The sequence below is a fragment of the Lagenorhynchus albirostris genome, chromosome X (assembly GCF_949774975.1).
Source record: "Lagenorhynchus albirostris chromosome X, mLagAlb1.1, whole genome shotgun sequence".
NCBI lineage: Eukaryota > Metazoa > Chordata > Mammalia > Artiodactyla > Delphinidae > Lagenorhynchus > Lagenorhynchus albirostris.
In genome coordinates this window covers 33,940,865-34,085,043 of record NC_083116.1, presented here as the reverse complement: position 1 = coordinate 34,085,043, position 144,179 = coordinate 33,940,865, and the positions used below count along the sequence as shown (strand labels likewise).

The following is a 144,179-nucleotide window of genomic DNA, read 5'->3' as shown; positions in this document are numbered from 1 at the left end:
GGCTGGAAGTAATAAAACTTCATGTGAGATTCTAAAGTTGACTGCAGCATTCCTTTGGATATATGGATGAGATTTGATGTATATCTAGCTTCCTCCTCCCTCCTCTGACATTCAGAGCAAGACCATGTGGACATAAACATTTTTATCTGAGATGACATCAGCATCTTAACTCCTTACATTGCTCTTATTTAACAGGCGCCTAGTGGAAAGTGACGAAGAAAGCCAATCAATCAATAGGCATCAATGGTGTCAGATGTGACAAGAGGAACACTGGGAATCTTAAAGGAGAGTAAAAAGGTATTTGACCAAGGGGCCCTTTTACCACTTCTATGAGGAAAAGAGAGGCCAAAAACCAATACACTTTTCTAACATTACAACTTTGTCTAGTATTACCTCAAGCTGAGTGTAAGTGTAGAAAATACCCAGAAACTGAAGGATCCCCACTTCAGAAATGTAGTCTATGAACAAAGATCAACTTTGCTCATTTTCTAAGTGAGTGATACTTTCAGTGCCACAGACCTAAAATTTAATAGAAATAGTGTTTTTGAGACATCTGCCAATGTGACTGAGAAGAAGGAATTTCCAACTAAAAAGTCCTCACTTCCAGGCACTGTTTTCATTGACATTATTACTGTGATACAAAAATCCATGTGTGACTATTTTTGTGGCCTGGCTGGTAACATACAGATATGGACTATTTTTTTTCAAACCAGAAATCAAGACAGATGGTTTATCAAGATTTCTTTTTCTGATTTGCTAATGTATTATGAACATTCTTACAAGTAAGTAAGAATTAACCCGCACTTAGTTATACATTTACTTTCCCTTTATTTAAAATAAAATAGTAACAAATTGAAACTCTTCTGGAAATACCTGCATTTTTTTTACTTATTTGTGCAATGAATTTGTTGATAACTATTTCAGCTATACTTTAAGTAGCATCCTAGAATCCCTCAGTCCCTTACCCTTCCATGCTAACTGCCTTGTCACCATACCCAAACATCTGTTTTGTTTGTATCTGCTGAGCTCTGCAATACAAAGTTGGCCCCACTACAAATGAATGCCATTTAATCTCAGTTCAGCCCTAAATACTGATTGGCATTTCTTATTCTGCTCATCCCTGTGTTGATGCCCCTCAAACAGCTGTTCAAAATTGTTTCACTTTTCACAGGCTCTCAATCCTCAAAGAAGAAAATCAAAGGAAGGAAACAGAACAATTTCAAAAAAGTATAATTCATGAAAATGTATCTGAAATAGGATTTGAAACTGCATAGTAAAAAAGGAAATTGACCCAGTCAAAGCAATAAGACATATTCAAGTAAAGTTACTAGACTCTAAGGAGAAAAATGTCAGTAAAAGGACAAAATTGCTCATAAAGGAGAGAAAGCCAGATTGTTGTCAGACTTTGACAACAAATCATTATGCCAGCAGGAAATGGAATAGCATAGTTAATAAACTCAAGAAAAGAAAAGATGAGCCAAAGGTTTTATACCCAGTCTGATTTTCAAATGGAAAGGCTACAAACAAATGTTTCCACATGTGAGAATTCAGGGAATATTGTCCCCACAATTCTCTCCTTATTTTAGAGGATGAGCTTCTGACAACCAAAACATCTAGAAATATCATCAACCTAAAGCCTGATGGCATTGATCATTAGTGGCAGCTAAAATGACAGGAAAGAGAGGAAACCAACATTGTGTACCTCCAAACAGAACACACCACCACCTAAGAAGTCAAAAGAAAAAAATAAATAAACCCAAATCTGATCCATCCTGTAGAACCAACCACTAATCTACAGGAAATTCAGGACTGAGAAACATATTAAACTGCAACAGAGAATGTCATCAAGTGAAATCAAGACTGTGGGAAACTCTGGAGAAAAAGAACACCATTTCTTCAACAAACAAATTACAAAGAAAAAAGAGGACAGTCTCTAGATTAAAAGAGACTTATGGGAGAGTGGGAAACAGAACTAAACTAGTGCTTAGGAATGAACACTTGTCTGATAAACTTATAAAGAAAATAAAGAAATGATTACTATAAAGGTCAGGACTGTGATTAACTTTGAGAAGAGGAAAGGGGTTGTGGGTAGGGTAGGTAGATGGCAAAATTCTATTTTTTAACCTAGTGGTGGTGGTTATAATGTTGTTTGCCTCATAAAAACTGGTTGACCTATACATTTATTTTATGGAGTTTCTTATATCTGTTAGATTTTATACTAAAAAACTATTTTTAAAAATATACTATATATTGCTTCATATAGATTTTATGTTACAGCATTAAAACATTAACAGCCAGTCCAAATACAAAGAATTTTGCACAGCAGGGCAGGTCTAGAATGGTCTAGTTGCTTAGGAGATAAAGAAAAACTTAGGGTTTATGCAGACTCTTGCAGCAAAAAAAAAAAAGGAGAAAGAGGAAGAGGAAGAGGAAGAGGAGGAGGAGGAGGGAAAGGGAGGGAGGAAAGGAGAGAAGAAGGGAAAAGGAAAGGAGAGCGGGAGGGATAGGGAAAAGGAGAACACCATAAAACACATTCTCCTTCTCTTGTCTATAAGAAGTCTCATCACTTCCATTATTTCTGTTGTAAGTGGAGTTCCCCCATGTTTGCAACAAACGAGCAACAGAGAACTGTTTAAGAAAACAGTGTGCACAGGGACTCAGCCAAATACTGCCAATTAACACAATTGCTTGCAGAAGACCAAAGCTAACAAAATCAACAACTGTGTCTGGAAGTTTTATAATATCTTACGAAATTTTAAGTTTGCAGTGTTATAGCTGTACTTTAAAGTTCAACCATATGGATAAAGGAAGGAGTATTTACCTGGAAGCAAGATTTGGGGTAGCCCCAGCTACACGTTAAATTACATCACTTAAACTTTGAGCCTGTCTCTTCAGAAGATGAGTGATACCAAAATTTTCTTGAAGCTCTATATCTCTAAGTTTTTAATAAATTGATTTTGAGTAGTATTATCTTTCTATGGAGTTAGACGATAAAGCTTAAAATCTCTTCACAACGAGTTAACTGTAGTTGAAAAACGCTTTAAGAGAAATAAGAAATAATATATTAGCACTGGGCTTCCATGGTGGCGCAGTGGTTGAGAGTCCGCCTGCCGATGCAGGGGACGCGGGTTAGTGCTCTGGTCTGGGAGGATCCCACATGCCGCAGAGCGGCTGGGCCCGTGAGCCATGGCCGCTGAGCCTGCGCGTCCGGAGCCTGTGCTCCGCAGCAGGAGAGGCCATAGCAGTGAGAGGCCCGTGTACCGCAAAAAAAATAAATAAATAAAAATAAATTAAAAAAAAAATATAAGCACTTTAAGAAACACTTTCAATACAAGTTTTAGCTAAATATACAATTACAGGTGTTCCAAGGAGCTGCTATTTCTAAGATTGTTTTTCTAGCACAGTTCTGGAGATATATTGTTCTCTAAAGAGTTGGAAAAGCGTTGATTTGCTATATACTAAAATACTCACCTAAGAAGTAGGAGTGGAGAGGGAAAAACATGTTAAACCAGAATTCTGTTTCAGATAAATTTCAGGGCCAGATTTTTACCCTCATCTTAACCTCCTGTAATAATAATGTTTACATTCAAATTACGCTTAGCATTGTCATTTCTAGAAAAGTATGGGATGTAAAACTGCTCCTAATAAGAAAAAATCTCTGGATTGAAAATGCTTATTAACCACTGATTGGCATTAATAGCGTTCCAAACCCATCCACCTACCACCATGAGAGAAGTCCAGAGCGTGGCACGATGGGCCACACTCTGAATACCCTCCTTTAGTGAATGGCAACTGCCATATCATGGGAGTATATCACTCAAAACAAAAAAACACAATTCCTAATTCCCTCCAAATGCTCACTAAAATTAGTATAATAAATTCAACTTCCTTTTCGATGTCTTACCCATCTGAAGAAAGCCTTCAGATTGCAATTCAGATTCTGATCCTTCTGTTGCTGCTCTTAACTGGGAATGGAGGTGGAGGGTTCTGCCACTCACTGGCACTTCTCTCAAAAGTCCAGTGGTCCAGTAGTCAAGATCTCTCCCTCTATGTTGCTGACCTTGTGGATTGTGGTTGGCTGGCCACTCTCTGCACACACTTCTACTCACTTGAAGACCTACTCATTTGAAGATCAATGATTCCAGACTACCTGGAATTCTTTGCCCTCTACTAGTTGCCCACATTCCTTTCCACAGTAAGATTTCTGGCTGCTCATCCATAATCAGGATGCCCTGGGTATGCAGTTGCACACTTTCCTTTCCACTAAGAAACCAGATTTGATTGCTATTATAGTTGGAATTTCCTATCCACTGACAGATTTCTTGTCTACTACCGCTGTAGCTGGAGTTTCTGGCCCACTATAGCTGTCCATTTTCTTTTCCAGCATGACCCAGGATAACCTATTGTCAGGATTCTAGAGTTTCCTGCTGACTCTGAGGCAAGACTTCCACTACTTCTATTATAGTTTGCTTCTACCACACTCCAGTATTTTCCTCATACTAGGAGACTCTCTCATGTCCTTAATTATTTTTCTTCACCAAATTTGCACTTGGGGACAAAAACCAATGCCAGTCACATCCACAAAGTTTTCCTTGATAAGCTAGTTGTATATAATACACCTTAGCTGGCCATGTATTCCCCCCCTTTCTTCAGATAAGCATTTACTCATATGGATCAGACAACATTAATAACTAGTCTAGAAACACATGCCACTGCAATTCATTTGGGATGATACTTTTTCCTCTCTTCCTTCAAATCAGCACTTACTTACAATTGATCAAGCCCCATAACTAACTTGCCCGGGATCCTATATCACCAGAATTAATTTTGGTATTAGAATTTGTTCCCCTCCTCTCTCAGATTAGAATTTACTTAAACAACACAAATACTAGCCTAGAAACAAACATAACCTCATATAATTTGAGAAGTCACTTTTTTCTTCTCCCTCTTCAGAGAAGGGATTACTTATATGAATTGGACCCCATGAATACAGGCATATCTTGGAGATATTATGGATTTGGTTCCAGACTACCACAACAAAGCAAATATTGCAATAAAGTGAACCACACAAATTGTTTGGTTTCCCAGTGCATATAAAAGCTATGTTTACACTATACTGCAGTTTATTAAGTATGTAATAGCATTATGTCTAAAAAATATGCATAACTTAATTAAAAATACTTTACTGATAAGAAATACTAACCATTATCTGAGACTTCAGTGAGTCAAAATCTTTTTGCTGATGGAGGGTCTTGCCTGGATGTTTTGTTTGTTTTGTTTTGTTTTGTTTTGTTTTTGCGGTACGCGGGCCTCTCACTGCTGTGGCCTCTCCCGTTGCGGAGCACAGGCTCCAGACGCGCAGGCTCAGCAGCCATGGCTCACAGGCCTAGCCGCTCCATGGCATGTGGGATCTTCCCGGACCAGGGCACGAACCCGTGTCCCCTGAATCGGCAGGCGGACTCTCAACCACTGCGCCACCAGGGAAGCCCTCGCCTGGATGTTGATGGCTGCTGACTGATGAGGGTGGTAGCTGCTAAAGTTTGGGGTGGCTGTGGCTATTTCTTAAAGTAAAACAACACTGGGGCTTCCCTGGTGGCAGGGTCCTGAGCCTGTGCTCCTCAAGAGGCCACAACAGAGAGAGGCCCGCATACCACAAAAAAAATAAAAAATAAAACAATACTAAAATCACATCAAAAAAAAATACCTAGGAACAAACTTACCCAAAGAGGTGAACGACCTATATTCTGAAAACTATAGAAGAGTAATGAAGGAATTTGAAAATGATAGAAAGAAATGGAAAGATATTCCATGTTCTTGGGTTAGAAGAATTGATATTGTTAAAATGGCCATACTACCCAAAGCAATCTACAAATTTAAAGCAGTCCCTATTGACAGATGAATGGACAAAGATGTGGTACACGCACACACACACACACACACACACACACACACAATGGAATACTACTCAGCCATAAAAAAGAATGAAATAATGCCATTTGCAGCAACATGGATGGACCTAGAGATTATCATACTAAGTGAAGTAAGTCAGAAAGAGAAAGACAAATACAATATGATATCACTTATATGTGTAATCTAAAATATGACACAAATAAACTTATTTACAAAACAGAAATAGATTCACAGACATAGAGAAAAGACTTGTAGTTGCCAAGGGGGAGGTAGGTGGGGAAGGGATGGATTGGGAGTTTGGGACTGGCAGATGCAAACTATTATATATAGAATGGATAAACAACTGTATAGCACAGGGAACTATATTCAATATCCTGTAACAAACCATAATGGAAAAGAATATGAAAAAGAATATATATATATATATATATATATATATATATATATAAAGGAATCACTTTTCTGTATAACAGAAACCAACACATTTTAAATCGACTATACTTCAATAAAAAATAAATTTAAAAAATAAATAAAGAAGCTCCTATCAAAATACCCATTACATTTTTCACAGAACTAGAATAAATAATCCTAAAATTTATATGGAACTTCAAAAGACCCCAAGTAGCCAAAGTAATCTTGAGAAAAAAGAACAAAACTGGAGGTTATCATGCTTCTGACTTCAGACTATACTACAAAGTTATAGTAATCAAAAGAGTGTGGTACTAGCACAAAAACAGACACATAGATCAATGGAAAAGAATAGAGAGCCCAGAAATAAACCCCCACAGCTATGGTCAATTAATCTATGACAAAGAGGCAAGAATATACAATGGAGAAAAGACAGTGTCTTCAATAAGTGGTGCTGGGAAAAACTCAACAGCTACATGTAAAAGAATGTGATTAGAACATTTCCTCACATCATATACAAAAATAAACTCTAAGTGGATTAAAGACCTAAATATAAAACCTGAAACAAAGGCAGAACACTTTTTAACATAAATTGTAGCAATTTTTTGATCTGCATCCTAAGGCAAAAGAAATAAAAACAAAAATAAACAAATGAGACCTAATCAAACTTGAAACCTTTTGCACAGCAAAGGAAACCATCAACAAAATGAAAAGACAACCTACAGAATGGGAAAAATATTTGCAAACAATATGACCAAAAAGGGGTTGATATTCAAAATACATAAAAAACTCATACAGCTCAATATCAAAAAAACTAAACAAACCAATTAAAAAATGGGCAGAAGACCTAAGTGACATTTTTCCAAAGAAGACATACAGATAGATGGCTAACAGTCACATGAAAAGATGTTCAACATCACTAATCATTAGAGAAATTTAAACCAAAACCACAATGAGATATCACCTCATACCTGTAAGAATGATGGTCATCAAAAAGTCTACAGTTTGGGCTTCCCTGGTGGCGCAGTGGTTGGGAGTCCGCCTGCCGATGCAGGGGACGCGGGTTCGTGCCCCGGTCCGGGAAGATCCCACATGCCGCGGAGCGACTGGGCCCGTGAGCCATGGCCGCTGAGCCTGCGCATCCGGAGCCTGTGCTCCGCAACAGGAGAGGCCACAACAGTGGCCCGTGTACCGCAAAAAAAAAAAAAAAAAAAAAAAAAAAAAAGTCTACAGTTTACAAATGTTGGTGAGGATGTGGTGAAAAGGGAACCCTAGTACACTATTGGTGGGAATGTAAATTGATGCAGCCATTATGGAAAACGGTATGGAGGTTCCACAAAAAATTAAAAATAGAACTACCATATGATCCAGCAATTCCAGTCCTATGTATATATCCAGAAAAAAAACAAAAACACTAATTCAAAAAGATACATACACTCCAATCTTCACAACAGTATTATTTACAATAGACAAATGGAAGCAACCTAAGCATCCATCAACAGATGAATGAATTAAAAAGGGAAGAGATATGGGAACATATGTATATGTATAACTGATTCACTTTGTTATAAAGCAGAAACTAACACACCATTGTAAAGCAATTATACCCCAATAAAGATGTTAAAAAAATGTGGTATACATATACAGTGGAATATTAGCCATAAAAAGCATGAAATTCTGTCATTTCCAACAACATGGATAGACCTAGAAAGTATTCTGCTTAACAAAATGTCAGACAGAGAAAGACAAATAATGTATGATATCACTTATATGTGGAATCTAAAAAATGAAACAAATGGATGTATATAACAAAACAGGAACAGACTCACAGATATAGAGGACAAGCTAGTGGTTACCAGTGGTTAGTCCCAAACCAGGGGTATGGGATTAAGAAATACAAACTACTATATATATATATATAATAGATAAGCAACAAAGATATATTGTATAGCACGGGGAATTATAGCCATTATCTTATAATAACTTTTAATGGAGTATAATATGTAAAAATAATGAATAACTATGTTATAGACCTGAAACTAATATAATAAATCAACTATACTTCAATAAAAAATCAATAAAATTCTGATAAAAGTGAATAAAGCATTTTAATCTATAGGAAGGAAGGAGGGAAGGAAGGAAGACAACAATGAAGTTTGCCACATTGACTGATTCTTCCTTTCATGAATGATTTCTCTGTAGCATGCAACGCTGTTTGATGGTATTTTACCCAGAGTAGAACTTCTTTCAAATTTAGAGTCAATCCTCTCTAACCCTGCTGCTGCTTTATCAACTAAGTTTATGTAATATTATAAATCCTTTGTTATCATTTCAAAATCTCAGAGCATCTTCACCAGGAGTAGATTTCATCTCAAGGAACCACTTGCATTGCTCATCCATAAGAAGCAACTCCTCATCCATTGAAGTTTTATCATGAGATTGCAGCAATTCAGTCACATCTTAAGGCTGCAACCTTAATTCTAGTTCTCTTGCTATTTCCACGACATCTGTGGTTACTTCATCCACTAAGTCTTGAACCCCTCTAAGTCATCCATGAGTGTCAGAATCAACTTCTTCCAAACTCCTGTTTATTTTTATATTTTGACCTCTTACCTTGAATCATGAATGTTCTTCATGGCATCTAGACTGGTGAACACTTTCCAGATTTTCAATTTACTTTGCCCAGATCCATCAGAGAAATCACTGTCTATGGCAGCTATAGCCTTACAAAATATATTTTTTAAACAATAAAACTTGAAAGTTGAAATGACTCCTTGATCTATAGGTTGAAAAATCATGTGTTAGTAGGCATGGAAACAACATTGATCTCATTGTACATCTCTATCAGAGCTCTTGGGTGACCAGGTGTATCGTCAATAAGCAGTAATATTTTGAAAGGCATCTTCTTTTCTGAGCAATAGGCCTCAATAATGGGCTTAAGATATTCAGTAAACCATGCTCTAAACAGATGTGCTGTCATCAGGGCTTTATTGTTCCATTTATAGAGCACAGGCAGAGTCAATTTAGCATAATTCTGAAGGGCCCTAGGATTTTCAGAATGGTAAATGAGCATTGGCTTCAACTAAAAGTCCCCAGTTGCATTAGCCCCTAATAAGAGTCAGCCTGTCCTTTGAAGCTTTGAAGCCAGGCGTTGACTTCTCTCTAGCTCTGAAAAGTCCTAGATGGCATCTTCTTCCAATAGAAGGCTGTTTCATCTACATTGAAAATCTGTTGTTTAGTATAGCCACCTTCATGAATTATTTTAGCTAGGTCTTCTGGATAACTTGCTGCAGCTTCTACACCAGCACTTGCTGATTTACCCTGAACTTTTATATTATGCAGACAGCTTCTCTCCCTAAACTTCATGAACCAACCTCTGCTACCTTCAAACTTTTCTTCTACAGTTTCCCCACGTCTCTCAGCCTTCATAGAATCGAAGAGAGTTGGGGCCTTGCTCTGGATTAAGCTTTGGCTTAAGGGAATGTTGTGGCTGGTTTGATCTTCCATCTATACCACTAAAGCTTTCTCCATATCAACAATAAGGCTGTTTCACTTTCTTATCGTTTGTGTGTTCACTGGAGCAGCACTTTTAATTTCCTTCAAGAACTTTTTCTTTACATTCACAACTTGGCTAACTGTTTGGCACAAGAGGCCTAGATTTTGGCCTAGTTGGCTTTTGACGTGCCTTCTTCACTAAGCTTAATCAAAATTTCTAGCTTTTGATTTAAAGTGAGAGACGGGCGACTGTTCCTTTCACTTGAACACTTAGGAGCCATTGTAGGGTCATTAATTGGCCTAATTTCAATATTGTTGTGTCTCAGACACACCTAGAGTCTCAGGTAATAGGGAGGCCCAAGGAGAGGGAGAGAGATGGGGCAATGACCGGTTAATGGGGCAGTCAGAACACACACAACACATATTAAGTTTGCTGTTTTATATGAGCACGATTCGTGGTGCCCCAAGGCGATGACAATAGTGAAATGAAAGATTACTGATCACAGATCAGCATAACAAGTATAATAATAATGAAAAAGTTTGAGATAAAATGTGAACATTACCAAAATATGATACAGAGACACAAAATGAGCAAATGCTATTGGAAAAATGGTGCCTCTAGACTTGTTTGATGCAGGGTTGCCACAGATCTTCAATTTGCGAAAAGCGCAATATCTGCAAAGTGCAATAAAATGAAGCCTGTCATTCATACAGAATCCAATAGCATTTGGATTAATTTTGGTGCTGATGGATTTCCCCCTCCTCCCTCAAATAAGCATTTACTTCGATGAATCGGACAACCCAGACAACTAGTGGGGAAACTAACATCGCTGGATGTAATTTTGGCAATAACTTCTTAATCCTCTCTTCCTTCAGATAAGCATTTAAGTATATTAGCCAGACCCCACAGCTACCTCATCCATCCTCAATATCACTGGAATTAATTTCAGCGTTCACCTAGAGCCTAAGCTTTCCCCTGGGCTTTGGGGTTTTGTCTGTTTCTTTGCCCAGTCACAACCTCAAGCCTTGCCCTTTTCTTGTACCATTCTTGTTCTTTCCACTCTAGTTAGCACTCTATTTCACCTCTCCACTTCATAAAAATACAAGATTCTTCAACTTGGCATCTATAAATTACTTGACTATCTGGTTTAAAGATTGTCTGAGGCTGACACACTCTAGCCTTGGGATTGGATGTAAAGAGTCCATATTGTAAAATATGAAGAGAGAGAAAGGACAAGCGGAAGGAGAGCAAGATACTACAAAGAAGCCGGTCACATAATGTGGCTTATAATCAGAAAGAGCTGAAGAATGCCAGCTTTGATGTAGGAAAGAAAACCCACATAAAAGAGAAATTGGTCCACTGTCTATTTAGAACCTTGAGAGTCATGCTCATAATTGATAATCAGTCTCCCTATCCAGAAATAGCCTCTGATAAGCTCTGCCTTTTATCACATAGCTCTTTTCCAGAAAGTTCTGTCCTCATTCCTCCACTTTCAGAGAAACACTCAGGGGAGGGGGTTTAGTTCAGCTATTCTTCAACCAAACACATCTGACCTTCCACCTCACTGTTTGATTCTTCCTGAATGTTCTGTTTTCATGCCCCTGCTCTTGCAGAAATTCCCGGAGAGGGGAATTCTACTCAATTTTCCTTCCATCAATCACGTTCTGAGCCTGCCCCTGATATTTTCCTCAACTAATTTTCACAAGCGCTCCTGATTAGGCTTCTTCTGCTTCCAGAGGCTAAGTTGTCTGGCCTCTCCAGAGCCTTGGGCCCAGACAAGGCCCTGAGGGAAACCTGCTCAGGAACTGTGGCAATGGCAATAGAGAGCTGGGTTTGGAGCGAGGGGCCTCATGGATACTGTCTGTGCTGTGTGCAACAGGTGGCTCTACCCTCAGGACACACACATGGCTAGACATGCAGGTCCTGGGGAGTGGGCCACAGACACAGCTCCTCAGGGGGAACTTCTGAAAAGGGGCCTACCTGAGGCCTGAGCTTGAGTGACTTTTTCTGGTTTCCCTCACGTCTCCATCAGTCCAGTCCAAGAGCTTTGCCTCACTCATCCAGACCATACAGCAGCTCCCCCAAATAATACCCTAATGAAATTTATAAATAATGATGAATTGTCTTCTCCTCTTCCAGCAAAACAGTCCCACTCTCAGTGTATGCATTGATGGTATTTTCATGAACCAAAAAGTAGGGCACATTTTCTGTTGTAAGGACTTAGAGCCAGACAGAGATTTTGGAATTGAGTCTACCTTGGGGGATTCAGACCTTTTGGTTTCCAGGGAGTTGTCTAGACTAGTTTGGGGGAGGAATCTGAAGTCCAGTTCACTAAAATGAACATAATTCATTCAGCTGGACTTTATGAGGTACTTCTGCGGTCAGCACTGTGCACTGTCAAATCAGAACTTTCATCATCCTTGTCCTCAAGAGAATGACAGAGATTGTTCCATCTCCAAAATATTATAAAGAGCACAAATTTCTCCTTAAATGTGAGTACGTATAACAGTTGGATATGCAGGGACTCTGATGACTGAATAGTCTGAACACTAAGTAAACATCCTCAGAGTGATTATTTATACAATGTACGTTTTGTTCATATACCACTGACTATCAATACATATTGCAAACATTTCCAAATCATGCCTTGTACAAGTACAGTGATGGATGACAAGAGTTATGAACTGGCCATCAAGAAACCCAGGCATTACCATTCACTTGTTATGTCACCTTAACCAATATAAGTTGCTTAAAGCAGATTATCTAAAAATCTTTGCCAGTTCCACAATGGATCAGAGCCTCCACCTTGGCAGTTTTCAGGATTCAACAGAAAGGAAAATAGTAACAGTTCGGAGCAGTAAATTGTTTCTTGGCTCTATAGGCTCTCTTCAAGTCTAGGTATATCTGGAAATATAGCTAAGGCATCTCAAAGGAAGAATAACTCCTCTCTTTCTCCAGACTAAGAAAGATGCTGTGGTCTACACTGCTATCTTTGTTCAAATACAAATGACCACTCTACTCAACGGAACCCAAAACAAGGTTGAGGCATTTCTCTCTTTATTCCAGAAACAGACATGTGTTGCTAAATTTTAACAACTGGCTCTCCAGCAGGGAAAGTGGTCTCTATTTGTAGCATCTACATATTCCAATGGTATAAAAATCTCTTGCTGTGGGCTATTTCAAGCCATCAAAGTGATATCACTGAATGGGGAGTCAGGAAGAGGTGCACAGTATTAGCTCTCACGAGATGATGTGAGTCAGTTCCGGCTCTGTGACCAGAAACGTAAGTCATTCAGAAGAGAAGAGAAAGTTAAAAGGATAAAGAGAAGTAGCTTCCAGTTGTGAAGGGCTATCATAAAAAATGATGATTATTCATTTATTTCAATGGTGCAAAAAAAAATACATGAAACTGTATATTGCAGGAAGATGAGCAATTGGTATAGAATATAGAAATTACAGCCAATTTGGATTCAAGTCCTGGTTCTGTCATTAACAACTTTGGTCACTTAATCTTATGGAGCTTTAGAATCTTCATCTAGCATAGCTTAAGATGGTAGTACATGCAGAGTTCTAAGAACAACATATAGCACAGTCACTAAAATATTAGCTCTTATCATCACCGTCACTATTATCTGCAGAATTGGTATAACAACCAGCCTATCTTCCTCACAGGGGTTTCACAAACTGAAATGCTGCATGTGAAAGTAATTTGTAATCTACAAATGCTAGTCCAATCAGGTATTTCCATAATCATTTATTAACCTAGAGAAGTAAGAAAACTAAAGGCGTTCCCGAGGGAAATATATCCTTTCTCTAGGAAGCTCTAAAAATAAGAGTGTCACTGTCTATGAAGGATCGTGTCATAGTCACAGTCATAGTCACAATCATGGGGAGTTTGTTAGGTTTTAGAGATCATCTGATCCACACTCTCTTGTATGGATGTGAAAATAGTTGCTGAAAGTTCAGGTAACTTAACTAAGAAGTTATTAGCAAAGCAAGGATTAGCATCCAGTCCATTTGACTTACAGTATTCTTGCCATCAAGGGCACATCAATATTGGACCCTACACTCTTCAGTCACTTGCAGATCCTGCTGACTAGGTAGCTAAAGTGGGATAATAAATGAAAATGAAATTTTTAACCAACATCCTAAGATCAGAAACTAGTGGGAGTTTTGATACATGTTACACGCTTAATTCAGTACCAGGGTTTTGGATTCTCTCTCATGATATTTTGTTACAAGGTAGAGAAACTGAAGGATCTGATTTAATCTAAGTTCTACTGCTGCACTTGTATTCTGAGGTCATTTTTTGCCTATCCTTTCCAGGGACAAGAAGAAAGGCCCCCTGGCCCACTGGGATCCAAAATGTAATCTCATCTAAAAAGTCCCATCACCTCCTTGAGCTTCAGTTTCTTCATCTGTAAAAACAGATGGTTTGATTAGCTATTTTAATTTTCAGTTTGGAAAACATTTATTGAGTACCTAGTATGTGGCAAATGTGCTAGACTCTGGTGGTACCAGGAGAAAGCAGACAAGCCCCTATCCCTATTAAGAGTCTAATGGAGGAAACAGACACATCGGTTACACTACAAATGTAACTACTACAACTTGTGCAATAATAGCAATATGTACACGACGCCACAGAGGAGAAAATGGCCCCTGGTAATGAGGAAGGCTTCAAACAGTGGGTGACATTTAAGCTAGGTCTCGAAAGATAGATAAGAGTTTAATAGGTGAAGAACTTACTTAAGATGGAGCATTCCAGGCAGGAGAAACAGCATTCACAAAGGCAGAGAAGCATCAAAGTTCCTGGCTGGTTTTGGTGACATCAAGGAATTTGGAATGACTAGAATTGAGTGTCTAGTAATAGTAACAGCTAACATTTATTGAGCACTTCACATGAGCCAGGAGATGTTCTAAAATCAATATAAAAAAGATTAATGACATAGTTTCTTTTAAATCTGATATGTATTTTACATATACTCTACATCTCAATTCAAACCAGCCACATTTCCAGGGCTCAATGGCCACCTGTGACTAACGACTACTACATTGGACAACTCAGCCTCTAAGTGATACTGTTTGTACCGCTGCAAAAAGAAGATGGGAAACATCATCCTTTCTGTTGTTTACCATCTTTTTTGTTGTGATGTAGTATTTAGAGGGATTTTGTTGTTGTTGTTTTTTCTGTTTCAAAAATATCAGGTGATGCCCTGTGGACCCTGAAAACTCAGAGACTCCCTAACCAAGTTGTTCTGTAGTCTTGGGTCAGGTCAACTGATCTTCCTCTGGCACCTTTTGTGCTCTTGGGCTTGTACAGTAGGTAAGCGAATATGCATATCTGGACTTCAGCATAGACTTAATAGTGGGAGATATGCACGGTGACTTATTCATCAGCACATGTGGGGAATTGAAACCACGGGGATGGATGAGGTCAGTCAAGGAAAGTGTGCGTGTATATGTTGCAGAATGAGAAGACAGGAGGGCTGGGGGGATCAGGAAAGCTTCCACACCAAAGGGGAGAGCAAAGAGAGAGAAATGGTCAAAAACTTATGAGCAGAGCCAGGGACAGAGTTGTGTCTCAGGAGCCAAGGAAGGAGAACCTTTAAAGAAAGGAATAGACAGCGATATCAACTGCTGAAGACGGGTCACAGTGGTTCAGAAGCCTGTCAGCTCTATCATTATACAAATCCATGATCAGTTAACTAATGTGTTTTCAAAGATCACAAATTTAAATTTTTTAGTGAAAAGAAAATACAGTAGAGCCTGAATTAAACTGCCTTTATTTTCATTTTAGCTAAAAGCTCCCTCTTGTGTCCAGAAAGGGAATTTCTTTGACAGTTGGCAAAAGGTTTTGTGGTTTTTGTTTCTTCTTTTTTCTTTCTAATGGAAGTATAGTTGATTTACAATATTGTGTTAGCTTCAGGTGTACAGTAAAGTGATTCAGTTATACATACATATATATCTACTTTAAGAACATCTGTTGATTTATATTTTTCCTAATATTCTTCCATAATACTCACTTTGGCCAAGAAATGTTTATGAATGTTATAATCAAACAGAAACATTATAATAAGAAAAAAAAAACAAGACAGTGCTTTCCCTTCAGATTTAGGGCTGCACTGGAAGGAAAGTCATCATGTAAAAACACAAAAAATTCCGTTAAGTGGTATACCTTTCTCAAGGGTGGAGAGAGTTCACTGAGATTCAGTACCAGCTAGGAAAGACTGACGTGTTTAACAATCATCTCAGGTGTTTCAGATCAGTTGAGAGTTTGAAACTCTCTCTCTAGACCCCCAAACTCTATCTGTCGTGTCTCCACTACAAGGAGAAAATAAAAACAAAAAACCTCTCTTTTAGGGACCCAAGACATCTGTAAGGCTCACAGTCCAGACACAGGGAATAGAGTAGCAGTGGAAGGTGCCAGAAGCAGAGGTCCTAGCCTGGTTTGTTCGACGGGTGGAGGTGCTGGGGAATTAAGAGCACTGTCCGGGGAAGCTGGCGGCCTAGGGGCTAGCATTCCAGCTCTGCGTGTGTGTGTGTGGTGTGTGTGTGTGTGTGTGACCTTGGACAAAGTCCTTCCTTTTCTGGACCTCAGATTTTCCTTTGATTGGACAATTCCATTCCATGATCTGAGTTACACCCCAAAGGAGGCAAGACTATAACGCTGGTGATCTTTCCCATCCTCTCATCTTACCTGTTTTCAAGGCTATTATCCCCTGAGAGCTCAAGGCCTGATGCCACCAACCTTAAACTACCAAGGACCCTCTACCTCAGCACCCTGTGCAAACCAGGAGCAACTTGGACCAACCTCCTCTCCACAGTAAATCTTACCTGTGACATAAGGAATGCTTAACAGTGGTTCCACAGTTACATTTGGATGAGGGACTGAGGGTTTTTGTAGAATAGCGAGTAGTATACCTTTTGTTAGGTTTGGGTTGTTTACCCCATTGTATGTGTACAAGTGTGTGTCCATATGTGTGTGTGAAGCAATACTTTGTCAGTTGGAATCTGTTTCCCTTATAGCCAAACACCTTTGAGAAAAGTAGATTCCCAGTGAGATGTTACTGGCACCACATAACGATAGAAAAATATACAGCCCAGGAATGTTGGCATTGCTACAGGGTACTCAAATACAAGAAGGGGAGTTGATTTGGCACTGTGGGCCAGAAACTGTGCTAGGTCCTGGAATGAGAACCCGGGGTGGTCCTGTTCTACTTCCTGTCCTCTCTCCATCATATCATATACTCTCCTGACCCCAGAGTAGAGAATGGAAAGGCTGTGGCTCAAAAACACCCATCATTTGTTTAATGAATTTCTGAGGCGAGAAGCAGGGAAAGCCACATGAGCTAGGCGTGGAGCCTGGGGACAATTGTTACAGAGGTTTTCTTTTTTTTTTTTCTTTCTCTCCTTTTCTCTTTTCCTGTTCTTTTTTTCCTTTATCTTACCTTTCTTTTTTTTTTCTTTTCTTTTTGTGCCAAAGGCTGAAAAATAAATTTCCCTTACCTTCATCTCCTGGAGACAGAGGTTAAGAAAGTGGCAACAGCAGCGGAGACTTGGTGGTGATGAAGGCTGATGTTTGTGTGGTAGCTATAGCCTGGCCAGGGGACAACAACCCTCAGCTGATTGAGGAAGGCTCCACCTTGGATGAGAGCACAGCTTACCTGTGGAGCAGCAAAGGGCAGCAGTTTTGTAGGGGGCTGTAAGGAGGAGTGGGTTATTGTAACATGGGCTAGAGTTTTTGTTTTTTGATTTCTATTTTTAAACTCAACACTGTACTTGAAAAAAAACAGGTATGTAGGAAACAAAAGACTCTATCTTCCCCTCATGAACAAATCAGGGATCACGTTTGGATTAGATTGTTACCACTAGTCATTGGGAAGAAAATATCTTCGTGGGATTTAGGACACATGTGGGTATTAACCATTAAAAGTACAAAGCACACACAGGAAAGTAGTGCATGGCAATGGCAATGCATCCTCTCTTCCCTTCCTCTTACTCTCTCCTCCTCCCTCCTCTTTTTCCTCTTTTTTTCTGTTTCTTCTCTCTCTCTGTATCTCTCCACTCTTCACTCTTCTCTTCACTTCTCCACTCTTCACTCTTCTCTTCACTTCTCCACTCTTCACTCTTCTCTTCTCTCTCTCTCTCTCTCTCTGAGGTAATCCAAACAGAGAGTCTTTGCAGAGATTTATTACAATTACATTGAGAGAAAGCAGAGTCGCTTGGTTCTCCCCTGTAAAACCCTATGCACAGATGGCAGCTCAGTACTCACCAGGGAGATCTCTAACTTCCCTTCTCCCTTAAGAGGGAGAGGATGTAAGCAGCTAGTCAGGCCCGCCCGCTGAATGGAGGCCAAGTGGTGGGGGGGGAAATGACTGAGTGCTACTCCTGTGCTGGAGTTTGCCTTGAGAGCCAAACCCACTAAAATGGGGTCTGGAAGCGATCAGAGAAGAAATCTGATGCATGTATGTTTTTACCCACAATCGTCCATCACCAAGGATTTTTGCATTTGAGGCATGTTGCAGAGACTCAGGCAAGCTGCTGTATATCAACTGTGATCAGTTTTTAACATGCTGTAATAATCTAAAGGGAAACAGCCCCTGGAATCTACATACTGCCTTTTTTTTTCCTTTTTATAATTTGCCTTTCAGTATGAAAAAATTAAAACAAAAACCTGAAGGGCAAGATTGAAGGTGAACCATCACTATTTTAGAAAGACCTGACTTACTTTCATGGTGTGTGCGTGTGTGTGTAGTTACAGGATGGTGTGTGCATATTTAGGTAAAAACAATGAATTCAGGTAATGCCACTTGGATTGTTTTTGCCACCTGCTATGTTGCTAAGCACTGCGTTTGGTGCTTTACCTAGGTTAAAACTAAGAGGAAGCAACTCTTTCTTAGTCAAAGGGATGTGGTACTTCAGAGCATTTAGGTAAATGAGACAAAGAAAATAAATAGAATTTTTCTGCTCACAGAGGTTTTTAGTTAAGGAACTCGGAAAACTTTGTAATGAACATTTTTGCAAAGCAATTTGCAACAATATTCAGAAGAAGTTACTACATTAGAAGTTGAAAAATATGCAGTCCTAAAAGTTGTTAAGATCCTCAATCATATAGGCCACAAAAAAGGTTTTAGAAAGTTCCAAGAAGGAAAGATTGGGGCTACCGTGTTGGGGTTTCTCATTCAACCCCACCGTTCCTAAAACATATAGTCCAGGGTAAGCACCAAACTTTCCTGAACCCTCTGCTCTGTCTGCCCATTGAATACTGATAGTACAAAAAGTTTTTATCTTTGGCCCTCCTCTATTTTCACTATACATCCTCTCTCTGGTGATCTCATCCCCTCTGATGACTTTTACCATCATCCATATTCTGATGCTTTCCAAACCTAAATCTCCTGCCTTGACATCTCCCTGGAGCTCTAGACTCATATATCAAAAAATTTCCACTGGACATTTCCACTTGGATACCCCACAACCATCTGGAACTCAAGATGTCCAAAATTAATCTCATCATTTTTCTTCCAGATTCTGCTCTCCACTCTTGGCTGGTGAAACCAAAATTCACTCATCATTAAGGTCACAAACCTGAGAATCCTGCTTAACTCCTTTTCCATCAACCACCATATCAAATCAGCCACCAAGTCCTGCCACTTTTAATCCCCCCCCATCACTCCCCTCCTCTCTATCACACCTGCCTCACTTTGGTTGAGTCAGTCATCATCTCTAGTGTGAATTGTTACAATAATTTCCTACCAGGTTTTCCTGCTTCTGGTCTTGCCTCTTCTAATCTCACCCCCTCCAATGCCAGCCTCCACACTACCACTAGTCTAATAGGTGCATCAGTACCTCTGGTAGGCCCTTAATTAAGTTACTTCAATGAAAGGAAACCCTCCTACACTGTTGGTGGGAATGTAAATTGGTACAGCCACTGTGGAAAACAGTATGGATGTTCCTTAAAAAACTAAAAATAGGACTACCATATGATCCAGCAATCCCACTCCTGGGTGTATACCCGGAGAAAACTATAATTCGAAAAGATACATGCACCCCGATGTTCATAGCAGCACTATTTACAATAGCCAAGATGTGGAAGTGACCTAAGTGTCCGTCGACAGATGAATGGATAAAGAAGATGTGGTACGTATATACAATGGAATAGTACTCAGCCATAAAAAAGAATGAAATAATGCCACTTGCAGCAACATGGATGGACCTAGAAATGATCATACTAAGTGAAATAAATCAGAAAGAGAAAGATAAATACCATCTGATATCACTTATATGTGGAATCTAAAATATGACACAAATGAACTTATCTATGAAACAGAAACAGATTCACAGTCATATAGAACAGACTTGTGGTTGCCAAGGGGTGGGGGTAGGGAGAGGGATGGAGTGGGAGTTTAGGGTTAGCAGATGCAGACTATTATAGAATGGATAAACAACAAGGTCCTACTGTATAGCACAGGGAACTATATTCAATATCCTGTAATAAACTATAATGGAAAAGAATATGAAAAAGAATATATATATATATAACTGAGTCACTTTGGTATACAGCAGAACTTAACACAACATTGTCAATCAACTATACCTTAATAAAATAAATTTTAAAAGAAATAAAATAAATTACTTCAATGACTCCCCTTCACCTACTAGATTGAGTTCAAACTCCTTGGCATGGCACATAAAGTTTCCTCAACTTGGCCTCCGCATTTTTCCCTAACCCCATACCCTACCCCTGATGCACTTTCTGCTCCGTCTATACTGAAATACTGGTTGGTCCTCCCACATTCCATGCTGTTGCCTATCTCTGCGCCCTTGCTGTGTTACTCCTACGACTGGAATGACAACACTACTCCTATCTTTTCTTTGCTTGGATAATTCTTTCCACCCTTCAAGACTTAGTTCCAGAAGTTCCTTTTATGAGTAGACTTTTCTGACCTCCCCTCACCCCTGAACAATGTTCTTTCTCTGTACTTCTCCAGAGCCCTGTGTGTGGGGCTCTCCCACTGAGCATACCATATTGTATTGGAACAGTCGGTTTGCCTTTGATTTGGGAACTGTCTTCTGCACTATATTGTGAGGCCCTTGAGGTGAGAGTAGAGGTTACATTGCAATTGAACTTATCTCTGTATTCACACTGCTACTATGTTAGTACAGACCCTCATTATCACTAGCTTAAATTCCCTGCCTGTATGCAGCCTTTCCACGTCTTTGATGATTCTCTCGAGTGTGAAGTCCAAACTCCTCAGTGAGGCAGACACAAACGGGTCTCAGTCAACCTTCAGGCCTATTTCCTGCTGATACCCACCTTGCCCACATCGGCACTCCAGCTATGCTCAACTACCATGCATTCACCTTTGCATACTGTCTGCCCCTCTTGGTGAATCCTTGTTTATCCTTCAAAGCCAACCCTATATGAGCTCTCTTCTGTGATGCCTTCCCCAGGTTTCCCCAGGAGGGGTTAGATACGTCCATCTTTGTATTCCTATTGCACCTGTCTATTATAGCACCTTCTACACTCAATTATAATCATCCTCTTAACTGCTCTTAGCCTCAGTTTCCTCATCTGGGAAATGGGGGATAATAATAGTTTCTGCATTATAGGATAGTTGTAAGAAGTAAAGGACACAATGCATGGAAACCATGTAGCACAGAGCGTGGCAATTAGTAAGCACTGAATAAACAGAAGTTGACATCAGTTGAGCACTCACTATGTGCCAGGTACTTTACAGGTATAAGCTTGTTTCACTGTCCGCATGAGGTAGATACAACTATTGCCTCCCTATTCTAAATGAGGATACAATGAGTCAGAGGAGGAAACGACTGGCCCAAGGTCACCTGGCTGGTTAGTGGAAGATCTGGTTGAATTCATGTGGCCTGGTACCAGGGCCATGTTCTTAACCATTATACATCTGTGTACACTTTTCTCATCCCTAAACATAAATTCCTTTAAGACAGGAACTAAAAATTAGACTCACAATCTCTGACTTTCTCAGTTCTGCTCCCAAGAGGAGAGAGGGACACAGGTTTCAGGCCCTCAGCTCTGCTTAGACAAGTAGCACTTTACCTCTCCTCCCTCAGTGGCCCCCAGCTATTCAGCCACGTTGCCCTAAAACAACTTGCTTTACATTTCTAAGCCTGTCTCCAGCTGCCCTTTTGCCCCTTCACACTGCCTTAGTGCCTTTAATGCATTCCAGATCCACCTGAGGAGGCCCAGAGCACTTCAGGTGAATAGAATGGGGTTCTACACTGCATAAGGATTTCAATCAATGCTTGTTAACTGTTTTATGGAGTACAGTTTTATAATGATTACAAACAGAACTGCAAGGGCACCACAGAGGCTGTTATCCTGATTGATATGTCCAGGCCACAGTCTGGGACCTATATACCAGGTAAATTCTACAAACATGGCAGTCCATTCCAAAGATGTTAAATGTTGGTATGGTTTTGCAGTCTTGAGAAAGAGAGTAGCATCTAAAGTGGATGGACAGTGGTAGCTCTAGAATTTCTATATGGGGAAGCTGCCCCCTCATCCCTATATATATATATATATATATATATATATATATATTACTGTTTTTGTTCACATTCTCTATTTATGTGAAGGGGCTTGGTGGGGTTGGTAAAGATTAAGGGATTTGTCTTGAAGGTGTATTTGTAGAGCAAGCAAGCACACTTTCTGTAAGCTGATTTGGGTAACTTGAGGGTGGCTAATATCCCCTTCCACAGGCCAAATGGCATTGTCACTGAGAACGGCTCATGGTCACATAGTGAGTCTTGAGAAAAGATAAATTAGAAGTCTCCATTTCTTAGCTCCAACTGCTGGGTTACAGAAAACTTAGTTCCATCATCCTTTCCAGACACTAATTTTGGAGAAGATGGAAACCCTTTGCTGGTGAGAAATCCCAATTAGAAAGATAAGAGAGTTAAGCCAGGAAAGGAGGGAGTAGGGGAAGAATGGGACAGGAGCCAGGAAGAAGGAAATCACACCCACACCACAGTCCAGGCAAGGTTTGTAGTTCCCACTAAGAAACCAGAAAGCTCAAAACAGGAAGAAAGAGGTGAGGTGCAATCCAAAAAGCAATCAGCTCGCTGACATTTTATTTATTTTTACCTGGGGGAAAGCGGTGTGGGGAGGGGCTGGAGCTCCCAGGCTGACCCAGCAGCTGCAGCTGCTATAAAGGAAGTGGGTGTTTGGGGGAGGGGAAGATGGGACCGGGGCAGGGGGGCGGCCGGTTCCCTGCCCCCAAAGGAGGCTCAGAGAATCTGAAGGAAGGAACCTGAGACTGTGTGAAGCCCAAGAGACTGAGATATTTCCAAGCCTCACAGAAAAGGAAGCCGCTCTCCATGGACACGGAATCTACCCCAGTCCGGACCTGGAAACCCAGAGGAGACCTCCCAGCTCCCACTGCCTTTAGAATGCACTGTTTGCAGATGAAGGCAATGGAGGCGCAAAGGGGATGAAGAGAAAGACATAAACTGTGCCAATAAGATATACAAAATTAACTGAAAACAAGACTTTCCTGGGATTTTTCCCTTGGTCTTAGAGCATCTGGTTTCATTTCTCCTCCCTGAAGGAAAAAAAAGAAAAGAAAAGAAAAAGGGGGTGGGGCTGGTGAACACAGCACGTATGTTTTCAATGGAGTCCTTTAAAACATACACAGGCAGCTGGGAGCCTGAGCCCTGCCAGGAGAGTATATGCTGAAAGGTATAATAACCCTAGCCCTAACATTTTCTAGAAGCTTTCCTGTGCTTTACCTGCATTTTCTCATTTAATCCCTGCAAAACTTGACGTGATTATTATTATTATTGTTCCATTTTATAGATGAGAAAAACAGATAATAAAGAAGTTGACTTGCCAAGGTCAAACAACCAATAATTGGAGGGACTTGAATTCAGTTGTACGGACTCCGGAGCTTTTAACTCCTAGATTATATAAGGTAAGATTGTTGGTATTAACTAAATGGTACACTTCGTGGTTTCCACAGTTTGTCTGGAGGAAATGTTAAATCTGAGTACAATTTTCTTATCTGATTTTGAGAGATGAAGACTGGGGTGCTTCAGCCTGTAAAGTGGGAATTGAGAGAGAGGAACATTTGATGCCATGATGCAAATTCCCAAGTTATGACTGGAGCAAATGACACCTCCCATCAGGCATTCTGGACTCAGGAATGTCAGCCTGAGCTAGTCAAGGAGTACTTTGCCTAAGTACCACTGTCCTCTACCTCTCTGTAATCCAGTTTTCTCATCTATAAAATGGAACAATAATACTACTTATTACATCCGGTTTTGTGGGAATTAAATGAAAAAATGCATGTAAAGCACAGGAAACTTCCAGCCAATGTTAGTGCTTTTATTATTTGTCTCCTGTCACTCAAGAGTACCATCCATGGGCTGCGTCCAACTGCACCCTCCTAAAATCCAGAGCACATGGGGGAAGGAACATGCCCACTGGGTATGGAACAGTGGAAAGATCTCTGGAGTTAAGGATGAGATCCCTTGAGTGCTATCTTTCCCTTTCTCTAGCAGTATGACCGTGGGCAAGTCACTTGCCTGTAGGTTTATGGGGTTAATCATACTTGCCTAGTCAGCTCACGGACTCATAGCCCAAAAGAGAGAGAGTAGTACAACAGAAAGTTCTAGAGTTGGTTCCACAGGGCGCATTCTTGACTCTGCCTTGTAATATTAAAGACTGAAAAACTATTCTGAGAAATTGAAAGTAATATTTTAACATAGTGACACCCTTATTTTTTTCATGGGTTTAGAATGCAAGTTTTATTTTTGAATCCCCATTGAAATAAATATGTTAATCTTTGAAAAATATTTGGTTATATGCCACTAAAATTATCCCTAGAGCCCCCAGTGATAGTCGTGCCCCCATTCTGGAAAACACTATTATAGGGAATTACTGGAGGTACCCTGGGGAGGTAGGATGAGGCCATTGTTTGTTGGTGACACCCTTATTTTTAACTGACACGTCACACCATTTGTCAATGAAGAGACTAATTTTCAGCTTTGTCCCTACTGAACAGAAACGGCCCCCCCTTCACTTCCTAAATTTTAAACATATGTCTGGGTGGCTGTTGAGAGAATATGATGATCAGAGGCTTAGAAGAGGAAAATGTGACCAGCCAGGAAATCACCCTGGAGAGTAAAAATACAACTCTCTTTTCTGGCCATGGCTTAGCAAGTAAATATGAAAAGGGAGTGAGAGAAGTGGGAGATGGAAACAGATAAAGGAACAGAGAGGCAGAAGGCAGAGCGGAGGCAAAGGGAGGAAGGCAGGGTGAAGGACAAGGAGTTGAAGAAATCCAGATGGAGTCTTGGGCTTTAACACATCCAGCAGAGGCTTGACCTGGAGCAGACGTGGAAGGGTGTACAGATTTTTAATTTCCTCTGTGAAAAATACAAAATAAGCATTCGGTTCACATGAAGATAGCTTGTGATTTCTTTTGTCAGTCAGTGTTTGCCTGAGTGTAGACACCAAAGGATGTTTCTCTGCTGTGAACTGACTCGACTTTTGCTCCAAGTCTTTCCCATTCCCTGCACTTTGGGGCTCTCAAAAGGTATTGGAAATGTTGGGGATGGGAGCAGAGGAGGGGAGAGAGATTCAGAACTGAGGTGACTTGGATGAGAAGCGACATCCTGTCCTCTACAACGGTCCCCTGACTGGCCAATGATGCCATTGTAGTATGGTCATGACGAGTATGGGCACTGAAGTTGCCCAGACACGGGCTTGAATTTTGCTTCTGCCACTTATCAGATATGTGTCCTTGAACTTGTTGCTTCCTGTCTCTGTGCCTCAGTTTTCTCCCACGTCATGTAAACATAATAATCACTTCTGTCTCCTAACGTTATTGTGAGGATTAAATGGGTAAGTACACGTCAAAGGCCTGGCGCAGGGCCTAGCACATAGTCATAGGCGCTTAATAAATGTTCAGCATGACTCTCATAATTCAGAACAAGAAAGAGCTGCCGGGCTTCCCTGGTGGCGCAGTGGTTGAGAGTCCGCCTGCTGATGCAGGGGACACGGGTTCACGCCCTGGTCCGGGAGGATCCCACATGCCGCGGAGCAGCTGGGCCCGTGAGCCATGGCTGCTGAGCCTGCGCGTCCGGAGCCTGTGCTCCGCAACGGGAGAGGCCACAACAGTGAGAGGCCCACGTACAGCAAAAAAAAAAAAAAAAAAGAGCTGCCACCTGGGCCATATATTTCGCAAAAATGTCTTATCTCATGCAGAGTGATCGCCAGAACCAGACTAGCCCGTACCCTCCATACTTTTTCAAACGTTTTCTCGAAATAGTGAAAAGGTTTTTCTTTTATCCATCTCTTTCTCCTGCCCTAGTACCCTCTTTGGCTCTCTCACGCTCTCTTGTGCTCTCCCCACCCCGCCTCCCCTGCTACCACCAAAGAAGCCCCCAGCTCTCCAAAGAGATATAAAGATGTGAGAGTACACAGGCCTGGCTTCATTTGAAGCTGGGTAGACTTGTCCAAAACGGATGACAATATTGCTTTTGTTTCTCAGATCCTAAAATCTCCCACAAATCCTTAAGTGGACATTCCAGCGCCTCTTCAGCCCACTCCTAGCTACTTCAGCCTGGGCTCTCAGGAATCCAACAGTGCCACCTTTAAGGCCTCACTCACAATTCTGACACCTGCATCCTGGCTCCTATAGAAACTCTTTCCCTCTTCTCAATGTATGTGATGTTGAGAAAACTACAGGATGAATGGGGAAGGCATAATCATAATGTTAATGGGACTTTAGACATGCAAATGTATGTTCAAAGCAGGGATGAGCTGAACAAAGTCAGTGTGAGGGGCAGGAATGGACAATTGCCATCAGAGCCCCAGATGTGTGATGTTGGGAGGAGGGGACCGAGAAACGGTGAAAGGAAACATAGGGGCTATTTAGAAAAATGGGACATTTGAAGGATTCAATGAGAGGTGTGTCAATGGACAGACAGCATGAGAAAGTCGGGGAAAGAAGTCTGAGTGCCTGCAGGGAGCACAGTTCAGAGAATTCTTGAAAGCCAGAGAGCAGGAGAGGAGACGGGTGGGAAACTGCTGGAAGCTGGGGACTTTGTGCTCAAAGAACTCCAGGACAGGAGGCCATGGGAGCCTGTCCGCTCAGGCTGCCAGGTAGATTCTGAACAGTTTCAACCTGGGACCAAAGCACTCACCTAGGAATCGGGCTGAAAGGATCTGGCTTTCCACTGATGAGTTAAGATGGACTGTGAACCTAGGCTTTTGCTATGTGTAACCTTTGAACCTTGCATTTCTTCCCACTGTAATAATACATTTCAAAGAGCTAGCTAAAAATCCTGGCAAAGAGGACCGAGGAGACTGAAAGGACACAGGAACATCCCTGGTTTTGAGTCTAACCTGCATCAGTGTCTAAGCCCCCAATAAATTGCTCTTCTCTTAACAGTGTCTTTCAAATTATGGACAAAACCAGAGTATTCTGCCACTGAAGATGAAACGACATGATAGTCTTTTCCCCAAATTTTTCAAGGAAGAGCAATAAGCTAATGGATAGAATGTGTTCTGGTCCCGTAAATTTTGCTGACATCCTTGGTGCCTATACTAGAATATAAAAGATAGCACTTGAGTTAGCATGGAATTATGTTGGTAGATATTTTATGATTTAGATATGAATATTTTATGATATTCCACAAGCTCTGTGATTTTCAGTGCTATGTCACTTAAACAGGTTTAGAGGCTCTAGAATTAGGGATTGAGATCATTATCTTTATTCTGCATGATGATTTTCTCCCTTTCATGCTTGTTCCCTTCCAATTCATTCTCCACGATGTAGCGAGAATGATCTTTCTAATATGTCAACAAGATCATGTCATTTCTCAGCTTTAACTTTTTTAATGGCTTCTCATTGCCCTTAGACTAAAATAAAGCCTCCTGACCATGGTCCCACAGGCCCTGTAAGCTGGCCCCTGCCTGCCTGTCCATCCTCATCTTGCCCCACTGTCCTCCTTGCTCACAATATTCCAGCTACACATGTTTCTTAGTTCCTCAAATGTGCCAAGCTGGAGTCCATCTCATTGCACTTGTGCATGCTGTTCTCTTGGCCTGGAATACCCTTTCTATCTGTGGGAGGCCTGATAAGACCTTTGCAAGGGGAAAAAGAAAAAAATACACATATGCACATGCAACTTTGCATACAATTTCGGGGAATTCAGAGATGTCATAAACCTCAGGTTAATTTATATGCTACCTGCATCAAAGGGTAGTCACATTTTAATAGAAGTTAGCTGGCTTTGATCAGATGAGCTTCAGATGCCCTTCTAGGTTTTAGATGGGTATTCCTGAAGCTAGGGAAAAGCCTTTATGACTCAAAGACATTACATGCCAACAGTAAGGTGACAGGTATGGTGGTGGCTAGGATTTTAGGGATGAGGCTCTAACATCCTCTATGACTAAAAACCATGTGTCCCACTGGTAAGACCTATAGGTCTGTAGCAGTTTCTCTGGTGGAACCTAATATTCCAAGTATTTGTGAAGTCACCAGAGATTTGAGAATAGCCTGAAGCAAAGTGAGTAAGAAAGCTCACCACAGAGCTGTGAGTTTTGAGGGAGGCCAGGATTCCTAACCACCCAGCTCCTGTGGTTCAAGGTCTGGGAGCTGTGACAGTTTCCCTTTCTCCAAAAGCCCCCGCCCAGCCCTGGCTCCGAGGAGTTTCCAGTCCCCCTCTGAGGACTGTTTCATCAAAACCAAGTATTTGTGTTCCCTCTCAGCTTTGTGTAACACTTGAAATTCCTTCCAGATAAACAACAGGATTGTGCCCAAGAAGGAGCCCAGAAAGAAGTGAGAGATAAGACCGTGAGGTTTGATTGATGAAGTCGAGTTTCTGAAAACTGCTCGTATCCCTCAGTGGCCGGCAGCAGCTGGCAGACTTCTCTTTTCCAGCTTCGCTGCCACCGTGCTAGGGTTTGCCAGGGCTCTTCTGGTGCCCACAACCTTGGAATGCCACTCTCCCTCTCCCTACCTCTCATCTCCTTCCTCACAATGAGTCATGATGACCCCAGACTCTCAGGCTGGGCTTCCCAAGGGCAACTGAAACTACTCTGGGGCGGGCAGCAAGGAGAGCATCGGTACACGCAGTTCACATGCAAAGCTTGCTCATTCTCCACAGAGGGGGGCCACCCCAAAACCTGTGTCCTCTTAAGAGTCTGGACGTTTTCCAGCTAAATCCCCTTCACTTTTCTAAATGGCCTGCTTGCTCCCCATAGCCTTCCCTAGGGTTTCAGCTTCCAATTTGCGAGGGGAGAGCATAGTGGTTAAGAATTCAGGCTCTGGAGTCACGCTGTCTAGATTCATATCCAGTTCTGCTACTGTTTGCTAGCTGAACGGTGTGGCCTGCTGCCAGTTACCCAACATCTCTGGGCCCCTTTCCTCCTCAGTAGAAAGTATAGTATAGTTACTATGAAGATAGTAACTATAGCCCTGAACTCTTGGTGTTATGAGGATTCAACGAGTTAATATAAGTAAAGCACTTAGACCATTGCCTGGCTCATAGTTAGCACTCATCGAAATGTTAACTATTACTCTTTACCTATTCTGGGAGGCAAAGAATCCTCTTGTATATCCATAGCACAACCAGATACCTTACCTGCTGCTTTCAAGGCCATTGCTATGTATCATATAGAGCAATGTGTGATGGCCTCAACTTGGAGCTATGCATTGCCCCGCCACATTAATAATAACAGACATGGCTTATTGAGCACTTACTAAGTTTCAGGCCCTGCCCTAAACACTTCACATACATTATTTCTTTTAATGCTCACTAGAAACCTAAGAGGTAGATGCTGTTGTTTTCCTCACCTACCCCATCAAGGCACAGAGAGATTAAATAACTAGGTAATGTAAAATATAAGTGAGCTTTGTGCAAGGGGTAATTGTCATGGGTTGGGGCAATAAAGGAATGCTCTGTGGAGGAGACAGAATGCTGATTTTGGATCACATAGATCCATAGATCATTCAGATAAGCAAAGGGGAAGAGGAGGGAGAAATCCAAGTAGAGGAGATCAAGGAAATGGAAGGTGGAAATGAGCCTGGCGTGTGTAAAGGGAAAAGACTGTCCTGATCAGTCCAGAGGCCAATGATGGAGAAAGATAGGAACTCAGGCTGATAGCATTATCCTTCCCACCTCACAGATTGAGCAATTGAGCCTTGGTCCTGGAACAGCCACCAAAATCCAAAAGCAGCAATTTTTTGCTTTTCTGCCCTAGTCTATCCACTTTAGATGATCTTGCTTTCTAAATCATCCCTCCGGGCTCCCCCCACCATGGGCTCCATGGCCACATGATAGACCCTCAGTTTCCAAGGCCAAAATCTCACCCCCACTGAGATATAGCAAGGTGTATAGGCTAGGTCAGGAGAGTAAGCCTTGTGAAGTCTGAGCCGAAGTGGATCTATTCCCTACCTTAAAGTAGGGCTATCCCCTACCTTAGGATCCAAAAGCAATTCAAATCCATGCCAGAACCTTACCCCACCCCCATTCCTGCCCTCATTTAAATTTCTTACTTCTCTGCTGACCATGACTCTTGGGTTTTGCCCTAGGTGGGGAGAGCCCTTAAGAAAATTAATATTTATTTTTGCCACAGAAGCTTGTGAATCTCTCAGCCATGTCAGACTGTTGGTGGAATCAGGAGAAAGGAGTAAGGAGGGTTGGATTTCTAAGGAAGCAGCTACAGCCAGAAGAGATGTTTTCCAGGCCAGGAAGGGTTAATGCAGCACAGTATTTTATATTGCAAGCAAAATACCAATGAAAAGAAAAGCTTCTCCTCTCCCTCCCTCCCTGCCTCCCTCCCTCCCTTTCTTCCTTCTTTTCTCCTCCCTCCCTTTCTTCCTTCCTTCCTTCCTTCCTTCCTTCCCTTCCTTCACCTTCAAAAATGAGGACATTGCAAACAGGAAGAAAAGAGAGTGTCCACCTTCTTATCACCCCACCCTGCCCTCCCCCACCCCTAACACTTGACAGTTGGAGGCCCATTCTCTTGGAGTGTCGAATCCCATCTTGACAAGAATGAGAGGCCAGGCAGTATGTGAGAATTCTATCTTCTCCCTTGAGCCTGAAATGCATGCCCAGATGTTGCTATGGTAACTCGCTAGTACTCAGACTCCCATCTACACAAGCATGATGCTTCTTTAGTGACCACCGGTTCCCTAGCTTTTATGTTTGTTTCACCTTTTCTGGACATACATAACATGCTGGAGCCTTAGCAGATCACAGGCTAGTCTGAGCAACAATTGTACCACCAATAAACACAAAGGGGAAAAGAGTAGGCTAAAACTGGTCTGTAAGGTGGAAGACTGGGTTTTATGTGAAACTGCATTACTGGGCTATGTAACTTAGCAAGATGCTTCACCTCTCATGACCGCATAGTCCCTTCCTAGTATGGGGGGTGGGGCATGGGCTAGCTGATTTCCAGAGGCTTTTCTCTTCCCAAAATGATTCCGTGCATATCTTTAATATGCACAGAAATGTCAGTGGTAACTGTTTATAGAGCATCAGCTGGCATCCTGAGAATTTTTTAAAGAGGCTATTTAATGAGAGGCCTGTGAAAGGAGTGGGAGAAAGGAAGTAAATGGTGGGTTGGAGATGGCTGAGAGTAGGAGACAGATTGTAACTTTCTACCTCCCAGTTTGGTGGGAGAACACTCAGAGTCAAATACAAGTGGGAAATGGAGTCACCCTTTCACTCCTCTGTCCTTTGTACCTTCTGGGTAGGTGGTGTCCCTCACTTTACTCAATCTCCCAAATTTCTAGATTACAGGAACTCAGTCTCACTTTCTTGTCTTTATGTGGTCCGCTTTCCCCATCTGAACTCCATATAATCTCTGCCAACCAAATCCTACCTATATGCAAAGTTTAACTTAAGCTCCATCACCTCCATGAAGGCTCTCCATAGGTCTCTTAGGCTATAGAGATCACTCACGCTTCAGAATGTGTATGGCTCTTGGGATGTCACCTCCTAAATCTTATCATAGGCTGCTCTCTCATTTTAGCTACCCTTATTTTTATAGTTTTAAATACGCTTCCTTTTTAAAATTTCATAACTTTCATATTGATTTTAAGTATGGAGAGATGCAAAGAAGAAAACAAGAATGAACCATAATCTTCCCCTTTCTAACACTGTTGACGTTTTTTTGTAAAAGTAATACCCATATAAAGGTTAGAAAATTCAAACTATGGAAAGGTACCAAATGAAAAGCAAAATTCTTTCCCAACCATCCCTAGTTTCTTTCCCCAAGTTAACTATAAAATATTATATATGGTATTGTCCATAAAAGAAAGAAAGCAACATATACCAGCATACATATGTATATCTATATTACAGAGCATAATCCTTTATCCTAAACCCTTGAGGCCAGAAGTATGTTGGAATTCAAAATTTTTAAGATTTTAACATGGTGAGATAGTGCTTGTGACACTTAGCATGTCATTCCCACAGTGGGGTTTGGGAGAGCAAAGACAGATTAGACATGTTCAATATTAATCAAACACATTAAAATTTGTCACACTATTTTGAGATAAATGAAGATTACAAATAGCCACATGTCAGCTAATATCAGGTTTTTCCCCAAACGAATTTGCGCCAAGTTTTGGGGAAAAAAAAGTGTTCTGTTTTCAGAGGTTTTAGGCTTAAGGAAGAGCAGATAAGGGATTGTCTTTGTATTCATATTCTCTCTCTCTCTCTCTCTCTCTCTCTCTCTCTCTCTCTCTCTCTCTCTCTCACACACACACACACACACACACACACACACACACAACACACACACACAGAGGGCACTATATACATACTGTTCTGCTCTTGCTTCCCTTTCTCCTGAATAACATATTAGGGAATTTTTAACGTCAGCCGATACAGATCTAACTTTTTCTTTTCGCTATCCCCCAATATTCCAATGTATGGTTGCATTAATATTTACTTATCAAGTCCCCTACTGGTTGACATTTTGGTAATATCCAGGTTTTGGGTTTTGGTTTTGATTAGTTTTGTGTGGGTATTTCAGGTTTATTTATTTTAATTTTTTTTGCTATTACAAAGTTGCAGGGAAAATCCTTCTTTATACTTTTTGGTGAACTTTTGCATTCTATCTGCTGTAGGGGATATCCTTACCAATAGAATTTGGTAAACTTTTATGTGTTTGGATCTTGTCTTTTTACATAAGTTGCAAGCTCCAAAGAACAGAGTTTGTCTCTTTAAGTTCTTTGTTATCCACCTCAGAGCTTTGACATATAGTGCTAGTAAATGTTTGTTAAATGAGTAAAAATAATAAAGATAATGAAAACCCTTATGAAGGTCCTCATATAGATCTTAAAAATCAGACAAAAATATGTAGCAAGACCTTAAAAATAGCATAACCATTCGACCCTGTAGTGCACCTCCTGGTTATATTTTTCCTAAGGAAAGAATTTTAAATGTATATATTTATGAATAAAAATATCAGTTGGAATAGTATTCATGATAGTAAAACCTTTGAGAATGTCTAAATGCTCAACCCTGCTGGTTTGCAAAATGCTTGTTTGCAAAATGATATAGAGAAAATTTTAAGATCAAGTGGGGAAAAAAAGCAAGGTAGAAATTATATATACAATTCTCAATTATTTAGAGGTGTTTTAAAGGCACTGTAATAAAACTTGACTAAAGCATGAGCAGTGGCTGCATCCAGGCGGAGGAATAATCAGGAATGTTTTTCATCTGTTTTATAACACTTTTCTGTACCATGCTTGTTATATTTCTACAGTGAGCTTGTATTGTTTTGATAATTAGAACCAAGATTTTTTTTAAGTTAGCTAGAAGGAAACTATCTTAGTCTATTTGGGCTGCTATAACAAAATACCATAGACTGGGTAGCTTTTAAACAACAGAAATGTATTTCTCACAGTTCTGGGGGCTGGGTAGTACAAGATTAAGGGGCTGGCAGATTCAGTGTCTGGTGAGGGTCTACTTTCAAGTTCAATAGACAGTGCCTTCTCTCTGTGTCTTCCTCCACATGGTGGAAGGGATGAGGCCACTTTTATAAGGCACTAATCCTATTCATGAGTGCTCCACCCTCATGACCTTATCACTTCCCAAGGGCTTCACTTCCTAATACCATCACATTGGGGGGTTAGGATTTCAACATATGAATTTTGGGGGGACACACACATTCACTCTAAATCAGGAAGGATTCTCATTTTCATCTCCACATGGAAGTGAGGGGACATCTTTTGGTACTTGCTCATATTTTCCTCCACCTGGTACCCTAGTGAATTCTCACAGGGTCGCTAGGATGCATTGCTAGCCATAAGGTATGTTCTGTCATGTACCCATTTTATAAACTCCAGCCCAGGTTGAATCATGCCTTCCTCAGAAAGCCTTCTTCTCCCCATCCCTGGCTCCACACATACATACCCTTTGGGCTCATTCTAGTTCAAATTAGTTAGGTTGACTACTTAATCATTTTAACAGCTTTTCATTCTTAGTATGTTTTTCATAAGAGTTGTCTGGTCTCTCTCTCTCACTCTCACTCTCTCGGATGTTGGCCCACTTGAAGTCCCCTGAGATCTGGGGAAGAGTCATGCCATTTAACAGAAGGAGGAAAGCCAAAGAAGTTAACAAGAGAGTCTGCTTTATTTGGGTCATTGTCTGGCACCACCTTTCTTCTGCCCGATTGGTTTCAGATGGATATCTTTTTCTGGGTTCTTTATTCTTGCCTTACCTTTGGGACTTCATAGAGAGTGGAGGCTGTTTATAAAGCCAGGTCTGAGTAGTATCCCACCTCTATCCATCCAAAATTATGTTCCCAAGCCATCCTTGCCTTTCTTATAGCCATGACCATATTTTTCCAGCTGATATGCATGATTACATGTTCTAACTGGGGAAAGGAGGCCTCTCATCTACATGCCACCTACCATGTGAAACACACTGATTCTTGGGACTTCCCTGGTGGTCCAGCGGTTGACTCTGTGCTTCCACTGCAGGGGGCACTGGTTTGATCCCTGGTTGGGAAACTAATATCCCATGTGCCACCCCATGGCCAAAAAAAAACAAAAAAAAAGATATCTGGCTCCACCACAGATGCTGCAGGGTTTGGGGGTGAGGACTGGAAATGAAAATGAGGAGAGAAGTCTAGAATGTCCATCTGCTGCCTTATCTATGTGACTTCTCTTGTGGCCTTACACACCGGTGACCACTCTATTCTTGGAGCTCTCCACACTTTCTCCTCCATCTCTGGCCTGTTTCACTATTTCTTTCTGTGGCTCCTCTTGTGCTCTCGTTCATTAGCTCTCTCCCATCAACTCAGGGTTCTCTCTCCTGTTGCCACTCTTTCAGGCGCCTGGGTAGATAAAGGGGTCACTGAATTTACCCTTGGCTCTGTTGTTCTCGCAGCATCCTTCAGATTCTACCCAGAGAGGGATAGGTTCTAGAAGGAGTTGGAAGCCCTACTTAAGCCTCTGACCTAAGCTATGTACTCCAACCCAACTTTCCTAGAGAACCATGTATTGAATTTTCAGCTTTTCTATTAAAGTGATGTTTTGTCCTCCATTTGGCTACTGTTCTTTGCAAATCTTTCCCTTGGGAATCTCATGAGGGGAAAGGGCTGATTGGCAGCAAAAAATTTCAACATTTCCATGTACTATAGACAAATATCACCTAAATGCAAGAAAATTTCACCCCAATTCCCAACAGAAACCTTTTCTCTTGGTTCTCTTTTTTCCTCTCAGTCTGTTCTATCCCAGGCTCCATTACTAACCCTTCTTCTTGTGTCAACCCTTTACATGCTGCTGTGACCCCAGATTTTTTCTTTGTTCCTTTTCTCTTCACACTGTACACACTCTTCTTGGTGAATCAAAAAATCTTTATCTCTAGTCTAGATTTCTCTCCTGAGCTTCAGACCCATATATTCATCTGCCTGCTTACCATCTTAGCTTGGCTACCCCAAAGGCACCTCAAATCAACAGGTCCCAAAATAAATCAATTATCCCTACTCCCTCCCTTCAAACCTTCTTCTCTCCCTATGTACTCTTACTGCATGGCACTTCTATTCCCCAAGACACCCAGGTCAGAAACCTGGGAGTCATCTTAGATTCCTCCCACTATACCTCCCTCACCACATTCAATCACTCACTCTGTCCTATGAATGTCACTTCCTAATTATCTCTGAAATCCACCCCTCCTCTCCATTCTTATTTCTACTATTTGCCCTGGTTTAGGCACTCATTATTACTCATCGAAAAAGAAAAAAAGCAACTATGGGAACAATCTGCTTCAAGTCTACCCCTTTCAATCCATCCACCAGACTGCCAGAGTGATTTTTCTAAATTGCAGAGCAGGTTGTGTCCCCTTCCTGCTTTAAAACCTATAACTGCAGAAAGTCAAGTCTAAATCCCTGTGTGTGGCATGTAAGACTCCGTATGATGTAACTTCTGTTTGCACACTCTTCTTCCAATACATCCTGCCCTAGTTGTCTTGAGCACCTTGCATTGCTCAACTCCAAACACATCAAGCTATTTCTGACCTTCGTGCCTTTGCCTAGAATGCCCTTCCCCATACTACCCTGCCCACAACAAATCTTGTAGCACAGCTTGTCAGAGCTTTGCTAGGTGACAAGCTAGCTAACATCTGATAGACATTCATACTGAGATGGCTGGTGGCTACTTCTTGTCAAAAAATAATACTAGTAATAGACAATACTTATATAGTGCTTACCATGTGACAGGCATTCTTCTAAGTGTTTTCTTATAGTAACACAGGTAATCTTCATGACGGCTCTATGAGATAGGTACTACAATAATCTTCATGTTCTAGATGAAAATACCATGGGTCTAAATCACAGTCACAACAGCTCGTGGGTGGTAGAGATTCAAACTCAGGCATTCTGGCTCCAGAGTGTGTGCTCTTGACCACAGCTCTCTTGGTGTCACATTTCCATAATTCTGTCACCACTTTGGGGAAGGCAGTATGGGCTCTTCAGCCAGAACTTGTTTCAAATCGAAGCTCTGCCACTTACTAGCCATTTGACCTTGAACAAGTGAATTAATCTCTCTGATTCTCAGCTTCCTCTCTGTAAAATAAGGATAGCTATTGTAAACGTTAAATGAGATAAGCAGTATTTGCGAATGCGTAGAACAGAACTTGATATATATTAAGTCTTTAATAAATACTACCATTGTTGATTGTTATAGTGAATAAAAACAATGACTCTAATGGTGATTTCAGATATCAAAGGGAAGGGAATATAGAAAAGTGGTTAAGAAAAGGACTGACTTCTAGCTCTGCCTCTTGATAACTGAGTGATCTTAGGCAAATTATGTAATCTTTCTGTGTCTCAGTTTCTTCATCTATTAAATGGGATAATAATAGTATCTATTTCTTAAAATTATTTTGAGGATGAAATGAGTTAATAGATGTAAAACTTTTAGAACAGTGCCTACATAACTGTTGGGTTATGATAACAAATATATTCCCTTGAGGCCCTTGCCTCTTCTGCCTCTGTGTATGGACCACCCTATATGCATCTTTGCTTTGGTAACATTTGTGCCAGATGGCTACTGTTTTTTTTTAAATCACTAGTGTCCTTCATAGAGAATGGACTTGAGGACACGGGGAGGGGGAAGGGTAAGCTGGGACGAAGTGAGAGAGTGGCATGGACCTATATACACTACCAGATGTAAAATAGCTAGCTAGTGGGAAGCAGCCGCATAGCACAGGGAGATCAACTCGGTGCTTTGTGACCACCTAGAGGGGTGGGATTGTGAGGGTGGGAGGGAGTCGCAAGAGGGAGGGGATATGGGGATATATGTATACATATAGCTGATTCACTTTGTTATACAGCAGCAACTAACACAGCAATGTAAAGCAATTATACTCCAATAAAGATGTTAAAAAATCATTAGTGTCCTTAAAGGCAGAGAATTTACTTTTTCAGTATATCCCGAAAGCCAGCATATCCCCAAAGCCAGCATAGCTCTCTGGAGCATGGTCTGATGAGTCAATGAATAAATGAATGAATGGGTCTGAAGAAAAACATGAATAAATAAACAAACAGAAGAATGAAAAATTGGGCTGAAGTTCTGGGGCTGATATAATATCAGCAGGTTGGACCAATTTTTCTGACCAAACAGTAGAATGGAAAATTTCTTCCTGCCCACTCTGGGGACTTAATAAATATTTAATAAATGGCACTTAAATAGCAATATGCAAATGGCATATTCCATTTCATTTAGCTCAGTATGCTGCCTCATAGTCCTTCATTTGAAAGAAAACATGACAGATCATTCATTTTGCCTTACATATAAAGCATCAGAACGAAAAAGCTTCCTTTTTTCGAATCATGGCAGCCTGAGGGTCTGCAACTGATCTAGCTAAGGAAAGCTGAGGTTGGCTTTTGTGGATATGTCCACCTGTTAATTTTGGAGGCCCTCTAAGGCAAGGGTTTTCAATCCTGACTGTGCATCAGAGTAACTTGGGAGTTTATTAAATATGCAGATACCCAGGTCCTCTAACAGAACTACTCAATCATATCCTCCGGGAACACAGGTCCAGGGCCTTGACTTTTAAAAATCTGCCCTTACTCTAAAGCAGTGCCTTAAGGGTAGTCAAGATTGACCAGTAGCTGTCACTGAATCCTTCCTAGGCTCTATCACCTACCTGTCCTGTTGTCTTAACCTTTCCATACTTACTTGGAATACTGTCTACAGCAAGTAGCTCTGACCATATCCCAGAGGCATCCATAGCTCAGGTCACATGGACCATGAGAGAGAACAAGGGCCCTGTCATACATAGCATCTGGAAACCAAATGTTTTCCTGGGCAGCTTGGTAGAGCAAGCTTGGTGAAGCCTGTGCAGGAAGCAGTCCCCAAGCCTGTGGTTTTTCATTCCATCTTGATGCATTGACTGCTAAAGTGATATAGTCTGAAGGAGCCACTGTTCCTTTGGGTGCCTGGAAATAAATAGATCTGGTAAATGGAGCACAGAATCAGAAGCAGCAATTTTGTTTTCTTTAAAAATGAAAGAAAAAGAAAAAGTTTAATTTGTAAATCGACTTCAATTTTTAATATTTCTAGTTCTAAAGAAACAAGGCGGGGGGGGGAAGCACAGCAAAAGGAGGTGCAGAAATAATCCCATCTGCTACAGAAGGCCTCTACAGAACTTGACCACTAAAAAAAGAAACAGACTGTTCCTTGCTTCAACAACTCAGCCTCTCATGGTTCAATCGAGACAATCGTACCACAAAAGGATTCAGGGATTTGCTCAGAAATGTGGCTTTAGTTTAAAACACAAACGACCCCCTGCTGGAAAACAGTTGTGATGCTCCTTGTCTGGGAAGGCAGGCACCACTCATTCACACACCACACACCACTGCTTCCCATGTTTAGGGGCCTCAGATCAGGGTGGAGTTTCCTCTTGATTTGTAGCCCTTTCCTCCATGGCCGCTGTGTGCACGTCTGCGTGTGCCTGAAGTGTGTTGGCAAGTATCTTAGTCAGCACGGACTACCAAATAGCATAACAAATACCATAGACTGGCGGCTTCAACAGCAGACATTTATTTTCTCACAGTTCTGGAGCCTGGGGAGTCCAAGAGCAAGGTTCAGCAGGGTTTAGTTTCTGGTGAGAGCTCTCTTCCTAGCTTGCGGACAGCCCCCTTCTCGCTGTGTGCTCACATGGCCTCTCCTCAGTGTTCGCCCATGGGAAGAGACATTTCTCTCTCTTCCTCTTTTTGTAAAGCCACAAATTTTATCAGATTAGAATCCCATTCTTATGACCTCATTCAACTTGAATTGCTTCCTAAAAGTCCTATAGTCAAATATTGGGGGTTAGGGTTTTTTTTGTTTGTTTGTTTGTTGTTTCCGGTACGCGGGCCTCTCACTGTTGTGGCCTCTCCCGCTGCGGAGCACAGGCTCCGGACGCGCAGGCTCAGTGGCCATGGCTCACGGGCCCAGCCGCTCCGCGGCATGTGGTATCTTCCCGGACTGGGGCACGAACCCGTGTCCCCTGCGTCGGCAGGCGGACTCAACCACTGCGCCACCAGGGAAGCCCGGGGTTAGGGTTTTAACATATGAATTTGCGGATGGCGGGGGACACAATTCAGTCCATAGCAAGAAGGCAGTGTAGGAAAACTGCAAAGAGACACCTAGACTGGCCTGCAAGCACCTTCTGGAAAGGCTCAACCGGGAAAGAAAAGCACATATCAGATGAGGGAAGGAGCCCAAACTCAATCAACTGACACCGAGCCAGTCAGTCTGCGCTCCCCAACTCCCACCCTCCCCCGCCCACACCTGTGGCCATCCCCGACGGCCAGATGTGTACACACTGCCAAGGCAAGGCGTATGGCTTTAACCCCCATTTCAGCAGGGACCCCAGCCAGAGCATTTATACTCTCTAAGGCTCAATTATTCTCCCTCTAAGGAGAAGGGGAAGTTGGATATATTGGGTACCAATTACCAGCATGATAAGTAAGAAAAATGAATACTAACTAGGTTTCACAAGAGCAGAGACATGAAAGCCTTGCATAATGATAATCATAATTGCATTTGTAGACTGTGGTTTACTTTGACTAAGTACATTCTGGTACATTACCTATTTGATCAAAGTAAGTCAGGAGTTATTAGTCCCATTTGACAGATGAGGAAACAAGTACAAATGACCTATGACAGTGCCCAAGGTCATAGACCAAGTTAGTGTTGAAACCAATACTGCACTCTTAAAGAATGTAAGCAGTCGTTGATAAATTAACAGGGCCACACTGACCCCCTGGACACCAGAAGTGCTGTTATGGGGACAGCACCACACAATTTAGCACTGAATTTCTTTCCTATTCTTTCATATACATTTACTTGGTCTCCTTGAATTGTGAGTTTCTCAAAATCAGAGACCTAGGTTTGTATATTATCGAATTGCCCATAAGGCTTAGCATAGGGCTGGGCCAAGAGAATGAAATCATTGAAAATACTTAACTGTTGGTATAGCACTTTACAGTTTGCAAAGTGCTCTCACATATACTAGTTTATTTCGTCTTTATGACAACCTCCAGAATATCACTTTAGGAAAAGTCATTTTGTCTTCTCATTCTCATGATGCTTATTTTAATGCATTCATTTTATGAAATATTCACTGAGAACTTACCGTTATTTTTATCATGAATAACTAACACTGATTGAGCACTTACTGTGTAACAGGCGTTGAACCAGGCACTGGGCCTAATGCTGAGAATACAAAAATAAATCATGTGTCCCCACCCTGAAGGAGTTTCCTGAATAAATAAATAATGCCGTTTGATGAATGCCTGGTAGTGATCATCTGGCTTCTGAACTGTACTGCTCTAATGATGAGGATCTAATTATCTTCTAAGTAGCTTATTTTATTTTCCAGATAGTTCTGGTACAAAGCTCTTCCTTACCTTGTATCTCCTTTGCTTCCACCCCTTTGCTCTTAGACTTAGTCCTGGGGCCACACAATATAAATTTTCCTTTTCACTTGACGAACTTCCAAATATTTGAAGGCAACTGGTATCATCAGTCACCCCGTCCTAAGCTTCCCTGTCTCTGGCTCTGCCTGCCCTGGCTCTCCGACAGCTGGGCCCACTGTTTTATCCCCAAGGACTCAGTTCAGCCCTTCCCCAGTTTCCAGAGCCACAGATGCTTGAGGTCAGAAGCACTCAAGTGGCCAGCCTGAGCCTCCTCCATTCCAAATTCCAATCACTGAGGCTCTGCATTAGGGCACTCTCCTTGTTCTGTTAGTTTCTGAATCCCAGCTTCTTCCCCACCTGTGCCCTAGTTTGTAAAGCAAGAGATGAACCTGCAGCTTGAGCACTTTAATTAAAGAGGAGGAGGAACTGATAAGGGAAAGGGAATTTCGTGGGTGGACCAAAGTGCTTGAGGAGATAAGGATGAAGTCCAGAGCAAAGGTGGAGATGATGGGATTGATCTTGATCGGGAAGAAGGATGCCTTATCCACAGAGACTGAAGGAAAATGGTGAGCTGAGCAGGAGCTGTCGATAAGTTTGCTGTTGGAGAGGGCTGGGAGTTGAAATTGTTCCTGAGGCTGATTTTGACCTGGTTAACACCAACATGGTGACATCACCTGTTAAAGCTGAAGTGCTTTCTGAATGGGCAGGGATAGTCCTTTACCTATTGTTAAATATTTTCTTCCAGATTCAGTGAGATATAATTGACATACAGCACTGTGTAAGTTTAAGGCATACAACGTAATGATTTCACTTACATACATCATGAAATGATTACCGCAATAGGTTTAGTGAACATCCATCTTTTCATATAGATACAACATTAAAGAAATAGAAAAAATTGTTTTCCTTGTGATGAGAACTCTTTGGATTTCCTCTCCTAACAACTTTCATATATAACACACAGCAGTGTTCATTATCTTTATCATGTTGCACAATACATCCCTATACCTATTGTTATATATTTTTAATAATAACCTTGGGTTCCCAAATGAAAACTCTACTTTCACACTGAAGTGGGAGTTGAGGCTATCAGTGAGGGAGGGAGGCAGGCGTGTAATTGCAGGCTTCAGGGAGAAGAGTGCTATGTGTGGAATACTTCCTGAGGGGAACAGGAAACTGGCCAAGGGCAAAAACAGAAGTTCTCAGCTGGAATTCGAGCCTCTGGCTGTGTAGTGGCACCAATTTCATTATCCTTCTTCAGCAACCACAACAGCTCAGATACAGGAATGGAGAATGCAGTTTAATTCATTCATTCATTTATCAAAAAATAATTTAGTGAGCACCTACTTTATATCAGGCAGTATTCTAGGCTCTGAGGGTATAATAACAAAAATAGGGTCATTTACAGTATCAATATGTCTGCATAGGTCAGCATTTTCCCTTTCACTTCCTGAAAACTATGCAAGAACAACAAGGAGAATGGGAAAAAAAACTCTCCAAGCTCCACTTATCTACCAAGAGAGATATAATCTCCAGACTCCAAACTGCAGCTGCTGAGAAAGTATTTGAGATAGGGGAGGAATGGGAAGAAGGCATGGGAAGTGAAGAAGCACTGAGAGTGTAGAAAGAACACAGAAGATCTTAGGAAGCTTCAACAAAAGTATACTTCCTGAAGGTGACCGGTACATCCTGAGGTATGAAAGCTAATTCTCTAGTTGGCAACAACAGGTCCAAGGACTAGGATGAGTACAGCAGGGGCAGATATCCTCCTAGACTAGGTTTGACTCAGAGAAGCTGACAAATGAGACTAGAGAAAGAACCTCACAGAGGAGCCATATTTGCTGTAAGATATCTTTGCCTGCAGGGGATAGAGCTTTGGGGTAGTGAAACGTGGAAGGCTACTCTGGCCCATTTTCCATCCCTGGAATGTCCTGCAAATAGCTGAGACAGGATAATCCAAATCATTCAAGGATGGATAATAAAAAGGGAACTGACATAGTATTGATAAAAGTATATTATCTGGGCTTCCCTGGTGGCACAGTGGTTAAGAATCCGCCTGCCAATGCAGGGGACGTGGGTTCAAGCCCTGGTCTGGGAAGATCCCACATGCCGCAGAGCGACTAAGCCTGTGTGTCACAACTACTGAGCCCGCGTGCCACAACTACTGAAACCTGCATGCCTAGAGACCATGCTCCACAACAAGAGAAGCCACCACAATGAGAAGGCCACGCACCGCAATGAAGAGTATCCCCCACTTGACTCAACTAAAGCCTGCGTGCAGCGATGAAGACCCAATGCAGCCAAAAATAAATAAATTTATTTTTTTAAAAAGTATATTATCTTTTAAAAGGTGGAAATGTGTAACAAAAACAAAACACCATAAACAATTTTGCCACTGAGTAGATGAAAATTGTTTCCAAAAATTCCTCCATATATTTAAAAAACAATGAGGTAACCAACTCTCTGAATGAAGAACACAAAACAGAGATGAACACATTCTGGAAGAGATAGTGATGTAACAGAAGGTGAAACTAGCAGAACTCAAGGGAAGTGATCAGATTCTGGGTGTATTTTGAAGATGGAACTGATGGGATTTACTGATGGCTTGGATGTGGGATATGAATTCCAATGCCCTAGGAGAGTTCCTAGCAATGGGTTCACATGGTAGTGTGTTTCTATAATATTTACAAACATAGGAGAGCTTAACCTTTTGGTTAAAATTGGTTAAGACTGCTCTGATTGTCAATTTTATGTGCTAACTTGGCTATGGTGGCCAGTTGTTTGGTCAAACACCAGTCTAGATGTTGCTATGAAGATATTTTTTTAGGTGTTATTAACACTGAAATCAGTAGACTGTGTAAAGCAGATTACCCTTCATTATATGGGTAGTTCCCACCGATCAGTTGAAGGCCTTAAGAGCAAAGACTGACGTTTCCCAGAGTAAAAGCAGCTCTGCCTCAATATTTCAGACTTGATAACTTCTCAGTCTTTCTCTTTCTCTTTCTCTTTCTCTCTCTCTCTGTCTCCCTCCCTCCCTCCTCTCCCCTCCCTTATATTTTGCTTTTTTGGAGAACCCTGACTCATATAACTGCTATCTCATTCCACTCTCATTTCCCTCCCTTACACTTTCTCTCATGTTTGAGATCCAGCAAAGGGGAAGTTCAGTGGAAGATATATTTAGTTTGTGTTCAGTGACATATTTATGTGGTTTGCAGTCAGTCCTGTGTATAGATAAATCATTGCTAAACTATCCTGGTAAAGGAATGGCTTCCAGAAATACCTCCACTGCTCACTCTGCTGACTTATCCAGCATGGTAATACAAAGGTGCAAAGCCAGAGGTCTTACCACTGTATGAATGCATCTTACGGTCCTTGGCACTGAAAGTGTGTGGGTACTGAAATAAGGTTTGAAATGTATGGATTCAGAAGCTAATCTGAGGAAAATTTCTTCAATCCCCTGGTGTGCAAAATGGTATGCAGAGTATTTGGTTCTCACTAATGCCTGAAAACAGAGGAAGTTTTCTTCTGTCAGAAATGTACTCGATAATACAATGTATACAACTAGGCACAGTACTTTTATTTATTCTGCGATGGGAGCTGCATAAAATATAATTTATCAGAATTCTTCTGTGTATAGAGCACAAACCTGAATCAGTTCTACAAGTATCAGTTCTACTTCAAGTGTGTGAAGTTGCATTCTTCAGCTTTCCAGCTATCAATAATAACAATACATTTTGATCAACTATGCTAGTGGAAAGAGTAAATTATCTTCCTATTCTCTAGATAGGAAACAATATTACAAAGCCACTGTTATATGAAGAAGCCAACAAAAGTATAAAGCCAAGAGTGTAGGAAAAATGTATTATAGAGGTGTGTCGGGCAGTTCATTCATAAAAAAAAATACCGCGTCGGTTTTCTTTTTTATTGTTATGTATGTGGTATTTGTCAGCTTTTAAAATTTTGTAGTTAGTTGTGATTTCTCATTCTAAATAAGTACTTTAATATCTGGTTGTGTATTTATAATTTAAAAAAATTCTCTTTCATAAAGAGGGCCTCCAAGCTGTCTAAGTTTCACAATTCACAAGATGTGGATTAGCCCCTGGGTGTGAGAGAAAGAAAAGAGTTTTAAAAGATACATTTGTTTTTGCTTTTTGGATCTTTTAACTTTGCTTGTTGGGAAGAATACATATGTTACATTTTTGTCACAGAATTAGTTTTTAACACCTAGCAGTTTACAAAAATTTTATTTCCCTTTCCCCTTTTCCTAGCTCTAGTTAGTTCCATGGGTATCATGGTGGCTCAGCAAATGCCATCCTTCTCTTGGCCGTCTACTGCAACGTGACACACGCCTTGATTACTTCCCCTTTTACCCTCTTTTGTTTGTGTGACTCAGCCCCCTACAACTGGATAAATGTGAATTACCATAGACTCATGGCTTGAAAGAAATGTAAACTATCCTTCCTTCCCTCTGTTTTGATCTTCTCAGATTTTTCTGGGAAATTTATTTTTGTGGATGTGTCTTCTTTGGAAAATGACATGTATAGTAGGAGAATGAAGTAGGTATAGCCAAGATGGGGGAATAAAATGTCAAGTGTGGGCAGAACCAGTGGGAAAAAAAATTGAAGTTTGATTAATAGATTTTAGGCCTGTAGAATATTTTCAATATATTTAGAATTTAAAGTCTTTTATCTGTGCCACATAGCCAATTTTGGATACATGTGAAAGAATTTATAACCTGGGAGGTAGTATTTAGTCTTATGGAATCAAGGAACAGAAGAAGCAAAAGGGACATTAGAGATCGTAATCCAGTGACTTCATATTATAGAACAGTCATTGGAGATAAATGAGCTAACCAAGATCATAAATATGTTGGTGGTTGTCTCAAGGACTATAAACCATGTAAACCAATAACAAAAGCAACCAACATGTCTTGTTTGATCAGAGCAGTGAATCCAACCACTTAAGAGTTATATCTGGGGAGAATAGGCAGCTATTTCACCATAGGTACTAAGGGTGAATGAAGAAAATAAAATGGCTGCCTACTGAAGTAAGGGTGTGTGTGATAGCTAATGTTCAAACTGGACTTTGAGGAACTGAAGAGGGGAAGGGAAGTAAGATAAATGCCAGGAAATCTTCAGCCAATGTTTCTCAAAGTTCTGTAGTCTCAGGACAAACTACATCAAAGTCTCCTGGGAAGCTTGTTAAATTTGCAAATTCCTGGGTCTTATGCTAGAACTACAGGGTAAGTTCTCTGGGGGAAAAGCCAGGGAGTGTGCATTGAATAAACGCCTGCCTGAGGTGATTCTGATACAGATTGTTTGGAGAGGACTTCAAGAAGTACTCTTCTAGATTAGTATCAGAGAAAATAAGGATGCCATAGCAGTAGTGTCCTATAAGCGTAAGAAAAAGAAGGTACTCAGAATAAAGCACGATAATCATTCTGCTGGAATAAGAGTCCAAGATATCTGCATTTTAGTTTCACAACCATCAACTGTAAAATTTGGGGTTAGTTGTTTAACTCTCACGGTCTCATTTTATTCACTTTGCAATGGAAGCTTTTGAAAGATTTTAAGCAGGGGAGTGACATGAATTATATTTGTTGCTGAAAAAATATAAATATTTGTGCTAAACAGGTAAGAGAGTAGAACAAGAGCAGGCATGGCAGATCAGTTAATATGCTATTGAAATAGTCTAGGGAAAGATAATGATAGCTTACAATATGTTGCTGACAGTAGAGTTGGAGAGTAGTGAATGGGTTTTGTTATTTATTTTGTTAGGATCAGTGATGGATCGTATGTCAGCTATGAAGGAGAGGGAGGTGTCAAGGATGACTCATGAGTTCCTGGCTTGTGATGAATGATTGACATTTTAAGGGGTATGAATGATTTGAGGGTTCAGGTGATTGAGCGTGAGGTTCAGATCAGGTAGGTCAAGGCTAAAAGCCTACGAGGAAATGGGGACGTCAGATGACTTTGAAGTCTCTCAGAAGTCAAAGGGCAGATAGAGTAGAAGTAGGAGAACTGGGAGGATGGGAGACTGTGGCCAGAGAGTGGGGTCCTGGTGTATGTGATTTCTACGGTGGAGCGGTTCTGTGTGATGCCAAGGTCTGTGTTCACCATGGGCACAGAGGACTCAAGTGGAATGGATGTGGGGGTCTGTGGAGCTGGAGAGGGCAACGAGCTAACAGGCCAGGATGCTAACTGGGCCTTTGAGCCTGGAGAGGACAACTGTGATTGGGGGCCAAAATCATCATCGCACTTAGGATAGTGACCAAATTGTTAGATGAGAGTAAACGAAGACTAGCTGGATGACAGGGACTTTAAAGGAGCCGGAGCTTTTTATATGAGTGGCAGAGAAATAACAGCTTAGAACCTGCACTGGGGAGCCTTTAAAGAAAATATCTTCCCCTTTGATATGTGAATTGTGGGAAAATGAACTCCTCCATTTTTGAGACTCGAAGTTGCAGTTTAAGGCAGGAGTTGTGGTATCAAACAAACAAGTTTTGCAAGCAAAACGAAGCCCAAATGTGATATCATTCTGTTTGGTTGGTGAGTTGTACGTTTTGGTTCCAGGTGTAGCACTTTAAATTTTTCACTATTAAAAATTTCATCTTTACGCATACAAAATTATTTTTGGAGGAAATGCTATGATGTCTGGGATGTGCTTCAACGTAATATAGGATGGATGGGTGGGAGCTAAAAATGAAGCAAGATTTGGCATGTGTTGAGAATTGCTGAAGCCCAGTAATGGTGACATGGAAGTGCCTTGCACTGTTCTGTTTTGTGCAAGTTTGAATTTTTCTTTGATAAAAGTTAAATAAACCGCTTCATCTTTATAGATCCAGCCTATCATTTTGACTTGCATTTTTTATATTCTCACTTTGTGAAGCTCTCTTATCCCCTCTCTATGAGGTTCACAGGGATAACTATTTATCCCCATTTTACTGATAAACTTCTCAGATCCTGTTAAGGGATTTGTCCAAAGGTAAACATCTGCTAAGCGGCAGATTTAGGACCAGAACTCCATGTTCTTTTGACTTCTGGACCAGTATGTTCTACCACCTACTTGAGTGAGTTTTTAAGTTTCCATTAAGAGGTCGTTAAAATTTAGAGTAGTTATCTAGGGACTTTGATCTTGGAAACAGTCTTCATTTGGTTGCGGGTCTGACAAAGTGAGATTGCCTTTGCACATGCTCTTTCTTTTGCATGGAATGTTTGTTCCCACCCCCTAGTTCACCAGGTTAACACCTGTGCATCTTTCAAAGCTCAGTTTCGTTTTTCCCACACACGTACAGTCTCTGTTTCATTCCAACAATCATTCCCTCCTTTGCCTCGTACATAATGGCAACATCTAATATGGAGTTATTCAACAACTCCCACCAACTAAAACCATTGATAGAGGCAATAGGCTAATGAAAAAACATGGGAGACAAAATAAATACCCTGGACTTGGCCAGTTTGTGTATCTGAGGAGTGAGTACTTGGATGTGGTATGAAATTTTGGTGCTGTGGAGAACATTTCTCTCTCTTTTTTTTTTTTTTTTGGTACACGGGCCTCTCACTGTTGTGGCCTCTCCCGTTGCGGAGCACAGGCTCCGGACGCGCAGGCTCAGCGGCCATGGCTCACGGGCCCAGCCACTCCGCGGCATGTGGGATCCCTCCAGACCGGGGCACAAACCCATGTCCCCTGCATCGGCAGGCGGACTCTCAACCACTGCGCCACCAGGGAAGCCCCATTTCTCTTTTTGGAAACGAAGTCCTGTCATTCAGGTGTCTTCACTCAAATACCACAGTGATTGCCAATCAATGTGGAAACTATTCTAAGACCAAATGACTTACACTGAGCAGATCACTTATCATGGCAGGGGCGGCCCACAGGATGGGAGGTGCAGTACCACAGAGATAAGAAGATTGGTTATAACACTGGATAATATATAGAAATGTTCCTACAATGTGATCTTTGTCACTTTTGAAGGAATACTTGCTTTTTCTCTCCACAAGTGACTGCTCATTAAGAACTAGGTACAATATATTTCTGAAAGAAATGCTTCACAAAGCTTTGTAAGAAGGTGTGGTTAACTTAATGCTGTCTTCTTTGTCCTGAAAACCAGGAGTGGGCTTTCACACGTACAGTTTTCAAAGCACTCATCATAAATATGGAGGGAATTTAGCCCAATTTAGTAAAAAAAAATCAAATTTAGAACGGAATGAATTCTATACCCTCTCCCTATCCATTCTGCAACACCCATCAAGCCCAATTTCACTGTGAAAAGTGTCATTTCAAAGCCTGTGGGGATCTTATCTTCCCGGGTCAGGCTGGGACTCAGTGGTAAACAGGAGGCACAGAGAGGGCAGTGTAAAGGCAGCTTTAACATTTTCAGTGAAAAGAGCCAACTTGTTTGTGGTTTTGATTTGCTTTTAATAACAAGCTCCCTCAACCAAAACTGATGAATTGGCATAAGAACAAGGGTACAAAAGGAACATCAAGGGGCCTTCCAAAATGCTAACCAAAGGATGAATTCTCTGCTTTGGGTGGCCATCATTTTATCCCTTGGAACCAGGAGATAAAAAGATGCAAAGCTTTTAATATATGCTTCGCGAGTATATAAAGGAACTGATTAGACCATGTGGCCCGTGGTGGTGTTGTCTTAATACTTTATAATCACATTCCATACTTTAAGCAAATGCAAATTCTGCCACATGCTGCCCTTGAAAGGCCATTTCACTGCATACTGAATTGAAAGTAATCACTGACACAGCGTAAATAAAGCCTCTGTTGGGTAAACACCAAAGCATTTTCCACACAGTATTGCATTTTAAAATAGCTAAGTTTATTGTCAGTGAAAAGATAGGCACAAAGTGGATTCAAACCTGCTTCACTTTATTGGAACTAGCTCAGTCAATTACAGAATGGGGTCTCAGTCATTATGGGGCCACATACATTTTAAACCAAAGGTGATCCCTGTCTAGCCATCTGCCAACCCCAGCTATCCATTTTACAAACACATGCCATCAATCACAAGGGAGGCCAGAAGGAGGTTTGATGGCTCCATCGTTGCTACCGGAAAAAAATAAACAAACTCCCAACACTTGTCCAGCTGATGATGGATGGTACTTGGACGCTATATTTCCAAGGATCATGGCGGGCTAAAATTGGTGGCAATTAGCCCATAGCTGATGCCTTCCTTTGAAAACATGTTCAGTAAGAATGCACACATTTTAAGTAACACATTCCATATGTGAATCAATTGAGATAACAGGAGATGGTATGGCTAACAGACATGAGAATATCATTTATAAAGGTTAGTGCATATGTATACACTTGAAGCTGCCGCATTATGTTTAGGCTCTTCATAAAAAGTATTCCTGGGCTTCCCTGGTGGCGCAGTGGTTGACAGTCCGCCTGCGAATGCAGGGGACGCGGGTTCGTGCCCCGGTCCGGGAGGATCCCACATGCCGCGGAGCGGCTGGGCCCGTGAGCCATGGCCGCTGAGCCTGCGCGTCCGGAGCCTGCGCTCCGCAACGGGAGAGGCCGTAACAGTGAGAGGCCCGCGTACCGCAAAAAAAAAAAAAAAAAAAAAAAAAAAAAAGTAGTCTGCATAATCAGTTTGTTCCATTTTCCAATTGGTGTCCCCAACCCAACTGTGTGACAAGAAAAAGAATGCACGACGGGGCTCTCGGTGTGTTTCCTATGGCAGATGACGGTAGATATTTCAGGTTCCTGCTATCCTGTCATCCTGAAGCTCAAAAGCAGCACGGAGAATAAATCCTTCATTAAAACAGCAATCAAGATACATGATCTTAAAAGACAGCTCAAGCTAGTTTTATTTAATAAAAAAATTGTTAATAGGAATTTTATATCAAGTAAAGTTTGTTCTAATGAAGTTTTTCTGTACATGGGACATTGGTGTACAACTGACTTAGAAGGTCCCCAGAGACCACCAGGCAGTAAAATGTATAGATAGATGGGAGTCCAGAAAGATCCCCCAAATGTTATTACATCCACACAATCATGAAAAGGTGGCTAACTTGAGATTTCTCCCATAAACCTGAAGTTTTTAAATGACACCTATTAGAGATTTTCTGAAAAGGCTGGATCTATCTTCCTCGTAAACATAATACACTGACATGGACTTCTTCCACCTCTTAGATGTTCCATATTATTTTAGCAAATTACCTGTGATAAAAAATGGAGCCAAAAGGAACTGCCTCTGGTGTGAGGGGGCAGAGAAGTTGTGGAAAGTTCAAAATAGTAGTTGGCCAAGAAGTTCCTCCTTTCCCCAAAATATATGAGTCTAAAGAGATGGCTGCCCCACAGTGTGGAATGTATGACATTTGTCACCTTACAGAATGTGATTAAAATGACGGCTCCCAGAGCTAGCAAAAATTCTGGCAATGTGTCATAACCATGAAAGGAGTAGATGAAAGGTTTCTTTTTATTTATTTTTTATTTATTTGAATAGAAAGTAGCAGTCCTGAAGTTTGCTACTTGTTGCTTCTACTATTTGAAGGATTTTTTTCCCCTGTGACTATAGGGTAGTATGAGTATTAACACAACTGCACTTTTAATTTCTATTTGGGATTCACTTGATGACTGAGGACTCGTGTAGGATGATCACTTCATCTTTGAAAATGTCAAGACTGGCTGAAAAATCACATCACCTTCCCTCCTGTCTCTCCCTCACCACATACAAAATAATTCCCTTTAGGAATGACCAGAAAAACATTGTTAAATATACCATTCCTATACTCGCAGAGGAACCCTGTAAGATGATCCAAGATAGCCAATCCCATAGCAAGAAAAGTGAGGTTGATTTCTTAGGGGGATGTTTCATGTGGCTCAGTGTTGAAATAAGGATCAGGAAAGGGAAAACCTTGCAAAAGGCACTGCAGGAGAGGCAAGATAGGAATTCAAAACCTTGGATAAATTACTCAAGCCAGGGACATTTTCCAAAATGCATGTGCCCTGGACCGTGTCAGTGTCTTTTCTTAAAGTGGGGCTTTTTGTATATAAGCGTTTCCCAAATTAAGCATGGTAATCGGCAGAGTAGAAAGCTGTGTTGTGTGATCTTGAAAAAGTCACTTAACCTCTCCAGGTCTCAGATTCCTCATTACTAAAATGAGGGGGTATGGCTATATTGCTAAAGTTCCTTCCAGCCACTATGCCTCACAATGTAATATATCAGGCCTACTCTTCTATGAATTTGGTTTCTAACTAACATATCCCCAAACCTCTACCCCCCCACCCTTACCTAATACCCCCACTCCCCTCACCCCCCCCATACCCCTGAAAACTGATCTTAATGACATTGTCTATGGATTTATCACCTTAATGAAGGGCAGAGAGGCGACACAGGGCAGAGACCTGTGGCAACAGGCAGCCCTTCTGTGTCCCTGGAGGCAGACCTAAGGCAAAGCTTGGAGCCACGGCCTCTTTGGTCCCTGCCCACATGTGCGTTTCCTGCTGCTCTCCAAAGGTATTCCAAGATGGAGTCACTGGCAGTGAGAAGAGGTAGCTGAGGATACTGCTGCAGCCTCCCTCTCCCCTGACTGCAGCATAGTACTTTGGGCTTCTGATGCTATTCCCTTGGAGGTGATAGTCATATATGCCTTTTAAGACGTATGCTAAGAATTTGGGAAAACAACACGAGTTATTTCAAAGTAGTCACCAGAAATTCAAAGCATTCAACCTGTCAACGAAAACGCTTCCTCATTTTGCAAATGATTGGCAATTTGAGACTGGTGACACAGCCAGTGAATTTGTGCTGGAGAAGAAATAAACACTAAGCAGGTTGGTCTCGGGAAAGGCAAGCGAGCTATGTTCCTGGCTACACACAGACCACACAAGTCTGCATACAGCGCCTCATGCAACTCTCCATCAAGGCCTCGGATGGTCTAACTCCCTAAGAGAGAAGAAGTTGTACATCACTCAGCTAATTTACTCTCCTAGCATCTGAAAGCAATATATTAATTATCCAAATGCATAAATTACTCCACAGTATATATATGAATGTATGAACCTCCACGAGGGAACCAAAAGAATCCACTTCCAAAGCACCACTGAAATAAAGATAAACACAATCTCCTGGCCCAGGGTAGCTGGGAAATTGGGAGGGAAAATTAGCTCCAGCACCCTTCCACACCCCAATACTCCCTACCTTTTCTCCAGTTTACATAGCTCTTAAAACTATTCCCTTTCATGTGCCCGAGGCGAGAGCTCTTTCTGGATGCTGCCTAGATGGAAACTATACAAAACAGCACACACCCAAATCCTCTCTGGCTTCGACTTCTGAACTACATGTTACACACTGTCTTCCAAACATACTGTGCTCTTCGATTAAAGAATGATCCAGAATATGGAAATGCTAAACAAATTTCAGCACATTGAAAACACTGATGTATATCCAGCTATTAACAGTCCCAGAATTTGTATAAATCCCAACAATAAACTTTAGAGCACATTCTCATTGATCTGTCTTTAGAGGTACTCTCTAAGTGTACCAGAACAGACTGGAGTTCATATGGTATTACCTAAGTACTATGTTGTTTCAATAAAAAGTCCCTTTAAAAAACATCCCCCCACCCAACCCTTGTCCTCACCCTCAAAATAAGAACAAACAAAAGGGAAAAATGATTAAAAGCATTCTTGCTGATAAACTGCAGCTCTTGATTAGGCCATTTAGATGAGATATTCCACCATCTCTGCATCAGGCTCTTGTCCCAGGATCTGAATGGGAGCTTTTCTTTCCAGAGTATTGGAGTGGAAAACAGGGCCATCTAAATGGAAATAAGGGGTTAGAAAACACTTAGGGACAAGGTGAAAACTCAAATTTTAGAAGTGGCTTTAGAGCCCCCATTAAGCCTCAGGCAAAGTGACATTGGCCCACTACACTCCCCCTGTTGTTCACCTGAGCATTTACTTTTACTGGGAAAATGACCTTGACTCATCCCCGTTCTATCCTGGAGAAGTCATTTACAGACTCTCTGCCCCTATCTCCTCTGATTAATCCGCTTTAGAACTTGAAAAGCCCTGCCCATATGACCGGCTGTGCCTAAACAGCGGGCCAACCACCCGATCTGTCACTGAGGGCGGAACCCAGGGCTACCTGATCCAGAGAATTACTACCTGTCTTATCTGGATTGCAGCTCAAACTTGGTATAGACAAACGACGTGGTCCAGAACCGGCAGCTGGACTTGCAGGAGCCTCAGCCTGAGCCAAAGCTGGAGCTGGAGCTGGAGCTGGAGGAGCAGCTGCAGCCGGAGCTGGAGTTGGTGCCTGAGTCTGAGCTGGAGCAGAAGCCTGAGCCGCTGCTGAAGCCGGAACTGGAGTTGGAGCCGGAGCTGGAACCGGAGCCGGAGCAGCTGGAGCAAGCTGAACAGCAGCAGCAGCAGCAGGAGCAGCAACAGCAGAGGCAGCAGCTGGAATCTGAGCAGCAGCAGCAGCTGGAGAAACAGCAGCAGCGAGAGCAGCAGCAGCAGTTGCTGGAGACGGGGCGGCGGCGGTGGCGGCGGCTGGAGCGGCAGCAGCGACAGCCACTGGAGCAGCAGCTACCATGGTGGTGGTGTTGGTGGCAGCGGTGGCAGTGATGGCGGCAGCAGTGGCGGCAGCAGCAACTGGAGCAGGAACAGAGATGGGAGCGACAGCTGCGGTTTTGTTGGGTTCCGTTCCCCGTTCTGTTTGCGTGCTGCAGTCCCGGCTGCCTGTCTTGGAGTGAGCTGACAGTAGGGGAGTCGAGGGCGGCACAGGCGAGGGGGTGGAAGGGACAGACTCGGCACGGTAGTCTCCACCCAGGAGGATACCTACAAAGGAAAGAGGGAAAGAGCTTAGAAAACTACAGGCTATTCCAATATAGACATCCGATTACCTCTTCTTCCTTGCAGGAGGTTCAGGAGGAATAGGAATGGTCCCAAATTCTCTACTTTTGCCTCCAGTGAACCCAGGAATCAGTTTGTCAGGCACCTCCCACCGTGGCTAAAAGCTTCTTTCAGACTTGGCAGATCCCTTCTGGTTCTCATTCTTTAATCCCCCAGCGAAACGTATTAAACCTTTAAGTGTCCTGGGTATCTGTTCTGATTTATTTTTCCAATGGTGATTGATTTCCAACGAGCTGTCAGAATGCTTCTACTTGGTTCCACTTATAACCAACACCAGCCATTACCAAACAGCTGGAAAGGATCAGGGAAAGAAGTCTGTGGTCGCAGAGGAGTGTGATAGTAATTGTGTGATCTAAGGTTCTAACCATGACCATGGTCCCTCAAATACCTACTCTAAGCAAAGGACACTGCAAGTGTCAGAGGACCAAGAAAGGTATTAGAAGCAACAAAGAGAGCTCAAATTAAAATATACATAGCTTGTTTCCTCAGCCTCCAAAAATGTGCCTCGTGGTATCCACAATACTTCTGGGGTTTTGATTAGAGGGGAAGGAATGGACAGGAATGGAATGAAAAAGTACATTCTGTTCTCATCTCAGAATATTCTGGTAACAAAAACCTGCCACCCAGCTCCATTTAGCTTAACTAGAACTCTGCGTCCTCCTATTATATGGGAGGAAAGAACACAGAAAAAGCTGGAATTTTGAAATTTTCAGTGACACGAAAGCCACATGGGCTTTGGACAAAGACAAAAGGTTCCGCATGGCCAAGGCCAAAGCTGAGAAGTTTTAAGAGGAAATCGAAGTTATCTTCTTTCCCACCCAAACAGAACTCAGGATTCTTATCGTCTAGGGCTGTGGCTTCAACCAGTGTTCTCTCAGTGAGACTTCATGGTGTCTCCTAAATATGCAGTCAGCCTCTCAGGAGGACAAAACCCAACCAGGTATATCTTCCTCTCTAGAAGTGGGACTATTACTCCTTCTCATTGCCACGTGGGCACATATCCAAGTCAGGGCTCTCTTTAAACGTGTCACTTTAATCTTCCTTATTTACTGTCATTACCTAGGCTCCCCTTCCAGCTCTTGTCATCCCGCTTCTCTTCCATGATGGGGGTGCCAGTCAGGGTGGAAGAATGGGAGAGCAAGCCTGATCCAGCATTGGAAATGGACATCAGAGACTTTGCTGGCCGCATGGATGACAGCTGCTCTGTCTTACTTGGCTCCTTCCGGGAACGCTGCTGGAGTACCTTGATCATGGCATCCTTCTCAATAATCTGGGCATGGAGGGTCTTAATCCTAGGAGCCAAAGACAAAGAACACATAAAACACTGTTGCCACCTCCAGGTTCTGGTCTCACTTCCTGCATGGACTTGAGCTTCCGTTATATTTTTGACTAGGGGGTGGTCTACTTATTTCTGAGTTGTAAGACAAGAGACAGTGTGCAACAATTTTTAATGCACACCCATATGGGCACAGAGGAACATCCAGGAGTTGTCAGTTAAACCTTAGGAAGCCAAAGAAAAGTATCTGTGAAAAGAAGGGCTGTATATGAGAGAGTAAACTGATGTAGTGGGTACCTTAGTGAAGAATCTGAGTCAATGGAAATGATGAGTCAGTCAGTGAGAAGATGAGAACTTCTAAGAATGGGCTACTTCGGCTAGTAAGTAAATGATCACGCGCTTGTAAGAGACATCAGATGCCCTATCTCCGAGTTTGAGTGGATGTTCTTTTTTTTTTTTTTTGTGGTACACAGGCCCCTCACCGCTGTGGCCTCTCCCGTTGCGGAGCACAGGCTCCGGACACACAGGCTCAGCGGCCATGGCTCACGGGCCCAGCCGCTCCGCGGCATGTGGGATCTTCCCGGACCCGGGGCACGAACCCGTGTCCCCTGCATCGGCAGGCGGACTCCCATCCACTGCGCCACCAGGGAAGCCCTGAGTGGATGTTCTTTTACCGAGCACTCTGCTGTACCACAGAGTTGAGGTGCAATGCTAGAAAGAATACCTCAGAGTGCAAATACCAACAATTCAGTTCTGGCAGAGGGCATATGGAAGCAATTTACCAAGGACAATGGGAAAAGCAGTGTTACTTGGAATTCCAGAGTTAGTGGGAATGATCAAGGTAAAGGTCATTGCATCTCAAATCCTAAATAACAGGCTGGCAGGGGTGCAGGGGTTGGGGGAGGCTGCATTATCAGGTCCCCCTGTTGTGAATGAAGATGCTTGCCCTTCCCTACTGACCTATCTGGTCTCCATATCAACTTCTCAGATCCACCAGAGTCCAGATCAACATTTTACCTGCCCTCCATGTCAAGGCAACGCTTGTTGGCCATCAAGATTTCTTCTTCCTCCTTCTGGATGCGAGCTTCTAGAGCTGTGTCATAGCTGGTGTTAGGAGAGTGGCTGATGACTGTTGTGTCCCTGGGAAGGAAAATGGCAGTGATAATGACGGGAGGGCAACAAAATCTCTGTCCTAAGTCAAAAGCCTTAGGCTGGAAGGCCCTACACTGAAATCAAACTTATTAGGAAAGGTCGGTTTCCGGGTGACTTACTGATAAGAATCTCCAAGATGGGAAGGTTCAGCTTTCAGAGCTAGAAGAGGTTATTGACAGACATAAGTGCAAAAGTCAGTGATGAATTCTATGAGAAGTGCACAGGCTTGCCTTCAGAACTAGAGAGACACCCTCCCAAAACCTCTGGCAGAAAGTCCCTTCAAGTTTGTAGATCATGACCAGGCAATAGGAAGATATTCATATTTCCACTTTATATGATTATTTATATTACATATGAGATATGCCCACTTTATTCTCATGACAGTCATGAAGGGGAAAAGGCTAGACTTTGAAGGAAGTCAGAGAAAGTACCAAAGAGCTATTCCTACATTCAACAGCAGTAACTCCACCTGAGTGTTTGCTAGAAATGAACTCTAGACATGTCAATAGCCAAGTTCAGGTAGGGCATGGGAGCTGAGTGAGAAGCAGGGCCTTTGAGTCCGTGCCCCTTGATTCCTATCTAAGCTATATCTGAAACATTCAAGTGCCAAATCAATGAGTCTCCCCCAACTAAGTGACTAATCTCTTGCCAGAGTCCCAACTGCATGAGGGACCATCATGTTCCATCTGAAAGTGTCTCAGGCCATTAACTCAAGGGGTAATTAATAAGGAGAAGAGTGTGTGTGTGTGTGAGAGAGAGAGAGAGAGAGAGAGAGAGAGAGAGAGAGAGAGAGAAAGAAGAGAAGAGAAGAGAAGTGAGGAAAGGAGAGGAGGGGAGAGGAGGGGAAAGGATGTAACCCATGGGCAAGGCTGATGTTTAAACAGCACAAGTCAAAGACATAATGGGAATCCTATACCCTCCTGATAAGTGACGTCATGCATCTTTCTTTAGTTCATTTAGAACTAGTGGTAGAGAAAAGAGGGAAGGGAAGAAAGAAAACTGGATCGCATTTGAGTAACTTGGAGGGAAAGAAAACGAGTTCAGGAAGAATGTTGATGTAATTATATTGGTCTTAAAGAAAACCAGACTATAGGCTGAGGAAACAATGAACTGGCACTGCTGCATTATACTTCCTCTGAGAATGAGGATCTGTGGGAGAACTCCAGGCATCTCTTCTGCTGGCAGCTGGTTACGTCCTGTTAGCATAGAGATTGTGACCAGTGCAGATGGCCGTGAAGGAGCAGGGAAATGAAGAGGCAGAAAGTTGGTATTAAAGTTGGGGAATTTGGGTGAGCTTCTGCAAAACTACTGTTCCCCAAAATGCTTCACCTTATATGCAAGGCGGAAACAATTCATTTGAATGGTGACATAACTGGAGAACAAGAAGGGAAAGGACCCCAGTGGCTTTCATCATTTGCTAAATTCAAAATATTTTAGTATCTCGGAATTCTACACTTGCTCTAGTGCAGTTCACTGGCTTGTAGTCCTACTGGGAATGGCCCCCGTGTTCCAAAGTACCCAAGAGGAAGCAGCATTGTGTAGTGTTGAGAGCACAGGCCCTGACTATAGGCCATGCCAGGGTCAAGTTCCACTTTCCCTAGTCCTCTGCCACTAACAAACTCTACGAGCTCAGGAATTGGGTTAACTGCTCTAAGCCTCAGGCTCCTTGTTTGCAAAATTGAGATAATAATTATACTTATATCTCATGGGATTTTGGGGGGGATGAAATGAAAGTGTGCATGTAAAACATGCAGTGCCAGGCACAGTAAGAACACTCAACAAGTTATTATTAAGAGAGAAAAGTGTAGGTAGAAAGAGAATAACATACAAGAGAGTATGAGCTGAATGAATTCCAGCTCTTGGTATGATCCTGGAGGCGATCCCCGCAGTGCAGAGTTCCAATGTGATGGCAGAGGCTTCAGAGGCAGGCCTCTTTTAAAAGTGCACAGTGTCTACGGACACTGGGGACTTGAGCGTACGGTTTGTCCCTGGGGGAGCCACTTTCATTGCATAAAAGACCATTCTGGGGACACAGAGGCCTGCCAGCTAATTGATATGGACACTGTGAACTCCTCAGGAATGGAGCCTGAAAATGTGGGGCACTTAGTGAATTCCTACAGAGCTGCCAGGACGGCCTTCAACATCAATCTTCCTTCTAGAAGACTGGGGCTACTGAGCAATGGCTTAAGCAAAAGCAAGCAGGCACAGCATTTGAGGGAGCAACTTGGCCTGCTAACTTCCAGTACTCTGAGCCTACCCTTAAGCACATCAGTAGAGAGATGCTGGGCTTGAAATGACAACCTACAGACCCCAAACCGCATTATCCCTGAATTACTATCCTGCACCTCAAATTCTTAAGTAAATGGTTTCTGGCAACTATTCCTCCAGTCATCTTCTCTCTCCTTCCTCTGATGAAGTTATCCCCGTCACATTACTTACACTGCTTTCTAGAATGTCACCCATGACCTCCTAATTAAAACATCTAGCGGCCTTTTAAACTTCAAGTCCATCTTTTTCCTATCGGTAGCACCCTTTTGTTTATTTAAAATGGGAACTCAACCATGAGTGGAGCAGTGTGTTTGAAGTTCCTGGGAGGCTGGAGAGTGGATGGACATGGATAAGACTAGTCCCCGACTGTACGGAACTTGCAAGGGGAGGGGGAAAAAGTAAATAATTAACTATTACAGAAATGAGTTTGGACTTTATTCCAATAGGCAGTGAAGCTTATTAGAGCTTTTCAAAGGGAATGAAATGATCCAAGCTGTGGTTCAGGAAGACAGCATTATCTCTGCTGAAATGTAATGGAGGGATTAGAGGGGCCATAATACTGGAATCGGGCAGACCAGTCAGAAAGGTTATAATCCCAGCAAGAGATATTGAAAACAGGACCTGGCGAAGTGGCAAGGGAAATGGAAACAGGCTACAGGACGCAGAACTGCTAGAACTTGGAGACTATTTAAATGTGGGTGTTAGGGAGAGGGAAGAATGAATGAGGACTTTGTTGTTTCTAATTCAAATGACTAGAAAAGACGGCATACTGCTCGTTTTCTGTGATAGGAAACCAAGGAGAACTTTCTTTCTTTTTGGAAAATGCCTATGTTTTTTTTTTTTTTTTTTTTTTTGCGGTACACGGGCCTCTCACTGTTGTGGCCTCTCCCACTGTGGAGCACAGGCTCCGGACACGCAGGCTCAGCGGCCATGGCTCACGGGCCCAGCCGCTCTACGGCATGTGGGATCTTCCCGGACCGGGGCACGAACCTGTGTCCCCTGCATCGGCAGGCGGACTCTCAACCACTGCGCCACCAGGGAAGCCCTATAATGGGTTTTGATTTTAGTTACAGTGGACTTAAAGTGTCTTATGGATAGCCATATGACAATATCCATCCAACAAGTTGTTGAAAATTCTAACTTTAATCTTAGAGATGTCAGAGTTACTATTTGAAGCTATAGTAGAGAACAAGATAACTAAGACAGAAGGTAGAATGAGAAGAAAGCAGGGAACGGAACCTGAGAAAGGCCTCCACAACGCAAGACTAGGTAGACATGCGTCACGTGTGTGACCAGTTTCTACCTTCTGCTTTCCCTTTCTTTACTTCCTTCTTTCCCAGATTTACTTTGTCCCAAATAAAAGTGAAACACTGCACATTCAGAGAAAGGTAACAACCTGATTCAGTAAATGCAAAGAAATAAATTACTGGTTGATCGGGTGTGTTATCTTTTTATCTTTTTGCTGCTATTCGGAAATAAATCACCATTTGTGAGCTGAAACTAAAAATCTGCACTGCCAAATCAGTTCTTCTGAGGTGAACTCCTACTTGGTAGTAATTTCCCTCATCTACATTAAGCATCTGGAGAGGAATACTCTAGGAACACAATAATATGAAGTTATAATATAGGCCATGTTTTTGTGATTATTTATAATAGTCTAAGAAACTAAATAAGAAGCCTCAAATAGTAACTGTTGAACAGGTAATACTCCCTATTTCACCATCTTTGAAATCATCCTATCTGGGAGGCAGCAGAGTATATAGAGCACTCAAGGTGTCAAAAATGTAGATTTAAGTCCTGGTTCTTCTGCCTCTTAGTAGCTGTGTGATCTTAGGGGAATTCTTTAATTTGTCTGTGCCTCAGTTTCCTCATCCGTAGAATGGATACCAGTACTTCTCTCAAAGAATTATTGTGAGGATAAGCAATAACTGTAAAGCGCTTAGAAGCGTACCTTATATAGTAACCACTACATGTGATTTCTTTTTTTTTTTTTTTTTTTTGCGGTACGCGGACCTCTCACTGTTGTGGCCTCTTCCGTTTTGGAGCACAGGCTCCGGATGCGCAGGCTCAGCGGCCATGGCTCACGGGCCCAGCCGCTCCGCGGCATGTGGGATCTTCCCGGACCGGGGCATGAACCCGTGTCTCCTGCATCGGCAGGTGGACTCTCAACCGCTGCGCCACCAGGGAAGCCCTACATGTGATTTCTTGCATTGACAGCTTTCCCTTTGACAAGAGATGCTTCACAGAATCAAAATGCCGGAATGGGTATAAAACAGATAACCCAATATGTCTTCTCACCTGAGAAAAGACAGATGTCTATTCCTATATTAAAAATCTATATTTTATTATTCACAGTGGCCAAACACTGGAAACAATCCGAATGTCCATCATCAAGTGAATGCATAAACTGTGGTACATCCATGCTATGGAGCACTACTCAGCAATAAAAAGGAATAACCTATTGATATACGCATTAACTTAGAGCAAACTCAAAGTAATCATGCTGAGTGAAAGAAATCAAACAGAAAAAGTACATATTATATGGCTCTTTTTATATGACGTTCTAGAAAAGGCAAAATTACAATGACAACAGATGTTGTCTGGGGTCAGGCATGGGAGGAGGGGATCAAGTTAAAGGGGCATAAGGGCACTTTAGAATGTGTCCTCTATCTTGACGGTAGTGGTGGCCACATTATTATATACAATTACCAACATTCACCAAACCAGACACTTAAAATAAGTGGTTTTTAAAGATGTGAATAGTACTTCAATTGAAAAATTTCTACAACTACCATTGTATGACCCCAGCAACATTTCCTGATGGCACAACTTATTATTTATGTATGAGCTATTATTTTACAAATATATTAAGTTTGAGATACTTAATATCTCAGAATAATAAGCAGAATACACAGAAACTGAGCAGGCTGGTACAATGTGGCACTAGATTTAAGGATTTAAGTTGTATAGAGTTAGAAAGCATTTCCTTTCTTCTGTTACTTCTTCCTTTTGCCCTCTTTCTTTTTTCTTCTTGTTTTCCTTCCTTCATTACTCAAACATATGTTGAGCACTTTCCATCTGCAGCCAATATCCTAGGCACTTAAAAATTATTTTGGAAGAAAATAGAATATAAAGCCCTTACTACAGAAAGGGGTGAAGAACAGAACCTTGGTCAGTACATTTAGGGTTGGGAGGAGGGAAAGTGAAATCACTGGACAGAAAAGAAATGGCAAGAAGAGATGTTGGAAGGGAAGGCAGAAGAGCCCACAGGTTCTGAAACAAAGTTTTCTGAATGTTACTTTCCAAATTTGAAATCTCATAAAGAAAGAAAGAAAGGAGGAGAAGGAAACTAATCTCCGTGGCAGAGCATAAGAAGCAAATCTTTGGAAAAATAGTATAATCTTAGCAATAGAAGGGTCTGGAACAATCACCTAGTCCAATTCTCTCATTTTGCAGGAATTCAAATACAATCTCTCAGTCTCTTCTGTGGGTTGTATTAATAGGCATCAAAAGGTACACAGTCCAGATATGGAATGTTTGTCCGGGAAACTATTACTAAGTGTTCCTATTAGGTGGGAACTGACTGCTTTTTACCATATTAAATGATAAGCATTTACTGAAAACAGTGATTGCATGGAAACTTTCTACCTGGTGATTTAAAGGAATTCAATTTAAATTAAATCTATTTTATGGGAGCCAACAGATTCTGGAAAGAAATCCATCTGAAAGGGGATTCTCCCAATATTCAAAATTTTCCAGGGAGGAAGGAAAGGGGTAGTTTCTTTATACAAGGCCCCCAAATGACAACCTCCTAGCTTTCCTGCATTTTGACTTGGAGTCTATTCTGAAGTCAGTTTCAACAGTGAACTTCCCAGCACCAAGAACCCTGGCTTTCCAACATTTTCTTACACCGCACACTTTCATGAGCTGTATCTTTCTAAGTTTCTGCTCAAAGATGACCAAAATGCCCTGCACCTCTTTGTCAGTGTTAGGGTTTCCTGAATAACCTCTGAACAAGCACTGGGCACAGGTGTTTTCTTGGGAACCAACAGCTAACATTACACTTCATTCTGCTTCTAAGCTGCCTACAAACTTATCAACCATCTTCCGGCCCAGCTGGGGCTTCTCTGCACTCTATTACTACACTGGCATGGACTGAGCACACCGTTCTCAGAAAAAAAAAAAAAAAAGACAGGTAAGCTTAAGCCCATGAGGACCTCAAAATCAAGGCACAGGCAATTTCAATCTGTTTAAGGTTTATAGGGGGTATCTGGAGACAGACAGAGCATGTTAGAGAAACGTAAGATGTCTTCCTGAAGAATTGGGAATAGGTTTACAAACCACCAGTCCAGCTTTTAAGCATTGACCTTCCTCTGATTTGGGATGAGAAGGACTCGAAAATAAATGTATCCACTGCCTCCTCCACACACATATTCCAACCCAAAGTCTGGCAAGTGCTGCCAGACTCTGCCGGCTCACCGCATTTAGGAGAATGCTAAAAACAACGCCATGGTTTTTAATAACTTTCTGGATAGAGACCTATCTGGGTGCAATATGCTATAGCCTGCTTTAGAGACCCAACTCCAGACCATGGCCCTGTCTGTATCTCCAACAATCCACATCATCTCCTGATTTGAATTTAGCTTTTGTTTCTTTCCCAACTGATGATTACAAACAGCAGCGAGACAAACTGGATAAGAGCACTGTGTCCTCCAAAGAGCAATAATAAATGTTTATAATGAGAAAAGGGGAACACATAAAGGGCAAAAAATGAAAACGCCTCCTGCCACTTTCTCTCCCTTACCAAATGGAATGTGACTGCTTACATGTGATGAACTTGGAGGCACAGAGAATGTGGGCTTCAAATATAGACCTTCTCAAAGGGCAGGGATGGATTCATGTTCAGCACAGTCTTTGGCATACCTTGGGCAAGCCAGAGCTATCAAATGGCAGTAGCCACTCCTGAGTGACATTTAGTTTCTGAGTGGCATTTCTCTGGAGAAACTTCCATTCCAGTCCTGGGGCTAAACAAAGAAACCTACACATGTGGCTGAAAGAACCTGAGGCTTTGGGGAAGGAGGTGTGCGGACGTTCAGTTGACCCCATCTGCAAGTGTTCTGGCTCCTGAAGAAAGCTGAACTATGATTCCAGTAAGTTCGTCAGTAACTTTAATTTACAAATCCTGGACCCTCTGCCCCACAGTTGTTCAGTCTCTGCATAACCAGATTGAAAAAAAAACAAAAACCACACACTTAAGCAGAAACTGAGAAAAAAGAAACAACATTATGGGCAAAAAAACATGGAAAGTCTATTCATCAGTCACTTTTCTGTTCTCCACACCACCCCTGCCCTTCATTCAGGGGCTCTACCAGCCAGCTACTTACCTCTGAGCAGCTACGGTGGCCGCAGCGTCCAGAGCAAAATGTCTCATCACATTCTCCTCTAAATACTTCTGCTCCCACTTAGTCATGTCAGCTTCCAGGGCCAGGATCCTCTCCTCCTTCTCACGAAGGAGCTCCATCAGTGCAGCGGCATTGTATTCTGAAACATTGGTGGGCTGAGAGTTGCCCTGGCGCTGTTGGAGGAGATGCCGAGACCCCAGATGTTAATGAGTTAGGACCACAGTGGCTGAGTCCCATTTGAAGAGCCCTCATTTTTGGAAAGGATTACTGCCCAAGCCACTTCAGTTTGGATTCCGATTCAGAAGCAAGGGGAATTCATAGGACTTTCTACCTCGGGCTTGAGTACGAGACTCTCGATCACGAAAGGAGCCTGCCGTGTCAAATGGTCGTGCTGCTCAGAAAGTGGATCAATGGTTTAAAAATCACTAGCCCTGCCGGCCAGCATGGTTCTCCATAGAAACGGAAATTAAAAATCTAGGATTTGGTCTCTGCCTTGCCCCTAAACTTGTTGTATGACCTTAAGGGAGTCATGCCACCTTTCCTGGGTCTTGATTTTCTCTCATCTAAAAATGAGGAGATATATGGCCAAATGATTCTAAAGACCATTTCCAATCCTAAAATGTCCAGGAGTCTATCTGTATAGTATCTTCACTTCTTATAGGGCCTACCGTTTCTGGGGTTCATATGAAAACAAAAAGTGCAAGATAATAGGCATTAAGGATTTTGCTGCGATAGGAAGCTAAGGAAGCCAACTTCATCTTTACAATTGGGAGGCGCCCTGGAGTAAGATCAGTTGGGGCAAAAAACCTGAAGATGAGTAAGAGTGTGTTTTTGGATTCTCATGTCAGACACTATCTGACAAATAAGCAATCAGGAGCAATCTCATTTTCTTGACGTTCTCTATACCTGCTGGATTCGGAGGGATTCCAGTTCTCTCTCCAGTCGTGTCCGGAGACGGTGCTCCAGCTGCTCTCGTTTTTCACACGCTGCCTGGAGCTGTACGAGAGCTTGCTGCATCTTTTCCACCTTATCTACGTACACTTGCTTCTTTTTCAGCTGAAAATCCAGGTTGGGAGAATTACAAGATAGAAGGAAAGAGAACAACAGGGTCAGTTATACAGCCCCCAAATCCAGCCTTGTGTTTAGATCTCTTCCTGTCCAGCTCCAGAAAAGCATGAATGGCAAGAAGGTCCTTCATGAGTATCGGGCTGCCTTGTATTTCCCATACAGATAATGTCTCAAGGGATAGGAATTACGAGCTCCTTTTTCATCTCTCCCTCCTTCCCCATCTCTATGTTTTCCCCAAGTCTATTTCTATCAGTAGAGTCTGTCTTAGATGGCAAGCTCTTAAGATTCCCATTTATGGATGTCCTCACCTCTGCTCTTCTTCACTCTATAAACTGTAATATTCTGGGAGAGGGTATATCTTACTTTGGTCATTATAGTAGGGGAATGCTAAAAAAATAAAAGGGGGGCTCTCCAGGGAGAAGAGTTTAATTCGGAATGGAAAGGAAGCCTACCCACTTTATATAGCTGTCTCCTCTCCAAGTGAGAGAAAAAGGGTGGTCAACTGCTGCACGTAGAGGGAGGCCAGAATTGTCTTTCTGAACTCTACAGTCCTGGTAATTACTCGATGTAATCATCACTGCTCTCCTGGAATGTTTCTGCTCCTCAAAAGTGAAGCTGCTGGGACTTCCCTGGTTGTCCAGTGGTTAAGACTCTGCGCTCCCAATGCGGGGGGCATGGGTTCGATACCCGGTCAGGGAACTAGATCCCTCACGCCGCAACTAATGATCCCGCGTGCCGCAATGAAGATCCCGCATGCTGCAACTAAGACGCGGTGTAGCCAAAAAAAAAAAAAAAAAAAAGTGAAGCTGCCATGCAATGGTTCATCTTTAGTCTCTTTATTGACCAGCACTGCCCCCTCCCCCAGTTCTTATTAAAAGAACACAGGTCACTTGCGATTTCTGCCTCACTCATGAGCCTGAGTTGATAACATTGGACCATAATCTCTCAACTATCACTCTGGGACCTTTAAAGATATCTAAAGATGCAAAGTAATGAATCAAATCTAAGACTAAATGAGATCAAATATGATTCTTCCTCTTTGCAAGCTTATGAACCATAACCAAAAACAAAGGTAGAAGCAGGTTGGGACTAAGAGTTTGAGTTCTTTGTACCCTTGTAACTTCCAAGGCAAATCCCATCATGGTAAATCCCCGACTCTGTTGAAATGAAGGAATGAAGAGAATTTCAGAGCTTTTTAAAGAAGGCATACATACCCTCAACACCTAAGAAGATAGGGGAAAGTGCAGCCTTCCCAAATTGTTAGGAATGAGCAGATGGTGCTTCTTCATACCTATAATACTTGTGCGGGTGCCTCTCTTGCTAATAAAATCAACGCATGGACTCTTTCTAAAGTAGAAATTCTTCCAAGCTGGTCACATCTGTTATTATTATTTTCGTGAAACCTGCGGTTAGGGATACTCTCATTATTAAGATTTAAATGTGAAAATATTATTGATAACATGGTCCAAAGGAAATTCAAGAATTCAGCTCAACTCTAACTTTCCAACAAATTCTCAAGCCCTTGAGATACCTAGATAGACAGTTGCAATGTAAGAGGTTACCCACTTTACCAGCACTGCCCACATCCATTTAGCTGGGGCCAGACCAGCAGAACCAACCTGACACCCTCATTGCAGAAACCAGGTAAGACCTTCGTGGTAATGTGTCCAAATCACTGCTCTCTAGAATGTCCACTCAGACAGCAATGGCATGTGCTAATGCGGAAACTCTCCTTGTCTTATAACTGCTCTCTCTCCAAATTAGAATTGCTGAACTTTCTCTAGGTGGAAGAAAACTTATATTTTCCTACCAGACTTGCATTATGCCTTGCCTAGGTGACTGGGAAAACTTTAAAAATTCGTGCTACACTTCTTGACATTTCCTTTCATTCCAAGGCCTAGTTCAATCTAGCCTTGTAAACCAGTTGAGGTGAGTTATAAGTCTAAATGTTTTTATCCATTAGACCTTTCCCTAGTTAATAAAAGAAACAAAAATTGCCATTCTCATCCTCTCAATAAGCTTAAACCTTTCTTTCCTGGGATATGCGACTATTTGTAATAACACTGACTAGGGCAATCAAGACCTTTAGGCCATGGATGCCTCTGCCTTCCTATTTGCTAAGCTTTGAATAATTGGAGAGCAGGAAATATCCTCCATCCTTTGCCTTTTGGGTTCTATAATCCTGATGAGCTATTTAAAGTTGAATGCACTTATTTGTGAATCGCTCTGAAAACCCTAGGGGAGCAGTGCAATGTTAATGCAGACAGTGTTAACTATAATTACTGAGGCTTACGGGAGTTATAGTTAAAGGCAATTAAAGTTAGATAGTATGCAGTTCTTGCCTTGATGGTAAAGTACTGCAACGTAAGCTCAGAGAACTGAAAAATAAGCATTCAGGACTAGGTGTATTTCTCTATGCCCTGCCTTTCTTGAGAAAGGAATCCTCAATGTCTTAGCTAAGGAATCCCCAGCAGTGGAAGTCACTGAGCCAACTGTCTGGAAGGGAAAAGCAATAAAGGCCCAGAGAGTTTTCTGAGTTGGCTGAAGATAGTCACACAAGTCAGACAACTTCCACAAACCAGGCCAAGGAAAATCCCATCGTGCTTTGCCACTGGGATGATTTTCCACAAGGTACCAGGACCTCTATTGTTGGCATAATTCTTCTACTTCCTTTTTTTTTGCATATCTTTTTTTTTATTGTGCAAAGTGCCAATCTATTATGTCAGCAGATCCAAATAACCATCTAGTAGTATGGAAAATCAAGGACATTTGCAGATATTAAAACCAAGAGTCATGGAAATTAAAGTCCCCAAAATAACTTTTAATAAAAGAGAAGATTTTACAACATAATATCCAAATCCCCAGGAATTTTTCCAGATAATTTAAAAATTCCCCAAACGCTTTGCCTATCATAGTTTTCTCTGAGGGAAACTTTTACATCTTCCCTAACGAATCTCTTAACTTTATGTCCAATTATGAATCACAATACCCATATACAGGACGAAGAAAAAGTGCAGCTCAGCCATAAACACCAAGATCACCTAGTAAATGCTTAATACCTAGGTAATTTAGGGTACAAAAGGACAACTGTTGGAAGCTACCAGTGCAAGACCCTCTAAAGATGCAATCCACAAAGCAGGCTATCTTCTAAGTTACATATTCTATGTTTTCTAGATCTCATCTATACATACAAAGGAACAAAGGTCTATGCGGCTTATTAACACCTGTACTATCCTGAACTTTATATGCTTCACTTTTTCCTTCATTATGGTAAATCCCCTTTTCTGCCTCTCTTCTATAAACTTATCTCCTGTGCTAAGTTCCTCAAATGTTAGCTCAGTAATTAAGACATCCTAGATCCCCAACTTCACCTTTCAATGCCATCAGAAATGTCAATGGTTCCTTCTAGGTAAAGAGAGAGGCCATACAGTAAAATCGTTAAGGTCATGAGCTCTGGCCTCAGGCTACCCCAGTCCAAATGTTGGCTCCCCACTTACTAGGTATGCAACCTGAGGAAAGCTACTTAATCTCCCTGAACTTCCCTTTACTCATTCATACATAACATAGAGATGATGATCATTTGATATACCTCTAAAAGGAGCAAATGAGATAACAAATGAAGTGCTTAGTAGAGTGTCCGGCACAAAACGTGCACAGTTTTCTTTTTTAAAGAAAAAGTTAATCCCAAGTCACACATACTCTAGTCCTCTCAACATTGAACATTCGTTCCAGATAGCCTTGACATGGTTCTCATTATCTCAATAACTCTAATTAACACATCAATTAAGACATTAAAAACACAGCTATTTTTCCCCAGGAAGACATATAACACTAGGCCTCAAACCCTTCAAGCAACAGAGCTTCAGATATCTTTATAGGGCAAGGCCTTTCACTGGAGATACAATTAGAAGAGAGTACTGAGTAGCTGCAAGGACACCATATTCTCTCAAAATGACACGATTTAGAGAGCACCTCCACTTTGTGAGAGATACTTTACCTATAGTCAAAGGTACTGTTTAACTAAAGACACTCAGGCAGAGCTCATTCCCTGCCACACACGCATGCGTGCGCGTGCGCGCGCGCACACACACACACACACACACACACACACACGCACACCCCAGGAATTTCTATTTGACAGCAAATTGAAAGGTAAAGGAACAAGGTGGCAATCAGGAGACTTGGGTTCTTGTCTTAGCTCTGTTTTTAATAGCAATTTGCTTCCCTGTTCTCAGCCTCAGAGTCCCCATTTGTTAAAAAAAAATGATGGGGGTTTTGGGGGGTCAGCAAACCAAAATGGTCAGCAGTGGGCCAAATCCAGCCATGCCCATTCATTTACCTATTGGTTAGGGCTGCCTCCCTGCCATAATGGCAGAGTTGAGAGTTGCAGTTGCAAAAGAAACTCTACGGTCCACAAAACTGAAAATATGTACTATCTGCTCCTTTATAGATAAGGTGCCAGCCCTTGGAGTGATTTTCAAACTGTGTTCCACAGTCCTACTGTTCTAAGGAGTGCTTCAGAAGCCACTACAATGGGTGAGTTGTAGCAAGTGGCTCCACTTTTATGTGTTTTACAATGAGGGTTCTACATAAAAATTTCAAGAAAAAGACTGTTACATCTTTGAAGATACATGTGAATATCCAGTTGACCCTTGAACAGCATGGGGGTTAGGGGTGCTGACCCTCCCTGCAGTCGAAAATCCATGTATAACTTTATAGTCAGCCCTCCATATATGTGGTTCCTCCATATCCACAGTTCCATATCCAGGGATTCAACCAGTGGCAGATCGTGTAGTACCATAGTATTTATTACTGAAAATGTCTGCATTTAAGTGGATTCACACAGTTCAAACCAGTGTTGTTCAAGGGTCTACTGTATATATGTTCTTGTGCTTTGTCTTTTTTCCCTAAAGAATGGGCTTCCCATCTTACCTCACTCCATCATCTTTTCACACTTGACACTTCAGCATGGTTAAATAACTCTAGGTTCCCGAGGACCCCCTCGTATTTTAGCCCTCATTGCCTTTGGATATGGCATTCTCTCTCTTAGGAACGCCTTGCCCACTAGGTTTTAAGAAGTTTAAAAAAAGCAACAAAAAACCAGCAACAGTAGGATAGACAGATGTCTATCTAATAGTCTTTCAATTCACAAATATTTTATGAATCTAAGCTTCCCCTTTTCATCTTCAACACTGACCAGTAACTAAGGGGACTGGACAAAATGGGATCCTAGAAATCTATATAGGTATATTCTTGGAGGTAAAAAAAACCCCATAAAAGTCCTGCCTTCGTTTGTGTGTATGTACATGTAAGAGACAGATCACATAACGTGTGTACTCTCTATAGGATCCTAGATGATTTATTTTTCTATGCCTTTAGTGTTCAAGGAAGTGAAAGTTCACTTGAAAAGTTTCTAAAGCCAAGGTAGTGGTTCTGGTGTAGAGACAAGTACCCACAGATCTCTAGAAGAAGCCAGAACCGAGTTCCCTCTAGATACTCAGTGAATGGGGGAACTCATTCCATCCATTTAAATTTTCTTACCAAATGCCAATTTTCAAAAACCTGTCAAAACCTCCCTTCCCTAGCTTCCCTAAACCTGTGTTCTCCTAACGTGGTTCCTTAAATCATTCTTACTTTCTGTCTTGATCTTTTAGACCCACCTTCCCTTCCAATTTCATCCCCATCTCCTGCTATACCCCAAAGGTCCAATCTATGGTAGTTTACTCTTTTACCTCTATACTGATGGTTCTTAACTGGGGGTGATTTTATCCCCAGGGAACATTTAGCAATGTGTGGAGACATTTTTGGTTGTTACATCTGGGGGTAGGTTGCTATTGGTATCTTGTGACTGGAAGCCAAGGATACTGCTCAACACCCCACCATGCACAGGACAGCCTCCTCCATCACTATCACCAAAGAATTATCTGGCCCCAAATGTCAATAATGCTGAGGTTGAGAAACCCTGCTCTCCACTTCAGCACTACTGGAGATTTCCTTCATGCCACAATTCTCACAACTGCTTATATTCATATTTTAATGTTATTATTACTCTCTTTAGTCACAGACCCCTAGCTGAGGGCAAGATTTCTCACTCTGAAACAATGTGCCCCAATGTGCTTTCATCTTTATCCAAACTGCTATCCCTTCAATAGTTCAGCCATTATAATCATTTATCCTGTTTTTCCAGTCTCCAAATCTTGGAATTATTGTCCTTTCTTCCCTCTTTCCTTTGACCACCATATCCAATCTGTCACTATATCTTAATTTTAAATAACATCTCTCATATTCTTTCATTTCCTTACATTTTCATAGCCTACATAGTTTAAGTCCTTATTTCACAACTAAATGATTAGAATAATAACCTAATAGATCTTCTTACTTTGTTGCCCTCTCCCATCTACACACAAGCACCTATGCACAGATGAATACACACACATACACACACGCACAATCAGTCCATCTGACATACAATTGCTATAACAGACTTGCTCGAGTAGAACATTATGGCACTGCCTTATTTAAGAACAAAAGCAATCTACTGCTAGCACATCCACTGAACTACTATTGATTAGGTACCTACTATATATCGAAGGCAACTTTACACCTCCTCTCTCACTTCTTTAGACCACAGCTATTCTTTCTCATCCATATTTTAAACCACTTGGTATTTTTCAATTCACCCCCCGATCTACTGTCTCATTGTCCCCTGTCCATCCTAGATATGCCTCTTAGAAATGCCTTTGTCAATGTTCTAGGCTCCTACTGCCTTACAATTCTACCAGGCCTACTATGCAAATGATCAACCTTTGTATTGGTCTGATCATTTCTTCATCCTTCCTCACCATATCAGTAAACTCTCAAGGAGCTCTTCCTGAATAATCTTACCTGACCCTGATCGCTGCTTTTCCCTAGAGCCTCTTATAACGTGCACTCTATTAGCAGTCATTTTATAAGATTTTGTTCAAGTGTGGATTCATTCATTCAACAGATATTTACTAAATGTTTATCACACATCAGGCCCTATTCTACATCTGAGAGCAGTAGTGATGCAATGGGAGGCAAGACAAAGTCTGTGCCCCATTGAAGGGCAGTATCCCATAAGCCACTTAAGGATAGGGCCCTCTATTTTCCTTCATATCTCTCTTAGGTTATAGATCTAGTTCATTCTTCACTACACTCTTGGTGACCAGTTAATATTAAATAACTGTCAAATACAAAAACAAGAACGAGCATAGCTTAGCTGTAACAGTGAAAATATAAAAATAATAAATACACACATTCATAAATGTATTCACTTTGCTTGGAAAGTCAAGATAAGGGTTTCAGATCATTCCTATTAAGAGATAAGTTTTTAAAGGGGAGTCATAAAATTGGGAGGAAGAACAGCAGGAAGGCAACCTATTGAAGAATAGAGCAAATACTCTTGAGCTCAATCAATCATGTTTTTCCATTGCACTTCTGCAATAATTTGAACCCATTCCCAAGCATTTGGCAGATCTCTTAACCCCCTTCTGACTCAGGAAAATCTGATCCCTGCAAATGAATACCACGTGATGGCATCTCTTCCCTCCTTCCAACAACTGCAGATGTCTTTCAAATTTATTTTTTCAAGGATGGCTATACACAAAATTACCTCTAGGGCCCCTAAAGCTACCCATTTGTCTCAGCCATTTGTAAGGAAGTGATTTAATCATCAACCTTCTCTATTTATTCACTGGTGGACAAAGCATAGTATGGGATATTTTGGAATTAAGAGATCTGGGTTCTTCTAGATGTATTACTAACTGTATAAACTGTCTGCACTTTAATTTCCTACTCTACTGAAACTTCCAAGCTTCATAGTGGGGATGTAGTAAGTATTTGGAAATATTTTTGAAAGGTTAAAAATACGTGGTAGGAATGAATAGGCAGAACACAGAGGATTTTTAGCACAGTGAAAATATTCTGTATGATACCATAATGATGTATACATATAATTACATACATTTACCAAACCCACAGAATGTATACTACCAAGAGTGAACCCTAATGTACACTATGGACTTCGGGTGATTATGTGTCAATGTAGGTTCATCAGATGTAACAAATGTACCCCTCTGGTGGGGGAAGGTGATAACAGGGGAGGCTGTGCATATGTGGCAGCAATGAGTATATGGGGAAGTCTCTGTACCTCTCCCTCAATTTTGCTGTGAACATAAAACTGCCCTAAAAAAGTAAAGTCTTAATAAATAATAAAAATATATAATATGGATAGAGGGGGTGGGCTACTATTATTAGGTAGATGAACACCAACATATACACACACTCTGATGACTAAGGGACATTGAGACCAATAATACAGAACTAAGTCCAGTGTCACAGAGGCCATCCTTCATTATGTCTGATTTTCATCTTCCCTTCTATCACCCAGAACTCCAAACACTTATGGTGTCACAAATGTCACAACTGAAGTGTACTTTCTTTGCTCCTCTCCTTCATACAACTAAGTTATATGTTACTCCATGAGCCTTCAGTGATTTCCATTTGATCTTATTTAGCCTTGCCCAGGAGCCCACGGCTCCAAGTAAGAGTTCCCTCTGAAGCAATTTGGTAACACTACCCTGGTATTAGCAAGTTGCCTGTGTCCACTGCCAAGAAGCTGTGGTCCACTGGTAGATATTAAAAGAATTGAAGAGTAAAAAAAAAAACCACGCCTAGAAACTTGCTACCAAGGGAATGGAGTTCATTCTCTTAAGGAGGCTAAAGAAAAATACACAAGACTTTCAATTTGGGAATTTCAAAAGCCAAAATCATAGGAAAAACTGAGAAAATCAAGCTTTGAGAAGTAGCTCCACCTCTATTGGGGGTGGGGAACATAATTTCTTATACTGAGTGGAGCAATACCTACTTCAAAGAAAATATGCTGCCATAAATATGGGAAAAGTCATCCTTAGATGAAATGCCCTTCAAATAAGTCAACAGAACACTCTGGAAGATTCCTGGGTAGATATGTATTTTATCTGAATTCCTATCAATACTCTCAATGCACACATAATTCATACCCTCAGATCTTCTATCACATTTATAATCCATTATAACAATTGTATGAGTTTTACCTATACCAACAAAATCCTACTGTTTGAGGATTATTTTGGATTAGACATATAAATGTCTATGCCTAGGACACCTTCCTCTAATATTGGCAAAGAAGGAGACTAGTTATGGTGCTGTGTGGATAGGTGTGATAACAGAAAATGATGTATCTCTAAAACCAAAGAGACAAATCAAATAAATGGCAAGAGATCTAGAAATAAGAGAAAATATGAACCATGAAGAATAATGGTGGAAATGAGGTGAAACAATATGAATTTAGTTTTGGAGAATTGAGAGGAGTGGCAAAATGACTCTGGAAAATGCACCGCCACTAAGAGATTTCACTGCAATGTCTAAATGTCTGCACCAGACATTGCAGTTGAGAAAAGGTTAACACTTGGGTCCTTTTTTCCCCTGAATCTCTGTGGCTGTCAATCTAGCCTAAAGCCAAAGAACAAGGCTCGCTGGCTCTTTCTGCCAGCCCTCCCACATTCCGCTCTATCCCTTCCTATGCATTCTGCTCAGTAAGCAGCCCACCCGCAGCATCTTCCCTCTTTGATCTTGCCAGGGCCTTTTTCCCACCATCCCTGAAACAATTACCCAAGCAGTGGCTCGGCTCTGGATCATCATAAGACAGCAGCCAGCCAGAAGCCTGGGCTGCCTTGAGCCTTGTGAGTGGATATGCCAGGCATCTGTCAAAACTCTCCAGTGAGGTCAAATTAGTGGGGGGCAGAGGGAGGTCTCTTTGAATGCGAGAATACCATGGTTGCTGTAGGACACAGAATTCTTTTGACTTGGAGTTTAATGAACCTCCACTTCAACAGGACCTACGTGTCCCGAAAGATAAGGGCAGGGATGGAAAGGCACCATTTACGCCAGCCAGCTTCCTGCTGCATAAGCTGTAGATTGGTGGCAAGACCTGGATTATAGTGAATCACCAAAAAACAGATCTGCTCTTTAGAGTGCTATCCCCTTCTCAGCAAGATACCGTATCCCTCGAGGTCAGCAGAGCAGGGTCTGTGAGAGAATCTGTGCTGAACTTGGAAGAGGAAGGAAGTTGTGATTGCGGGAGAAAGTTCTCTGTAAGCCTGAGGCACCATTTCTGTATAGAGCTTAGAGCACAGTGAATGTTGAGTGTCATGGGCAAAAGACTTAATAGGATTAGAAAGATGGAATGGATTTTAGGAAAAGTATCTAAATGAGGACCTTGTAAAGAGAAAGACATAAATATATGCAAGAGTCTTCAGACCATTAAAGTAGTCATAACCGTTCCCTAACCATCTTTTTTTGTTTATTGAGATATAAATGACTTGTAACGTTACATGAGTTTCGGGTGTATAACATAATGAGTCAATATATGTGTCAACCTGACCATCTCGATGCAACGCAAAATAGTTAAACCTGAGTGGCCTTGCACTTAGCAGGCTAAGAAAATACTCCCTAGAATAAAGGCTTAATTTGGAAAAGTTCCCCTAATTCTCATTTGCTAAGTAGACTAGAGAGGTTTTCCCTAGAAGAACTTCTAAGGAAAATGCATGGTGCCATTTGTAAGCCATAACTAAATTATCTGTTTCTATGAGACATAGGCATCTGACATATCCCTCTGCCTTCCAACATGACCTGACTTGAGCCGTCTCCAACAGATAGAGGGATATATTTTCTATTTGTGAATACTCTTATTGATTTAGAAATGCTCACTAATTTTGTGACGGAATCACAATGAAGAAACCTTACTAGATTAGTTCCAGGGCTACCTACTCACCTTAAATACCTCCTAAACGTTCTGTACTTAAAAATTTTACCCCAGGAAAAATGAGACCTAGTGGGGGTTGAGTCACAGCAAAAAAAGCAAAACTTCAGTTATCAATTCCTGTCTTTGAAGATAAGGGAAAGGAATGTTTTCCTTTGAATATTATGGAGGAGATAGGACAAATACCACCCAGGAGCAGACTCAGCTCTGATAGGCTACTAAAATGAAAAGGAAAATAGGAATCTGTGGATTTTCCCTGAGATGTGGTTTAAAGCCCCTATATGTGCTAGAGGTGATCTGGCTTGAGAAGGCATTACATGGCCTCTGCCTCTGATTCCACTGGGTAGAAGCTTGCTCTCCCCATCAAAGGTTCCGCCTCCTTTAGCAACAGCAACTCAGAATTTCCCAACGACTAGACTCCACGCAAAAGAACAGGTTGGATGAGGACTAAAAAATTAACAATAATTGATGAGTTCATGTGAGATATCTCTGACCACTAGATGCCATCATTCAATCCTAGCCCAATATTTAGAGCTTCTTCTTTAAATTGTAAATCTACATATTTTGGAGCAGGGCCTTGGAAAATAACTAAAAATCTCTGGAACAAATTCCCAGAAAAGCCTCAGAAGTCTGAAGTCAGAAATATATGTCAGGCAACTGTTTCAGTGAGGGCTGCCCGGTGGGAACTACAGATTAAGATCCTCTCCATACAAGTATACTATTTCCATGATTAACAACCAGTTACCACTGAGCCCTCAGACACTGCAAACCAAGATGGTTGCAGAATCTTTGTTTCCATTTATCTCCAACTGGAGGGGCACCCTTCCAGGAGGGGCAGTGGGGCTGTTTATATACCCCAATCTCAAAGCAGTCCAGACAAGCTTCTCATAGTCTGTTGAAAAACAGGGGTCCAATGGGTAAAGCAATTTCTTTTCAAATTAAAAGATGCAGAGGTTACTAAATCTGAACAGGCGCCCACATTTTCTTTTTGGGAGTGGAACCAAAGGATGATTCAGACGGGGAGACAGGCAGCAGGGTCTAGGGAATGAAGAGTCATGAGATTCCAGTTTTATTCCTGGCTCTGCCCAAGACTTGCCATGTGACCACCAGCAAACTACTCAGCGGGTCTCTCAGTTTTCCCTTCTCTAAAAGAATACAGTCTTATCCCTGTCCTGTAATTTACTCTGTCATTTCCTTGCAAAAAGGGAAAAGAAGGGAATATATGAGGTATGGCGGAGGGCTGGCTAAAGGGTGTGCTAAGCTCTTAAGACCTGGACACCAAGCGTGTACAAGTATCCCTCATTTTCAATAAAGCAACTTGGCAGTATTTCTGATCTAGACAACTGATGAAGCAGAACATCAGCCTGACTTTATACAACCTGAAGTTTAACAATTAAGCAATTCAGGTTAAAGGACATCATAGGTTAGATGGCATCACCTACTAGAAAAGCATGAGCCCACAATATAGCTCCAACAAGTGTGTTAACACCCACAAAAGAAATCAAAGGATATCTGTAAGTCGGGAGATCTTTAAGAACTAGACATTCTTACTAAGGGAGAGGAAGCAGGCAATGAATGAAAGTAGGAAAGATACCTCACCTGCAATAGCCAGAATGCTCAAGGTTTGGTCACTAAACACTTTTTTGTAATCTCAAGTTTATAAAGAGTTCAGCTTCTTATAATGGAGGCTATTTTTTTCTTTTAAAACAATTCCAATTTTAGAATAGACAAGTCAGTGAGACGTGAAATTTTCTTTACCAAGTTACATTTTAGCATCATTTTTTTGCTGGAATATACCCATTCCCTGAAGTGCAAAACATCTAAGACCTAGTAGTCCTCCAATACAATGACAACTGACATCCAAGATTAATGAATGACAGGCCAGCAGCAAAGTTCCCTCTATTTCATATAAACACAGCTTAGTGTTGCAATTGAGTAACATCTACATTGAGAGTAATCAGATACATATTAATCAGATGCTTAGTAGTTTGGGGGCCCTTGCATTTGTCAAGGAAAGGCTCTGTCCTTGCACACAAATAACTGAGAACTTCACCCTACCACATACCCACATACCTACATTCCAGAACCTAGCCAGTAAGAGCAGGACAGAGCTCTTGGCCTACCATAAACTGTAAATGGTCCTTGGATCCCATCCTGTGCCAGGCACCCCAAGATTGCTTCTATTCAAAAATCAATCTGCAAAATAAATCCAACAAGAGGCATAGCCCTCAAGATTCATTTTTTTGCCTGAGAGGACCAACTTCCCACTGAGCATGGGGAGACAAGGACCATTCTGATTTCAACATCCTTGGAGTACCTTAAAATATCCGGAATATATATATGTGTGTGTGTGTGTGTGTGTGTGTGTGTGTGTATGTATACATACACACACGTGTACATATACATATGTAAGTGTATATATATATATATATATATATAATCTGTCATAGGCTTAATTTAAGGCAGGGCTAGGTACACAGTCAGAACTTAGGGAAGGCGGGTGGTTAGCTTATTATATGAATGAGCAAATGAAAATTTATCCTTGACCTTGGTGACTTTCTAATCTGGAGCAAAAAGAAGGAACTTGAAGAGAAGAAAAAACAAATCAAAGTCTACTCACATCAGCACAGTTATAACTAGAAGTAGCAGATGGTACCTTCCTGTTGGGGGATGATGCAGCTGCCAGTTCGCCAAAGTGGGGGGCCCCCAGTGCCCTTGGTTCCCCAGCTCTTCTACCCTCAGGCTCATATGCTACCCGAGGAAACTACACATACCTCTTCCTCCAGCTTTACCACCTTGGCCTGGGCATTGCTCAGGGCCTGGTCTCGGATTTCAATGTGTCGCCTTTGGTCCTCGTTGGTAGAACGGGCAGTGGCCAGCTCCGCTTCCAGTTTCTCCTTCTCCCGTTGGCTCTCCTTATCTATCAGGACATGAAATATCAATACTGCCATTCCAGAGCTAGCTCAAAACCTTACCTGAGCAAAACTGACAATAATCCCCATTACTAGATGCTCTAGTGTTCTCACACACAGCCACAAGAACCAGGACACCAAGACCTGGACTCTTATCACTGGCTCTACCACTAACTTGCTGTATAAATTCAGAAGTCACTTAACAATGGTGGTTGTGCAGAAGCAGTGAGAAAGTAGATGTAAAAAGTGTTGTGGAAGGTATTATACAGAGAAGAATATACACACATACACATACACACACACATATGTCAGAAGAACAGGTAGGCTTGTCTCCTCAATTTTATTTCTCAGTCTTGTCTTGGCCAATGAGCAATTGAGCCTCCACAAATTTTCCCCATTGTTTCCTCATGACAGTATATTAAATTGATATAAAAATGGTATTTCATAAAATGCCTAAAACCGTAAATCCTACCCTTTACTCACTAACATGATTTTCTAACTGAGGTCAATCCATGATCACATTGTAGCTACAGATGACCATGACACATGTAGTTATGCCTCATGCCTTTCTAGGTCCCTCCCCTTTTAACTAGGACAGACCTCATACCAGAAACTCAAATGAGAGGTTTTGATTCTCATTGGGAGGTAGAGTGCCCTTCCTCTCAAGACATTGATATATAAGTTTGTAGGAAAGACTTTAATAGGACAGCCTCACCTTCCTTCCCACTCTGACTTTACATATCTATTCAGATGTACCTTGGGAAGAAATAAACATTTGTTGAATACTTATTGCATACCGAGTATTGTAATAAATTAATCCTCAGAACAACCATACACGGCAGGTATTGTATTATTCTCTTCTCCATCGTGCATATGAGAAAACAGAGCCTCTGAGGGCTTGAGTAACTTGTACCAGGTCCCACAATTGGAGAGTAAGTAGTGGAGCCCACACTTAAGGCCAGGTTGTTCTAAGCTTTTTGTACTGTACCACACGGCCTTCTCCTAGGATTGCATTGGTCTGGCCTCTTTAGGGGGCCTTTTCAAGAGGGCTTTCTTGGCTCCTGACATACTTCCAACCCTGTGGTGCCCTGTTGACGCCCAAAGGCAAAAGAAATTAAAGTCATGTCCTCTTCCCTGCCTACTAGGTAGAGTCCACTTTTCCCTTCTAGAACCATTTGACAGTCTTTCACCCTGCTGTGAATACAATTTGACCTACTAAATTACCACATTTTATAAACCAGCAGCAGAACTCCTAGGACACCTGAAATACCATCTCCATGCAGGGAGAAGTGTGAAGTAGCAGATCCAGGGCCAAGAATCCATACATTTTCTGTTTTGTTTTATGCTGGGAGGCTGCCACCCTCTCCACCAGTGAAGTAGCTTCCAAGGTAACTGTGACACTGCAAAAGCAACTTCACAACAATTTACACTAAACACTGATGACACCAGAAAAACTACATTCCTTTCTCTAAGACATACTGACAGAGGAACAGGAGGCTCAGGGAAATGAGGAAGAAAAAAAAAGCCCTAGTTCTAAAGCCAAAGCACAAGAGAACAACCCAGGAAGGGAGGGAGATATTGTTAAGCGAAGATCAAACAACTTGTAAAAGCTGACTGGAAGCCGCATGGAATGACTTGAAAGGGTCATGTGGAGGCCCAGCAAAGATGGGGCCTGACAAGTCCCCACCAAGCGCCCTCCAGCTGGGAACCACACTGGTGGAGGCTAGGGGTAGGGGATACCAACTATGGGCATCTGCAGGAGTCAGGGTAGATCATCTGTTTTCCCCGAAATTCACTCTCCCTATGGACTCAATCCACTGTGTAGTTTTTATTGCTGGTTTTACTGTGGCAATTGGAAAGAATGAGGCATTGTCTAGCTGGGTGGAGTCCATTAGGGACCCGATAAAGAAGAAGATTAATTCATTGTCAGGGTCCTAGGAGTATTTCCAGACAAAGGAAACACTATTAGGAGGAAGACATAGCTCTGCCCTCCCCCACACCCTCCAACTCCACACCAGAGTCACTAGTTGAGGCCTTAGCAGTGGTCTCCCTCCAGCTACCCTTGCAATCCCCCAACATGGAATGATATGATACAATACAGGGTGTTTAAGGGAGCCCCAGGTACAAGTTGGGTATTCTAAGCACTCATCATTAATCCTGCATGTTAATCCCATCTCTTCCAGAGCCAACACATGCAGCCTTCAATGATAAATCCCTTCAATATTAAGGGACCCCAAGTTTATCAAGGTCCTTTTCAGCTAGCATGACAAAAAGCAGGGATTCCAAGGGGCTTCTCTGTTTCAATACAGAAGGAGTTATGTTGATGTGACTAGATGTTGCAGCAAGCAGCCTTCTTGGCCGGAAGGAAAAGAACACAATCTCCCAACTTCATGCTTGAACAGGAAAAAGAATCCTTAGATGACATTCACTCTGCCCTGGCTGTTCTAGAAGGCTAAATAGAACTGTGTAACCTTTTCATACACCTCACTCCCACCCACATATTAATACCTGCAGCTGAAGCTTTCAGACTTACTTTTTGCAAAGAGCTGAGAGATGGTTTTTCTGGTATCTTCTGACCCCTCATATTCCTTCTCTGCAAGCTGCTTGTTGGCCGTCTCTAGACGCTCTGTGGAATTTGGAGACAATCAACAGGGCCCTAAGGACAAACTTCCAAGCACATGCTATTTGCCCTCTAAACAGTGATCTTGGGCAAAACAAGCCTGTCTCTTCTTGTTACACAAGAAAGGGTGACACAGATATAGGTTTGCAAATGTGGATCCCAAAACCATACTAGACCATGACGGGGAAGGAGGAGGTGAGTACTTTAATACTTTCACTCCTCACTGACAAAACCTTAGTGCAGATTTCTAAATTCCAACCAAGGAATCCATCCCTGAATATATGATAGCTTTCATTCACCAGGAAAAAAAATCATCAAAGTTATTACAAAATCTTTAAACCTGGAAAGGAAGAGAGGTAACACAGACTATGGGCACAGGCCAAGTGGGTCCAGGAGACCCAGGAGGGATACTGTCTGATTCACACATCAGTGCATCCCACTTTGATTAAGAAAGCTTAGGACCAGACACTATTGTAGTCACAAAAACCTAGCCTGGTCTATGCTCTGCAATTTGCTGACTATCCTAGTGGGCTGGACAAGACCTAGAAGCCTCGCCATGTGCTCCTTAGCTTAGCCCTTCCCTTCACCATCCTTTTTTTTAAATTGAAGTATAGTTGATTTACAATGTTGTGTTAATTTCTGCTGCACAGCAAAGTGATTCAGTTATACATATTTATATATACATTCTTTTTTTATATTCTTTTCCATTATGGTTTATCACAGGATACTGAATATACTTCTCTATGCTATACAGTAGGACCTCGTTGTTTACAGTAGGACCTTATTGTTCCCTTCACCATCTTGACTGATGCTTCAGAAGTGATTCCCTCACCTCTCAGATCCCTGTTGAAGTCATGCATCCTTCGAATCTCGCCCTCAAGCTTGTTTCTCATGGCTTTCTCCAGGGCCTCTCTTTTGGAGGATGACTTCACAAGGTTCTCATATGCCTCTGAGACACGCTGGATTTCTGTCTCCACCTGAACAACAACAAAAATGAAAGATAGTGATGATGACAGGAAGTTGATGGGGAAGACGATCTGAAAACATATATGTAAATCCTTAATGACAACTTCTCCCAGGGCTTTACAGATGGCCAGGAGGCAAGCATAACACAGTCAGATGAGAAAAGTTTCCTGGAAGAATTTCTAAGTTCAACTTTGAGCTCAGTAATTAACTCACCAGGTCACGAGATTTCCTCAGGTTAAAAACAAATACATGTTTCTGCCTTCAGAGAAGGTGGTAGGAGAGGATAAATTTCATAAGTATAGTTATAAATGATTTTCCTTTCCAAATAAGAATTTCTTAATTTTGAAAATATTAATAATAATGTATATAGTTATTGCAGAGCATTCAAAGGGCTTTCATATGTTTATTTCAATCCGGGATGATATTGGCCTACACAAGGGTACCTCTCCCCATTTTAGCAGAGAGAAGACTTCAACGGCCTTTTCTAGAGCAAGTCAGTGGCAGAGGTGAACCCTAAAAACCCGAAGCCTCAGCCTCATGTAGTTAGTTCAGTTCAATTTAACAAACATTTACCAGGGGCCAAGTATTACAAGAACTCTTTAAAGCACTGTAGGGTGTGTAGATATGAATGAGGACATTATAACTGCCCTCAAGAAGCTTTCAGTCTAATCAAGTAAAAGAATATAGGGAAAGATACATTATTAAGAAAAGTAGGAGTAAAGTTATAAAGTGTAGGGGAGGAAGAGGTTATTCCTGCTTGGGGGTGAAGTGAGAGGAGAAGAATTTCAGGGAGGAGGTGGCATTTAGAGTCGGATCCTGAAAGCTGGGTCAGATTTCAATGAGCAGAGGTGAGGGGAAGGGTATTCTATTCTGAGTGAGCGAATGCATTCCCAGAATGACCAGTAGTCTCGTTTGGCTGGACACTGTGGGGTACACAGGGGGAAGCTGGTGAGATCTGGCTGCAAAGACAGATTGGAGTCAGATCATAAAAGGGCTTTAATGCCAGGCATTTGGACTTTATCCCGTAGTCAGTGGGAAACCAGAACAGATTTTTTAACAGAAACTCACGATCAGAGTTGTTAACAGAAACTCATGATCAGAGTTGTGTTTTATGACACCCCAGCAAATCTTGTAAAAGGGACACACACACACACACACACACACACACACACACACACACACACACACACACACACACACACACACACACACACAAAACCTCAAAGAGAAAGGGTCCTGCCCTGAATCAGCCCAAATCTGGAAGAAAATAAGAAATTAGACTCCAGAGTCTTTCTGGAACCAGTAGAGTTTCATTGCACATATCACAACCACAGAGATATTTGCATATGATTTGTATAAGATAAGTAAACCTCATGGCCTATTAAGCAATTTTCAAATAAAATTCGACTCCTGCAACCATTCTGCATTCCTTCTCAGCTTTCCACTATCCTCCTTAACAAAGCTCAGGCTACTTTATGGGGAGAAATATCAGGCCCCCCGTGGGAGACTCGGAGAAAGGTGGGGTTACCAAACAACTTAGATTCCACCTGTCTCAGCTCCAAAATGATGCCTGAGGCAGGACTGCCTGCAAACGAATGAGGATTACACCACAGAAAAGAGCAGACTTGAGAGTGTTTTTCTCCTTGCAGATGGCACCAAGATAGCAGCACAGAAGGTGAAAACTGGTGAATGGCATTTAGAGACAAGATCTGCAAGGCCTGAGCCTGATAAAGCTTTTGCATGAAATTCAAGTGCTCAGTAGAGAAAATACACATTTCCATTTGAAAGAGCAGGCTTGGTATTGGTCTGCTCTGGGCAGCCTTTAGGGTACAAGGGTTTCCAGTGCCCCACAGAATGCCACACCTGGAAGGCAGTCCCCATTTTTTGTTTGTTTGTTTATGGTTTTTTATTGAATTATATTCGATGTACAATATTATGTTACAGGTGTACAATATAGTGATTCCCAATTTTTAAAGGTTATACTCCATTTATAGTTACTATAAAATATTGGCTATATTCCCTGTGGTGTACAATATATCCTTGTAGCTTTTAAAAAATATTATTTATTTTTGGCTGCTTGGGTCTTCGTTGCTATGTGCGGCCTTCTCTAGTTGTGGCAAGCAGGGGCTACTCTTCTTTGCGGTGTGTGGGCTTCTCACTGCGGTGGCTTCTCTTGTTGCAGAGCATGGGCTCTAGGCACGCAGGCTTCAGTAGCTGTGGCTTGTGGGCTCTAGAGCGCAGGCTCAGTAGTTGTGGTGTGTGGGCTTAGTTGCTCCGCGGCATGTGGGATCTTCCCGGATCAGGGCTCAAACCTGTGTCCCCTGCGGTGGCAGGCGATTCTTAACCACTGCGCCACCAGGGAAGCCCTGTACCTTATTTTACACACAATAGTTTGTACTTCCTAATCCCCTACCTCTATCTCTCTGCTCCCCCTTCCCCTCTCCCCACTCTTAACCCTAGTTTGTTCTCTATATCTTTGAGTCTGCTTCTTTTTTGTTATATTCACTAGTTTGTTTTGTTTTTTAGATTCCACATATAAGTGATAATGTACAGTATTTGTCTTTCTCTGTCTGACTGATTTCACTAAGCATAATGCCCTCCAAGTCCATCCATGTTGCTGCAAATGGCAAAGTTTCATTCTTTTTTTATGGCTGAGTAGTATTCCAGTGTGTGTGTGTGTGTGTGTGTGTGTGTGTGTATACCACATCTTCTTTATCCATTCATCTGTTGATGGACAGTTAGGTGGCCTCCATATCTTGGCCATTGTAAACAATTTTGCTATGAACATTGGGATGCATGTATCTTTTTGAATTCGTGTTTTTGTTTCTTGCGGATATATACCCAGGAGCGAAGTTGCTGGGTCACGTGGTAGTTCTAGTTTTAGTTTTTTGAGAAACCTCCATACTGTTTTCCACAGTAGCGACGCTAATTTACATTCCCACCAATAGTGTACAAGGGTTCCCTTTTCTCCTCATCCTCGTGGAAGGCTGTCCCTTTACTCAAGCTGTTCAGAGGACTCTTTCAAGATGTTGTACCGATCCTTTCCCTACCCTCTTTGTAGATACTGTTCCCTCCAAAAGGGCAAGTTGTACGTCTGTCAACAGGACCTTCCAGGAAAAGAAGTCACAGAAGGGCGTATCCATTGGTTTGGTCTGCGGGCAGGGGAGAGCGAGGATGGTGGTGGGTTTCCAGACTTATTCTGTCTACTTATTCCCCTCATGAGCCTCGGGCCTTCTTTTTTCTAGCACCAGCTGATATCTACCTTATTCTCCCCACTTTCTTTGTCCTCTTCTCCCCAACCTGTGCCTCTAATGCACTGCAGCACTGGGTCGGCCTTCACTTCTCCCAACACTCAAGCTGTCCCGATTACGCTTGGTTGAGGCATTTTTCCCCATACTGGGGAACAAAACAACAACCCAAATCCTATTCTGCTCTGCTTCCCTGCCACCCACCCTCCCCCTCAAAAAAAAATTCACCATCCTCTGGCAAAGAGAGCCTGCAGAAGATCTGGGTCCATCATCTGTTTACTGCATCAAAGATGGGGTCAGGGCCACCATGAATAGAGAGTTTAGGGAGCGGTATCAACTGTTAAACCTAATCAGCCAATAGGCCAGTCTGCTTCTAGTGTGTGAGTATGATTAATTTATTGTACCAATGTGATGGGGGGGCAGGTATGAGAGGAGGGAGAAAATTTTAAGTTGTGGGCAAAGCTGGGAAGAAACATTTCTTACCCAACAACCCCCATCCAGACTTGGGAACACTGGGTAGGTGGTAAGCATTTTTTGCTACATAAAAATACTTAGCTGATAGTAAGCCCTCCTCTTCATTAGGACCCAAATCTGGTGTTTACATATTGTCAGCTTCATTCAGGCCCCTGAAATTTCCACTCCTGGGTGTCTTCTAAGGACAGAGTCGCTGAACAATACCAGGCAACATTCCTTCCCTCCTCCACCTTCACCCTCACCTCCCTGAACAGTCTGCATTGTCAGGAGATCAAACCACAGGAGCTCCACAATGACAAAAGCTGTAAAGAGGCTGCCAAAGGCATAACCCCATTCACCAACAGCCACTGGAAGCCAAGAGGTAAGGTTCCTAGCTTAGGGCACTCAAGAGCTAAAGTCCCAGCTGCAGTAGACTCAGGAGGGGCCCAGGAAAGAATGTGAACTTGGGACATACACTCCTTTTGCTACTTCCTCAGCCTAGGGCTGTCACCTGTCACCCAGCTGTGGTGCTAAGCCCCTCCTGCCCCCCACACACACCAGAGAAAGAGAGCAGATGTTGAATTTGATCTGCAGGGAAGGACCAAAGCAAGAAGAGGGAAAAGGAAAGGGTGTTGAAAAAGGGTTACTGTGAGAACTGCCACTCGGAAAAGTACTCTAAGCCCTTTCCAGAACAAGGCAGGGCAGGATCTAACTTCAGTGGTGAGATTTTTCTGGGAACTATGGGTTTATATTTAACATTAAAAATCAGTATTTGGGAAAATATAATCAAAAGGAAAAGTCTTTATGCTGGCAGGTCCTTCACCTACACAGACCTCTCCAGTGTTCTTGACTTTCTGAAGCAGTTTCTCTGCCTTTCGTATTTCTCAAACACTCAATTAAGCTTTCTTGAAGGCTGTGGTGTCTGCGAAATGTTACTTCTGCTAGAAAGACAGGCAGAAGGCTTTTCCAAAGTTTGCTCCATCTATAACCTTGAAATATAAGAATCCTGAAGATGCGCCCATAAGTCATGCAGGGACCCACAAGTGGAGACTTTTACATCGATATTAAACCAATAAGATTTCAAAAAGACTCAAATATCCCCATAGGGGGGCCTCACCTTCTGCAGTCTCGCCACCTTCTCATAGCATCCTTCCAACTCCTGCCGCAAGTTCCGGTTCTCATCTGAGAGAATCTCAACCATCTGCTGGGCTCTGGAAACAATGGCAAAAGGGTCGGCTGGCATTGGCTGATACGAAGCAGACGACTGCTGAGCCCGAGGCATAGCTGAATAGGCTTCTCCTGGCTGCTGCTGCTGCTGCTGCTGGTGATGGTGGTGATGGTGTGGCGGCGGCGGTGGCTGCGGCTGCTGCTGACTCAGGCCGGGCTGGGGGAGACGGTAATGATCCCCCTGGTGAGCCTGGTTAGCGAGGAAATGCTGCTGCGGCCTAGGCAGGTGAGCTGAGTGGTCTCCTTGGTTTGGGACCAAGGGGTGTTGGGCAGGAGATAATCTAGTGGACGGTGGAGACTGCAGCAAGGGTAAGGAACCCCCAGACGTGAGGGAAGAAGTCGGGCTGTGAGGCTGAGAGTTCCGGGCTGACAACGGCAATGAGATGTCCTGCGCTGGCCTGGAAAACATGGAGGGTGTGCTCAGGTTAAGCTCCCTCTAAAGGCACTGGGGAGAGGGGCACAAGAAAGGGAGAAGACGAGGCTCCCAGGGCCCCCAGGCAGCTGAGAAATGAGGAGCAGGAAGGGTTAGACTACGGGGTCCTGTGAATACCTGACCGACAGAGGTGTGATCCCATGCAGGATGGAACCAGAAGATCTCCAAGGTTGCTTTATGAAAATCTAAGCGATGCATCCTTGTACACTGGTTATTCAAGGGGAAGCATTTCAAATTCGTCTTCAACTAGGTAACTGTCACCTCAGGATTTTAAACTAACCCTTTGCTGGCATTCTATATGTGGCCCAGCACACAGAAAGAGTCACAGTTAGAAAGTTCGTCCCACTTGCGCAGAAGGAAACGGCAAACCGTCATCAAAACAACCCTGCATCGTGTTATCTGCAACTTTCTCGGATAATTCATATAGTCACAAAAAATTACTTGAGGATATATAGGTACTTATTACATTAGAGACACCAAATAATTATTGTTGATTACAGTTAATAATTGAATGATGCCTTTAGCAGCAATAATCCCAAGATTTGGAGGGGGTTACAGGCAACGCTACCGTACTATTTTTGACTTAACTGAATCACAAAATGTAAGGACTGGAAAGGCCTTAAAGAAATCCTTTAGTTCAACTCTGTCATTGGACAGAGGGGGAAACTGAGGTACAGAGAGGGGAAGTGATCTGCCAAATATTACAGGGTGAGTTAGTGGCAGTTCCAGGGTAGAACCTAAGTCCCATTTTCTGGTTCTTTCCACTACTATAATGCAATGATTTCCACTGATGTTCAGATTCCCAGCCTATTGCTTATAGAAAGTTCTAGAAAGAGAACTTTGGTACGTGGTTTAATGTGACTCTTCTATTTTTGTACCTAATACTGAACTATCAGCCATTAAGGGAAACAATCAGAGTATGCAGATGGATCGCTTCTACCATCACCACGACCAGGAAGAATATGTCGGTATACACTGAAAACAAAAAAACTTGTTCACCCCCTAGCCCATGCCCAGCTACCCTCATATACTCCCACATCCTGTGGATGCCTGTCCTACAGTTGATATTTCTCAATCCGGGGAAGACAGATGGCTAAGAGCACAGGATTTGGATCCCAACAGAGTTTGGAGACCTTTCCTACTGCTTACTAGCTGTGTAACCTTGCTCAAGTTACTTCATCTGCATGAACCTATTTTGTTCCCGAGGTCACAAATGAATTACAAAAATACTGGACTCTTCTCAGTTTTGAGCTCCATAGGAATTACAAAGAGTCTCATATCTACCTCCCAATGAGAATGGTTGACCCTGTTAGTGATTTTACTTATGGGATATCCACTTAATCTTTGCACTAAATTGCATAAAATTTGTGGTGAAACTGGGACGCATCACCAGGAGCAATTAACTTTTAACAGGCATTCCAGATGCTAAAGCACACCCCTCCCACACACACTCCAGTTGTCATTACTGTTCATTTATCTCTCTCTACAAGAGATCCTCACTATGAGGGATTTTTACAGCTACAAAACCATTCCAAACACTTGCTCACAGATATCCAATAACCCAGATGTTCGCCAGAGCCCTCGAACCTGCTCAAGCCGAAGGTTGTCTCTCAGCCCCATCAATGTGTCTGGTGTACCCACATTCTTCCAATTTCACACATCTGTCACTACAAATAATTGTTGAATATTGAAGAGGGAAAAGTTTTTGTAGACAGAAGAATTTACATGGTTTTTATGATTACAACTGGAAAGTTGCTACCATACATAACCGTTACGTCGAAGAGCTCAAAGCACTCATTCAATCAAAAGCCTGGGAGCTGTTTATAAACTTATTTGGGGGAGAGTCTTTCTGCATTTTTCATGCTGTGGATCTTCAGTTTCCTCAGAGGTAAAATGGACTATGTGCTCTCCTTCCACTTCTAGTAAGAGCTATTATAATTTATATATATCCCTAGAGTTAAAGCATGATGTCCTGGGATTTGCTGGGGCTTTTGTATATCTTGCGCAGAAAAGAGGGGCTTAAATTTCATGTTCTTCAATCCAGATTTCAAATTTTAAGGGGTAAATGACCATATTAACCTTCATCCTCAGTGCCACGGTTTGGAAACCCAAGGCTCGGGAGGTGTTCTCTTTTAAAGACTGAATGCCCAGTTGTGAACTGGGCCTCCTTCCCACAGCTCCCCTGGGTCCCATCAGCAACCCAGACCTCTCTCTCAAACAGACCAGCCACTGGCCTCCCTCCTGCCCTGGCCTCCCTCCTGAAAGGCCCCTCCATGCCCTGGACAGAACATGGCCTCCCAGGGGCCTCGGGAAAGGAGAGACCACAAGGTCTCTGGGAGGAGGTCTCCAGGGTAGGATAAGCCCAGGATGGCAGTGGCCCCAGCCACGACTCTGGGCTCTGCCTAAAGATAAGTGGAGAAAAGGCAGCTGCCCCTTGGGTTCCCCAGGCTGGAAAAGGGAGCAGATTTCAGTGCACCGTGATGTTGGGAAAACCAATGCAGTCCGTCCCTGGCAGGTTTGCAAACACGAAGCAAGGTTTGGGCAGTCGCAAAAGGAGAGAAAGCCCTCCAGCCAACGAACTCCATCTGGACTCCGGCATCCGCCCACCATGAAAAAGTAGGACAGTATTAACACTCCTGTGAATTTCCCCCTGAGAGAAGGGGACTGAGGAATGATGGGAGTGGGAGCGAGCTGGGGGAATGTCAGAGGAAGCAAAACTACACTCAAGATTAAAAAATAATCAGAGTAATAGTAATAATAAAGGTGGCAGCTGGGTGAGCGGCACACTCCCCAGGTCCTTCCACTGCACAGCAGCAGGAATCTCTCCCCACTGACACATTAACCAGGAACAACAAGCCGCTTGTAGACCACACAATCACATGATCCCATGGACGCCCTGACCTGCCTCCCTGCCCCTTCCCTCCCTTCATCCTCCTCCTTCCTAAGACAACCTGGGCCCCAGGTGCTCTGCGGAAAAGGAGACCTGACATATACGCAGGACAGAGGCCAGTGACCAAAATCAGCATCTCCTCAAAGCCGGGGGAAATCCCTCCCAGAGACAGCTTGTGAGGACACAAAGGGAAAGCAAAAGCAGATCCAGTGAGCTGACACAGCAGCTTCCACCCTGCCACCTCTCTGACTGGAGCCCCTGCCCTTCCCAGACACACAGCCCCCCACACACACCCCCAAAGCACACTATACACTCCTGGCCTACACGTGTGCAAGCCCGCACATGCACACTCTCACCAGAGCAGGTGCCAACAGCCTGGAACCCAATTTATTCTCCCCACAGAAACTGTGCCTTTCCCAGGCTCTGTGATGGTTACTCTCTGAATCCTGGAGAGGGCTGCAAATTCCTGATTGTTTCTCTTGCACAACCAGCTCCGCTCTGAACTACAGAGTTAGGTCACCCTTAGATTCCACTAAAAAAGGATTTCAAGAAACCTCAGATCTGGGCATGATTTCAACAATTGAAAGGAGGTGGCTGCTTTACAAACAGAAAGGATTTAATTTTTAAAAACAGTTGATAAATGTATAAACCCCGGATGCAGAAAAGGCTCAGCACTTAGAAAGACAAAGATTCAGAAAAGTTTTAATTCTTCAGATGGCTTGGCCTTGTTTCCCATCTGGAGTTCTGGGCATTCAGGATATTTATTTTTTAAGTGGGGAGGAGGGCATAGGGAAGATGAAGTAATAAAAAAGACTGTTTATAACGTTTTGTTCATTTTAACAGTAAATCTCTAGCATTTCACCGCACCTCTAAAGGCCAACAAAGGTTTTTTGAACAATTTGTTCAAAGAGCTTACTCTGAATCTTGATCTGTAATTTGTGGATTAAGAACTAAGGATTTTGTCTTCTAATCGTTTGGTGCTAGCGGCAGTTACTTGGAAAGGTACTCACAAACTGTCCTGCTAGTTGGTTCAAGGAAATAAAGGAGGAAAAATGTACCACCACCTAAAAGTGGTATTACTTACGGAAAGCAATTCAAGGACCTCCCATTGCCAGTAATTTGTCAACAGGTGCCACACCCTCACCCCAGGCTCTGCAAAAATTTTATTGCCAGAGTTTGTCTGCTGCAGACCCAAAGCTCACAAAGAGCATCTTCTGGTTAGGATTGTCTTAGGCTTGATTATTCTTTGAGCCTATCAAGCACCCTATTCCTCTCCCATAGAGGAAAAAAAAAACCGTTCCAGCAACCCTGTGTATTAAAATACCGCTCAAGAGAGGGTAATCAGCGTGGAATCTACTGCTTTGGGGAACAGAGCGAGAGAGCCACAGATAACATAGGAGGGAGGAGAAAATACAAATACCTTCCAGTTAAATATATGCAGCTAAGTTTCTCTGGTGGTTTAATCAGTATGGGGAGGAAAAAAAATCTCTCTTTGGGCTCCTTAATATTTTTTTAGGCAGATCAAAGGGCTTTTCTATCTAGCTTCAAACACTGTGGGAGTCATTTCAGATCACAAACAATGCTAGTGAATGAGTTCTGAAAATAGCTTTCCTGGGAAGGCGGGCCATGTGTTGAGCGGGGCTTGGATTCTGCTCCACACCCCAGCCAACACACTCCCCTCCCACAAGGCAATACACTTACAGCCCACTCACATACAGGAGGGAGTCCCACACACTCTTCCATGCTGCTGACGAGAGCAAAATAAAACCCCCCAGCTTCACTGCCATGTTGCTGGTTTGGATGGGTTTCCATTAAGCTAAGCAGTCCAATGGACCAACCCCTCCCTGGGTCTTCCATTTCGTTGGGCAGATGGGAAATGGGTTCTTGCTCATTTAAACCGGAAGGGCCCCGTCCATTACCCCATTTCCTGTTTCAAGCCACTTATCAGACATTAGGCTCCTGCCCTTTGAATGCTGCACAGAGGAGGTTGAAAAAGGTTAGGAAATCAGCCTGGGTTAAGGAATTAAAAAAATCCTAAACTGGCAAAGTTAGGGGTGGAGCCCAAAGTGAATTGCCTCTGGCTAAAAAACAGGGCCTAGAGGTGAAAAAAATGAAATACCAGGAAATGCCAGGTGCATTCTCTTACCTTCACCCTACTCCACCCACTGACTGCCTTCTTTCTTGAGTCACCCACTATACTTCAAGCCAAGAGACTCTTTCCCAAATGAGTACGAGGGGACAGGAGGCAAAAAGTTAGGCATCAAAGAGATCACAGGCCTCGCCTAGGGGCTGCCTATGGAAAAAAGCCACCCATAACTACCCATGGTAACAAGGCAGGAATACCACACATAACTGCCATCATTTTTGCCCAAGGTTGAAACCTTCCCTCTGTCCCATATGCTGAAATACTCCTGACTGGAGACATGGCCCCAACAGGAACAATGAACAGAATCATAGAATCCTAAGGTCTGGTTGGTACAGCAATGAGTCAATCAGTCCCTGAATAATTCAGAAGTACATTTAGGAATTAATGAATATACAAAACAGTCCTCCTGAACTAATGGCAAGTTGTACAGAAGCCATGGGAATATTTTTCCTTCTGCATTTTAGCATCTATATGATATGAGGTGAATTTGACTTAGATGTTTAAAAACGTCACCGGCAGCTAACAAACTCTCTACAGAAGAAAGATGAAGCAGTCCAGACTTCAGGAACTGCAAGGAAGTACACGGCAAGTCACATTCTGAACCTGCACATGTATAGTTCTCCCAACAATATCTGGATGTTTGTTTAGTGTCTGAGAAAATCATACAAATTCTGCAGAAAGATCTGTTTGCAAAAATTAGTGAAGAGAGCTTTGTGGAGGAGAATAAATGAAAGTGATAGGATATTCCAGACTCAAGCGCAAGATAATTTACTTCCCCTCAAAGAAGGGCTTAATAACTCACAAGAAGAGGAACACTGACTCTTCCTTCAATATCTGAGGAGACCGGACAGCGAAAAGCTGCTGAAATCAAGACTTGTGCTCCTGTTCAGCCACTAGGCAGCTGGGGCCATGCTCAACCTATAAAGTCAAGGCTATGTTAATACAGGGCTAGTGACTGCTGAAGAGGCTAGAAATTCAGGTTGGCAGGAAATTTGCTAAGCCAGGGGCCAGCCATGCACTGCAGAGTTCGTTATACCAAACACCTGCCCATTCCTTCCCTTAAGATTCCCAACACACAGCAGAAGCTGGTTGGGGATGAGGTCAGGGAATGACAGAAAGGGAACTCTCTTACCTGGCTGCTCCATACTCAGGGGGATGCTGATACCTCATCAGTTGCCCCTCTGTTCTCCCTGGCTGGTTCAGACGATGCTCACTATAGAAGTGCCCTGGCTCTTGGGGCTTGCACACTACAGATTGGGGTGGCATGCCCTTGAAGGGATACTCTGGTGGGGGGCCTCGGTGTTCCATGCCCTTCAGGCTATGCTGGCTGGGAGGTGGCCCTTGGGCCTTGTAGAATTCACTGGAACTTGTGGGATTCTTGTAGAGGTCATTGGGTTGTGGTGGGGAGAGGGGAGCGCTGGTAACAGGCGGATGAGCCTTAACTCCACTGGTGGCCAGTGACATCTGCATTAGTCGTTCACTCAAGGAGCGAACATGTCCTTGCTTAAGGTCTCTGAGTCCTTCATCCTGATGCATCTTTCCAGGATTGAGCCGCTGAACTGATGGGCGTCCCTCAGTCCTCATCTTCTGGTTGGTCACTCCAGTGACATAGAAGGCAGCTCCGACACTGGCATGCTGTTGGCCCCGAAAGTACTGGGACTGGACCTTGGCTTCCTCATAGGTCGGGAGTTCTTCATTATTCTGCATTCGAGGGGAAAGCTGCTTCTCCATGATGATGTTTTCTGACTGGATTTCCTGCCCCTGGGGTTCTTGTCGAGCAGCATGAGCCACAAGCTGTTGGTGGTGGTCTTGGGGACTCAACACATCATTCTGAGGGCCTGGGTTCCCACTGCCACTGGGGAAAGGAGGGCCGTTCCCTGTGGCTTGCTGGTGTATGGCAAGCAGGTTGCGATTCTCATTAGGATTGCCATAGCGGAGCTGCTCTTGTAGCAGACGCTGCAATACTGTGGTTCCTCCACTTGGCTGTTCTTCAGAATTTCTCATCTCTATTGCTGGTGGTGCCTTGTGAAGAGAGAGAGAAATTGGGCACCTGGGCTGCCCTTGACCTGGGAAGGGGAAACAGGAAGCTTAACATCCAGGTGATGGATAAATCAGTCCTCTAAAGGGGAAGAAAATGGGTATTTGGGGGTGAGGATTCCACTGCAGAGACAAAGTAGAGAACTGAATCTAGAATTAATCAGTTAATCGTTGGTGGCTTCTGGCTCTAACATTGACATGATGAGGAACTTGGAGGCATAAGAGCCCTCTGTTTCCTCTTTTACTTTTAGCCTGGGTTAAGTATTCAATCTTGACTTAACTCCTAAAAGCACTGGGGAAACGTGAAGCAGCCAAGTAGGGTGATCAGAGAGGGCAATTTGCCTAGGTCCTTACAAAGTTCATCTCTCTGTATTCTACTGAAATGAAAAATCCAACTCTTATGGTTGTGGCAGCGGGGGAAGGACCATGAGGGAAATTACCCCATAGGCAGGATCTGTAAAGCTATTCAGCATGTGGAGGGAGCTACAAAATGCCAAATAATAACTCAAATAAATACAAAGTGAAGAGAGCTTGGCTTGCACCAGATAGAAATGATCTCTGCTTGATGCAAATCTTTTTCTCTGATCTCATAAAACTCTGAAACATATCTTTTTAAAAAAATCCTTTTTGTATTGTCCATTTTGGATACTCCTTAGCTTAGTAAGAGAAGGGCTTGGGAGAATTGTTATTGACAAAGTTTCTCTTTCAGCCATCCAGAAATAGTCATTGAGAATTTGTTGTTGTTGTTGGGTAGGAGGAGCTTAAAGGGGAAGCCCTCTTTATTTGAAGTATGCCACTGACAGCATTTAGAAATTGAAAAACTAAAAGGTCATCCTTCTGGAAAGGATATGATTACCATATCCCTTCCCCCACCCCAATTCTTCTTAGGGAGATAATATGGGTTGAGTGAAATGGATATCAGTAGTAAAGACAACTTAAAACTCAAATTCTAATCATGCTATGGGTTTATAGGTTAACCTAAGCAATTGATTCCTCTTTTCTTGGCTTCTGTTTTCCCACCTGAAAAGTGGTAGTAGATGACCTCTCTCTTCTCTCTCTCTCTGCACGGCACAGTCTATGCAAATTCATTAGAGGCTCATAAAATCTTTGGACAGAATCTGTCATGTTAAGTCCTGCAATTCAATACTAATATTCAGTAGTGAAACTTTCACTTCAAGGATCTTAAGTAGTGTTGGAGAATGGACATGATGTCACACAAAAAGTCACAATGAGGTCAACCTAACCAGCCTCGGGTTCCTAGATGAGAACTTTGGAGTCCTGGCTCCCAGGCCCTGACTTCTATGATTTGAAATAGTCTCCAGTCTCTCTGGAAACATGACCCCTTTTCCTTTAGTCTTGCAGGGAGTGACCCAGAAGATGCGTGTGGTAGATGGAAAAAGGTCATCCCCCCTCCTTTTGCACTTCTTGCATGATTACTGCTACCTGGTTTCTAATTGTTCTATTGAGCAGTTTCACCCCACAGTTAACCTTCCAAAGGCCCCTTTTAAATCCCATTCATCATATTTTGGGGGGAAGTCCGCACCAAGGGGCTGAGCAACCTGCCCTTAAGTCCACTTTCCCTCTCTCGCAGTGACCCTCTGGGACTCCTGTACTTAAACTGTCAAATTGTGATTTTCTATTAGGCTGACAGGTATAACATATAAATTTCTGCTGGTGCCCGAAACTGGAAAGATGGCTAGAAAACTACTTCTCTTCTCTCCAAAAAATAGAAAAGGGAGCATGTATTGTTCAAACAAAATCACTTAGAAACCCTTCCTGAAAGGCAGGGAAATGCAGACTCTGAAGAGCACCACCCCCTCCCACCCCACACCCGCCCCGCCCTGCACACACCCGGGCTCGCACTCACACACCGGCACCCACTCACACCGATGGTCCATACCTATTTCTGCTTTCTTTTAGGCTTAAAGCCTTGCTCAGGATAGGGAATTCTTGCTTATGAGCAGCTCCAGAAACCGCAACGGCAGATTCCCTCTCCCCTAACACTCAGGTTCAGGGTAAGCGCCGCCAAGAGTCCAACCACTGGTCACTCTGAAATGGTCAGGAAGGGGAGGGAGGGAGAAATAAAAACGTCGTTTCTATTTTGCCACCAATGGCCAACAGTTAACCAAACCAGTCCTTCCAAGGGGATGACTTTACCCGCCGTGTGCTTGCCTTTTATGTGAGTGGCAGAGTCCATTTCCACAAGGACAAAAAGAAACCTCACTCTCCAGCGGCTGTGTTCAGGGGTTCGTCCAGTCTCCAGGGGATGGAAATGTTCAGGATTGCTCTGCTCTAGCCTCACAACCCCCAGGAGCAGCTGCTTCCATTCTGACTTGGAATGGCAGGTGACGACAAAAGCTATAACCACTGTCACCTTTTGGGTGCAACATTTAAACTGCTATCAGTAGCAGGAAAGGTAAGTGAGACTCACTGGCCCACATCCCAGAAGGGAAGGCAGTCATCAAAAGGTAGATTTGAGACAAAAAAAGAACACTCGGTGAAGCTCCTGATTTAACTGCAACAGCCTCAGGGGGGCAGAAGAAAACCCAAGCTTCTTTTCAACCAAGTCATTAAGTACTTCTTGCATCCTGGCTATTCCACACATTTTCCAGCCTTGTGCTAAACACAATGAGGGTTACAAAGGACGCACAACACATAGTTCCTGCCCTCACAGAGCTTACAATCTGATCAATGGCCCATCCATTCTTACTGGAGTAGCAAAAGTGATTGCCCTTCTCCACACATAGCAGCAACTCTTCTCCAAGAAGATGCCTCAACTTGCTTTCTCAGCACTTCCACTGCCCCAGTATCTCCACAAAAGGAAACTACTGGACTCACATTATAGAGACTAGATGCAAACACCCACCAGATATGGATCTGACATAGTCCTCATTTCGAATTACTCCTTTGACCCTCAGAAAAGCCCTGCAGGTCCAACCAAAATGGTTATGAAACTGAAGGGTTTGTGTTTAGGTGAGAGGCACATGTTCTACATTCCTATTTTCTTCCCTGGCCTAGCCATGACTCACTCATATCATTTAAAGGAAAGCCTTTAATCCACACCAGGGACACCATTTGAGGAGCAAAGCAATGCAAAGGAAGCACACAAGCATCCCTGTATTTTGGGAGCATGTCCAAAACATCCAAGTTTAAAAAAAAAATCCACAAAACCACACAGTGATTAATTTAACATTATTTCCTTGCAATGTTGCCAAAAATAAAATGAACAGATATACAGTGAACAAACATGGAAATTTGTCTTTCCATCTTGTTTCGGTCCAACGTATAATCACAAGCAAAAGCAAAATCACCTCCAATATGCAAGGTAATTATTTTTGGGTGTCTCCCCTAATTTCAAAACAGAGGAACAACTTCTAATTGGAATCAAAGCTGGGCTATTAACAGAGCTATGGTAAATAACCGCTGTGCTTCTATTGTCCAATTTTGAACAAAACAGTTGTCTTTTTTTTTTCTTCAACTGAAACACGCAGAAAACAGCCCAAGGCTTTTAAACTTGAGCCCCTGGTGAGAAACCACTACAATTCTTTTCCAGTACTATTTAGATTCTTCATGCTGATTTTGACTGGCTTGCTCCTGGCACCCAGCTCCTCACCAAGAAAACTTTACATATCCCAAATCTTACTCTCTTCCTTTAATTTTGTCCCCTCTCCTCCATATCCTTTTCAAAACCCAAACCACTTTATGTCAACCGGACACAGATTGTCCCTCCCCACCACCCCGCCCCCTGGCCTTTTTTGTTTCTGTTTAAAAGAGGAAAAGAAATCCGTCTAAGAAAAAAGCTTTGCTGATTCCTCCCCAGTTTACTGATTTTTTTTCCTTAAAGAACTTATGTTCATCTACATGATAAGAGTCACATAAGAAGGGGAACACTACTCCATTTATTTATTAGAGAAAGGAAAGGAAAAGATTCCTTGTCTCATGCGCAAGAATTAAAATAGTTATGAACTCTGCAACCTTTAATCTGCCCACAGCTTTAATCATGCCACTGCCAGGGGTCTGACATCATCTTCAATCAATAAAATAACCTTGTTTCCCCTGGACAAACAGACTGTCCCTGAGGATACTTGATAGGGGAAGAAAGGATATCCATGGTTCTCTCTTTAAAAATGCAATTGGAATCTATATATTCAACTCTTTTGTAACAACAACAGGGCAGCGAGGCCAAGCTAAATTCTTACTCCATTTGCAGTCATCGGCCACTCCCAGTATACCTGAGGGGCCGAGCCAAAATGAAACACATTAGCCAGAGCCCAGATATTTCCCAAGCCAAGACCCAGAAAATCAACATTACAAGGTGGGCAGGGCAGACCGAATTCCTACCCTTCAATTAATTTTGAAATCTGCCTATAAGATCTTCTTTCTATCCCTTCTACCTCCTCCTCCTATTCTGCCCCCACCCCTCACTCCACCAACCAGGATAAAGAATCTAAGTCTAGGAAACCTGTTTCTCTGCTAAATCTTGGTCAACTTGTTTCATACCATTTTACTTCCAGCTAAATGGAAAGAAGCCAGTTCAAAGTTTTCCCTATACCTACGTGCACGTATTTGTGCATAAAACACACACACAGCCTCTACCCACCCACACACACCCACACACACCCACACTCACACACAACCTCCCACACAAAGATGCAAAACAGCCCACTGAATTCTCTCATGTCCTCTCATGTTGGTCCATATTGTGGCCTGAAGTGTCCTAGAGAACTGCTTTCCCAAGAGTCTTGCAATGCAAGATACTAATTGCTTCCTTTGGGAGGTAAGAAACAATGGTCCCTTTGCAGGTTATCCCTAAACTTTCACTGGGTAATGGGCAGGCAGTATAAATACCATGGTTAAAAGCCTGGGTCTAGAGTCACACTGCCCAAGTCCGAATCCTGTATCTATGACTTACTAACTGACTTCATACATGTCTCTTGATCTCCCTAAGTCTCAATTTCATCATCTGCAAAATAGGGCTAACGGTGCTCATACCTCAAAGGGTTGTTATAAAGATTAAGGGAAGTAATCTATGTAAAGTGCTAAGCTCAGAGCCTGGTACATAGTAAAGGCTCAATAAATATTATCTATGAATATTATTTTTTCAAAGGGGTCTTTTTCTAGAAGGGTACAGCAATTTTATGAAGTAAGGGTTTTTTCTTTTAAATCCTTTATTTGCAGCTCAGTCTTTTGTGCAGGTGTCCTTAGATAAGTGAAGGCTAGAAGTAGAAAGACTCTTGGGAGACCATCTAGTGCTTCAACCCTCTCTTTCTATAGATGAAGCTGCTAGAGCTTAAAAGTGGTCAGAGCCAGGACCAGAGTGCAGGTTTTATTACTTCTAGGGTAATAGCACTTCCACTACAATATATTATCTAGCATATTAGCTCGTACATAGAAGATGCTTAATAAATATTAATTAAATTGAATTGACTCTGGTTTTAACAGATTATAAACCTGGCTTAATGCTACCTTCAATTTTCCAATTCGATTGTAAGTAAAATGTTAAAGGCAGGAGGGAAAATTCAAAAATGTAAGAGGAAGGCGTTTAGCCAGAAGTATGGCAGAAGGACCCTGCAAAATCTCTCCTCTTTAGGCTACGATATGCAGGTAGGTTGGAGAGCAACAGGAATCTCCACTGATCAATGTTTCCAGGACCCTGTTCTAGGTCTTGTCAACATCATACCAACTTGGCACTTGTTGTTATTTAAGTTCAGCGCTAGCTTAAGAACAGGCTTTGAGTTGGCCCCACCTCTTTGCTCCTATCTCTACTTCTATCTAGATTAGGTTGGAAAATTATTTTAAGAACCACAGTAAGTCCTTGGCATTTCCAAATCTTGGACCAGTGTCAGTTATCTGTTTCACAGATGATAACTCAAGGCGTGGTCAATTTGGTAGTTTTACTCTTCTGAACTCTAAAACAATTAGCTTGAACATGGTAATAGGCAACAAAGGTGATTAACCCTAAAGTGTACATGAGCAGTGAAACACTGAGTAACAAGGAGAATCCTGTTGCCACCACCCCTCCACCTCCCTCCACGCACACCCATTCCAAGGGAGGAACAGATCACACCATAATGTCCTATTTCTTCTTGCCTCAGAAAAAGTATAAACAGTCCATGAAATCAGATTGAGCATAAACCAAGAAAAGTTTAAGAATATACCTACGAGCTGCCTGCTTTACCAATCTCCTGTCTTCACTGGCATACTACCCACTTTTATTTTTACTTTATTCTACAAGTAATATAAGCACAACATGCAAATATTGAGAACAAAGAGAAAAAACCCCACTCATAATCCCAGCACCTCAACCCAAGCATTGTTAGCATTATAGAATATTTCCTTTAGTTTTTTCCTATGTGTTTTTGTATTTTTACAAAGCAGTGGAATATTAATGTACATATCATTTTGGGTCCTACATTTCACTTAGTCATCAGCACTTTCTCCATGCTGTGGCACAGACTTCTTAACAAACATTGTGTGTAACAGTCCATTAAACCAGTGTATCAAGATTCACCGACCCATTCTCCAATTATTAAGAGATTTAAATTGCTTTTCATTTTCTGCTAGTCTAAATCATGTTACAAAAACATCTTTGTGATTTAGCCTTTTTTTCAATATTTTGGATTGTTTCCTAATGATAGTATCCCGGAAGTGAAATTAATGGGTCAAGTAACATGAATGTTTTCAGACAACCCACTAAAAAAATAAATAAATAAAACTAACAAAACGCCAAAGCCCCATGAAATCTCTCCACTTAATGAAAAGTTCTCCTGCTCCCATTTTTCCACCAGGGCAGAGCAGGACTCCTGGGAGGGAAAGAAGCCAAGAGGAGCAGTGTAGTATCCCAGTGGCTTGCGAAATGGCAGAGTGGAATGTGGGCTCCCCTGTGAATCCAGCTTGCATGCACTTGCCCCAAATTGCCACCCAGCCAAGAAGCTAATTAGCAAAAGCATCAGGTGGGTGAGAACAGGTTCATGGCCAGTAATGGCTGATATCATGTTTCATTTTTGCCCTTGGAAAGATCTGACAGTCAGCTCAAAGACATTCAGTTCTAGTGACCCAATGTGCTACATTCTGAGACTGCAATCTGTTAATTTTCAGAACCAATCTTCAATATATTTTAAAGGGTATTTTGCTGTATAGAACTAAGCATACATGACCCATGAGCCTGTGTGTGTACCTCTATTTTCAACCACGGTTAAAGAGGCACATTTAAGGTCAGCCTTGTTTAATATTATATGACTAAGTGGCACCTGTCTTACATGGTCAATGTGTTATAGACAGAGGTTTATTTGCAGATCCGACCATAAAAGTCATCCAGTCCTAAGGCAGGGGAGGCAACTGGCCAGAGATGCCCCTGGCTTAGCAAGAGCAGACACAACAAGCATTTCTTTCCTGGGCTGCTTTGTCAGAACTCTCAGAAGAGGGCAGTTCCGCTCTCCACCTTCTCCTTGAAGACTTTTCCCTAGTCCTTCTCCATCTTCCCCCTGCCCCCAGCTCTGCTCAATATGGAAATTTAATTCTCTCTTCTCAGTCTTCCTACTGGACTTTGGACACACATCTCTATCACAACATTTATCACCATATTTTCCACAAACTTTATTGAGCACTTACTATAGCCAAGTACTGTATAGGCCCTAGGATGGATAAAAAAGAGAAATAAAACAGGGTCCTGTCCTCAAGGAGCTCCCAGTCAAGCAGAGGGGTCACAATCCAATGGGAAACCAGAGGTACGAGCAGATAGCTCAGGCAATGCAGAGGACCCTGCAAAAAAACTCTGGGCCACCTGAACAAAACTTCCTAGAGGAAAAAACTCATGAACTGAGTAGGAGACATAGAATCTGATAACCAATGTTGGGGAAGCTGAAAAGGGAGGAGTCAAAGATAGGTTGATATACATCTTTGGGAGTTATTAGCATATGGATAACAGCTAAGGTCAAAGAGTGGGCTGGATCATATAGAGTAGGAGCAGAACAGAACCAAGGATGAAGCTCAGGATAGACGCCTGAAAAAAGTGATCATTCAAGGGTCAGGTACTTTGCTAATGTGGGAGTGAGAGAGAAATTCCTTTATTTACACTGCACGGTTTTTCCCCCACATACCTTCAATCTAGACCTTGTAGTACACCGCTCCAGGGACAGAAGTCCCCAGTTACAATGCAGAGAGAAAAAATGAAGTTAATTCTTGTCTTTTATGCTTCTAAGTACCCAGGTAGAAATCATTATAATAGGCTGAGCCAGAAATGGAAGTTGCAATCTTAGAGGGCATGGACTGGGTGCATGATTTTCCTCTGTATCATTCCCAACACCTAAAATATCAACTGGTACATAAAGCATGTTTAATAATTGCCTATAACTTTCCAAAGACTTTGCTAGAGGCAACAGAAAGAGAAGAAAAGGAATGAAAGACACAGAATAGCAATAACAATAATACTCTTACCTTAAGTTTCTCAGCCTTTCTTCTAAGGAGACAAGAGCTCTTTCACTTCTGTTATCTTATTTGTCCTTCTCTGCAGCTCTGTGAGGAAATAAAGGCCGATGTGATTAATTCCATTTTACAACCAGAGAAGCTTAAGTCCAGGACAGATAGCTCATGATAATTAATTTGACCAAGGTTTCACTGTGGCTTACTGGTGAGGCCAGGATCAGAACCCAGGTCTTGTGACTTGCTGCCCTGTGCTGGGTTACTAGACACAAACTTCTACAGAGCTGACTCTCCAATTATTAAGAGGACAGTTCACAGGAGAAATTCATTAGGAAAGCAAATTCCCTAGGGACTCCAACAGTCTCTCGAGCAAGCCAGTGCACTGCACCTGTAAGAAAATATCTAAGACATTTCCCCATACCAACACTAGAACGGCTGGATGTAATCGTTCACAGTCGTGCTCCACTAACATAATTGGGAGCTCCCCGTTTTGTTGTACCCCTTTTGAAGGGAGCTCCATCTGCCTTCAGTCTGGTTTTTGTGTCTGCGTGGGGCTCAGGTGCTGATTGCAGGTGTGGCATCCAGCAGGTGCATGGACAGAAGCCAGCATTTCATATCTTCATACCAAAGGGCCTGAGTCACTCCCCAAAGGCAGCTGCCCCTCCTCCCTCTGACTTGCAAGCCCCAGGAGCCTGTCTTGACTGAGTTGCCACTGCAAAACTAAATCTAGACCCTCACTTCTCAGGAAGGGGTAGGGTGAAATCAGTTAAACTACAAATTAGGTAACTCAGCCAACGCCCCCACTTACTCTCCAGACCTAGTGCAGACATATGCCGCAGGCATAACATCAGGGAATATATGTACAGAATGACTGTCCCTTACTAGTTATGGGAGAAAGGAAGACTACAGCAGACCCATATTACATATTTAGCTACAGAGCACTTATTCTATTGCAAATGGCCTTGAACCCTCAGGAGCAAGTATTCATTTCCCTAAATAAGATGGAGTACAGTAGAAAGAACATGCTAGAAATCCTGCACTCCAGTTCCCATCATAACCACTCTCCTTCAGGCTGCCAAGGGAGAACTACTCAGTGTAGTCACAAAAAGTACCAGGACAGAAAAGTCATCACGTTGTCCTAATGGAAGCCTAACTGAGAGCCCGAGGCAGACAGAATGTTCTAGGGGGTAAAGGGGGGGGGTGGTCATCAAATTTTTCTTAGCTCCAAAAATTTTTGTTTTAAAAAGAAAGCAGGGGCTTCCCTGGTGGCTCAGTGGTTAAGAATCCCCCTGCCCATGCAGGGGACAAGGGTTCGATCCCTGGTCCCGGAAGATCCCACATGCCACGGAGCAACCAAGCCCGTGAGCCACAACTACTGAAGCCTGCACACCTAGAGCCCATGCTCTGCAGCGAGAAACCACCGCAATGAGAAGCCTGTGCACCACAACGAAGAGTAGCCCCTGCTCGCTGCAACTAGACGAAGCCCACGAGCAGCAACAAAGACCCAACGTAGCCAAAATTAATTAATTAATTAATAATAAATTTATTTTTTAAAAAAGCAATTTGCCTCCACCAAACACACACACACACACACACACACACACACACACACACACCCCGAAGAGAAACTAATTGTAGGAGGAAAAAAACCCCAAATGTTATTTTAATAGAATGGTTTATTGTCATTTGTCATATTTCTTCAATTCATATGGGAAACTCAAATTAACAAGCTTTGGTTTACAGCCCATGATCCAGAAAGTAAAACTAGCTACTAAACTAAAATGTGATCACTGTATATAAACAGAGTGAAAGAAAAATCTGAACTGAAAACCTAAATGTAATAAAGAGGAGATTAGATTTCTTCAAAATAGGCAATCTAAATAATTTTCCCCATCTGTGATTTTTATCTTAGTTTGCTATCACATGGAAAAGAATGTCATTAATTCAATGCAAATCCATGCCCCTTGAAAACAACCAAAATGAGTAAGTGATGTACTAATTAGCTTCCTAATGGGGAAGGTTTTAATTGAACCATTCTATAACAACCTTCATCAAAATTTCCAGGGCAACTTCATAAAAGGATGTCAAACCTGGCCCATATTTTTATCCCCTTAAAAATAATTCTCAATGCACAGAAACACGGAAAGCTTATTTCTCTTCAATGCTGTTAACACTCAGGCCACTACATTTTCTGATGTCAGCAATCTCCTTCCCACAAATATTCCAAGTATGCACCACCGTCATTCTCCTTTCAATTATGTGGTTTCTCTGCTCCTTTACTGATTGAGTCCAGGCCTCTCGGATAATGAGAAGCATGTGCAGGGAAAATATGCTCTTAAAAAACACATACATCAGTTTCATCTGCATTATGAAAGGGGGGGGGATCATTTGTCCATATCAAAAGGATCAAAATGTGAAGTTTGCTATGGGATATATAAAGGAAAAAAAAAAGATCAGCATCAATGCCTAAAGTTGGGGGGCAGTTATTGTGATCTGAAGCAACACCAAAAAGAATAAAGAGGACTCCCCCAATCCACCCTTTCTAGCTTGGCCACATTTATACTTAATGTTATCTTAATGTTGCTTTGGGGGGTATTTAAGTTCTGACATACACATGGAAATGAGCCACGAATTGTACAGCAAGCATAAATATTCCATCATTAATAAAAACCAGCTGTGTATAAAACACTACAATGGCTGGGTTTCAGTTACTGGCTATCATCAGTATGTGTCACAAGCAAATGTTACTCAAAACTTTCCCCCTTAAAACGCACACACACACACACACACACACACACACACACAGATACATGCAGAATTTTTTTTTTTTTACTCTTTTTAATCTTTTGGAAGAGCTTTGAAGAACTCACTGATCTCTATGGCACATACCAACTAATGTCTCTTTTTGAAGCTATTTTTCATCACCCCAGCAGATGCTAGAGTCCTCTTATTAGAACTTCAACTTACCACACAGAATGACAATGCTTAATTTTTTATAAAAGCCAAGAGGGTCAATAATACAAATGTTGGGACAATCAATTATAGTCAGTAAGGGATTTGAGGCACCAAAGGGCACTGTATAAGAGAGCAAAGCTCATTAAAGTGAACACCTGCTCAGAACCCTATAATAAGCCTGCTCCGCCATCGTGCAGACACCTTTCATCCAATGACCTCAAAGCATGTGCCTAATATGAAGCATGCCTAAACACCTCTGTGAAATATTAATATCCTTGCTTCCCAGAAGGGTAACTGAAGCTCAGAGCATCTAATTCATTTACCCTTGGTCACGTGGCAAGTCAGAAAGGGTTGGGCAGAGAAACCCAGAGCCTGGCTTCAAGTCATGCAGTCTAATGATATTTCATGGAGTTGGGACAATAGTGAAAGTGACTTAACAAATGTCAAGGGCAGCCTATACAGTTAAAAAAAAGTAGATTTTCAAAAAACACCTTAGGAGATGTTAGCAAATATATCCATCTGCATTTTCCCCATGTACACATATCATAAAAAATGTTCCTGTGCTTAACTTGATACTTTCTAAGTACTAAAACCCATACTTTACTTTCCTATTCTGGCTAATGAAATTTAATCTAATTTATGAAGAGCCATTGGTTTCCAGGAGTGAGTCCATCCAAAATTGGAGATCATATGTATACTATACCTTCATTATCAAAGGAAAATTAAAGGACCGTGTAACTGAACTTTCATTATATGGTAAAGCCTCAAACGAAGAACCTCTTATGTGTGGGTCATCCTGCTACACCTACATGTCTTTTATTTAATTATCTAAAGCCCTTAGTTTCCTTACTATTATTTATTCTAATTTAAACATATTATTTTCAAAGCTATTAAAAATTTTTGTGCTTTCCCGCTTTTCCCTTCTCATTCGGGAGACTTCATAGTCTACCCAAATTTGTACTCTCTTGATGGGATATCATGATACAGTGATTTAAGAATCATTGCTAATGATTTAGACAAAGTAAACAGTGAATCCTAGTTCTCTTTCTGCTTAAAAAGAGTGGAGGAAGGGTAATGAGGTCAAGGGAGTAGCATTAAAAGCCTTGCTACATACATGAACACCCTAAATTACAGAAATGGTTTAGGGATTACTTACTAAATCTGTTAGTTTCTTCTGGCATTGGAGGAATAAGCGTGTGTGATTCCTCATATGTACTCAGTCAGGTTCTGACTTCATTCCTCTACATAGGTTTACAAAGCTAAGTCTTAGGTGAGCTCTTTTTAAAATTTAAAAGCAGCATTGTACATTTCTATGACCTTCACTCTGTAAAATTCATACAAGTACAGAAACAAGGACTTGAAAGGAACTAGATAAAATGAACACAGGTGATCTGTTAGGATGATGGGATTCTTGATGAAGTTTTGGGCAGGGTCTTAGCTTTTTGATTTGATATGTTGTTAAAATACAAAATACAATGCATTTATATTGATATATTGATTATTGATATCTCCTTAGAGTTTTTTTTGGTTTTTTGTGGGGTTTTTTTTACATCCAGGTGACTACATGATTGTACTTCTAACAACCGTTACACCTCATTCTAGTAGGAATCATTCACATTCACACCAGAAATGGAGGCCTAAGAAGAGAACCATAAGCTTTTGATAACTGGTTCTCAAAATCACCCTGTCCAACCTCCCACAATTTACAGAGGAGGAAACTTGCTAAGGGTGGTAAACTGATTTAGAGTTGGGCCCAGAGCCAAGCCCCTCTCACCAATAGGCTCACTAGGAAAGCTTATTGTGGATTCTTTGATTAAAAATGGCATCAGTTGCTATTATTTTCGACAGCCTTGCTAGATACATGAACAGAATCCCAGAAAAAAATTTCTGGATCCTTGGATTATTCAAATACAACAACTAGAATTTAAATCTTTTACCTACATAGGATAGAGTCCCATCCTTAGACTTACCAAAATCCATGAAGTCTGATATATTTCCAGAAAATCATACTAGCTCTCTTCTACAAGTAGATGTAGGCTGGGGCTAAACGTGGCCAGCATTATTACAAGCCAGAATGATTTAGACAATTAACTCCATGCCATGTAACTAAAAGATTTCAAAGGCCAAATAACGGCCTCACTTAATTCAAGAAATAATCATTACAACAAAATTCTAATGCCTTCCTTTATGCAATAAATATGTTTCTGAGCAGTCTCAGTTATAGTGAATTTTTATATATCAAGGCACTAGTTCAAAGGCACTAACTAGGAAAGCTATTTCTTTCAAAGAAAACTGTAGTGGATTCTTTTATAAAGCAAATGACCTCCTATTTTCCTGCTTTTTCCTTTTTTCTAGTTCAGATTTTGTGTGTTGTGTGTGGAAGGGGAGACATCCCTCCTTTCTCTGTTTTAAAAGGGGTCAGAAGCCCACCACAGAGGAGAGTAAAGCAGTATGGGCAGCTTGTTTAATGCCCCCTTAGTTCCTGAGACCAAATTCTAACCTTTGACTTGGGGGTGGGACCCTAGATTTTGGACCAAAGTCCACAAAAGGCAGCAAGAAACGAAGAAGTAAGCAAGACTAAAGACAACACATCATAGTAAACCACCAACGAAAATTCCTGGGGACAGGAAATCAATGGAGCACAATTCTAAACAAATTGGTTTAGTCCCAAGCTAATTAACTTGTCAAGCAGATCTCCAAACCCACTCAATCCATGGGGGAAAGAGGTGATGTAATAGGAGATTTGGGAACATTTACCCATTTACCATCCTAAAAGGCTCAGCCACGACCACACACACCTCTCTCCACTCCTTTCAGTGGGTTTAAGCTGGGCTTAATGGGTGCAAAGGACAATTTCTTCCAGACAGTCCCTAAGAATAGACTGTTCTCATGCATTCCAAATGCTCAGTCTCCATGGAGGAGGCTACCTGGTCACAAACATTTCTCAAGAAGGAATATATCCTCAACACTTCCTCATTGGTAACACCCCCTCACCCCAACAAAACAAAATTTCTAACCATCCTGAGAACTTTGGGGCGCTTTTGGGGGGAGAAAGGAAAAGAAACCTTAAGAGGAAAGTAGAAGAATGTGAGAAACTCCTCTTGTCTCCAAATGGAAAAAAGCCCTTAAAAAGTTGGATCAGAGGAAGAAAGGGGGATGGGGGAGAAGGGCTGCTTAATTACAAAGACACCCTTTTAAAGAAGGCACAGGCCCTGGGAGAGGGCTCTTAGGAGAGGCACAGAAGCAGATGTACCCACTTAGAATTCTGGCACTCAGTGGGACCTCAAGGTCATAGCATCCATCCCTCTGCTTTTTGAATAAACTGTTCTTAAGGCATTCTAGAAAGAGACTGATTCGTTCTTTACAAAACTTCAGAAAAAGCAACTCCACAAAACGCCTTACTAATGCATTAGTCTAATAAATCCTACTTCATAAACCAGAAATGAGATTTCAATTTCCAAATCCAAAACAGTATTGAATGTGAATTTTTAAATTCCCTTCTAAAATCTTTTAAATAGGTAAACAGATCCACAACTTTCACGTAAAAGTTACTCTACATATAAGCATGGTCAGAGGTTTACTTCATATCTAGACTATGAAGTAAGAAAAAACACTTTCAATTTTACGGAGCCATAGACTTTTCCAAAGAAAGAAGTATCTTAAAATGAAGTATGATGTAGTGCCAGAAAGTGTCTGTAAATGACACCGGATAAACCCATACAGAATAGCTGGAACCTGAGTTATCATCTGTAAATAGATGCAACTACTCTACAACCACCTGGCTATTAAAATGTCCCAGGCCAGTTATAAAATATAGTTTGGTCAGGCCAACTTTTCCTTTCCAGCTGATCTGAAATATGATAGCCTTTAAAATTGTCACCCTGTAGCGTTCCTTCTCTCCTTCCTGCTTTCTCTTCCCCCATTAAAACCAACTAATGAACTTAGGTAAAAATATAAGTAAATAATTTGTTCCCAAATAAGCAATGTGTTGGGGACATCTTTGTAACTGGTTTTTGAACACCACCATTCTTATAAGTTTGCCACACTTGCTCAATTGGAGGTAGGTGGGAGATGGGTGAAGATTTATCCCACAGCCAAAATGGTATTTCAAACTGTTCTTAGCTAGTAAATGAGGGTGCTGAAAGGTCTAACTGGGAAAGCTTCACAAAGACTGTCCTAAGAAAGGACTTTTCACAAAGCCTAGTTCAAGGAGACTTACATACACTTAGCCCTCCATTATTGAAGATTATGGTGACTAATTATCTTCCTCTCTGAATGGGAGAAGAGGGTTACATTTTTAAAAGATTTAATCTGCCTCCCGACTTCCACTCTTCATGGGGATGGGGGAGGACAGGGAGGATGAAGGAAAACTAAATTAGATACTTGATACACAAGGTGTCAGAAAATTCTAAAATACATGCTAGAGATTGGAAATGCCGTTTTTCACAAACTGCCCTTTCCTCTCTCATTTAATTGTATTTAGTCCCTTGCTGCAAATTACTATTGATATTATATTATTATTAGTGGCAATTTACCAGGGATTGCTCAGTCTACAGAGACTGTACTTTCCCTCTCACTTTTCCTTCTCTTCATTTGCATATACTGATAAGTCCATCTTGCTGTTGAAGTACCTACGTACAGTGACCCAGGCTTGGGACCCTCAACACACCTGCATGATCAGGCAAAACTAGTTACTAACATCCATAAAGCAAATAAGGGGCAACCCTCTCCTCACGACCACACACACACATATACCTAAAAGAGTGTCGCACTGCAGATCACTCCAGGCTAAGGCTTCAAGAATTCACAGCCCCTGGCGGAGGGGAGTGTGAGCCCCCACCCCAACCCCAAGCATTAGGAGTAACGCATCTAACAATCTGAGATAAGCGCGTACATTCCAGATGAGCTAAACGTAGCTCAAGTTTCCTTTGGTCTTTAATTCCTTTTGTGCTTAATGACCTAGAGACCTACAAGGACCCCAGGAGGCAAGAAAGTAAAAGTACCATCTAGTAGTGGTACCCATTAGCATCTCTGTAGGACGCGGAAAGTGCGCAGACTCTTTAACCTATTTAACTTGCTGCACATCCCGGAAAACTCTCGGCCAGCAAAGTAGAACACAGGCATCCCCACACGCATCTAGATTGACTCACTCACGCGGAGGTTACGATCAAGTTCATGCCACCATGGATTCCTGCCCCAGTTCCCCGCGAAAAGTAACCACGCGTCTCCTACCCCTGAAGGCAACGAAGACAAGGTGACGACTCTGCTCGCTCAAGTGGCTTCGGTCCCGGGCCAGAGGCCAGGGATAGGCAGGAGGGAAGCCCCAACTCCCGGCTGCTTCCCTCCTCGCTGCTCCGTCCGGGCTCTCCTTGGTGGCAGTGCACAGGCAGGATACCGGGCCGGAGGGTGGAGCAGCGGATGGTCCGAGGCGAGACAGACTGGAGGTGGGGGTGGAGGGGGCTGTGAGAACTAAGAGAAGATGAGGCGAAAGGGAGCGGAGATGGAGGAATAAATCAGGGGGTCTACCAGCTTAGGCAGCCAGAAAGCTCCTCGGAAGGAAGGGGCGTGACTGCGATGAAGGCAGCTCCTGGGCAAAGGATTGGAGGTAGGGGAAGGGGGACGAACGGGTGGCTTTTCTTCTTGCGGTGAGCGGCTAGGACCGCCCAGGAGCCGGGGGGCGGTGGATTAGGGAGTGGGGCGGAGTAGAGGGCGGGGAAAGAAGGGAGGGAGTCGGCCTGTACCCTCGGGGCGGGGTGGGGGGGTGGGGGGCGGAAGAGAGGCGGGGCTAGGGGGCGGGGAAGTTCAAACAATTGATCGGCGCGGTCCTGCCACTCCGGCGAAAGTTGGGGTGGGGGGCCCTCACTCTGGTTCTCCCACTAAAGTGGCATGACTCGGTTACAGTAGCCCTGAGAGTCTAAGCAAGGACTGGCTGGGAGGAACGAAAGGGTTTTGCAAAGCCTCCAATAATAGTGTACGGCAACAGCGGAGCGGAGTCGCGTGGGAGAGCTAGTGCAGCTCCCCGCCCCACAGCGGGAGGAAGAAAAACAAATAATAGAAATGCTGAAAAGCAGCTTCTTGCAAAGGTTGCTTAAAATAATTCAGGAAGGAGCAGCGATCCTTGGTTTTCCTTCCCCTCTTGCTTCCTATGACCAGCAGGCCCCCACCCAAGTCGCAACTCGGCGAGACACCCTCCTTTCTTCCTCCACTCCCTCTAGCCACCCCCTTCCTCCCCCGCGCCACCCTGCGTCCCGGCCCCCCTCCAGTTGGCAGGCCGCGCTGGCGGCAGGGGTGGCGTGGGCGGAGCTCTGCCAAGCCTCCGCCTCTGGGGCGGACTGAGGGCCGGCCTGGGCGGAGCCGGCCCAAGGAGTAAATCCCGCCCACCATTCTTTGGCAGCTATCGGTTGGCGAATCCTGGCCTAGGGTTCCTGTGCGATTGGTTACTCGCGTCGTCGATCCGATTCTTTTGTTCCACCCGCCCTCAAAATTAATAAAACTAAACAAGAGGCCATTGTCTAGCTCTCGGTTCTCCCCCAGCTACTGCTGAGAAAAGAAAGATGAGACGCTTGGTTTCTCAGTCTCCTAAGAGAATGCGGCAGTGTGTCGGCCGGCTCTAGTACACCTTTATGGCACTGCCCGGCCCTCTGGGAACAGGTAACTTTTCTCCCCCCTTAATTCATTAGGCCAAGAGGGGGGGAAAGTATGAGAAGTGTCAATGTGGTGTTCACATTTCCCGGCTGCGAAAAAATTGATATTGCTTGAAGAACACAGAGGGTTGAGAACAGCCTCCTGGGACACTGAAAATCAACCATTTTACAACCGGGAAACGAAAGCACAAAGAAATAGGATAAGATGGAATTTGGAACTAAAGGAAGAACTCGTTTCAGACTCAAGCACTTACCAGCTAGTTGTGCGATTTTCGTTAAGTCCCTTAACTTCTCTGAGGCTTCATTTTCCTATCTGTAAATAAAGGCTATAAAACATATCCTATTAACTTACTGGCACTGGTATATGAAAATAAAATGAATTGTGTGTGAAAACTCTGTAAACCACAAAGCACTCCACATGTGTATGTGTTCCTACTTGTGTCTGTCACATGGTGGAGATTCTCACATGTGTTTGGGAATCAAATATTCTGCTCATCTGTTTTAAGCATTCGTAGCCAAGGTGTGTAGGTTTTGTGGCTTTATTTTAAAAAGTCAACTCTTTTCCTACACTTTGTAGCTCCCTGAAGTTAGAATAATAAATTACTCCTTTTCTATCCAGGGTAGGTGAGATTTCTTCTTTAAACTGTTCTGCAGTGGTGCCACGACCTAAGTCTATTGTGGTGCTGGTACTGAAAGAGGAAATCATACTGTGTATCTCTGAAGAGAACTTAAGAAAACAAATATGAGGGAACATTTACCATGGAAACCACCATTCTCTACAGATCCGTATTTCCTAGAAAACACTACAAGGAGGAAGCGAGTCTGTATGTAAGGCCTTGACAATGCAGAACTATTATAAGGAACTCATGCCAATGAGAAAATGACACCCAATTCAAGCCTGCCTACCGGGAGCTTCTGAGGGGCTGTGGACCAAAGCATGCAAGAGGAAATGTGCTCAGAGGAAATACCATCTCACTGTGAACAGGGTCCCAGAATAAAACCAGGTACAGGAAAAGTAGTGGGGTAGCCTCAATGTGCAGAGGGCTCTGCTAGAGCTGCTGCAAGAATTCAGAAGCCAGAGCATGGGCAACAATGGATTCTTGATATGATTCAGTTTATGTGTGAGATGAAGTTATTTGGGTGATTTTTCCTGGAGAAAGTGAGATTTTGAGTGTTAAAGACATGGAGACACCTAGTCTGTGAAACAAAGGAAGATTATTCCAGTTTTGTTTGGAGGGATGGACAGCAGAGCTGGATAGGATGGGTATATGCTGCAGACGACTACTGATCAGAATGGCAATAGGATACTTGCTAAAATTAACACTGCTATTAAAGTGGGAAAAATAAAATATGTGGGCTTCCCTGGTGGTGCAGTGGATAAGAATCTGCCTGCCAATGCAGGGGATACAGGTTCAATCCCTGGTCCAGGAAGATCCCACATGCCGCAGAGCAACTAAGCCCGTGCGCCGTAACTACTGAGCCTGCACTCTAGAGCCCGTGAACCACAACTACTGAGCCCACGTGCCACAACTACTGGAGCCTGCGCACCTAGACCCCGTGCTCTTCAACAAGAGAAGCCACGCAATGAGAAGCCCGCACACCGCAATGAAGACTAGCCCCCGCTTGCCGCAACTAGAGAAAGTCCACGCACAGCAAAGACCCAACACAGCCAAAAATATATAAAGAAATAAATAGTTAAAAACTAAAAATATGCACATGGTAAACTGAAAACAGTACTGAAAGTAGGACCATAAAGAGTTCCTCTCCACCACTCTGTTCTCATAGTCCCTTTCTCTCCATACATGTGTATAATCTTCAAAATATATTATTTGCATACACGCACACACTTTGCATTTCTTTACTCAGCAATGTCTCTTAAATATCCTTCCATCTCAGGATAACTTCCTTTGCCTCATTCTTTTTCATGATAGTTCTGTGTTCCAGTGCATACATGTGCCAAAATTCTTTTACTCATTCCCCTATTGAGAGGTGATTCAGGCCATTACAGAAGATGCTGGGAAACAAACCCTGGTAGCAAAGGTCTGGTGGCTCTGTTTGCAGAATGCCTGTCCCCAGCCTTGAAGTTGCCCTCCCAAGACTTTTCCAAACCTGCCTTCCCCACAGCTAGTGGGGCCTTCATACAATGGAAACCCCTAAAACACTTAATTCTTTTAATACCCCCCTCCTCAAATCCTGCCTTGGGCATTATTGATCTCCTCCAATTTTGAATTTTGTTGGGGTAGAGCAGAGCACAGCACTGAATTTCATGGTGGATCAGGCCCCGTGTGAGTCACTTTCTTAGCCTGTGGCTAATAACAGGTTTTTTAATACCTCGTCTTTGCCCAGGTCTTCTAAGCGTCTTAGGTGTTCCTTCTCCCCTGCCACGCAAGACTTCCTTCTGTTTTTCCCCTGAAAACCCTTCAGTTTGTTTAAACTGAGTCTGAATGTAAAGCTATGCTTTGCCAGCTCTACTTAAAAGGAAGGGGGAGGGGGGCCAACATCAGCAAACATTGATGGAGCTGCTATTATGGACAAGACTGAAAAAACAAAGAGGGATGAGACTTGGCTCCTGCCTTCAAGGGTATATACAGAAAAAGACAACTAACAAGCATATGCTAAGTGCTAAATGAATGGGATTGACAGTAAAAGCTGTGGAAGTTGAGAGCAGGGAGCGAAAACTAGTTCCAGAGAGTGAGTTTATACAGCGAAGTATGCCACACACATTTAACTAATCCCCAGAGCATCCCTGTGTCTTCATATCCTGACTGTAAAATATAGAGAAGCCTCTGGGGGATACCAGGAGAATTAACCACTAACTGTAAAACACCTGTGTAAAGATGCAGGGTTACCTAAGTACATTAAGAACCTCCACATATCGATAATGGATGTAATGATCATTTAAAGAAGTCAAGAATCTTCATCCCAAACTATCTGTCCTATTTGACTTTTTTCTTTTTTCAGTGAAATGCAACTCCTCCTTTAAAATGCAATAAAAAGCAGGAGTGGTTAGGACTCGGTGCTTTCACTGCCGTGGCCTGGGTTCAATCCCTGGTTGGGGAAGTAAGATCCCTCAAGCCGAGGGGTGTGGCCAAAAAATGCAATAAAATTCAATGTCTATGCGCTAAAAAAAGGCAATTAAAAAATCAAGGTCTTCCTTAAAAATATTATGCTAAGTGAAAGAAGCCAGACACAAAAGAACAAATATTGTGTGATTCCACTTATCTGAGTTACTTAGAATGGGCACATTCACAGACACAGAAAGTAGCACAGTGGTTATCAGGGCCTGAGGGGAGGGACGAATGGGGAGTTATTGTTTAATGAGCACAGTTTCTGTTTGTGATGATGAAAAATTCTGGAACAAGATAGTGATGACGGTTGTACAACATTTTGAATGTATTTAATGCCACTGAATTGTATACTTACAAATGGTTAACATGGTAAATTTTCTGTTATGTATATTTTACCAAAATAAAAAAAAAATTAAGATACCAACCCTCAGGCTCAGTGTCAAGAGACAAGGCCAATTATGGAGGCTGCTAAGAAGGCAGGACCCCTCTAAAGGGGGCAGCTTGGTCAACACCACAGGAAATGCAGGCCCAATGTAGCCAGGACTTCTGATTTTTCAAGAGAAACCAGAAGTCAAATGTTTTAGTGTAAAACCTCCTGGTTTTTTATTTCGGCAACTAATAAATATTTTAATTAAAAAATCTGCCCTTTGCAAGCAATATTTTCCCCAATGTACAGGAAAAGTACAAAGGAGGACATGGTTTATAGTTGATTCCTTGATCCTTGGCTAGATTTTTCTAGAAGGAAAGACCACAAAACCATAGTGCTTTGTATTGAATGACATTCTTCCCCACCCACCAAGTCAACTGGGAGTGTGAAATGAGCACATCTTCCTCTAATTGCCTGGTGAACAACTCAATCATTTAAATGTATTTAGAAACAAAAGCAGAGGCAAGCACATACACCAGGGAAAATAAATCCTAAGGATTTATGGGTCCACATAACTCTCCCTCTTCCCCCCAACTCCAGAAAAAAAAATACCCTTCAAATATATTCGACAAACACTGAAAAGCAGCCTTCTCCAGGACACCTCTTAAAGTCAGTCTCTTATTTATTCACAAGGATACTAGCCGTTGCACATACAGAAGCCAGCTGATTAGAAAATAGCAGCTTTATCTGAACAGGAAAGGATCAAAGGGATACATATGCAATACAAGCATTGAGTTAAATTCTCTTCTTTTTGGGTTCCCCTCCTCCCCCCTTCCACCCTTCCCAAGCATATAAACACACACACAAACGTGCGCACACACACAGTCCAGACACAGGAAGTTTGAAGCCTGATCCATGCGTGGAAAACAGCAATGTGGGAATTCAGGAAACAACACCAGAACTGTGCTCCAAGGCCAAGACCTGCTCCAGCATTTGGGAGCCAAGTTACTCCTGGGGTACTTGTGGGCCCCAGCATTTTGGAAGTAAATCGGCTGTAGAAAAATAAAGCTGCCTGCAAGTCTATTCCCCAAGCACCTCCTAGGGTCCTGTTTGAGTAACCTGGGTTCGCCTCTTTATGATTTATGCAGGGCTTCACTTCAGCTTAACTAAATATCATATCTCCTTCAGCAGCTTGAGTTTCTGGAAAGGCCCAGACTGTCCATACTTCTCAGTAGGGTTTGTTTGCAAAGTCCTAGGTTAGCTGGTGCAAGAGGGAGGTAGGGAGACCGAGGAACACACATCAAAGTCTGCGCTCTAAAAGGTGGTGGGATGAGAGGAAGAAGACGATTTAGTCAATGATAAAGAATAAATCACTGAAAGCAAGTCAGAGGCAAATCACATTCCTGAGCCAGTAAGCTGTTTAACTGTACAAAGTTAGCAGGATTTAAAGGAAGTTCATCCTCTGACATTACACTTTGCAAATAAACTCTTGATTGATTCGGCGCTTTCTCTGTTCCTGTAGTTGCCAGAGTGTCTGAGAGTTGTTATCCCAGTTGGAGAAGAAGGCTGTGACTGGAGTAGAGATTTATCTTCTCTGGCATGCTGCCCCACTTCAGTAACTACGCGGAGAGGGTAGGTCAATGCCATTCCGGTGTGATTTAAGGCAGGCTCACCTTGCAGCCCCCAATTAGCCTTCTATTCACGTTCGCCACGGTCCCGTGAGATTCGCACAGGAAAGACCCCTGTTAAAGTGCAAATATGTAACCTGGGAAGGGTTAAATATTAAGCCATCTTTGGTGTGCTCTGATGGAAAAGGTGTAGGCTTTTGGAGTCATCAAGCCTGGATTTCGGTCACAGCTCAAATACTCACCAATGAGGTAAATTACTTAACCATGCTGGGCCGCGGCTCCCTCATCTGTAAAGTAGGGATAATAATTTCTCCACCGTGATGGGGTTGCTGTAAGGATTAAATGAAATAACATATTTAGGGGCCTTACCATGATTCCTGGCTTTTAGTAGTCACTTAACACCGTTTCTTTATGCCCCTCTGTTCAATCTTCTTAGGGAATTCCAGGAGTTAGGACAATGGGTTCGCTTAGTGGCCTACAGGGATTAAGGCTCTGGTAATCACTCTTTCCTACTAACCCTGCTCAGTGGGGCAGTGTTGTACTAAGCATATGGGTTTTAGCACCAAATGGACCTAGTGTCACAGTCTTTGTTCTGTCACTCACTAGCTATGTGACTTTGGGCCCATTTGGAGCCTGTTTCCTCATTTGTAAAAGAGTAATAACAGCACCTATTTCACTGGGGGAGTGATGAGGATAAAATGACAGCCATATGCAAATATTAGCTAATATTTTGTGCAATGGCTGACTAGAGTTTACTTTTATACCAAGCAGTTACTAGTGAATGGTTTTAGCAAGAGTGTTGAAAATCCTTAAGCATTAACAGCGATGTGTTCCTGGTTTCCTGGTTTTGGCTAAGGAATTTGGGGTGCCACTGGAGCAGCTACAGACATCTCAGTTCCAGGCAATTGGAGCTTCTCCCCTCTCCCAAGATTTTCACAGTGTTTTGGAAGGATATGAACGAAACAGGGATTCCTAGGAGGTGTTGCAGGAGATTCTGGGATAATAGAGTATTCTTGTTGTGAAGTGTGGGCCTGAAACACTCAGGCCTCCAGCTCTTTGAATCTCACACTTTTCCCTGCCTTAGAACACTTGCCCATACTATTCTTTCTGACAAGGACCCTACACATACCTCTCTCCACTCCATTCTTCACCTCGCTGACTCAATCTTATTTCTCAGGCCTCAACTTAAATGTCACTTCTTCAGGGAAATATTCCCTAAGCAGTAACCTCTACCCTAGTCTCCTGTTTAAACATTCATGTGAATTGCATATTCTATGTGATAAACTATATCAGAAATGGTTTTAGTATACAAATAATACTTAAATTATTCAATAGGTAAATTATTTAATTTTGTCTTCCAGTCTGGAAAATCATTGGTCCAGGAAGAAGCTTCAGGCATATCCTATAGCTTTGTGTATGGCCTGGCACCCTCTTGCTTACTTCCTTAGGGATACACATGGGCTGGCCTGAGTTGGTCATTTGTTAGAGTTCTTCCTGTACTAGGTGGGCACATTGAACTAGATGATCTTTAGGGTTCCTTGCAACTCTTGACTGCTGACAGTTGTCAGATGCTGACAAGTTTGCCGAATGCTGGAGTGGGAAGCTATGTCAGAAGTGTCATCCGTATCCTCCTGCCTCCCAGTTCCTTGATCTTGGTGTATAACGGGGAGTTTTGAAGTATGGCAAGGAAATGTGGGTGTGAACTGTTTAAGCACAAGGTGGTATATTTATTTGGTGGCTAGCAAATGAGTGCTGTGAGATCAGAGGGAAGACAGTGTAAGTATGAGCGCTAGGGAGTAGATTCATTTGAGTGTGACTGGCTGGCTGAAGGCCTTTGATGACAAGAAGATTGTTCCAGATGACTTTATGGATGGTGTCGCTTCCTGTATTCCCATCAGAACCGTAAACCAGGAATAGTTTTACCAAAAGGCAGCCTAGTATAGTGGGAGAAACAAAGCAGTTTTTCATTCAGGCCAAACTGGGTTAAGATCCCCACATTCAAGTGGCTATATGACCTTGGATAAATCACTTAACCTCTCAAGTCTGAATTATAATTTGTTGGTTGGACAAATATGTATTGAGTATCCACTATGTGCTCAACACTGTTCTAACCACTTGGAATGCATTGGTGAACAAAACAGGCAAAATCCCTGCCCTTAAAGAGCTTACATTTTGGAGGGATGTGGGAACGGTGAGTAGATATTTAAAGATCTGTGAGGATTCAGAGTGTTGTCCACACAGTCCCGGAACATGGTAGGTACTCAATAAATAATAATAGTTGTAATAGTAGTTATTATTATTATATTTTTAGTAAAGCAATCAACATCTGTGAAGCCAGGTAATTTCTATACAAACTCAAATGTCTATACAAAGGGTTGTTAAAAAGAAACAAGGAAATAAACTCAGGTGAATCCAGGTAATTTCTACGTAAGAGATAATAGATGGCTTGAACAAAGTACTTGGGATTCATGTAATTAGTAATAACAGGTGGCTTGTATGAGTTTTTCCATCCTAAGTGGCAATATTTTTTCCTACTATTTAGTAGCAGTTCCCTCTGTGGCAAAATTTAACCCAGGGTGACCCTAAGCCATAGGTTTAACCTCCATTTGGATAAACTTTCCTCTTCGTTATCTCCAGATCAAAGAGCATAAATCTGGGATCATGATATTCCCCCTCCACCCACTCCTGGCATGCTCCTCCCCAGGTGACATTAACCAACCAACCATTTTACAAAAGTTTGATGTCCCATGCCTCTACTCCCATAGCCCCCTTTCTAGAAGCATAGTGTCAGAGGGGTGGGAAAGAAGGGAAGGCTGCTCATACTTTTTCATGGTTCATGGTTTCTAGTTGGATAAAAATTTTTTTTTTTCAATTTTTACCTCATTGCAGAACAATAGAACCACAACTTTTGTTTCACAGTTTATGTAGTTCATTTCACAAGGTGTCATGTTTCATGTACTATAGGGTTTCCAACGTTTCAATTACCACTCCCCTCCCTCGGGAGTGGGACAGGCATTGAGTCAGGGTGTGCTATGGGCTAACGGCACCTCGTCCCTAGCTCCCTCCCTCTTTCCGTAGGCTCCAGTTCCCTTCCTAGTTCCTCTCTCTATCAGATTACTTTTCTTACTGTCTTGTAGCTATTTATTCTCTTGATTCCCAACTAGACTTTAGGTTCCCCCAAGGTCATGGACAGTGTCTTAATCACTGCTGTATCCACAACACCTAGCACACGCTGTATCTGGCCCATAGTGGGTACCTAGGAAATATTTGTCGGGTCAAGGAAACATATTTCATTACACAGGTTTTTTGTGTAAATGAGTCATTTATAATCCTTTCCAATTCCCCATCTCACTTTGTGTTTAAAACCAAAATCAAAGCTATTTTTCTCAGCATCTGTGATGAACCGAGCAGGCAAAGTCATTGCTCCGGTGTACCCCTCTGCCCCAGGTAAAAAAAACCCTGAAGCCATTCCAACCCTATCTTGGTGGCTTTCCCAGAATACCCTCAATATTTTAAAAACTCATCTCCCTGTTTCCTTGGAATGCAGAATCTGGATTCAGAACTATTTCAAAGTAAAAACTTTTTCAATTCCCAGCCTTCTGAAAGCCTGAAGTTTTTTCACAGCTCTACCATCCTGACCTTTTTTTTTAATATATATAAATTATTTACTTTTGGCTGCGTTAGGTCTTCGTTGCTGCACGTGGGCTTTCTCTAGTTGTGGCGAGTGGGGGCTACTCTTTGTTGCGGTGTGCGGGCTTCTTACTGCGGTGGCTTCTCTTGTTGTGGAGCACAGGTTCTAGGCACGTGGGCTTCAGTAGTTTTGGCATGCGGGCTCCGTAGTCGTGGCACCTGGGCTTAGTTGCTCCGCGGCATGTGGGATCTTCCTAGACCAGGGCTCGAACCGTGCATTGGTAGGCGGATTCTTAGCCACTGCACCACCAGGGAAATCCCTACCATCCTGACCTTCTAACTTCATTTCTGTCCCCAGCCTCTCCAGCTCCCAAGTGGGTCACCTCTCCCCGTGGATGTACTTCTTTGCCGGCCATTTCCCACCTCGGTGTTTTGTCACTAAGAACACTGGCAGTAGTGTAAGTAGCACTGGATATGAACTCTTGAGAGATTTGAGTGTGGCACTGCTATTTACAAGCTGTGAGAACTTGGGCAAGTAGCTCAACCCTTTTGAGCCTCAATTTCCTCATCTGTAAAACTTGGGAGAATAATCTCTGTCATGTTTTAGGACCACACTGGCTTGTTGTGAACTTCAGATCAAACAGCGGTGGGGAAAACACCTTGGAAACTGAAATATATGGTTATTTTCAGGACACCTGTGGTTACTGTGGTTACCACCCACACTAACCCTTCCTCCTGGCAATTAGGCACCGAACATTTATTTAGTCTTAAATGCTCTAGCCCCAGGCTATAGCTGGGTGGGGGAAGCATTGTTCTTCCTATCTTCTTGACAAGTTGATCTCAGCTTAAGACTTGTTGCCCTCAGGTCTTTTCAGTCAGCATCTGGGGGGAGCCCCTCCCTTGGTTTCTCAGAAGCATATTTGTCAGGTGTTCCTTAGATACTCTGTACTTTCTACCTTCAGGCCTGCTTTGTCCTCCCTAGTGAAAAGTGGTTCCTGTGGGGGAATGGGAAGGGAACATTTCTAACCTCTTCCTCTCCTGCACCAGAACTCCAAGGGTCCCCAGACTCCAATTTTTCAGGCATAATTTCTTTATATCCATCAGGGTCTACCCCATAAGGTATTTTAGACTGATCCCAGGCAGGTGAGTTACATTTTGCAGAGATTTTACTTATTCCCAAAGTGCAGTCTCAGCTGCTTGGTAATTACAAAGCCCAGGACTTCCCCTGCTTTGTGGTCAAAAAACACCCTGAGCGTTTGCCTCTCCTTGACCCCAGCTTCCAGACTACGTTTGGGCCTGCTCTGAAAGCTCCTGGGGGAGTTCCCCAGCTTTAATTTGGCCAGATGCTCAGTGTCCTGCTCAAATCACACTCACCGATTTTTTTTCCACTTTGAACAGCTTTTGCACAGACCGTTAGATTCACTCAAATCTGGTTCTCTCCTCCAGCTAGTTCTTCGTGCTGGGAGTGTTGCCCTATTTAGGGTCTGAGGATCACTGGGTAGTTAGCTTTGAGTTTAGTCTTTCCCTCATTCAGAATCCTCTTCACCATAAGCATTCTTCAAGCTAAAATGGAATTGAAATTTACACACACACCACCTTCTAGAGCAAGGGTGGACAAACTGCTGCTAAGAATTCTTTTAAAAGCATTTTTAAAGAGTTGTTAAAAGAAACAAAGGAGAATGCACTGCAACCAAGACTATAGGTCTATAGCTTGCAAAGCCTAAAATATTTACTAGCTGGCCCTTTACAAAAAAGTTTGCTGACTCTTAGACTTTTCCTCAATATCCAAAAACAGAGTTTGAAGCAGTTTTGACCCTATCACCTTCTCTTCCAAGGCTACAGGAAATTTCTGACTTATTTATTGCCACATTTAACCATCTCATCTCTCTCTTCCATTCAATTTCTAGCCTGGCCATGAAGAGTTGAAAAGGTTTCTCTTCTACCTCCTGAACTCACATTTCATTTCTTTCCCAGGGAATAAATGAACTTCCTTTGGTGAGGCCAGCTCCCTGCTCCCTCCTCTTCTGCCTCTAATTAATATTCCTTTGACTTTGGTGGACATTTTGGAAAGTGAGAGCTCTTTGCTCATTTGCACAGAATCTTAGAAAAATGCCCAAGGTAATTTGAAGATGGAGCAGATGTTAATATGGGGAGATTTCTGTGGAGGACTAAACCATGGAGACACTTAAAATCCCCCTGCTATGGAGACTAACTCTGTTTCACCCACAAGGTGATTTATTTCCATTGCTCTTTGGAAGAAGACAGGATCAGTTTACTAAGGCTCAGCTTACTCAGCAGAAGGGCTAATCTCCTCTGTTAAAATGTATTTTTCTGCCGAATTTAATCTTCCTTTCATTGGTTTTCCTTGTGCACTACCTTCCTAGTTATTGAGGGTGGGCCACACCTAAAGAATGTTGCCAGACTCAAACAAAGAACATCAGTACTTTGTCCAAACACAAATACTTACCGAACAATGAACAACTATTAGATACCTAGCATGTGATTGGTGCCATGTGGCGTACAAAGAAGTCTAAACTTGGACTCAGCCTCCAGAAACTCCAGTGTAGCTAGAAAGATAAAATGCTAAGATAAATATGTAAAGGGTTCTCTGATATAATTCAGATGAATGAATATCCTCAATTTTAGATAATCTCTCTTGATTGTCTCATAACACAAATTTATTTGTCAAACTGTCATTTTATCTTGAATATGTGGTTGCTGTAACCATGCTTGCTATATAATATAGCAAGGAAGAGAAGGGAGAGAGCTGTATGAACTTTGAATGGCAAAGAAGGTATATTGTATGTGTTCAATGAAGATTCCTTGAATGACTGTAGCTACGTAGAGAAGTTAGTAGAGGGCATTTCAAGCTCATGGAATAACTATTTAACTCTTGCATTAGAAGAGTTTACAATTTGAAAAACTCTGGTTTGTTTTCAGTACAAGTGAGTTGTCAGTTTGTGTAGAGGCTAGGAATACTTCAGTTCAGATGTGTAAGGTTGGACCAGATTTTTCAGGAACTTGAATGACAACTAGAACAATTGGAACTTGTTCTTTTGGAGGTTTGGGAGACTAATGAAAATGGTATTTTATGAAGAGTAACCTGGTTATGGTACAGAATGGTTTAGAAGGTCTGTAAACTGGGGTCAGGAAGACTTTACAGAGCATTAAGAACAATGAAGGCCAAAAGCAGGAGTATACAACCTCTTATTCATTCTGTCAAGTCCTCCTTGATGCATAAATGCTATTTAGTGAGGGACCAAGACTGACAGGTACCAAGTTTGATTTTCTTGGATCATTTACCACCCTTTGAAGAATACATTAATTACTGCGTGCATCACATTTCACAACCAAAGTCCACACACCTATCCACCTATCCTGGGACAAGAGCAGATTCAGTTGGGCCGGCGGTGGGGCAGGGTGCACAAGGCCAACCGGTGGCCAAGATCATAAAAGTATTTCAAAGATACCTGCAAGTTTTTCCCCCCTTAACAATGTCTCTTCCACCTGCTACTGAGCCTTCAGAAGTCAGACTTTTTATGATCTCACAGAACAACAAGGGGACATGTTGACTGATTCCAGAATCAATACCATCTGTCATATCTCTTATAAGACCCAGGTATCAAACTGCATGCTGAAATCCCCTGAATGTCTTATAGGCATCTCAAAATTAACATGTGTAAATCCAAACATATCATCTGCCTCCATCCCTACACGTAATTCTCATTTGCTTCTTCCTATATTACCCATCTCCTTGAATGACACCACCATCTACCTTATTGCCTAATTACCCAAGACAGAATCACAGGAGACCTACAAAAATCTCTCTCTCTCTCTCTCTCTCTCTCTCTCTCTCTTTCGTTCTCTCTCTCTCCAGAAATTATTGCCTCCCTGGGAAACGCTCCCTCAATTCTCCTAGTGTGTGTTAGATGTTCCTCTGTGGCTTCTGCAGTATTCTGGTTATAGTTTGAATATAAAATAATGACATTCAACTCTATTGTAATGGTCTGTTTGTCTTTCCCTCTAGAAAATGAGTTTCTTGAAGGAAAATGTCCGTGAATTTTTTCTATCAATGATGTATTCACATAGTACATCCTTCAAAGTATTTATTATTGGAATGGATGAATAAATGAATTTGACCATATTCACAGTGATATGTAAAGGTTCAATACCTGATCCCTCTGGAGAGCAGTTTTGATAGGTAGAGCAGGGAAATCATGATGGTGACAGAGGATTGAAAATATGGGGGGAATGTTGGTATGTGGAGTATTAGGGGATGCTATGAGCAGAGAAAAAAATCATACTGAACGGTCCATAGAAACTGCCCATCATTGGAGAGGGCAAGCCTTGGCAATCTAGGAATTTCTGTTACAACAGAGAAAGAGTGCAGCCTCGTTAGGAGAGCCAGCTGACTTCCTGGGAGATTTAGCAGGAGGCCATAGAAGGAAGAAGACTTTCAAATTCTGGTCACAAGAAAGCATCTGAATGAATGCATCATCAACGACCTCCTCTTTCTCCCCCACCCCTGAGTGATTCTCTAGAATGAGAGTTCCTTAGACGTCTGTAAGACAATCCATGAGATATTCAAGGGATGCCAGGACTGGCCTTGAGGCACTGACTACATGATATGATTTGAAGGGCATAGACATGCTCTACTCGTTTCTGCCTCATCCCATAAGGCTCGAGGCAGAGTCTTGAACATAAGGAGGTATTCTTTCAATTTATAACATGTTTAATGAGGCAGTGGGGTATAGAAGAAAGAGTATTGGACTGGGAGTCAGAGAGACATTGGGAACTAGTTCTAACTTTTATACATTCCTGCTGTCTGACCATGAGAAGTCACTTCAATCCTCTGTCCTGCAGTTTCCTCTTCCTTAAAATTAAGATGTCAGTATCTACTTCACAAGATTGTTGTGAAGAATACAGTGAGCTGAGTGAGTGAAAGAAAATACCTGGTCCGATCAGGCGAAGAACACATGCTCAATACATGTCAGTTGGAACTGAATACATGAATATGAGAGGTTACAGAACCCCTGCCCCAAAGGATTCATCCACCGCATGTCAATGCATCATTAGAGCTATATTCCTTTTGGTTTTGAGTGCGTTTTGATCTCTAAGATAGCCCTGTTTAAAGATAAAATACTTCTCTGAGGGGGTCATAACTCAACCTGACACTTGTTATCAGTTAGTACCTTAGTGGGCAAAATTACCAAAGCCAGGCAAAGCAAGAACATGACAGGGACACAAGTAAGGGCACCTTCCTGGGGGTAGGCAGAGGGGAGAAGGTGGAGCATGATAAAAAAATGGGGGTCCCTAACTATGTATATGGGAGTGAAATAAAGACAAATACTGCCTATTTCATCAGTTTGTCAAAGGCTTGCCATGGAGGCAGCAAGGTCTGGCTTGGGCTCTATTACTGAGGGTGACATTTAATTGGCCTTAGATTTGCACCATAAACCCTGAGGTGAAGGCCTCATAGTGTGCACTAAATGAACTGTGTATTTTATTAAATTTTGGGAATGAAACAGTGCCACAGTGTGGTCCCTGCATAGTGTTTCATAAAATGTGTGAGAAGTTCCTCATTTTAGAGCAGGAGATAGATCATTGGGAATATGGATTCATTGGGAAAGATATGGGCAGAAAACCAAATGTAAAGCTATCCTAGAACCTTCCCCCTTTCCACTTCCCTACTTTCCTCCCATGGCCACTTCAGAGGGACAGAGAGCTATGTGAATGTGTCATTGGATAAATGGAATCGTCAGAAATGCCAGGAGAAATCTAGTCTTTAGAGCAACTATATACCCTCTATATATGAGCAAATAAGACAAAAAATATGTGTTTGCCAGGTCACCTGTGGGGCCCTGGAAATGTCCTAATCCATCACAGAAGACAAGTCTGCTTTAAAGCAAGAATAGAGCCTGTCTTATCTTTGTCTTTCCCCGGTTCCTAGCATAATGCCTGGCACAGAGTAAATTCAGTAAATGTCTCATGGATACCCAAATAAGGGTGTGCTTTAGTTTCCTAAGGCTACTGCAGCAAAGTGCCACAAATTAAATGGCTTAAAAGAACAGAAATTTATTTTCTCACAGTTCTGGAGACCAGAAATCCAAAATCAAGGTGTTGACAGGGCCATGCTCCCTCTGAAGCTTCTAGGGGAGGATCTTTTCTTGCCTCTTCTAGCTTCTGGCATTCTTTCACGTCTGGCAGCACAACTCCAATCTCTGCCTTTGTGTTCACATGGCCATCTTCCTTCTGTGTGTCACTGTGTCTCTACACAGTATTTTCCTCTCTGTCTCTTCTCCTCTCCTTATAAAAATACCAGTCATGTTGGATTAGGACCCACCCTAATGACCTCATCTTAACTTGATTATATCTGCAAAGACCCTATTTCTAAGGTCATATTCACAAGTACTTGGGGTCAGGATTTCAACATATCTTTTTGGGAACATAATTCATGCCACAACAGGGCCCAAATGAACCCAGGTCCCTGATTGCATTTCCTGGTTATTAAGTTTGGAGAGCACAATCTTTCTCTGAATCTAGCTTCAGGCTTGATCTCTACTACAGTGAAGCTCTCACTTCCTCTCCCAAAGATTTTTTTAAGGGGAAAAATATAGGTACAATCTTTTTTGAATGGCCACATTTTTAATATCTTAATTCACTTGGACAAATGGTACGTCCATCCCCATTGTGTTAGGTTTGCTTACTTTTTTTTTTTTAAGTGCTCTTTGTTCAAATTCTTTCAGTGTGACAATGTGTTTATTTTCTCTGGTTTGCAAATATTGGGGTGGGGAAAGGAGGGCTCTTGAGGAAGCAGGAAGTATCGAGATGCTGATGAAATACACAGAAAAAGTTCCTGTCCTACCCTTTGATTTGCCAGGCCTGGTTAACATGGCTGTCCCATATATTCTTCCATATCCTATCTCATATCAGGGCCTTCAGGTTGCTGTAATCAGCCCTCCCTCCTCCTAGTTGAATACCTAGCTTGGGGCTTACCCGAGTCCCTGGTTCCCGATCAGTAAATGAGAAAGGAGGATAAGAGCAGGGTTTCTCAATCGGGGGTTCACGGACTAACTAAAATCTACAAGACTGTGAGTGAGTATGTGCGTTTCTACTAGTCTCCTGTGGCTGATGTAACAAATTACCACAAACTTGGTGACTTAAAATAACAGAAGTTTATTCTCTCACAGTTCTGGAGGCCAGAAATCCAAAATCAAGGTGTCAACAGGGCCATGCTCCCTCCAAAGGCTCTAGGGGAGATTCTGTTCCTTGCCGCTTCCATTCTGGCCACATCTCTGCCTCCATCTTCACACTGCTTCCTCCTCTTCTGTCTCCTCTGTGCATTTCTTATAAGGATACTTGTCAATGGATTTAGGGCCCACGTGTATAATCCAGGATAAATTCCTCATCTCAAAATCCTTAATTTAATTGTATCTACAAAGACTCTTTTTCAAAATCAGGTCACATTCACAGGTTCTGGAGATTAGGACATGAATATATCTTTTAGGGAGCCACCATTCAACCCACTACAGCGTTGTTGTTGTTGTTTGGGGGGGCAGTTCCACAAAATTTACCAGATTCTCAAATGTCTGTGATACAGAGAAACCTTAAGAACCAGTGATCTTTGGGCTTCCCTGGTGGCACAGTGGTTAAGAACCTGCCTGTCAATGCAGGGGACATGTGTTCGAGCCCTGGTCTGGGAAGATCCCACATGCTGCAGAGCAACTAAGTCCGTGAGCCACAACTACTGAGCCCATGTGCCATAACTACTGAAGCCCAGGGGCCTAGAGCCCATGCTCTGCAACAAGAGAAACCATCGCAATGAGAAGCCCACGCACTGCAGCCAAGAGTACCTCCCGCTCGCCGCAACTAGAGAAAGCCCGCGCCCACACGCAGCGACAAAGACCCAAAAATAAATAAATAAAATAAAGAAATTTATTTAAAACAAAAGAACCAATGCTCTTTAAAGCCTTTTGAAGCCCAACATTCTGCTGTTCTGTAACTGATGAGATAAATGTTACCTGGCCTTAGAAAAAGACCTTACTTGTAAGAGATGCTCAGTAAATTTTTGTACATTTGATTTGACATTGGAGTTATAGAAATATTGATGTATCTAACATTATCGAGCACTTACCATGTACTAGGTGCCATGTATTAGGTGCTATTCTAAGTGTTATATGTGTATCAACTCATTTGATCCTCACAAAAACCTTATGAAGTACCATACTCAACCCTATTTTTCATATGAGGAAGCTGAGACACAGAGACATTAAGTACTTGCTTAAGGTTGCACAGTTAATTGTTGGCAGACCTCAGACTCTATTTTAGCCAGTCTGGCTTCAGAGCCTATGTTTTTAACTACTATGTTTTGTGAAAGAACCCTGTTTACATTTTAAGATTTATGGAGCATCCGGTGTCATAAAAGATAAAGAACAGCTGTGGAAATATTCCAGATTAAATGAGGCCAGAAAGACATGACAGCTAATTTAAATACTGCACCTAGACTGGGTCCTGTATGTGAGGGGGACAGTATGCTACAGAGGACATTATTGGGCCAATTGACAAAACTAGAAAACAGATGGTCGATTGGATAAAATATTGTACCAATGTTAATATCACTGAAGTTGTTAACTGTACCATGGTGTGTAAGAGAATATCCTTATACCTAGGAAATATACACCAAAGCATTTAGGGGCAAAGGGTCACGATGCATGCAACTTACTCTCAAATGTTTCAGGAATATAGTTACATTAGATAGATAGGTAGATAAAATAAAATGCGGTAAAATGCTAACAATAGGTGCATCTGGATGAAGGGTATGTGGATATTCTTTGTGCCTTTTTTTTTTTTTTTTGACTGTGCGGCGTGGCTTGCAGGATCTTAGTTCCCTGACCAAGGATCGAACCCCGGCCACATCAGAGAAAGTTCAGTGTCCTAACAACTGGACCGCCAGGGAATTCCCTGTGCCATTTTATTCTTGCAACTTTTCTAAGTTTGAAATTATTTCTAAATAAAAAGCTATTTTTTAATGTATAGAACATAATGTATGGGGAACTGGATGGCTCCCCTTTGTTAAAATATTTGCATTTTATGCTAAATAAACAAATAACATATTTTAGGTTTATAATTCAAAGATGCTAACATTATTGAGTGCCTACTATGTGCTAGGAACAGTTACATATATTATCTTATTTAATGATTCCCCCAAACACTATGCTATTTATTTCTAATCCCATTTTACTGATGAAGAAACTAAGATCAATAGAGTCCCAGTGATTTGCTTAAAGTTCAGGACAATTATGTGACAGCTGGGATTTGAAGTCAGCTTCTCTGACCCCAGGTCTAGTGCTTTTTACACTATGCTACAACTACCTCCAATTACAAACGGCCGATTTCAACATTTCTGAATATAGACATCTTTAACTATTTTCAGCCTGACTTTCTGACCCAGTGGTCAGAATGTCATTGGGAGGGTTTTCTCCCTTCTCTGGCTGCAAGTGATTATAGCCTTGAGCCGTGAGGAGCCAGAAAGGGAGGATCAGTCTAAAAGAACAATGTTTCTGTCCTTGTTTGATAAATGGAATTAGCCTTCCCACACGAACAGGAAATGTTGAATTGTTAATAGCCTCCCTTGGGTTTATTATATATATAGTATATCTATAACTACATGCCTTAGCTATACCCAGGAGGTATTCAAGACAAGTACTGCCACCTGAAAGTAATGCTGTCCTGTTTTCTGTCAGTCTACTGACAAGAATAGAGGTTAAACATACTGATTAATTTTCTAATATTACAACATGGCACAAACATATAAAGTTAGTTACAGGTTGATTGAAACATCCTTTATGATGGGATGGACATAAACCAATCAACATATTTATTGAATGCCTACAATATTCATAGCACTGAACTAAGTACAGTGGGGAATGTATGGTAGATAGAGACTATATCCCCAGGACTTAGAAACTAATTAGGAAAATGAGACATGGAAACAGAAATTATTATAATACAAGGCAATGCTTAGGTAATGACTACATAGGCCAAAAGTGCTACAGGTGCCCCAAGGGTAGATAATCACTATGGTCTGAATTCCTTAGGGAAAGCTTCTTGGATGAACTGGAGCTTGAAGGATGAGTAAGATTTGGATAGGCAGAAGAAAGGCATTTCAGCATATGGTCATGGAGGTGGGAGGGCCTAGGTTTCATGGGATAGAATTGGGTCAGATTTTGAAGTTGGTCATTGGAGGCTTATTAAAGGTTTTGAGCCAGTAAATTATATAATGAGAGCAGTGCTTGCATTATATAAGTCCTGGCAGTAGTGAGTAGCATGGAATAAGCATTGGTTCGCAACCTTGGATGTACAGTAAAATTAACTGGGGGCTTTACAAAATACTGATGCCTCAATCCTAACCCCGAAATTCTGATTTAATGGTATGGGATGTAGCCTGGGCCTTAGGATTTTTAAATAGCTCTCCAGGTATTCCTAATATGCAGCAAAGTTTGGGAACACTGTAATGGAGGAAGGAGAGACACAAGCAAGGAGACCAGATAGAAGGCTATTATAAGGCAAGCTTAAGATCATGAGTTCTGGGCTGCTAAAGTGCGTGACAAAGAGAAAAGAGAAGGTTTGGATATGGGCGACATTTCAAAGGAAAAGCTTACTTAGCTTCGGGATAGACTGAAGACAGAGAAAAAGAAGGAAGATTTAAAGGTGCCAGCACGATTTCTGGGCTCAATGTCTTCTTCGTGGTAAGCATCCCATTAATATTTGTTGAAATGAACTTAATAGAGTAGTCCGGAGACTCATGCTCCATTAGCAGAAATCAGGGAGGAAGAAGTCAGCTTGGGAGGAAGGAGGGGATTTTGTTCCTCGGCCAAGTATGAGATGGCAGTAAGTTATCAAAGTCATCAGTCACTTTTGAGAGGTAGAACTGGGATTCTGAAGCAAAATCACAGCTGGAGACTGCCACTTAGAAACCATCTTCATAGTTGATAGTTGAAATCCTGAGAGTGATGGTATCACCTAGGGAAAATAATAGGGTAAGAAGAAAAACAGTCTGGTGATAAAAGTTGAGGGAAGGCAGAATCATGTCTCTATTGTTGTTTTTAACAGTCAGAAGGTCCTGTGCATGTAAGTGAGCGAAGAAGAGCAAGTTAAAACATCTAGCTGGAGCAGGGAGCGAAGAGATGCCCAGCATTCTATAGCTATCCCGAGAAGTAGAAGTCAAGGTCCCTCTCTTCGGGTAGATTATAATCCAGTTGTATAGACAAGCCACAGTGCTGGCTCTATTAGTCAGTAGAGCTGTCCATACCAAATGTGACAATAAGTGCTTGAAATGATCACATGAAAGGCAGGAAGACTGAGCTTGAACAGTGATTGGTGCACTGTGGTTTTGAGATTGGTAGGAAGGATGAAAAGATGAATTCATAAATTAAAGTAGAGGTAGACAGGAGAAGTTTACCTCTTAAATAGCAGGGTCCATGGCCCATATCTTCTCTGTCATCTTCCCTGAACACTTCAGCCCATTGCCTACATCTTCTACCCTCCACAGACCCCACCCTTAATGTATCACTGCCTCTCAATCCAGCTGTGCCCTGAGTCACTAGACAACTGGAGCAATCCCCTTAATTTGCCTTAGCCTAAGATGTCCCCGGGGGGAACATTTAAGAAAATACTGCATGGGTGACTTTAGTCCATTTCAGAACGCCATGAGTTTTTCCTTAAGGTTCATTCATTTTAAGTATTTAGTGAATGAATGTGTTCTACGTGTTCAGGATGGTTTATCAAGACGAAACGTGGGAGGGTGGCCCAGACAATTCCCCAACTTCACAGTGTTGCCGTGGGGCAGGCTTGACTATGCCTCTCAGAATAATTTCAAGTTGCCAACCTACAGTGTAGGCATGACCTGAGATGCTCCCCAGGTTACTGAATCAGCTTATTATTTGTTCAGTGCCCTACCGTTTGTTTGACATTATGTAGACACAAGGCTCTATTGAATGAGGAGAGTGTGCTCATTGGTAGGGTCATAACTGGGGCCTTGGAATTACAATCCAAACAACCTGTCACACATTTCAGTCACACATAAGCAGCAATATAATTCTGTTGCTTTGGAAAGAGTTAAAAGCTAGTTTTACAATAAGAAGACAAGCTCTTGAAAACAGGGAGGGGCAGGGTTAGGGTGTGATTGACAGACTGTCATTAGTATTTGACAGATATCCATGATTGTTTTTTCTAACAGGAAAATGGTGATTTTTAAAAGCAGTTTTAGATTCCTGCTTCTATTTTTGTATAAAGAAGAAAGCCTCAACTTTTCTGTGTAGTGTCAGTAAATGAACAGTTTCCTCTCAAATCATGCATGTTGCCTTGCAGCCTTCAACTGCGTAGTAATATATCACAAACATTTGGATGTGGGCAGGGGAATGGCCAGAAATAACCATTTAGGTCATATGGGCTTTAAAATGCATCTGTTTACACACAGAGGGTCCCTACAGAAGACTTTTATTTCAGGGAATAATTTAACCTGATGACAAACTTTAAGTCAGTGAGTCATTCTCATGGTCTGACATTTTGCTGTAAAAGTGCTTGAGAGAGGGTACATCACTTTTACAGGCTTGCTTGTGTCCTGAAGCAAAGTCGTAGGCATTGTGCATGACACACATAGGCTATGTTGGATGGAGGACCTTTATGAGACTGGGTTAAAATGGAAACTTGCATTTTTCAACTTTATTTCAATTACTTTGTTATTGAATATAATACTAGTTGCAATAATGGGTAATTTGAGAACTACAGAATAGGATTGGTATAATCTAATCACAATACCTATAATGTTACAGTTTAATTTGGCCATGATCATTTTCTCCCTGATTAAGACTCTTCATTTTCATATATCTCTAGATTCCCATTGATACACTCACTGTACTTCCAAAAAGAATTCAGGAAGTCCCAAAGTTAAGTTCCAAAGGTTTGTTTTTTTGAACTCAGAAACAATTTTCCCATATGAACAACGTTATAAATTATGGCCATATTCCCAAACCAGTCTACCCGAAGCTACTTAACCCATAATGTGCTTGAAGTAAAGTAGTGTGTATATCATATATAATAACATTTCTATGGAAAAAAAAGTTCAGTTCCAACATGAGAAGACCAGAATAAATTTACCTTTTCTTCAGTGACCACCCCCCCCCCATCTAGTGCTGTCTCCGACCCCAACTCTGAATCCTTTATCAGTCAGGCCAAGTGAAGGGGAAACATCCTTGGCTCCAAGACTGATATGATTTCCTTAGCGGCAGGAAAGAAAAAGGAAGGCAGAGACTTTTAGGCAATTGAGGCTCACTACCCCCTTTCTTTTCCATCATCAGGTATTGGACTGCCTGCTGCCCTGACAACACAGTCTGTTTAAGAATTTTTTTTTAGGACTTTTATTTTTTTAATTAAACTTTTTTTATGTGTATAGCAAAGTGAATCAGTTATACATGTACATATAGGACTTTTATTGATAGTAGTGGTTGAAACAGGGATAAAAATGAACAGATCTGTGCTTCCCCTTCTCTATATTCATTCACTCACTCAACAATGCATTAATCAATTCCTAGGTAGCTTTCCACTTCAATCTAAACCCTGGGGATACAAACATGAATGAGCCCTTGAGGTTCCCCCAGTCTAGTAAGGGACACAGACCAATAAACAAACCATTGCCATGCAGCGTGCTACCTGCAGTGATAGAGGGCTATACTAGGTAGGGTGGTGGGACAAAAGAGGCAGTGTTCTGCTTGGCCTGAGGAGTGGGGAATGTTGTCAAAGAAAGCTCTACAGGGCAAACACTAAGGCTAGTCTTGAAGGATGAGGTGTTCATCAGGCAGGTAAGGGACTCTGAGAAGGCATTTTAAGCAGAGACAAGAAGTCATGTGACTTTTCCCCATGTTTGGGAAAGTAAGAGCAACCTGGTATGGTTTGACCAGAGATACAAAATAGGGCAGCGTTAGGAGATGGGAGTAGGCAGGGGCTTCAGGTGAAGAGCCTTACATGTCAGGCTGAAAACTGCATTTTATCCTATAGTGGTTAATGGGGAATGTTGTGGTCAGATTCACCATTCTAGTGACAATATGGAAAATAGATTGAATGGGAGATAAAGGGAGACAGAGGCCTTTTAAGAAGGACAAGAGGAGGGGAGAGAAACATTTTCATTTAGCTATTTTAATTTTTTTTAATTTTAATGAAAAAAAATTTAAATTGTGGTAAAATACATGTAATACAAAATCTTAACCATTTTTAAGTATACAGTTCAGTGACATTAAGTACATTTCCGTGGTGGTGCAACTGTCAACACCATTGATCTCCAGAAATCTTTTATCTTCTCAAACTGAAACTCCTTACCCATTAAACACTAACTCCCCATTCCCCTTCTCCCCTCAGCCCCTGGAAACCACCATTTTACTTTCTGTCTGTGAATTTGACTACTCTAGGGACCTCATATAAGTGGAATCATAAAATCTTGGTCCTTTCGTAACTGGCTTATTTAGTTATTTTAAAATAAGGGAAATGCATGTTTGTGTTTAAAATAATTCCAAATAACACCATAATGTGCAAAATGAAAAGGAAAAGCATGGAATGGCTGGTAGATTTTGTTAAGGAGATTTTCCATGCCCATTTGGGAACTAACATTTGCCGAATGTATGCCATATGGCACTATGTTGAATGCTTTACGTATGTAATTTAAGTTGCCTCTTAAGACATATGTGATTTCATTTACTCATCGTACTTTATCATTTCATCATCTTCAGTCCCTAGGGAGAGGGGTCTGACAGGAACTAGACAAGCAGTCAGTGTTAGTGCCATAAAGACTAGAATGTAGAGAAGAACTTCTGTGCCAGTAAGAGCACTAGAATATACTCTGGGAACCAAGGAAGCCCAGCCTTCAACACTGAACGGGGCAGAGCAAGGCAGGAGGAGGTTATTTGCCCAGGTGGGCCTGGAGTTCACAGGACCCTTCTCAGACTCACTGGTTCCTGAGCTTGAAAGACTTGTCAGACATGCTCCCTGGTGGGGCTGATGTTCTTATCAAGCTTTCTCTGGGTTGACTTAAGAACTTTTAGCTTGGCTGCCAGAAGCTTCTGACAGTGTCTTGGTCCTCCAGTATAGATATCAATTAATATATGTCATACCTATTGCTACACTAGCCTAGACTAGCATTCTTTTAAGTGTATTTCATGGAAACATACTGGTTTTTCTAAGATGTTAATATATAGTTATCAAAAAGAAACAAACAAAAAAAAACCCTAGTCAAATACATTTGGAAAACAGTTCATACTAGATGCTTCTCCTAAAGAGTGATAGCACATATGAGCTTATTAAGACCTCTGGGAAGTCCTGTAATAAATAATAGATCTGTTAAACTTTTAAACCACTATTTTCCAAACATTTCGACCACCATACTTTTTTTTTCTTTTCTCCTTAGCGACATGAATATACATTTGGTGTGACACTAGTATTCTATGGAGCCCAGAAGCACAGTAATTAGGTAGCATCTCAGCTAGGCTATATCAACCATTCAGGAATTGACAAAGGCTGCCCTGAGGCAGCATCCTAGATATACAGGATTCAGAACTGAGCTCAACAAGCAAAAAGTCAAGGAGATGTCCTCAACTTCAAATTTGATTAGACTACCTCCAAAATGCCTAGGGTGATGATTTCTTCCAAAAGGTTTAACTAAATTTCAAATCCGTAAGTTCAAGTTCTTTAAACCTCTTACACAGAGGCAGCCTACCACTTCCTACTTCCCGCTCCAATTCCATAACTGTAACTGTCAATAATCCATGACTTCCTAGGCTACATTTTCTCTTACCTAGGTCTCTGAAAGGCATACAAATTGATACAAATTTGGAAGGAGGATGAAGAGAAAACCACCTTCCAACTGAATACAGTCAATGTGACTACCAGCTCACTTTCCTCTGTGTAACAGTTCTGAAGTCTCCCAGAAATTTATGAACATTGTATTTCATCATGGACTAGAACAGCATGGGATTATCAGTCTACTTTAGCAAAAATGTGATCTACCCTAATGTCCTTGCTTGAGTGACTAGAATACCTCATTCAGGACAGACTTAATGACAGCATGAATTCTACTTAAAAAACTCTGGAAATGTCAATTCAACCCTCTAAGCATCAGGTTTCTCATCCTATACGGAATGAAGATACTACCTACCAAGGTCCACATCATTCTCTAAGTATCAAAAATATACCATAAATTGCCTATTCTTTTCAGGTTTCATGGTAGATCACCAGCATTCCATGGGAAATCTATGGCATAATGGTAAGAACGCAAACTTTGGAGTTGGATAAACTAGATTTAAATACCAACTCTGAAAATGAACACTTCTGTTATCTTAACCAATTATTTAAAATAGAATAGCAATACCTATCTCAATAGGGCTATTGCCACATAATGTATATAAAATACCTGGCATAATGCCATGCACATAGTAATAATAATAACAGAACCATTGACTGAATACTTAATATGGGCTCATTGTACTAAGCACTTTATATGCGTTGTATAAATTAATATATCCAATACCATTTTGTTCATGGTCCTTCATAATTCTGGGTTTGAACATGGATGTATCACAACTTTGGAGCTGTGATGCCATTCATTGTTTTGAAACTGGATTCTCTCAAAAATATCCACAAATACATGCACCCTTAGGCAAATATCCTGCTCCCTGTCTTTCCTTGACTATTAAAACTCCAACTACAACCTGAATTCATCTCCTGGATCTGGAGGGTTCATCTTTGACACCTTACTGATTACATTACACTTCTCTCCTGTACATTATCCCCAGATCTTTGAGCAATGACTCCATTTCTATACCTGTCATAGCAAAATATACTAGGTAGTAAGGTTGCCTTACTACCTTCACTGGACTTCTCGAAAGATTACATATTTCATAGATTACGTATCTATCAAGAATACTCTATTCTATACCAGATGTGGTTTTCACCTTTGTATCTTCCAAACCATGCCCACTGCTGTCTTCATTAGACATGACTAACTGACAAAGATTGTAACAGCACAAATATTCTTCAGCAAGCAACATCCTAGGACAAACAGTCCCAATCTGTATCAAATTCCTGGAGAGCATCTGAACAGAGGTCTGAATCTGGACTCTTTTGCTCAGAAAATTAGATTTTAAGTGATTGGACGCTGTAGTGGTTTTATCTGGGTTTTTCTGTCCCTTTGAGGAACTGTTCCTCCTCCTCTCCAATCATGTGACTTTTGTGAGGGAGCTGCTAAGCGTAGTGCCCTATCTCACTGGCCCCAAGGTTAGCTTCTGATCCAGGCCCTTCCAAACAAAACTCAATTCCTCTAACCATAGTGATTGTTCTGGGTTGAGCATGTGACCACGCTTAGTCATTTCGAATCCTTCCTCGAGGTTTTCAATTTTGAGCTAGAGAAAAATGGTCTCGCTTTTTTTTTTTTTTTTTTTGCTGTACGTGGGCCTCTCACTGTTGTGGCCTCTCCGGTTGCGGAGCACAGGCTCCGGACACGCAGGTTCAGCGGCCATAGCTCACGGGCCCAGCCGCTCCGCGGCATGTGGGATCCTCCCGGACCGGGGCACAAACCCGTGTCCCCTGCATCGGCAGGTGGACTCTCAACCACTGCGCCACCAGGGAAGCCCTGGTCTCGCTTTTTAAGTCATAAATCTAGAAGAAGAAAGGAGCTACAAGCAGTTATCATCCCTGCCATAAGGAAAAACCTACCTTATTAGAGGAGAATGAGGCCAACAAACAAATGGAAACAAAGACAAAAGATGGACAGAGATATCCCTGATGGCATCATTTGAGTGTCTGGTCCAGATAGTCTAGATCTATCTAAGATTCCCCAGTTATATGAGCCAATAATTTTCTTTTTCTCTTCAAGTGACTTTGATTTGGGTTTATGTCGTTTGCAAATGTACTTTCTCATAACTTCCATCGTCTATCTGGTTGCCTGGCTCTCTCCATACCTCAGATATATTTTGTGTTCCTGCAACTCCTTCTCCTTTTGTGTAAACAGGACCCCACTCCATACCTGACTTTACCACTGAGTACCAATCCAGCAGTATTAGACTCCACTGGTAATCGAGCAGACATTTTGGAAGTAGCCATCTAGTCAAGAAATTGCTCTTCAACATCAGGGCAGTGTGAAGTAGGAGCAAATAGTGTTTACAATGAAACAGTGATGCATCCTAATAGAGAACATATTACGATAATGAGGAAATTCAGACATGGGCAATACTCAGAACACGAAGATAAGAAGTTAAAGTTGAGAGAAATGTGATTTTCAGTTTTTTTTGTGTCCTCTAGTTATTCTAGCTATCTCTAGTTAACTATTTACCTAATTACTCTGGTTGTATCTAGTAACCCATAGTTATTCAAATGAGAAATTAGAATTGAGTGGAATGTGTATTTCCGATCCCTTTGGCTCACTCTAGTTATTCTGGTTGTCTGTAGTATGTAGCTATTAGTTAGCTTGTTACTAGTTAACTAATTATATAATGTTTCTATTTGGCTCTAGTTTTCTAAAGTTCTCACTCACTGTTCTAACAAGAAATAAAAAGGTAGATTGGAGAGGAATGAGTTTTTGAGCCTCTTGGTTTACTCTAGTTACTATAGTTATTGCTAATCAACACTAGTTACTTCTAGTTACCAATAGTTATTCCAGCAAGAAATGTATCATTCTGAGCCTCTTGGCTTACTCCAGTTATTCTGGTTATCTAGTTATTGGCTAATTTTCTCCTCTATTTTTTCTAGTTTTCTATAGTTCTCACTTATTCTAGTAAGAAATAAGACATTAGATTTGAGAGGGCTTTTTTTTCTTAGTTTCTTGTTTTCATCTAGTTATCTCTAGTTACCTCTAGCTAACATTACCAAGTTGCCACTAGTTACATTTACTTATCAATATTTGTTCACCAAGCTTGTTTACTTTTCTTAGGGACACAGCTGAACTATCTTTCCCAGTCTTCCTTTGTCTAAATGGAGACACCTGACTGGTTCTCCCCCATGCAGTGTGGGCAGAAGTGATGTTTTTTTCTGGGCAGAAGTGGTAAGAGTGGATGTGTTTTCTCCACACTCTCTTTTCCCTCCGTGATGATCTTAGAGACCATGTGTTGAAGATGACGGTGTTATAAGATTGAAGGAATCTAGGTCCCTGAATGACTGGTTGGAGTAGAGGCCCCTCTGCTTCTTCCTGATCACATTGGACTTTGACTTGAATGAACAAAAGTACTTTACTGAGTTAAGCCACTGATACCTTGAGGTTTGTTACAGTATTTAGCCTATGCTGACAAATTCATCCTATCATAGTACTTATCATATTCTATTATAAATTGCCTGTTTTGTTTCTCTGTCTCCTCCATTAAGACTGTGAGTTCCTTGATGTCAGGGCCAGTGTCTATTTAGTCATTATTTTATCCCTAGTATTTAGTGCAGTGTTAATAAGTACAGCAATGGATATTATTGTAAGGATATAATAAACAAATTTATATGCACTGACAGCATCCCCCTTATTGTCTCACTAATAAGGATCACTCTTAATTAAAGAGGAGATGCTAATTCTTTACTAATGGAGACTCAGTGCTTCTCCTTTAAGTTGTTTTTGTTTAATTTAGTGCTGTTTTCATTTTTTATTTATTTATTTATTTAAGATGTTGGGGGTAGGAGTTTATTAATTAATTTATTTATTTTTGCTGTGTTGGGTCTTCATTTCTGTGCAAGGGCTTTCTCTAGTTGCATCACGGTGCGTGGGCCTCTCACTATCACGGCCTTTCTTGTTGCGGAGCACAGGCTCGAGACGCGCAGGCTCAGTAGTTGTGGCTCAAGGGCCTAGTTGCTCCGCGGCATGTGGGATCTTCCCAGACCAGGGCTCGAACCCCTGTCCCCTGCATTAGCAGGCAGATTCTCAACCACTGCGCCACCAGGGAAGCCCCTCCCTTAAGTTTTGATTGTAGGTAGGTAGTGCAGGTAGGTAGAAGAGATTTGTAAAGATTTCGATCTAAGTGATGAGGTTCAAAGATCAACCAGTTGCTTACTCACAGTGGACTTGGAGACCCTTATTCTACATAGTTGAGTCACATTTTAAGTTGCTTGTAAGTAGCCAACATAATTTTTCTAAATAGCTGAATTTCTTTTATGGAGTCCATAGATGTCAGTATAACATAAAACAAATATACTGAAAACTGGCTTCATGGAGTATAAAGCGTACGTAGCAAAGCTATTTTGAAATTCATGTATATGGGGGTCTATGAAATTGCACTTGTGATTAGTCATTCTGGATAAAAATCCAACCAACCAAACAAACAAGCACAATTAGCCTAACTAATATTTGGCAACATGCAACCAAAAAGAAATCTGCTTATTTGAGACTTTTTCACTTTTACAAGTTGAGCAATCATATATAGAAAATGAGCTTAGTGTTTTTAAAATGAGTGTTTATAGTCTTCAAGCAAATTTAACTAAAATCTCATCAATTTCTAGCACATGTTTTGAAATGTGACAGGCATTTTCTAAGCTGGTAGGAAAGAGAAATTTGCAGTGTTAGGCGGAAACGTTTTTCGTTGAGTCTTAGAAAAAGTCACTGAAAAGATTTCTGAGAAACTTCTAGAACATTCAGGCTATGCCACTTCCTGAATCGGTATGTCCAGTTGAAAAGGAAACTGAACCCAAAAGAAACAAAACGAAACAAAACTGGGGGTTATCTCAAGGTCTACTTCATGCCAAATAACCATTTTGCTTTTATGTTTCAACTATCCTTTGGGCTTTGTTCGATGCAACCTGAGTATGTGAGGGATTACAGGGCTACAGGGCACTGTTTGACTCGGCTATAATTCAGTATACTGGGTATACTTGTTTTTACAGTTCTGAACATATTCTTATAACAGATCTTCTAAGGAAAGTGCAGAGTGACAGGCAGCTACTGTGCTGCTAAAAGACAATGAAGATAAGGTTGCAGTTTTCCAAATGAAAGTTTTTAGTTATAATTGCATATGTAGCACATTCCTTAACCCACTTGCATAGAAGACATTACCAATTACTTCTGAGAGTCAAAAAGGAGCACTTAGGTCCATATTCATACACTAATAAGCATTGCATTATTTAAACCCGTTCTTTTTTTTTTTATAAAGTTATTTATTTTTGGCTGTGTTGGGTCTTCGTTTCTGTGCGAGGGCTTTCTCTAGTTGCGGCGAGCGGGGGCCACTCTTCATCGTGGTGCACGGGCCTCTCACTGTCGCGGCCTCTGTTGTTGCGGAGCACAGGCTCCAGACGCGCAGGCTCAGTAATTGTGGCTCACGGCCCCAGTTGCCCCGTGGCATGTGGGATCCTCCCAGACCAGGTCTCGAACCCGTGTCCCCTTCATTGGCAGGCAGATTCTCAACCACTGCGCCACCAGGGAAGCCCTAAATCCGTTC

At 42.1% G+C, this 144,179-nt stretch overlaps 1 protein-coding gene across 4 annotated transcripts; it reads right to left on the bottom strand.

Annotated features, from left to right (window-relative positions):
* Positions 1-38,703: 38,703 nt before the first annotated feature.
* AMOT (angiomotin) lies at positions 38,704-113,024 on the bottom strand. Of its 4 annotated transcripts, XR_009538527.1 has the most exons (15): positions 112,632-113,024; positions 104,460-104,537; positions 97,924-98,072; positions 95,119-96,052; positions 88,408-88,915; positions 83,456-83,600; positions 82,537-82,629; positions 79,866-80,011; positions 66,108-66,257; positions 65,184-65,374; positions 57,397-57,519; positions 56,163-56,395; positions 54,354-55,028; positions 53,828-54,004; positions 38,704-38,762 (listed from the first exon to the last, which is right to left on the bottom strand). XR_009538527.1 is itself a non-coding variant. In XM_060138287.1 (14 exons), the coding sequence occupies exons 4-14, from the start codon at positions 95,988-95,990 to the stop codon at positions 53,907-53,909; spliced, it is 3,234 nt and encodes a 1,077-aa protein (XP_059994270.1). In that variant the 5' UTR covers positions 95,991-96,052; positions 97,924-98,072; positions 104,460-104,537; positions 112,632-113,024; the 3' UTR covers positions 52,507-53,906. The 4 variants fall into 4 exon arrangements, 3 of the variants coding, with proteins under 3 accessions (XP_059994270.1, XP_059994273.1, XP_059994272.1); XM_060138287.1 differs by lacking the exon at positions 38,704-38,762 and having other exon boundaries at positions 52,507-54,004; XM_060138290.1 differs by lacking the exon at positions 38,704-38,762 and having other exon boundaries at positions 52,507-54,004; positions 88,408-88,501.
* Positions 113,025-144,179: the final 31,155 nt, after the last annotated feature.

Excerpts from the sequence above, each read along its gene's own strand:
- AMOT (XM_060138287.1), bottom strand. The coding sequence starts at position 95,990 with ATGAGAAATTCTGAAGAACAGCCAAGTGGAGGAACCACAGTATTGCAG. Across the intron at positions 88,916-95,118 it reads CCTGAGTATGGAGCAGCCAG|GCCAGCGCAGGACATCTCAT; the intron begins GTAAGAGAGTTC and ends CATGTTTTCCAG. Across the intron at positions 54,005-54,353 it reads CTGCAATCCAGATAAGACAG|ATGGCCCTGTTTTCCACTCC; the intron begins GTAGTAATTCTC and ends ATTTCCATTTAG.